Source organism: Pelmatolapia mariae, linkage group LG7 (genome assembly GCF_036321145.2).
Source record: "Pelmatolapia mariae isolate MD_Pm_ZW linkage group LG7, Pm_UMD_F_2, whole genome shotgun sequence".
In the NCBI taxonomy this organism is placed as follows: Eukaryota; Metazoa; Chordata; class Actinopteri; order Cichliformes; family Cichlidae; genus Pelmatolapia; species Pelmatolapia mariae.
In genome coordinates this window covers 63763419-63906351 of record NC_086233.1, presented here as the reverse complement: position 1 = coordinate 63906351, position 142933 = coordinate 63763419, and the positions used below count along the sequence as shown (strand labels likewise).

Sequence of the window (142933 nt, the reverse complement as noted above, 5' to 3'; positions counted from 1 at the left end):
AAGTTTTTAGAGTGACAAAATCTATTGTTCAGGAGAAAACTGCAGCTGTGGAGACGTCACAGTGGGACCCGAATGGCTCCATAGTGCAGTTGTTTACACAGTTTTCTAACAAGTTGTATTTTATTATATAAATACAACCCAGGGGTGTCTTATATGAATACACCCCTTTATACTTCCCATATATATAATTTCATATATATTGGAATTAATGAAATGATGTATTTTTACAGAATATTCTTGTGCTTTTCAAGTTATATTGCATTATGTTTTAGTAGAAGAATGAAGAATATTATTGTGAACTGTGCAGACCTGTAAACTGTTATTGTCTGCTGAATTTCCCGGTTCAGCCGAAAGTGGAAACATTTCTTTGGTTTTGTTTTGAACAAAAAGTAACTGTGTGTGTGTGTGTGTGTGTGTGTGTGTGTGTGTGTGTGTGTGTGTGTGTGTGTGTGTGTGTGTGTGTGTGTGTGTGTGTGTGTGTGTAATCTGCATGCATACATACAATGACATGTCTCCGTCTCTTGTGCCTTCAGTCATGGGGGAGTGTTAAAAAGAAACAGTGGCAGCACTAAAATGCAAACCAAATTGACTTTCTTCCATTTTCTTTTCTTTCTTCGTACTCTCCGCTCTCATTGAGTGCTTCGTTTCTAACAATGCCGTGTTTCCCTCGTTGATCAGCCTCTGCAGGGAACCCACCCCCTTCTTCCTAATTTCCCTCTACCTAAACAGAAAAGAGCCCCGTTAAGGAGCGTCATTAGTGCCAGACCGTTTTTTTTTTTTTTTTTTTTGTTTCCGTACTCTCAGAAGAAAGAGGAAATGTTATCTGTGGCGGGCAAACTTAACCCAATTAAGATCTGGTGGGGCGCAGGGGCTTGGCTTGGGACACGGGTAAGACTGCCAGCTTTCCAAGCAGGCACACAGCCAGCCAGTCAGGCAGGCAAGTAGCCAGCCGCCCACTCAGTAACCCAGCAGCCAGTGAAACAGTCAGCCAGCCAGGAAACCAAGCAGCTGCCTACTCAGTATACCTACTAGCTAAACAGCCAACAAATTGGCCTCCAGTTAGCCAGGCACTCTGTCAGGTAGCCAGACAGAGTCAGCCTCTTTAGGCCAGCCCTGTAAAGCGGGTTTGACTTTTGTGAAATTATTTACTGTCTTCTTTTAGTTATACTTTTAGCTCTACAGCATATACAGTATATTTGCATATGTACAACAGGAAGAAGGGTCATTTCAAGCTGTTTTTGCATATTCCCCCTCTCTCTGAGAAGAACTCATTGAAGATGCTGAGCATGAATGTGAGCTGGAATAAATTGGACTGGTTTGTTACTGTTCAAACAGAGCTGGATTTTCTTCTTCTGTTTTTTTTTTTGTTTGCTTCTTCTGCTAGAGTACAGTACATCGGCACCATGTTGCATCGACACTATGGTCATGGAGAGCCGCGTTTCTGCACACAGGGTTAATGTCTGCCTGAATACAGGCTGAGGCAAAGACAGCCTCGGGTTAGAATAAAGAGAGGTGCTAGTCTGCAGTAGGTCTATGATCCTGCAGGTACCTGATAAAAAGGCGAAGGAAGTCTGGCACCAAAAACGCTGCACACCTGTTTATAGTTTTTCAAGAATGGGTTTTAGGAACATATCAATTATTTTTATACATTAACAGAGATACATTTTAATAAATGTGAACTAGAATCTCTCTGCATTGCAACTTTTGTTGCATTGATAGATTGAGCAACAATGCTCAAAAATGCTTCTAAGACTGCAAAGAAATCCATACTTATCCTTAAGGTGACAACCCCCATCTCAAATATTCGTACTTACTAGGTTATGTTTTTAAAGCCCACCGCATTTATCTTCCGGGACCTTTAGCACCTTAAACGTTGGCACCTTTCTTTAAATCCTGCCCTTGAGGCCAGAGAGGATGACTCAGGTGAGAAAGAGCTGGTAATTTGTTCTAATGTGCTCTTGATGCATGCGCTGCATTGGTGTCATTTCTCAAATAAAGCATTTGCAATTAACCAAACAACAAAAGAGGCCTTGTCATATGCAAATGTGGGCTGAGACGGAGACATCATCACTCCGTACATGGGAGCGGAGACCCCCTCGCACAGACACACACATGCACAGACGCAGCAGCAGCATATTTCAAAATCATCAAACCTTCTTCCCCTGGTGCCACACCTCACACTGGCACACATGCAAACACGCTCACCCCATGATCCATACACAAGTGCCAGATACACACTCCGACAGCCAAACATGTTGATAATTAGAGCCTTGTTATTGGAAGGTGTTATCACAACAATTAACACCCTAATGTGTGTATAAATGTGTGTGTGTGAGTGAGTGAGTGATGACGGTGATAGGAGGGTTTGTGTGTGTGTGTGTGTGTGTGTGTGTGTGTGTGTGTGTGGTGCCGTCATGTGATGATGGGTGGTGAGGTGGTGTGTGTGCATTCCATTAATTCTTTGTCTCTGTCACACACACATACGCGCGCACACGCACAGTAAGGGTCCAATGTAACAATGAAACAGTTTCCCATTTGATGAAGTTCCTGTGAATTCTGACACAAAGGCAGCAGGAAGAGGTGCCGGTGATAGATTCTGATTGATATCCAGTAGGGAGCAGAGAACGTGGATGGGTGGGGAGGGGAAAAGAGGGTGATAAGTGAAAAGGAACGAGGAAAGTTGGGGGGTGGACCGTGCAGACATCAAAGAGGAGGCAGAGGAAGAGAAGAGTGTTTTAATTGTGTGCTTGTTTTCTACTTAAATGACCAGAGCCTGGTGGCAAACACACTGCAAATGATACGACAGATGGCTGGGCGTGAAGGCTGAGGTCACAAATAAGAGGAACGCTGTTAAAGGACAGCGAGGCAGAGGAGACGATCGCAAGGTTTCTGTGTTTTCCCATTTTTATTGTCTTTTACGTATCGATGTCATATTTGATTGGCTGACAGGTCATCTACAGAGGTGGAGCGCATACACAGAGCGCTGTAGCGGCACATCGCTCTTCAGACTACAATATCAGCTAACCATGTCAGCTACTGAATACTAGATACAAAAAGGATGTTGTAAAACCAATAATATTCATAAAAACACCCCCCCCCCCCCCTCCTCCCGACACAACAGTGCGCTCCAATTAGAAACAAACTCCATGTATGCAGGTCTGCTGCAGCTTTTGCATTAATGTGCTGGCCCAGCAAGTTCAGCAGCGACCTCCAGAAACTAGTGACTGAAACTAAAGCCACACTCATTTCATTTTAATTAATCGAGAAAACAATGTAAATGGTAAATCAGATATAAAAAGAAAATCTATGCGTGCAGGAGAAAAACTGCTAATAAAGCTATGAGTGTGAAGCTTTCTGTATTTATGTATAAATGCACTTAAATGCATGGATTTTTAATCATATCCTCACACACCATGTGGCTGTACTTAAAGCAACCAGAGCGATGGCTTGTAGTAACTGAATAGTATTTATTTTGATATTTTAATTGATATTTATTTAGCTGCAGGAAGCCTTCAAAAAGAATTCAATAATGTCCTTTTGACTGTGACGACGCCGCCTCGGGCTCAGTTTCAAACAGCACAAAATACACATCAAACTAAAGAAGTTTAAAGCAGAATTATTTTCTAAATAAAATGACAGCTTATTTAAAATAATGTATTTTTATGGCAGAGATATACTAAGCTCTAATTAAGTATAGGTAGGAAGAGTGACTTTGATATCTGACAGCAAAAGGCTTCAGCACTGTCACGGTCGATAGCAGGGACTCCAGCGCAGAGCAGGTTCCAAACACAGTTTATTTACAACACCAGTGCAGAATATATACAGTGAGGGGAAATCCAGGGTTCCAAAGGTCCAAGGGGAAGCTCTCTCACACTGGTTCTCGTCTTCACGTCCAAACTCACACACGTTCGCACAGCAGGAAGGTCACAGGCCCGGGGAGGAATATCACACAGGAGAGGGAAATTACTCACAAAACACTTGTCACAATCATCCAACGACGAGAAGGTCTTCGTCCCAGCCTCAAATAGCGGACAGGTAATGACAGCTAATCGCGAACAGGTGTGTGGGCCAAGATCGGGAGCCCGCAGTGAGCTCCGCCCAGGCAGAGAGGAGAGAGAGGGAGAAAGAATACAGAACACATGCAGCCTCGGGGCCGGCTGGGCAGACACGGGGACCATGACGAGCACTATTCTTATTTTAAGTAATGATAAGGTTTCTGTCATCTGGCGTCTCATCAATGCTGTAAACCATAAACTGGGATTTAGCACAAATGTTTATCTCAGGAAAGTTAAGCATGTACCCCAAACTGAACTTTTATTAGTGCAACAAATTAGAAAAATGTTCATACAAACGTGTTTGTGAAAATCAGGGACAGTAATTGTTCCCTTCAGAGGTTGACTGCAACTACAGTCACTGCAAACTCTGCTTTATTTTACTGCACTACAATCAAATGATACTGTGAATTATGATGCAAATTAAATAATGAAACTGCACAGTTATTAGAATAAGTCCTTTCCATGAGGTGCTTAATGTATTATTAATACATGATACCCACACAAATGAAAAACGACATCAGTTATGACAGATAATCTGAAGTATCTGTAAGCTGTCAGTTCTCTGGATGCTGCTTTTTAAAAGGAAAACTTAAATCAAACACAGTCTGCTAAATCAAACTCTTTAGAAATGTTCTCCTGCACACATTTCTGCAAAAGCTGGAATAATTCTTCAAAGTAAGACACGAGAAATATGAATTTAAGCTACTTGAACATCAACAGTGCGCTGCCTTCAAACACACACAGTGTCCAATCAGAGTCTGTGTGTAGGCTGGTGTAATGAGGTGAAGACAGTTGTCCATTACTTCCTGAGTTGATGGGCTCCTCACAGCAGCGCAGCCACAGCTGGAGGAGAGGGGGTGGAGGCACCATGAGGAGAGTCACATTCAGCCATATTCCTGCTCTGTGTTTGTGTCACAGCTTATTTGACTCCCACATATAATGTCATCAGTAAAATAATCATAATGCACTTTTTACTTACACAGCAAGTATCTCACAAGTTGTTTTTTTCTTTTCTACTTTTATACAGTAAGAAAAGTGTAACGATTTATTCTCAGGAACAGGAAAGAAACGGGAACGCAGCACTCCATCACATCCACATCCACACTCCAGTTCCGTCCAATTTAAAACCTGATCCTTGTTGTGTAATGAGAGAGATGAGGAGGCAGGAAGATCGTGCCAAGATATAACATCTTCATTCATGCAAAGCTAGGACGATGCAGTAATGCAGATGTCACTTTCTATTTATACATATAATTACTTTGACTCTGGGTAGTATGATGTTGACTGTAAAGCTGCTCAACAACTAACTGCAGTCATGATGCCAACATCACAGTGATGAATGAAAACGCTGGTCACACACTCGGTTTGGCACACAGTCGTGTTGTCAGAGAAAACTTTGTGTTTCAGGAGTGTTTAAATTAGCAAGTTTCATAAGAATAAACAATTTGACAGGACGCAGGTACGAACTTTTGCTGTGACATCAAATAAAAGAACAGGTGTGTGTCGCCATCTAGAGGTGAAAAGGTGCAACGTCATCACAGGATTTCTACAGGTTTACGCTTCATGTCGACTCAAAAAAGCACACTCACACACGATACAATCCACAGCAGCAGCATCGTTTTTCCTTCAAACAGAAAATAGATTTTATTCCAGTTTTATGTTTTGAATTAAAATGTTGGGCTGTAAAATCCAGTTTAACCTGCAGCTTTGGAAACTGATGTTTTTTCTCCTTTCAGAGGACAATATTGCCTCGCAGTGTCACGTGACGGGATTAAGGTAACGTTTGATTATTTTATTTTTTTGACAAAAGAAAAGAAAAACATCCCTCAAATGACTGAAGCTCCATAAATCTCTTGCTATTGATGCATTATGCATGACGTGGTGACGTATGGATGTGTGCATGTATATGTACACATATTTGGTGTATGTGTATTTGTACATGTATGTGTGCATGTACATGTCTATACTTATAGATATATGTTACTTACATAGTAACAGTAGAATAGTTGAAATTTAATACTTGCATATTTCCACAAGCCTCATATGGATAGTAGATGGATAATATATAACATATTCAGAACCTCAGCTACTGTTGCATGTCCTTGTTGTATTGTCTTGTTTATTTTGTATTACTTGACTATATTCTGGTACACTCTTTGTTTTCTTCTGCTATCTGTACCTGAGCTGTGGTAACGCACAGGTTTCCCCGCCGTAGGATCAATAAAGTCTCATCTTATTGCAAAATTGCTTAATGAAACCTCTGAACAGCGTGTGTGAATGCACACACACCAGGCTGCTTGTCCACTTAGTTTGGTTGAACATATAGAGTGTAACATCTGATGCCCCAGTAGCCCCCCAAAAAATTGTGAAATATAATTAAAAAATATACAGCACTGTGCAAAAGTTTTAGGCAGGTGAGGAAAAAATGCTTCAAAAACAAAAGTGTTGTTTATTTTCATCAATCAACAAAATGCAGAGAATGAAAGAAAGAGAAATCTAAATCACATCCATATTTGGTGTGAGCAGCCTTTGCCTTCTTCTAGGTACACTGGCACACAGTTTTTGAAGGAACTCGGCTGGTAAGGACCAAAAAGCTCTTCAGAGTTCATACAGCAGAACGCTGCTGCAGGACATTTACACCAGGAGATGCTGGTCCAGAGCAGCTCACATACTGAAGGATCCGTCCCATCCCGGCAATAAACTGTCCCAACTTCTGCAATCAGGCAGAAGGTTCAACACCATCGGAGCAAGAACAGAGGCTGAAGAGGAGCTGCTCTCCTGTCATTGTCACCACGTTCTCATATCACGGCTGAGCCTTCTGGCTTCACTGCAGCACACTTTAACAACCCACTCACACAATGCACAGTCTCAGATCTTGAACTGTAAATTTCCAGATTGTTTTATGTTATTTATATAGTGTATGTAACTCACTCACTCACTGAATATAATGTTCTCTCTCTTTTTGCACAGTCCAGCAGCGTGTCAGGTCACATTTCACTGCGTGTTGTACTTTTATAACTATGTACGTGACAAATAAAGAATCTTGGTAGGCCGTTCCAAACATCTCGGAGAACCAAGCACAGATCTCCTGTGGATGTCGGCGTCCTCACATCCTTCTGTCTCGTCTCTGATCCCAGACACACTCGATGATGTTGAGATCAGGGCTCTGTGGCGGCCGTACCATCACTTCCAGGACTTCTTGTTCGTCTTTACGCTGAAGATAGCTCTTCATGACTTTGGCTGTGTGTTTGGGGTCGTTGTCCTGCTGCAGAATACATTTGGGGCCAATAAACAATCGTTTATATTTCTGACAGCACCTTTCACCTGCCTAAAACCTTTTGCACAGGACTGTAAATAAATTTAAAAAAAAAAAGAAAAACATATATAATAATCTTGATTATTCACAGTAGAATATATGAACATGTATAAACTGATAAACAAAAAGGCTAGACGAGCAGGTGGCAGTAAAAAGAAACAGCTGGAACAACTGGCAACAGGTCAGCAACATGACTGTGTATAAAAAGAGCAAAGTAGAGACTCTGGTGTTTAAAACTACACTAAAAGATGTCAAAAGAACATTATAGCAAACACGCGACAGAAAATCACCAATACAAATATACACAACTACTTCTGTGCCACTTAATATGCAGTTCGCTACCATGAAGCTGTTTACTGTGTGTTACTGTGCAGCAGCTCAGGCAAGCTTCCAGTATGGAAATAAAAATGAGTCCAGAAATCTCCATCCAGGTGAGAGCTTCAAAAAATCGTCACACAACTTTAAAAACTGATGCAGCGAAACCAAAGCCTGTCCAGGCCTCACCTGCTGCTGCAGCAGCTCGTTGTACAAAATACACAAAGGGTTCACTTTTATGTTTTATTCACTTAAATAGATTGATCAATACGTATATGTTAGGAATTTTAGCACTAACATCTATTCAGACTCAGATTTACAGAAAGATGCATCAGTTTGGTGAACTTGTATCAAGATGTTCATTTTAATTCATAATAAAAGAAAAACGTCTCAAAACATTTATAAATGTTTTCTTTGAAAATATAATCAGGACATCAGCACGTCGCACAGCAAAGGGAAAAGCATACAGTGGTTCAAAAACATGAAGAAAAAGAAACATTTTTACAGTATCTACAAAAGCGAAGTGTTTGTCTTTATGAGGCCTCAGCCTCCAACAGAAAAAGGCTTCTTAACCAGATAAATGCTTTTCAATAATGCTAATAAATATTAGCAACAAAACAACAGTGTGCTAGAAATTCTAGCAATGACAAAAAAAGCCACATATGATAAGTAGTTGTTTGTTCTAGACTCGTGTGCTCTGCCTACATCACATATTTAACAGATATTAAGCTTAAAGGCTGAAACCTACAGTGTGTAACCAAACCTGTGGAGCCTTCTTATTCACATCAGACCTGCCATTTAGAAAATATGTGGTCACTGGATTTATAATGAAGAGAGTCGCATTTCTTTCATTTATGCTGGGAAATAGTTGGAGCTTAGTCTTGTGCTTTGATATAAGGACTCTGTCAGAAGCCTGGGTAACAAAACAAAGCTGATAGTTGCAATTCCAACGTCACAAGGACGATTATTTTACTGAAATGTACTGTACACAACAGCGATTTTACTGTGCACAGTGCAGGAAATGCAATTTAACAAATACGTGTGTTTGTGTTCTGCCATGAAGATACTGCATGCATCATACAGAGTCCTTCAGAGTGACTGTTTTCATGTGTGGCACAAATAAAATTACACATGAATCAAGTTATATTTGAACCAGAAATACAGCTCCGAAGAACAAACCATTATAAAGTGAAAGATCTGTTGTCCAGAGAAACTTTGAGAAATTTAAAGCACCATGTTGAAAAACTGTACAAAGCAGGTAGGCTCCTGGCGTTTATATACAGAAGACGTCCTGTTGCAGCCGTGTGATTGGGTATTTATTACTGCGTGGCTGTATTTCTGTGCAATCAGCTAAACGAACTACCTGATGGACCTGTGCAACACTCACCAACAGTTGCAGACCCTAACATCCAAACTGCTGACGGACAAAACATAAAAAAGGCACTGATGCCTTGGGGTGGGGGGGTCTTAACATTACCACTCAAACCACCCACAGTGAGATGAAGACATAACATCAACTTTCATTTTTATCTTCCAGCTAAATTTAGATAAAAACATAAAAAAAGGATGCTTCTGCTCTAACATGAAGTGATACACTGTTCATAACCTGCAAATCTGTGTGTGTGTGTGTGTGTGTGTGTGTGCGCGTGCCTGTCTCATTTCCTAATGCCGGGGGACACTCTGACGAAGAAGAGGAGCACCTGAGAAAACAAAGAGGCAAAAAACACGACTTTAGGACAAAAGTTTAAGAAAAGAAAAAGAAAAAAAAACCCCAAAAGAAACCAAAGATCAACCTGGAGACGACAGAAGTGGAGGGCGAGCGCTCTTTAGAGTGGGAGGGGCTCCTCTAGTGGGACCTCTGGGGCCTGGGTGGAACACAGGAGGAGGGTGGAGCAGGGGCCCACGAGGCACACCGGGACCGCCGTAAGGGATGTGTGACGACAGGGGACCTCGGACTATTGGGCCCCCTAACGACGGACCAGGAAGACGATGCAAGGAGAGCAGCGGAGGAGGTTTGGTTTTGGGATGAGCGACTAAAAATAAATAAAAAGAAGCAAATCAGCCTCTAGCTGTTCATGATTAGCAATGCCGTGGTAAGTTTTAGCACTCTCACCAAAGTAGGACACCAGGACTTTTCATCCTGCTTCACAGCCCCATAGCACTAAAGGTTTGATAGATTTAATAAGATACAAAGAGGGAAAACCCAAACCTGGTGAAGGCAAGAGGGGTACAGGTGAAGGTGAGGCGTGGTCTCCCATGGGCCCCCCTGTTAAAGATGCAGGCTGAGGCTGTGGTGGCCCAGATGGCGTCGGAAGCAGAGGAGGTGGTTTCCCTAACCCTGGAGGTAACATGATCCCTTTCTCACCCTCACTGTTGGAAGCTAAAGAGATAAAACGCAGGTGAAACAGAGATATACGACCTAAGGACAAAGCAAAGCTGTTACAAGAAGTCAAAGCTGAAACAGCGCTTCTGTAGGAACTGCTGTGTAATCGTTTCACCTTGTACGTGGTCCTGCCGAGAGCGCACGTACTCCGAGATGGTTTCCAACTCCTCGGGGTACAGATGGACACCCTCGGCTAACAGTACGAGGAGCTGACGTGTTTCAGAGGGAACGGTGTGGCGCGCGATCTTTTCTCGCTCAAGAAAGTCATCGAGCAGCTGCGACGCCTCGGCTGCAATGTCTGCAGGGTCCCTCGGGGGTCGCTCTTTAGCCAGTCCACGGTTATACTCTGCTTGAACAAAGTCCATGGCCTGGTCTTTGGGCATGTTTCGATGGACTGAGGAGGGAAAAGGGAACGGTAACGGTGAAGTGTCATGAGGCTGAGGTGGGAGAAAGAGGTGAAAAAAGATTTTCCTTCCAGCTCGCGCTGAGATCGTTTTGATGTCAATGTTGGGATCAGCTGATTAAATTAGTATTTTGGTAAGTAATGCTTCTGGGGGGGAGGGGTTGGATTGCTGGATGTGTGGCACTGAGGGACATGCATTTTGTGCAAATATGTACATTTATCAGTAACTTTAATACAACCTGATTAATAAGTACTGAATTTATCTAAACGTGCATCCACACATTTTATTCTAAATATAATGAATGGTGACGCTTTTTCAGCTTTGTTTCTGAGGACAGACGATTGTTTTTGTTGAATTGATCTAATTTTGGTTGAATTCACCTAACAATGTGTTTAACATTTGTGTTATAAAGATTAGGTCGTGTATGTGTGCTAATAAAGCATAAAATGTCATATTAAGCAGATTTAAAGCAAACTGCACATTATTACAACTTGAGTTTGATTTTATCCAGAGCCTGGGTCATGCCTCTGTAAAACCGGCCGCACGCTTCGTCCAGGAGGATACAAAAGATAAAAAAATCAAATGAAAATCCCCCCAGTTACGAGGTTAGATCATAAAGGTCCATAAAACCATAACTGATTTAAATGTAGCCAGTTTCCTCCTCGTGATCATATTTAGAGCACTCCGAGTCCCGTTCTGATATCTCGCACTTGTGCAGGAACAAGTTCACCACGGACCTGGATCTGCATCAGATCAGATACCAAGTTCAGGTCAGGCTTTGGAGTCGAGGATTACTCTCTGTTAAAAAGTGCTGCTTGTTCAGCTTCGACCTAAAATTTCTCAGTTTGAGAAACCACAGGCATCAGGAACATGGTCACGGTCTCCTTCTGACATTCACAGCAAATCTGCCTCCCAGGTTCAGATGTGAAAATGCAGTTCTACTGTAGGAGTTCTACTGTAGGAGTTCTACTGTAGGAGAAAACTGGGTCAGCTGAACTGTGATACACGCTACTGTGGAACTGTGAAAGGATTTGTATACAATCTTCACACTAGGGCTGCCACGATTAGTCGACTATCAAAATCGTCGACGACAAATTTAATAGTCGACGCGTCGTTTGAAGCTTTGTAAGATCCTGAAAGACGCAGGAATAAGCAGTAGGATTTAAGAGTGTAATAACGGTCTGAAACAGAAGATTGCAGCACTGCATGTACAAGGATGCCAGCTGCCGTTAAACCCCGAAGAAGAAGCAGCAATGTCCGGTATCGTAGCTGTGTCCAAATTCAGGGGCCGCATCCTTCGGAGGCTGCATGTGTAGGCAGATTGCGTTACAGCGACGGGACGAAGACTGTCCAAATTCGAAGACGCCTCCAAATGCGTCCTTCATTTCCCCAGATTTGAAGGATGGGTCGGGTGTATACTTCGTGGCCCGACCTATCCCAGAATTCATAGCGCGGCCCTGCTCAGTTTCCAACAATGGTGGCAGCTAGTTAGTTTTAATATTACTCTTATTATTCTTTCTGGGTCACAAAATAAACTTTTAACATATTTTCAGGCAAGAATGTAGCTGTGTAAACTTCAAATATCTGCTTGGTTTATCAAGACACCACATATTTGCAAAAGCGCTCCAACGTTTTCGGAGACGTCTGTTACCCACCAGCTCGATAGCGAGCCGGTGAGAACACCGGACTCCCGGCACATCGTTTCAAACCCCCGTGGTCTTTGGCTACTCAGGTTAAACATGATATACGAGTCACTTAGATAACTTAAAAATGTTATTGTTTGGCTTTTTTCAGTGTTTTATTTGTTCCTGAATAAATCAGTTTGGCTGAGATTAAAGTTATTAGATTAGATTAGATAAAATAAAACTTTATTAATCCCCCGGGTGGTTTTCACACAGCTGAACAAACGTCAAACTGATTAAACCGAAGTGTGAGATGGTCGAGAATGTACACCAGTGTCCTGTTATATTTTAGAGAGCAAAGCGCAGACGACTGAGTTTATTAAACTCCACTGAGACAATCTGCAAATGTCATTAAAAGTTGAATAAACTATCATCTTGTCTTTATTTTTAGTTAGCACATACCTCAAACACTTAAAGCTGTAAGCTAATGATAGTTATATAAGAGCAGATGCTGCTGGTGCAATAAGCTGTACGTTTTGCGTCCAAAGGATGCATGATCTGATTAGTCGACTAATTACAAAAATAATCGGTGACTAGTCGACTATCAAAATAATCGTTTGTGGCAGCCCTACTTCACACCATCCTGAGAATTTTCTGTCCTCCCTGAAATGAAGTTTCAGCTGAAACGTTGTAGTTTTGCGACACTTGGTGCATCTGGTTCCCACAGGACTGAGGTGACACAGAAATACTTTTATGGTCTGTGTTGCTAAATGTCTCGACTGCACCTCATATGCAGCTGAATCTGACCTCAAACCTGGGTCTTGCCTCGCAAACGTTAAAATGCGCCTGCGAACATGTACGACTTCTTGAGGACGAGCCCATTGGAGAGTACCAACCTGGCACAGATCATGCATACGTCTGATAATAACACAGATTTGGTTTATTTATTTTTGTTAAGAGTAACACTCACGTTATCGCACAAAAATCGAAGATGAAGTGAAGTTGGTGTGTAAGCTAACAAATAGTCTGAATGGTAGCTACAACGTTGCCTTTGTGTCGTCTTCCAAAGAAGTCTGATTGTCTGGTTTGTTATTTGGTTTAAGATACCAGTTAGTGACAGAACTGATGACCCATAAAATGAAACACATGTTGTAATAAATTGACCGTTTTTTTTAGTTTTTGGTTTGGGCTTTTTTGGGATGTGTTGTCATGTATTGTTGTGTGAAGTATATGCACGTGCTAGCCAAAGGATCGTTTGCCAAGATCCAGCTATTAACATGTAGATATGATAGACTCGGCACAGTTTTTAAATGCACGTAATGCATGCATGACTGAAGAACTGTAGCTTTGTGTAACTTTAGATATTGGTCTTTTAAATGGTAGTGTGTCTTTTAATTTATTTGGTTTTACAAGAAATTTGTTTTAGACCTCGTGTTTAAAGATGTGGAATCTACAGACTGTTGAACTGAGCCTAGTAAAAGGGATGGTTTGGTAAGTTTGAAGGAATACGAGGGGTACGAACTTACTTTTGAGGGATTCTGAGAATATGATAACAGTGCAGGAGGACAGAGCTACGTTTGTCTGCTCCACCAGAATACATAAGGGGGAGCCTTCTGCTCGGACATCCTGCAGGGCCCGGGTCAGGCCCGATTCCGCTTGAAGGTAGAGCATTTCCACTGACAGGCCACGCTCCTGCAAGCACTGGCTTAGCGATTTGGGGTAATCCCTTTGAGAGGAAGAGAAACACTTTGTTAACGTGACATTTCTATATTAAGCGACTCACCTCGTATAGGAGATACCCCGAGTTAAATCTGTGACGGAGCAAAGGGTGACTCCTTCATTTAAAATGTGCTTTCCCAACAAAAACAGTGTTTTATGTGAAGCTAACACAGGTTTTCAAATCTCTCATAGGTGTGATTAGTGTTGTATTGTGGGTTTATTCTTAATGAGATGTTTGTACCGTAAATATTATAATTCTAGTATTTCCTAGTGTCTTTGGGATACTGAGAAAGTCAAATAAAGTGCTGCATCAATTTATACTTATCAATAAGCATTTTATAACTGCCAGTCCATCTGTATCGACTGAGTCTCATAGTTAGCTTGAGTTATACTCCTGTGCTGAACCAATTCCAGTGGTTGACACCCTTGTGACTATACTAGTAGGACACTTTATTAAGTACACCCTGCAAGTTCAACAAGGTGCTGGAAACCATTACACATTAAATGTGTCCCCTAAAATCAGCACTCTCTGATTCTGATGCTCAGTTTGAACTTCAGCAAGTCTTCTTGGACACGTCTGTAAACCCAGTATAGGGTGCATGGCCGTGCCATTCAACACAGGAGTATAGACTAAATCAGGCTTAAGCGGCCATATTTGTGATTCAAATTAATCGTTGCTTTTAGTGTAGAAGTGTGTGAAAATTGACTGATGATGTTGCAATCTTGCAGAGCATAAGGAGTGCAAGTTTTAATGTGCTTTGACCGCTACTCTGTTAGACTTTTACCATGTGTAGAATGTCATGGTTGGGGGATGGGGGGGTCCAATTTCACTGCAAACTTGCATGTGACAAATAAAGGTTTGATTGATTGATTGATTACTGGTTTACAACTGTGGCAGTTTTTCAAAAGCATAAAATAAAAAGTATTTTAACAGAAAGTGATCTGAGTGGCACATTTGATATGTGAAAGGTGTATTCAAGAATGTTTAACCTTCGCATGTATGTATCTGTTAATGTACTTCAATGCAAATCAGTGTGTAGTTGAACACTGAATTTTAAAGATGTGCTACGTGACATTTTTTGACTGTGCATAAGTGAATACAATCTTCATTACTGACTGATCAAGAGACCAAAAACAAACAGCTGTTCCAACTTTATGTAAATGTATTTGTGTGAGTGACAAAGTGAGGTGTTTTTTTCCTGGTGTTCACGTTGCTTCGTCTGTGGTTGTCAGTTAACACAACTAATTTAACAGACAATCATTCAACACAACACAGGAAGAAAACTACGTGTGCAAAAATAACCCGTGGGCTTTTACTTTGGTTTTTGTTGTTTTTTTGTTTGTTGCCATGGTGACAAAGCTTCACAGCAGACATCTCCATTGGAAATGTGGTTATATGAATACTTACACACAGGTCTGCGTGTGAAACACTGTTAATACATCAACAAAAAGACTTTCCAAAGGGAACAAGAACCTAAATTTGAGTAGCCAGAACAAATTTGAAGTTACAGCACGTTAAATGTGAACAAAGCCTCGTAGCTGAAACGATCTGCAGCCTGCACAGCACACCAAGAAAGTAAAGAAAGGCAAGCAAAAAACTGACGGTGATAATAAAAGGATAAGATCTGATACAGAGTTATAAGTCCTTCCGCTCCTAACACTTTCATTGCCTCATACTTACTGACACATTAAAACAGCTTTCATCCAATAAGTCTCATCCTGCAGTGAACCAAAACTCCACAGTCATGGTCTGCAGCTGCTGCTGGAAGCACTCATTTGTTCTGCGGTCTCTCTGAGCTTAGCACAGCAGCACAAGAACCAGTCCTCCATCTGCTGCAGGCTCTGATTAAAGTGACCCTAAAGCTCACAGCAGAGCTCCAAAGCAGGAGGACGACTACTGTGGCCAGCTGCAGTCCAAGACGGTGCAGTCGATGCATCTGACGAAGCAGCTCAATGACACTGAGAAACACTACAACAGTAATCTGGCCGGTAGGGAAAACACCAGCCGGGGAAAGGTTGTTAGCATCAACTAAGATTTTAATATAAGGCTGAGGAAGACATAAATGGATAGAAAAACAAAAAACAAAAGATAATATGAGTCGGCACTTATACTTGGGCCTGCGTGTGGGGAAACACTGAATGATATCAGTCTCCTCTCGCTGATAGTTGAGGATAAACCAGCAAATTCTGTTGGCAATGAATAAATACTCACAGGCACTGTTTGGTAACAGAGAGAACCACGCAGTCGGCTGGCTTCCTCTCCTCCTGCACCTGTCTGTAGAACTTCTGATACAGCGTTTTACGTCTGTCTGCTGGAGTGCCACCCTCTGGTTTGGCTGGAAGTTTGAGAACGGTGACGTTGAAAGAGACTCAAAAAGTGGCAAAAATATTACTGCACTCTTTTCTTTTCTTCTTTGGATAAGTGTGTAATTAAGATTTTGGAGTATTTAAAAACATGTCTTGTGTAAAGAGTATCCATTTTGCTCATACGGATGAAACAAAGAAACAAATCTCACCATTTGGCTGATGCTTGTAGCCCTCATACTTCACACTTCCACTGTAGTTTTGGATTTGCTCTAGCTCTTCATAACTGAAAAAAAAAGCAGTGAAAAGTGTCATAACAGTTTAATATGGGAGGTATTTCTATGCCTCCTCTCCGCTAGGCCATTCTACGACACCTTAATATGACGATCATATAAATGTCTAAAAATAGATTTTCTGAAAGTGAGACTCAGAGAGCAAGTGCATGAAGGAGCCTGTGCGTCCGACATTCAGTGCATCAAAGTTTTAAGTTTCACTCAAACGGCTTTTTTCCCCCCACAACACGGAAACAATAGTAGACTGTTGCAAACACTGTATTCCTGATATCTTACTAAAACATTACGTCAGCATATTCTGACAGTCACACTTTCAAAGGATTCACAGCTAAAGTGTTGAAATACTTGATTTGTCATAGTTGACAGTAAAATTACATCCGTCTTCTGTCCCAAAGTACAGAATAGAGACTAAAGTATGGGATCACGCACACGTTAGACCCACGGGAGCTGCTCAGCTGCCGGAACCCAAACCCTGAAACTCCAGTTGCATGTCAGCACAGATGTTCATTGAGAAGTTTGGAAATCTGGAGTTGGTGAGTCAGCAGAGTGCAGTCGGTGACCCCACTCTCTAACTTTACGTTCGTGACCGAGTGGCTAGTTCCTAAACTTTACAAAAACACATCTTACAGTTGACTGTGGAATATGTAGGAGAGAAGAAACTGTTGCAGTGACGGTATCCTATTATAGTACGACGCTCAAATTCAGCGTACTCCTTTGAATGACCCGTCACAAACATTTGGAACGCCACAGCGCACTGCCAGGTGCACAAACCTGTGACACCTCACTTAAAGATAAAAGGTGGGCCCCAGTTCTTCCATCCATATAGCACATGTAGGGCTGCCACGATTAGTCGACTATCAAAATCGTCGACGACTGATTTAATAGTCGACGCGTCGTTTGAAGCTTTGTAAGACCACAAAAGACGCAGGAATAAGTAGTAGGATTTAAGAGTGTAATAACGGACTGAAACAGAAGATGGCAGCACTGCATGTACAAGGATGCCAGCTGCCGTTAAACCCCGAAGAAGAAGAAGTAGCTCTGTCCCAGAATTCATAGCGCAGCCCAGCTCAGTTTCCAACAATGGCGGCAGCTAGTTAGTTAGTTAATATTACTCTTATTATTCTTTCTGGGTCACGAAATAAACGTTTAATATATTTTCAGGCGAGAATGTAGCTGTGGAAACTTCAAATATCTGCTCAGTTTATCAAGACACCACATATTTTCAAAAGCGCTCCGACGTTTTCGGACACGTCTGTTACCCACTAGCTCGATAGCTAGCCGGGGGCAAGGCTCACTAGAGCCCGTGAGAACACCGGACTCCCGGCAAATCGTTTTCAAACCCACCGCCGTCTTTCGCTACTCAGGTTAAACATACATAAGTCACTTAGATAACTTAAAAATATTATTGTTTGGCTTTTTTTAGTATTTTATTTGTTCCTGAGTAAATCGGTTTGCCTGAGATTAAAGTTACAGTTTTTACACAGCTGAATAAACGTCAAGCAGACAGCTGATTATCAGAAGTGTGAGATGCTCGAGAATATACTCCGGTGTCCTGTTATATTTTAGATAGCAAGGAGTTTATTAAACTTCACCGAAACAATCTGCAAATTTCATTAAAATTTAATAAACTATCATCTTGTCTTTATTTTTAGTTAGCACATACCTTAAACACTTAAAGCTGTAAGCTAATGATAGTTATATAAGAGCAGATGCTGCTGGTGCAATAAGCTGTACGTTTTACGTCCAATGGATGCATGACCTGATTAGTCGACTAATCGCAAAAATAATCGGTGACTAGTCGACTATCAAAATAATCGTTTGTGGCAGCCCTAAGCACATGCTCTACAGTGAACAGTGTGCAATATTTTTCTCATTAGGAAGCAGCAGTAACACGTTACTTCTATACTAGTCTGGTGATATGGCCGCAATAAAGTCAATGCAGTTTGCACAGAGCTCAGAACAGCTGCTTTTAGCTTATATACTCTCACTAAGCACTAACTGTTTTACAACACACACTAAAAACGAATGTTCAGGTAACTTTAGTTCATTTTACATCTCTGATTCCAAACTACCAAGCTTCTATCAGTACCTGCTTTGCCTGTTGCACATGCAATTATGAACTTGCCCAAATAAAAGTGATTTCTGTGTTAAAGACGAGTCTACAACCTCGCTAGGCAGCTGAAACTGTAAGTGTACTGAGACTGAAGAGCTGCATTCAAAGTTTGGTCTAACCAGTTAAACCTGTAAACAAGATCCTAGAATTACTTGTTTCATGATTTACTTTCAGGGAGGAAAGAAAAGTCGGGCTGGGAAGGAAGTAAGATGTTCCCCAGTGCTGACATAAAGAGTGTAGGGCAGCTATAAGGAACTATTAAATATGACTTGTGGCAACTTGGAGGCTTTAAATGCAGTTTTTATTCACTAAGACGGTGCATTTTCTTTCGTCTAAAACAAAACCATGAATGACGTGTAGCACTACACACAGAAGTGAAGGTGCACAGTAAATCACTCATAATAAAGCTTTGGTCACTTTAAACCATTGCCGACAACAAAAAGGCTGCCCGAGGCTGGTACCTGTCCAGGGCATCCTTGAGCTCTTCGGTCCTCTCCTCTCTGGTTGGGTATGGAGCTGCCCTCCGAAACACACGCGGCTGTGGAGCACTGCACAGCACAGGTGGCGGTTTTTAGGGCCGCTAATTGACAGCGTTTCACGTTTATATATTATTGTGAGCTAGCAGCTAATGCTAACCTCGCTAGCCTGGAAACTCACCTTCCGTTCGGGTTACCGGATGGCCGCCGACCACCCGCAGGTGATTTCACCCAAGACGACATTTTGCCTGCCTTTAAACTTCACCTCAGCAAAAGGCAGCTTTAAAAACACGCAGAAAAAGACGCTCTCCTGGTGTTATTCCGCCAATGTTACCAGATACCAGCCTGTGGTGATGAACGGGGAGGAGGGGAAGAGCTCTTCTTCTGGCTTTACTGCTCTCACAGTGTGTAGGTGCACCATCGCCCCCTGCTGGACGACCCTCTAATACCATTAATGGTTGCGCCTTTGAAACTCCTAGCAGCTTCTAGCTCTTTGTTTACAAATTAAAAGTGATTTGTAAACAAACTGGTAGAAACGAAACTACAAATTAACTAAATGTAGGTGTTAAATTAAAAACTTGACAAATAATTAATAACTAAGGATGTAAAAAATGAAATACATAGTGATAATGTCTTGATGCATTCTCAATCATCCAGGAAAGTAATTCTCCAAAAACTGGCATCGGGGAAACCAAACAACCTCTGGCTAAGAGGATGGCACAACACAGAAGAGCTACCTCGTCAGGCCAGGGGCCCGTTCTTCGTACCTCGCTAAGTAAGTTAGCCGGATTTGAATGTTGACGATTTCGCGTGATCTTGGATCGTTCGGTTCTCCGAAGCTCATCTGGGACTTGCTGTCATAGCAACAGATCCGTAAGCGTAAACCTGCTCGGGAGCAGGTTTACTTTATGTAAACAGGATTAGATCGCGGCCACTCAGGTATGTCCGCTGCAGTTATATGAAAGCAACAGCGATATTTCGCCACTGTTTTACCATAAATAAATATTATCAATGTAACTAAATATAATGCAGCATTTGATGCTTTTATTGATTTCATACAGATACATACAGGTCATTTCCGAAAAAAAGGGAAATGTACTCTTAACCATTCTATGTCATGTAGTAGATCATGTCAGATGTAATTCATATTTTAGGGTAGTATAAGTAAATTACTACGTGCAATCAAGATGAGAGACCACGGCTATAAAAGCGAAGGTGGATTTGGGAAGTCTGTCGCAGCCATGTCCTGTCCGTTTATACGCGAGCAACCCATTGCGGAAGGTGCGAGAGTGATAAGGAGAGTTTTCAGAATACAGCGGACATTGCGGGATAGACAGGATCCCTTAGCTCAGCGCGACAGTGTGCTCATAGAGAGGTATCGCTTTTCCCGTGAGGGTATTATTTACTTAACCACCTTGTTGGATCCCTATGTTAAGAGTTCCACTCGCCGTAGTCGGGCGTTAACAACTGCACAAACTGTGTGCATTGCCTTGCGTTTCTTTGCGAGTGGCACGTTACGCTGTTGGAGACGCAGAGAACATTGGCAAAAGTGCTGTCTGCCGTGCCATTCGCAAAGTATACCTGGCACTCAAGCAATTCCTGGGTGTGTTTGTGGTTTTCCCAAGCCACGTGAGACCACAGGTTGTCAAACAGGGCTTTTTCGCCATTGCAGGTACATGAAAATCGATAATGAATGTGATGCAATCATGACCTATGTCTGTAACTGTAGCGTGATTGTCCGCAGGCTTCCCCAATGTGATTGGTACCATAGACTGCACACACATTGCAATCAAGGCCCCCCCAGGCCCCAATGAAGGGGATTTTGTCAACTGAAAGGGGGTCCACAGTATAAATGTGCAGGTGAGTAATACTAATATTCCAGACGGTAATATGTAATGGAATGGAGTGTGTTCACATATACTGACATCCCTTAGATGGTGTGTGACTCCATGTGCCACATCACCAGTGTGGAAGCTAAATGGCCAGGATCAGTGCATGACTCAAGAATCTTCAGAGAGTCAGGGTTATGCACATTATTTGAGCGTGGTAAGTAAAAGAGACGTATTTCGATATGTCATACTTATCTTGGGCCTAACATAACAGCATTTCTCCATTACACAGGGGCCTACGATGGGATTCTTCTTGGGGACAGGGGTTATGCATGCAGGCAGTACTTCCTGACACCGTTCCCTGACCCCAACCCTGGGCCACAGACCTGCTACAATGCAGCTTTAGCCAGGACAAGGGCACGCATTGAAATGACCTTTGGGCAATTAAAGGAGAGATTTCAGTGTCTGAAAGGTCTGAGGGTTGCACCTGACAGGGCATGTGACATTATTGTTGCATGTGCTGTACTGCACAACATTGCCACCATTAGAAAGGAGAGGACCCCTGTGGTGGAGGTGCAGCCTGTTGATGACCTCCAGCCAGTGCACCTGGACCAACCCAGTGGCAGAGCTGCACGGGACAGAATTGTGCAACACAATTTCGCATATTAAACACTTGACCAAACATATTATCCTGTGATATTTATTTGGGCATTTCCGTGCCGTCTCGTCCACCAGAAGGCAGCCATCATTTGCCTGGAAAAGAAAATAACATATACTGTGCCACGCAAGGTTACCAATAGTGCTCTGTATGAAAGTGTATTGTTACTAACTCTGTAGTTCCTTCTGTAGCAACTCGATTTCCAGTTGTACTTTTTGCCTCATTAGGGCTTGGAGTTCGATGTCACCGAGAAGCTTCTGTTTCTTCAGCTCAGTGTACTCTATCTTCTGCTGGAGACTTCTCTTATAGAGCACACGGATGTCACCCTGTTCCAATTGTAGGGACAACATTTGACGGTCAATACATGTCATGTAGGAGGTAGAATTAATTCCAAGACTGCCCACCCACCTCTGTATCAGGCCCCTCTGCCGGCCTCTTGGCCTGCAAACCATACTGCAGTCAGAAACACATGGCAGTACACAAGTAGGTACACATTCAGGCCAAATTATGCATGCACTTACAGGGGCTTCCTCCAAACCACAGTCATCTGACAGGGTTGCTTCACTGTCCTGTGCATTGGGAACAACATGGTGTTACAAAGGGATGTGGTACAGCCTATTGGTCTACATCATTACACAACAGATTGTGTGTGTGTGTGTGTGTGTGTGTGTGTGTGTGTATATGTATGTATCTCCCAACTTACTGTGCATGCTTCAGTCACCCCTTGCATGGGAACAGGTAAAAGTGACGGAGTGTCATGTACGACTGCACACACAAACACCCACAGTGTACAACCAGCATTGTGATTACGGCAACGACCACATATTTGGCATTTTACAAATGGAATTATGAGCTCATTTACCAGTTATGTAGGTGCTGCTACTACTGCACCCCGGCTGCTGGTCTAAGGAGGAGCTGTCCCCGGGGATGCCCTCAACAATGGGTCTGGTGGCATTCAACCCTAGGGCCAGCTCCTCTGCCGGGGTGTGACGAGGGGGTGCAGGACCACCACCTGTCTGTTGTTGCTCTGCCCTTTTCTTGGTTGCTGTTATGACCAAACAAACAGGTTATTTCAGGGTCTCTTTTCAAGAGACTGAATGCAATATGAGTGATAGATATTACCATTCTGTAGGATGTTCTTGTATTTAACTTTTACTTGTTCCCATGTTCTGGTGGGTCCTGTTGTGGCTCTAATGTGAAAGAGGATATGATGTCATATAATATAATGTGGTATTGTATGATATCACATGATATGATGTAATATCATGGATCACTCACGTGTTTAATTTGTCAGCAACTTTCTGCCAGCCCTCTCTCCTTGCTTTTGCAGTCTTTGCAGTGTTCCCCTGCGTTTTAATTAGACTCTGGAACTCCTGATATCCCTCAATCAAGAGTTCTTGCTCTGCTGCTGTGAAATACTGAGCGCGCTCCTTCGCCATCTTCGCCGACCAATCACAGGGTTGCCGATCAATGTTTCTACTATCGATGCGTAGCCCCTTTTAAGCCACCCAGTGATCTCAGATTACTTCATCCAGCTGTACTAATCGTCAACAACAGGTGTGTTCGGAGAACCGGATTAGCGAGCTCAAGGTTAGCGCGATGATTTGATCTTGGATGTGTCATTTGATCTTGGATGTAGTAAGCGAGGTACGAAGAACGGGCCCCAGGACTCTGCAGTCTATTTACACCTACAGGCCAGTGGACACTCTTTCAATGATGAGGATGTACACATCCTGGACAGGGAGGAACGCTGGTTTGAGGGCGGAGTCAAGGAGGCCATTTACGTGAAAAGGGAAAGACCATCTCTGAATCGAGGAGGGGGCCTAAGGGTTCATCTGTCACCATCTTACAATGCTGTGACTGCAGCCATTCCCCAGCTCTCTGTGAATGGGACTCATGGCCATTGATCAGTGTTCTTTGATCAGTGGGTTTTGGTCAGTGGTTGTTGATCAATGGTCATGAGAATTTGCATAATTAAGATTAAGGAACTGACCTCCCAGCCCATTGTTCCTTCAGTGGGCTGGTTTAAGTCATTATGCAAATATACTGTTTATAAGGTTGGAAACCTGCAGTCAGCTGAGACTGAAGACACTTGGATGAGTGACGAAATGTTTCTCCCACTGGAAACGTCCAGATGAACAGAATCAACTTTTGGAGACATAGTGATAATAATCGTGAAACACATATATTAGTAAATAAATATGTGACATAAAACTCCATTAATTAGTTTAATTAAAAATACAGATTTCAGTACAGCATTTACATTTGTACACTGCTATTTATTGTCATATCAGATTGTTTTTCTTCCTTCTTCTGCTCCTTCAGATTAATAATCTCCCTCCATCTCACTAGCATGCATCTCTGTCACACCAACTCACAGCAAGTCCTCCTTTCTTTGTGGTCTTCCTCCTTTCTTGCTGCCTGTCAGCTCCGTATTCGGCATCCTTTGTAAAATACATGCACTGTCCTCCCACTGCACATGTCCAAACATACTCGAGTCCAAATAACTCAGTTTGAGTATTTTCTCTTATATACTCCTTTATAATCCTGTCCATTCAGGTCACTCACATCTTCAACTCTACCACCTTCAGCTCCACTTCCTGTCTTTTTGTCAGTGCCGCCATCTCCAGACATTCCCTGTTGCTGCTATCCTTCCATCACAAATCCCCCGGCACTCATTTGCCTCCTCTCCCACCTGCACTCTCAGTTGCTTTGGATGGTTGACCCCTGGTTATAAAGGTTAGAACCCCCTTCATTACCTGCTTAGTTTTTCTTTCACTGACATTTTTTAGCAGTGCTCCTTTTCAAAATTATCCATGTAAAAAACAGTGACCACAAACAAACTCTGACCTTGCATGTCAGGTTCACTCAAGTGACAGCAGTAAAGTAAAAACTGAGAATCACAAAAAAACCCCAAAAAACAAACAATACCTGGGTTGCTTTAATTAAGAGGGAAGCTGGAAGCATCTGTGAGGATACCACTTTAGGATTTTTAACTTTAATCAACACTCAGCAATCCAGGTGAATGATCTGCCTGTGGCTTTACAGGTAATAGCCTGTCTGATCTTCAGTGAATCATAAGCACACCTGCATGTTCTTTTTATCTTTTAGAGAAAGCTTTGATTGCTTAGAAACAAATACGTTAATGGGGTTGGTTATGCTTCTAAAGATGTGACGACCATACTGTGTACAGTCCACCAACCAATACTGGGTTGGAGGAGGGGGCCATGCCATCTGTGATTACAGATAAGGAAGACAACCGAAGATAAAGAGAGAGCAGATTTCTCCTGTATTGGCTTCCCTTCATTGGCTTCCTGTTAAATCCAGAATTCAAAATCCTGCTCCTCACATACAAGGTCTTAAATAATCAGGCCCCATCTTATCTTAATGACCTTGTAGTACCATATCACCCTATTAGAGCACTTGGCTCTCACACTGCAGGCTTACTTGTTGTTCCTAGAGTATTTAAAAGTAGAATGGGAGGCAGAGCCTTCAGTTTTCAGGCCCCTCTTCTGTGGAACCAGCTTCCAGTTTGGATTCAGGAGACAGACACTATCTCTACTTTTAAGATTAGGCTTCAAACTTTCCTTTTTGCTAAAGCATATAGTTAGGGCTGGACCAGGTGACCCTGAATCCTCCCTTAGTTATGCTGCAATAGGTGTAGGTGTAGGTGTCCCAGGAGACTCCGAGTCAGCTGCACAACTCAGTGCAGCTGACTTGGGTGTGTATAGTCCCACGTTGCCTGTTTCTGGAAAGGTTAATATAGGTTACGACTGACAATGCAGCCCTCAAGATAACATGAGACAGCTGCACACGTCAGTACAATGATCACATTATATTCCGTTCATCTCCAAATCTCGATTTGAGGACATATCATCAGTAAGTGATGGTTCAGTGAGGTTCAACATTTTAAAAATTACCCTTGGCAATCGTATCAAAGTCCATCAGTCCTTGGCACGTGTCTCTTGGCCAATTTTGTTTTCAGATTTGCTGTTATTCAGCACGGGGAAAGTCTATCTATGACCTTTTCTAATAACATACATAATGTCAGGTCCATAAATATTGGGACATCGACACAATTCTAACATTTTTGGCTCCATACACCACCACAATGGATTCCAAATGAAACGAACAAGACATGCTTTAACTGCAGAGTGTCAGCTTTTATTTGAGGGTATTTACATCCAAATCAGGTGAACGGTGTAGGAATTACAACAGTTTGCAAATGTGCCTCCCACTTCTTGAGGGACCAAAAGTAATGGGACAGAATAAGAACCATAAATCAAACATTCATTTTTTAATACTTGGTTGCAAATCCTTTACAGTCAATCACAGCCTGAAGTCTGGAACACATAGACATCACCAGACGCCGGGTTTCATCCCTGGTGATGCTCTGCCAGGCCTCTACTGCAGCAGTCTTCAGTTCCTGCTTGTTCTTGGGGCATTTTCCCTTCAGTTTTGTCTTCAGCAAGTGAAATACATGCTCAATCGGATTCAGGTCAGGTGATTGACTTGGCCATTGCAAAACAGTCCACTTCTTTCCCTTCAAAAACTCTTTGGTTGCTTTTGCAGTATGCTTTGGGTTGTTGTCCACCTGCACTGTGAAGCACCGTCCAATGAGTTTTGAAGCATTTGTCTGAATATGAGCAGATAATATTGCACGAAACACTTCAGAATTCATTGTGCTGCTTTTGTCAGCAGTCACATCATCAATAAATACAAGAGAACCAGTTCCACTGGCAGCCATACATGCCCACACCATGACACTTCCACCACAATGCTTCACTGATGAGGTGGTATGCTTAGGATCATGAGCAGTTCCTTTCCTTCTCCATACTCTTCTCTTCCCATCACTCTGGTACAAGTTGATGTTGGTCTCATCTGTCCATAGGATGTTGTTCCAGAACTGCGACGGCTTTTTCAGATGTCGTTTGGCAAACTCTAATCTGGCCTGCCTGTTTTTGGGGCTCACCAAAGGATTACATCTTGTGGTGAACCCTCTGTATTCACACTGGTGGAGTCTTCTCTTGATTGTTGAGTCTGACGCACATACACCTGCCTCCTAGAGAGTGTTCTTGATCTGGCCAACTGTTGTGAAGGGTGTTTTCTTCACCAGGGAAAGGATTCTTTGGTCATCCACCACAGTTGTGTTCCATGGTCTTCCTAGTCTTTTGGTGTTGCTGAGCTCACCAGTGCGTTCCTTCTTTTTGGGAATGTTCTAAACAGTTGTTTTGGCCACGCCTGATGTGTTTGCAATCTCTCTGATGGGTTTGTTTTGTTTTTTTCAGCCTAATGATGGCTTGCTTCACTGGTAGTGACAGCTCTTTGGATCTCATCCTGGCAGTTGACAGCAACAGGTTCAAAAAGCAAACAGCACACTTGAAATGAACTCTGGACCTTTTATTTGTTCATTGTAATTGGGGTAATGAGGGAGTAACACACACCTGGCCATGGAACAGCTGAGAAGCCAATTGTCCCATTACTTTTGGTCCCTTAAGAAGTGGGAGGCACATATACAAACTGTCATAATTCCTATACCGTTCACCTGATTTGGATGTAAATACCCTCAAATAAAAGCTGACACTCTGCAGTTAAAGCATGTCTTGTTCGTTTCATTTGGAATCCATTGTGGTGTATAGAGCCAAAAATGTTAGAATTGTGTCGATGTCCCAATATTTATGGACCTGACTGTACATATGTTTTAGTTACCTTAATGAAGATATGTCTTCATGATGGCATGAGAATCAACTATTATTTTAAGTGTGCTATCGTGACTTGACTCAGAGTTCACCCGTCTTGTTTTTCTTTTCCTGGCACTCCTCCTGTTGTTTAAACAGTTTGTCACAGAGCAGAGCCTTCTTAATTTCCACTGCATCTCCAGTTTGAAGCTTTTGTCCTTATTGCCCCCTCTTTTTCAACCATTTTCTTTTTCAGAAGGGCTTCCAGGGTTACCACATGAGCTTTAGTCTGAAGCCCTATATTTACTGATGACTTATTAGAAGCTTGTGTTTTTCTTCAAGCTTTTTCCCCCCCTACTTCCTTCCTGTGTTGATCTTAAAACTGCTCATTAAGGGATTTATTGTCCTCCTTTATCTCCTAGAAAGAAAGCATCTCTGAGTCCCTGAGCAAGTGTGTTTCAAAACATGAATTCAAATTCATTGTGTTCAACAAAATGTGAAACTCTAGACAAAAAAACAAGGACTCAATAAAAAAAAGATGTCGAATACTTGGCAGTCGACCGACGTGAATCTTGGTTTTGATGAAGGAAACAATACCAGTCAGTCAAGATGGGCACACACAAACATGTTTCTGGACAACTAGGAATACAGCTAACATGTTGTATTATGTCAAGGCTCGGTAAGATTTCACCTTAAGAATGCCAAGCTATGAATAAAAACACATTTTATCTTGTTTAATATTTTCAATATAATTCTATTTATGTTATTGGATAGTTAGATAACTAACGCTATCCAAACTTTGAGGATTGAGTCAAGGATTTTTATTGTTATTCCAACACCTGTACTGATCAACAACAATGTGAACACAAGAGGAATATATGCAGAACCAAGGAACTGAACATATTTACAACATGTGCAGCAAATAGCACAAAGACAGGCGATTGCTCATATCTGTTACTTTTGGCTGGGAGTAGCAGATGATAGAAAGCACCACCAAAGTTCAGCCGTGTTACAGTCTCGTAGTCTGGGAACTCTACTCTTGATGCTCCTGCCTGAGGGGAGGGGGACAATAATAGTGTGTGTCCTTTGTGACTAGGCTCTTTCAAGATACAGCAGGTCCTTTTCCTGCTGATGTAGATGTCTGTGGTGGTGGTGAAGCTGCTGGCAACAATCCTCTGTGCAGCTTTTATCACCCTCAGTAGAGTCTTCTTCCCTGTCACAGAGCAGCCACCACGCCACACGGTGATGCACGAACCACACATCTACAGAAGGAAGGAAGGAAGTGTTTTGGCTCCAGGTAAAATCCTTGCTGGAGACCATTTTCACACCTGCTTCCCCACTTTCTGTGCCTCCTGAAATCTATATCTCATTTATTTTCTTGACATTGACACTGACACCAAACTGCCTTTCTGCCTGCTTGTAGTCAGACCAACCTTGTAGGTATCTGGCCAACCCTGCAGGCTATAGGTGGGATCTTTTTATGTTTAGCCGTACCATCCTTTTTTATTTACAGCCTAATGAAACCCAAATTGTCTGCCATGTCCCTGAATTTGCAACCCCAGTGACATAATTTTCATCATTACAAAAGAAACAGAAAGCACAGGCTGCAGAGCACCAGCCTGCTCACCTTCACGTGTGAAATTTGTGCAAGGTCCCTCTAAAATGTATTCCTTCCTAGTTTAGGGGGAAAAAATCTGTACAGCAAACCTATTTATTTAGATATGTTTTTTAATATCGCCAGTTTCATTGTTTGTCTTATATAATTTCTTCGCTTTTATCGTTTTAAATGAATAAAATACTGACTGAATATGTGGCGGTTTCAGGTGTGTGCCGGCGGGCACCCGGTGTGTGTCGCGCGAATAAGTTCACGCACTCGTCTCTCTCGAACCGTGAGCGCGCCGCGGCGGTGACAGTCGCCATTTTATTTTGAAAATCAAACTGAATTGAAGGCACGGCAACCCTTCCATTTCGTCAAGTTTGTTCCGAGAAACAAAAAGAGATGAGGATCTGAATTACTTTATTGAGAGCACGGTGAGGCTTGTGATGTATTTAACAAATGATCGTGGATTGGTTTAGGTTGAGAAATTGGGACAAAAGCAGCGATATTGATACGGAGAATAGCCGTTAGCTCCCGGAGCGGGGGAGGTCTACTTGCTGAGAAACAGCTGTCATATTGGTGAACACAAAAAAGTAAAAATTCCATAATTTAGCAAAGTTTTTCGTGTAGCGAAGGTACCGCTGTATACGTGTATTTGTTCAGGTAACACGTGAGATTTACGTTATGTCCGAAGATAGCAGTTTTAAGTAAAGTGTTAGCGATTCCATAAACTAGTCGGAGCCCGAAGAGAGAGCGAGGCTAACGTTAAAAAGGTTGGTGCTAACGTTAGCTGACATGATCGCGCAAAACCAGTCCGAGTATTGCGCTCGCGGCCTTCAGGCTTCCGGCCAAATGTGGCGTTTCAAACCTTAGTAGTTGCTTACATAAACAACTTGTATCTGAATGTGTAAAAGGAATGCAATTTTATTCGATTCTGCTGTATAACAATAACCAACGTGAAACGGGACTCACGTTGCTGTTAGCTTCACATTGCTAATTAGATAGCATTAGCCTGTACTCTCGCACCCGGGTAATGGGTTAAAGTTGGTGTTTAACCAGCGACGAATGGTATCGATCCGATTTAAATTCCCGTTTAGACTTGGCTGAGTAAACAATAATACATCTTATGTTTTATGTTAATACTAAGCTAATATTCGGTAAACATAAGGGCTAACTGCTCCATAGCAAGTGTTTATCAGCGTCATGGTGATAGTTAGCTAGAGTATTTGGCATGTTTCACTACTTGCTACATGAACCGAGTCCCTGAATCTTGACTTTTTTTTAAACGTTGTCTTTATTCGCATATTAAGACGTTTGGGTAAATTATGAATCTGTTAGCGCTCATAAAAATGTCTCATGCTTGCGTATAGGTACTCTCCAAGATTTGGTAAGTTACGTTAGCCTGCTCTTTGTTTCAGTGTGTGATTTCCACACTTGTCCTTTTCTCATTGTAAACTCAGGGTTGGTTGCTCTTAACGCCACGTACTTTTTGGGGGGGCATTTCATTAAGTGACCAAACCGCAGTGACTCTGTTCCAAACATTACGGTGCTTTTAAGGCCTAGTGTAGTTTATGTAACCCTATACAATCTTAGTGCATATGCTGTACCAAACTGTGGCAGTAACTTCTTTCACTGTTGTTTCTGAATTTATTAGCAGATAAGTAGCCATGCAGCTATTCACTGCATTGTTGGGTCTGTCATTCAAGTAGGCCTCATAGGCTGCCATAGTTTGTGTTGATAGTGGACATTAGTGGCCCCTAAGCTGCACATAAAGTTTAGTGCAGCTCAAAAGTAAGTTTCTCTCTTATATTTCAAAGTGATTTTTGTGTTTGTTTTTCTTATTTCAGATGCTGAACTTGATTTTAAACTGAAAGACTCTACCTACTTAGCACCGGGAGCCACCCATCCACCATTACCTTGGAAGTCAACATTATTCACACCTTTTGGGGGGGGGAGCAGAAGTAACTTATCACTGAAGTGACTAAAGGGGAATAATGGTGATTTTGCGCCGTGCTCGGCCGCCTGCTTCCGCCCCAACCAGCAATGAATCTTGACTCGCTCTCGCTGGCTTTGTCTCAAATCAGCTATCTGGTGGACAATTTAACAAAGAAAAACTACCGAGCCAGCCAGCAGGAAATACAGCATGTGAGTGGTAGCGAAAAGTCTTTACCGTTATTTATTTAATTTTAAATTTGCGAACAGATATCTTGGAATACTTAAACATCACAAGATATTCTATTCACTTAAAGTTGTAGATGTTTAAAACCTTAATTAAACCAAAAATTGCATTTTTCTTCTGTTTTAGAGAGCTTTTTTTTGTGTGTGTGTGTGTGTGTGTGTGTGTGTGTGTGTGTGTGTTTGTAAATTTTATAATGCTAATACGCTAAGCCTGCCCAATGTTGATCAGGGTCTGCGTATCACAGAAGTTTAAGTTGGCTCACTTTCAAGATACTATTGGATCAGCTGGGCAGTGCTCTTTTTCCCTCGGTGAAAGGAGGAGCAAAGAGGACACGATCTTGCTGTTTTAATGTTTTGACGTTTCACTTGTGGCCACATTGTTATGAAAACTTGAACTTTATATGGCCTAGTGTGTCTGTGTGACATGTTCTGACGTTTTGGTGTGTTTCATGTGCTCTCCCAGATTGTAAATCGTCACGGTCCTGAGGCAGACAGGCATCTACTACGCTGTCTCTTCTCCCATGTGGATTTCAGTGGCGATGGTAAAAGCAGTGGCAAGGACTTTCACCAGGTAACTTTAAATTTGAGACGTTTGAATTCTGGATTTTTCACATGTGCTGTTGTCATATAAGGCTGCAGCTAAATATTGCCAGGGGAGCAAAACAAAAGTCTTGAGTGGGATTTGACAGGTTTTCCTCTTACTAGAAGGGATGTGCGCAGAGCCATTAGGTGGAAAACACACTTAGCTTTAACACGGTGGCCCAGTGTGCGTGTTTGTTCTTCAGTTTGCTCAACCATTGCTTATCCCAACTTCTTCGTACTTGGAAAAAGATTTTGATGGGGGATCTAAGGAGGTGCGGTGTGGCATTTTAATTAAATGTTTTTAAGTTTGTTTGTTGTTACCCTTTGATATGTTTTCACTGACATCATCCAAGGTGGCTGTTTGTTCACAGCATACACACACTTTGTTTAGGAAGAATACCTCAGTTTCTTTAAGGTGTTTTTTTAAGGCCTGATCCTGACAAATTGTTGGATCCATAAAGACTGGAGAGTGCCATGCCCTCAATCTACATCGAGCATGTAGATAAGAAATTGGCTGCCAAATGGCAGCATGGTGTTTTTAAAATTTAAATGTTTACACAGGATATGTTCATTGCTTTCTTTGAATTTGGCATTTTTCTGCTAGAATGACAGAAACGAGGACCAATAACAAAGTAACAGCGCCTCTTTTCTTTCAAATTTCAGTGGGGATGTTGTTTCCAAGCAAAATGTCCCATTCCTTTTATAGTATTTTGAGCATGACTCACTCAAGCACTACAGAAAAGCCATAACCACCCTGAACTCACACATGCACTGACAACACCCTTCACCCTCCAATCCAACGACTTTAAACAGACTACCATCACTACTGTGCGTTACTTTATTTACAGCGTGGCTTATTGCATGTAAATTTAGAACACTATTTATTTTATTGCAGATTTGTATTTTTTTTTTTTACTTTTTATATTTTTTTCTGACTACTGTTCATGTGTATATAGTGCTGCAGAGCTGTGCACCTCACCCCCTTTCTTTTCCCACATGTTTGCATTGGGTAGGAGATGCTCTGTATCTCATTGTACATGAGAATCGTGACAGTAAAAGGCATTCTATTCTATACAGCTGTGAACACATGTGGCATCAGTGAACTCTGTGAGAGTTGAGAGATTAGACCTTAGGGATGGAGATGGGCCTGATACTAATTGTCCGTGCTTGCTCCTTAGACTGCCTTTGCAACATTTGGGGTTTTTGTTTTTGCTGTAGTGATAATAACTGTAAATATACAACCGCTGGCTGCAATTTCTCCATTTTGAACACCAGTTCATGTAATGTATAAGGATATAGGCGTTTGACGTGTCAGAAATACAGTAGTTACAGACTCTGACCCTGGCACTGCCATCATCTTACTTGATGACTAACATCAAACAGACACGTAAGCTTTTAGCAGTGGATGACCAGAAACTCTGATTATTTTCTGAAGTTGTTTGGAGTGACAACAGTCTTTTAAAGTTGCCTGAAACTTTCCTTTAACTTATTATTGGTTGTGTTTACAACAGTAATTTGTAATTTGGCAGAAATATAGAAAAAAAAAAAAGTCAAATTTATCTTGCTCAAATTTCAACTAGACTCTATTTGGAAAGAATAAAAATGGTGTAAACAAAACATTAGGGTTAGGGGGTTGCAATATGGAAACTAAAATGTAAAATGGTTTCACTTGGTAAGAACCGTTTTAACCTCTGGTTTAGTTTCACATCTCTTTTTGAGAGTCGGACTGCTGTTGCTTCTTGGAGCCCCAGTAATACGTAAAAGGCTGATGTAATCAATTCCTGTTTAGTATCATATTTATTTTTCTTCTTCATTTGTGAATTTATCGTTTGTTATTAAATCTGTCATTTTCTGAAAGCTCTTGGCCATGAAAACATGAAAATACATCTTCCCTTGAAATTACCTTTAAACTGTTGGAGCAACTATTGTAATAAAATCACCTTCCAGCAGCAAAGTAAGAGTCCACTGTGGGTGGCTGTCCAAGAGTACGAGTACCTTCTTTTCACTTTGACAGTAACTTATTAACTGAGCTCTGATGTTGTAAGCTGTAAGACCCAAGCATCTGTTATCAACTCCTTCACACTTTATGGTTAATGACAATCTTATACATTTCATATTTGGTAATGGTGGAGTTGGGCAAACAAAACTTGCAGAAGAAAGATGAATCCTTGCTTAGGACACTGCTATTATAATCAGAAAATTAGCTTAAACCCCCGAAATGCACGTTCTTCATGTCTTTGACATTGTTAAAAAACAGAATACACTTTCTCCAAGATGCAGTTTGGTGTGTTGACAGCTCACCGCGGTCTCTGTGCCCCTGTAAGTGGGGAAACGTATACTTCATAAGTCACTGGTAACTCTGTTAGGAAAGTTACATTAATTAAAATGGCTTAATCTGGTTATTGTTTTTATGAATTCTCTGATTTTGTTCTTCACCCTATACTTTTTTTTTTTTTATCTCCAACCTGTCAAAGACACAGTTTCTGATCCAGGAGTGTGTGTCGCTGATATCAAAACCAAATTTTATCTCTACTCTGTGCTACGCCATCGACAATCCCCTGCACTACCAGAAGGTAAGGAAAGATGCTGAAATGTCAGCGTATCAGTAAGATGAGCTCTTGATCTATTAAACCACTTTTTTACATGTTGGGCTTTAACCCTTTAAAACCGGTCGGAGCGGGCACGCTCTGTTTTGCGTAACTATTTTTAAATCCCTGTAAAACTGCAACAACGTAAGCTAGCGCAATAATTTTTTTTGCATATCATACCGGAGGAGTTGTACTTACATCTTTTGCCATCGGTTTGTCCTAAGTCACAGTTTCCTTCCACATATAGCTTTGCAAAAATTGCGTAAAAAGCACTTGCAGCAACAAAACCATAATATTCCAGAAACACGCTTTGCCGATCCGATCAACTGTTCATAACACTTCCTACATTGGAATAGACGTCAGCGCGAACTATCACATATCCGCCATTACCTGCCCAAAACTGGAAGTGACATCATTTTCGTGGAAAACAGTTTCTGTTTTTTGTTTTTTACCTTCAGGGCCTTATAAGCCTATACTGGTGTTTTTTAAATGTCCTGTTTGACTTTATGCTTTTCTGTATTGTTTCTGGGATGCTTGGAACTCAATTTGCACTGCTGGAAATAGTTTTTGATGCACATGCTGTTTGTTTTTGTTTGTTTGTTTGTTTGTTTTTTGCAAATTTGCATTACAATATTTATTTTTGTTTTTCCTGCAGTCCATAAAAATGATGCATCTCAAAAATAAAACTATGAAGACACTCAAAATAAATTTCCTGTGGTTGGAAACTATTTTGTGCAACTTTTTTGTATTTACAGTTTTGAGGGATAAACCTGAAATTTCTCTAACTAGAAATGTTAAAAAAAAAAAAAACAACCCCCAAATGATTTTTTTTTTTTTTTTTTTTTTTGGTAGTTTATTGCACTTTTTGCAGTTTATGTAGTTCCTATGGATTTAATGCATACATATTATTAAAATTTGGGCTATAATGGTTGTATTGATGCATAGCAACTTGAAATGCTCCCAAAATTGGCAGTACAGCATAAAAAATATAAAGATAAGCTCTGGCGGACTTGGTTCTATGGTCTTAAAGGGTTAAGTAGCTCAGAGACAAACTCAGACACCCACGTTTGTACCGACATGTTAAAGGTGTTTACGAATAATAACAATAAATTGTATTTCAACCTTCAGGTGAAACACGAGATAACAAGCGGTTTTTCATTGTTGATTTAAATTGTCTTTCAGAGTTTGAAGCCATCTGCTCACTTATTCACTCAACTGAGCAAAGTTCTTAAGCTCAGCAAAGTCCAAGAGGTAAGCCTGCTCTATTAACTTTATTTTAAACCATTGGCCCATCAGCGAGCCCATTTTACAAGCACTCTTTAAATGACTGTAACTCCGTGATAGTTTTTCCCTTAAACAAAATTCAAACTGTTTTGGAAAGAAGAGAAGACGAGCTTCAAAGCTTTCACATATGCTGTTGTCTGAACAGACAGAAGTCAGCTTTGCATTGATTTACTTTACTGTAGCTCCCACCATTCTGGGCTAAACAGAAAATTCAAATAGTTCCTGAAAGATGAGAATTTATTTTGTAACTTTTCAGTGAAAAATGACAAATTAAGGTCAAGTGGCCTGTATGACACTAGGTGGTAAGGATCAAGTGGAAACAATGTAAATGCAGTATAGTAGCTTTGGCACTTGTATGAATATAAAGTTAACTTTTGATCTAAAGATTCTCGGTATGAAATCAAGGAAACATTAGGCTCTCCTTTTAAGTGTTTTGTTTTTTTTACCCCTCAGGTTATATTTGGCCTTGCTCTGCTCAACTCCAGCAACACAGACCTTCGTGGCTTTGGTAAGTTTTCAGCACACCTTCATTGTTTATTCACTGGGTTTAAATAAATGTTTTTCTAGCGGTATTTGTCAGTAAAGTGAACAAACTGTTATTTCCAACAAATCTTGTATTTCTAAAGATGAACTAATACATTTCATGCTTGTTCTTCCTGAATTGTCTTGAAATCTTGGCTGAAATGAGCCTGGTAGTCTGCTGCTGGTATGCAGTTTGCATTCTTTATGCCCGCGACCGATACCGGTCCGTTAGTCGTTTGGTATCGGGCCGCGAGAGTTGAGCCTCAGGTGTGAAATACACGGTTTTCAGGGTTTTTATCATTAACTCAGTTTCCCTGGGTCATGGATATAACCTCGGCAGCAGGAATTGTCAGACTTGAGAAAACACTGATGTCACAATGTGTCAGAAGTAGTTTGACTTTACAGTGCTGCACTCTGTATTTGAAACAAACTACAAACAAAGCTTGACTTTAAAATTCTGAAAAGTTAAACTTAATGAAGTCTGTATTTAGTGATGATTTTTCTTGTGCTTAGTACAAGAAACATTTCTTGTGTAGTTTCAGCTGTAAGCTAAGGCACTGTCCAGCGCACAGATGACAGTGCATTGCATTTCACTTGAAACTAAAGTAATTCTTGTCTTTAAAACTTTTGATACAGGTGATTTGTGCTCCCACTAGTCACAGTTGTTCTGTATTACATCCAAGTGCAGTGCTGTTTCTCCCCACTCCACTGCTGGCCTGTCACACACACGCTTAGCAATGCAGAGAAATCCTGAAATGAATGCTTGAGTTTGTTTCAAGATTTCAGTTCATCTCTTTTGCACACAAACACGCTTCTTGCGGAGATGTGTTAAGGAGCATTGTGTGCTTTGATTGTAATCATTTCTGGAAGGCATGGCGTACTGTCCCCATCATTCTTCAGAACATTTAATCACTTAAATGTTTCACATTAGCTGCACCTAATGGTTTTTTTTTTAACATAGTACACAGGAAAGCACATGATAACAAACTGTTTTTGTCTCTCAGCTGCTCAGTTCATCAAGCAGAAACTTCCAGACCTCCTGCGGTCATACGTTGACGCAGATCTTGGAGGAAACCAAGAAGGTGGCTTCCAAGACATTGCCATAGAGGTGCTGCACCTACTGCTCTCCCATCTACTGTTTGGACAGAAGGGAGCCAGTGGGGTAGGGCAAGAGCAGATTGACGCCTTCCTCAAAACACTTTGCCGAGGTATGGAGGATCAGTTGGGGGGCTGATTGTAAATCTTAAATATGCACGCAGACTGACTCGATATGGTGACACGTCCAGTTTTGTTTTCCCAATCTGACTCTGCCACGCTTTCTGTGTGTTGTTGTCAGATTTCCCCCAGGAGCGCTGTCCTGTGGTGCTCGCACCACTGCTGTACCCTGAAAAACGGGACATTCTCATGGACAGGATCCTACCTGACTCGGGGGAGTTAGCTAAGACCAGGATGGAGAGTTCTCTTGCAGAATTCATTCAAGAAGTTGGCTATGGTTTCTGTGCTAGGTGAGTGTGGCTTGTTCGAAACTGTGTGAACAAAGCGATTTAAAAAGAAACCTGTGACTACAATTATTTGTCTTGTCACCAAGTTCTTAGTAATCATTTGAACGACCGTGTGTTGGCACCAAGAAGCTCTTGCGTGTTTGGTAAATTGTGTTAAATAAATATGAAAGAAAACTGGCAGTCTTTTTATTGTTTGAACACGCTTTATCACAAACCTCAAAGTGAGTTATTACTTAATCCTGTCCTAATATAAGTTCTGGTCTGAAATTACATGCGAGTGCTCAGTAATGACGGATTGTAGGCAACATTGACCTTTTCTTTCCTCTCTTCAGTCTGGACGAGTGCAGAAACATAATCGTCCAATATGGGGTGAGAGAGGTGACGGCCAGCCAGGTAGCCAGAGTCCTGGGCATGATGGCTCGTACCCACTCTGGTCTAACTGACGGCATCCCACTACAGGTGAGACACTTTATTTGACGGAAGGGCCAGGAGGGGACAGGAAACTGTAAGAACGCTGTTTGGTTTGCTTCATAGTTAGTTTCTCTTCACACAGACTTGCCATGAACTACTGTAAGTGCAAACATGAAGATTCAAACTGCTGTTGTTTTTGCTGAGTGCAGGAGACAGTCTAGCAGTTCACACTGTTTTATTATCAACCAGTTAAAGATTTGGCTAGCACAGCTGTGGACTTCTCAGTGTCAGGCAGCTTCTCCGTGTGCACATGTTTTATTTTCATGCTGTAGTCGGCCTTAACTGACAGAATGAAGTCGAATAGAGTACCCTGTTATCATACAAGGCCGAGCTGCCCCTCTGTCTGATGCTGTGTTCTGTAAGCATGTAGCAGTTTACCTTCAACACTCGACTCTTTCTGTCCCTCTTAGTTAAGCCTTCACACCGTGGGTTAATGTTAAATGTTAAAAAGAAACATTATCAAAACCCAGGCGTACCTGCTTTGCTCTTAATTCTCTTGTTTTTAAATGTGAGTGCACTCTGTCCCATGGTACTGGACAAAGGTGGAGACGGTGGCTCAAACACAGATTTTGATGGCTTTCCTCTTTCTGCAGTCTATCTCTGCTCCAGGAAGCGGTATCTGGAGCGATGGGAAAGATAAGAACGATGGTTCGCAGACACATACGTGGAACGTTGAAGTCCTCATCGACATTGTCAAAGAAGTGGTAAGTGAACTGTCAGTCCATCTGAAAACCAGAAACTTTCCAGGAAACACTGAAATGGAAAACTTAACAAAAATAAAAGAAATCCTTTTTAATGACTGAATTTTCACTGCTTATTTTTTTTTTAACCTATACCCTAGAATCCCAATCTCAACTTCAAAGAGGTGACATATGAACTGGACCACCCGGGCTTTATAATCCGAGACAGCAAAGGCCTGCAGGTAGTGGTGTATGGGATCCAGAGAGGGCTGGGCATTGAAAGTTTCCCTGTGGATCTCATCTATCGGCCTTGGAAACATGCTGAGGGACAGGTAACTTATGTGCATCAAGAGAGTAAAAATTCAGGTGTTTGGGGAAAATTATGAGAGGAATCTTTGTCAAGTTGGAATAGATTTGTGTAGTTTAATGCATCTTTTCTGTATTTTTCCAGTTGTCATTCATTCAACACTCCCTGATGAACCCAGAAGTGTTTTGCTTTGCCGACTACCCTTGTCACACTGTGGCCATTGACATCCTCAAGGCCCCACCAGAGGATGACAATAGAGAGATTGCCACATGGTATGGAAATTGAATATCACCTTGCCTCTGCAGAACGGTGTGCCAGTTGCGGATTTTTCTTACTGTGGCTTCAGATTTTGCTTTAAAGCAGTAAAAATGTAATTGAGGTGTCCTTGATGGTCTCTTAAACTGGAGGCAAAGTTAGACCTCTGCGTGTACTGAAGTGTTCACGTTAAAAATAAATAAATAAAAAATCCATCACTTCAAATCAAGTTTACCATGACACTTTAAATCTCTGACAAAGCGCTCATCTTTTTGTAATTCTTCACAGGAAAAGTCTGGATCTGGTGGAGAGTCTGCTTCGACTGTCTGAGGTGGGCCAGTATGAGCAGGTGAAGCAGCTGTTCAGCTTCCCGATCAAACACTGCCCCGACATGTTGGTGCTGGCGTTACTGCAGATTACCACCTCGTGGCACACACTGCGCCACGAGCTCATCTCCACCCTGATGCCCATCTTTTTGGGAAATCACCCCAACTCCGCCATTATCCTGCACTATGCCTGGCATGGACAGGTTGGTGTTTGTTATTAGATCTCAGTGTTGCTGGGTAACATGTTGTTTGGCAAGTCATGTCTTCAGTTAAGTGTTTCTCCTGTTTTCTACTAGTTTGGTGCGTCGTTCAAAAAAATAAAAAAAATCCTGCTTGCATACAAAACTGTTTGTGTGTCTGTCTGTCTTGCAGGGACAGTCTCCTTCCATACGTCAGCTAATTATGCATTCGATGGCTGAATGGTACATGAGAGGGGAGCAGTATGACCAAGCAAAGTTATCTCGCATCCTGGATGTGGCCCAGGACTTAAAGGTTGGTTAGAATACTGTGTTCTCCTTGACCATTAAAGTTTTTGTACTCTTGTAACGTTTTATCTGAATTTAAGGTAGAGGCTAAAGGTACACGCTGTATAGCATGTCAGTTCTCTCCTTGGAAACTTTTTTTGATTTAATATTTAAAAACATTGTATTTGCTGCAATAACAGACCTCTGTATATAATCTGATTATTGGATTTAAAGAGTCCGTGTCTATAGTTGTAAAGGTGGATTATTAAATGTTTCATGTAATAAATGGAGACAAATTATTAAATGAACCCAATGTGAACATGAATGTGTTTTTCCTCTCTACAGTCTCTATCAATGCTGCTGAATGGTACTCCGTTTGCCTTTGTTATTGATCTCGCTGCACTTGCCTCGCGTCGTGAATACCTCAAACTCGATAAATGGCTTACTGACAAAATTAGAGAGCACGGGGTAGGTCTTTAAACTAATGATTGCTAATCGATATGTCTTTTTAGATGGGTTTCCTGTTTATGCTAGTGTAACATTAAACATATTTCATGAAAAGTCTGGTTTTGTATTAATTATATTTCTTGTTCTTGTGACAGGAACCTTTCATCCAAGCTTGTGTGACGTTCTTGAAGAGGCGCTGTCCATCCATTATGGGGGGTTTGGCTCCTGACAAGGACCAGCCCAAAAGTGCCCAGTTGCCTCCAGAGACTCTAGCCACCATGCTAGCCTGCTTGCAGTCATGTGCTGGGTGAGGAACTTTAAAGCCTGGTGTTTAGCCCCTATTCGGATCGACTGGTTTTTCCATTGCAATTGAGCGCCACCTTTTGTGCGTGGTCATCGTCATAGCAACACAAGCGAGCGTCCTGTGACGTAATTGGTACCCGACACACACACTACAACAAAGGTACAAGCAGAGGTGATCGTACTCGGGCCGCGGCTTTTTCTTCTTAATTGTAGCCAGGTTATGAAAATGGCGGTTGTGATTTTCGTGAACACTCTGCTTTCACGACTCATCTCTCAATCAGTAGCATGCACTCTGATGACATCACATTTCAGTACCTGCTCGGATCACTTGAACCTCGGCCGTGCGGGTACTATTTTATTACCAGAGACTGTGACTTAATGGAAAACCGTGGCGAGTTGATCCGAGTAGGTGCTAAAGGAAAAGGGGCTTTTGTATGATGGCTCTTGGACTTTTGGAGCTTCGAGTGGAGCCCAACGTTGGTTCGATGCAGTGTAACATCTGTCTTACGTGTATGTTGTTTTTGTTTTAAATCCTTAGCAGTGTATCCCAGGAGTTGTCGGAGACTATCCTGACGATGGTGGCTAATTGCAGCAATGTAATGAATAAAGCCCGACAGCCACCACCAGGTGTAATGCCAAAGGGACGTGCCCCGAGCACCAGCACCCTAGATGCCATCTCACCTGTACAGGTATCTTGCATATCATGTCTTTTGAAATACATTTTCATGATTGGTTTTGTGGATGCTAATTTTGATATTAACACTTTTATAAAGTGTACAATAAATGTTTTGGGTTTCTGTAACAGTTCTGTCATGTTTGATTTTCTTTTACTGTAAAAAGCTGACGTTAGTAGCTCTGTTCCATTCCTGCCTGCTTAACTTTCTTATGTCCCTTTGTTTAGATGGACCCTCTGAGTGGCATTGGCGGTTTGAGTTTGGTGCCCACAGCTACTTCCCACAATCCAAGCATAAGTTTCCCAACCCCAGTGAATACACCTTTCAATAATCCCCAGTCTCCAGCAAAAGCCTTTCCACCACTTCCAAATCCTAATCCCAGCACACCTTTTGGGAGCATTTCCGGCCTCCCCTCACAACTCCCTGGTATGACCTCAGGTTTTTGTATTTCAATCCAAACACGCTAACAAGTGCGAAGCAGAGTAGTTCAAAAAGTAAAGTGACATTATTGTTACTTCCAGGTCCACTGGGCACGGGCATCGGTCCTGGTCTAGGGATGCCGGCAGGGAGCACTGATCCTTTTGGTCCCAGGAAGATGAGCACACCGGGCCTGAACCCACCAACCTTTCAGCAGAGTAAGATGAAGGCCTGTAAGTGGTGGTGGTAGTGGTGTGACTGAGAGCCCCGCCCTGCGCTGCTCAGCACTGTATTTCCTCTGCTTTTGACAATAATCACTTACTAAAGAAATTGGCTTTCAGGGCACTTTGTCTGCCGCACCAAAACAGTTTCCTTAACATGAGATTTTATTCCTGAAACAAGTTAATTGGTGATTTGTTTTACATAAAATGATTGTAGACTTCAGTGTGAGAGGAAATGCAGATCAGTCTTCCATTCCTTGTCTGCTTTTGCTGACAGCCCCACTTTAATATTTTTCAGCTTCTTCAACATGACATAATTGTCTACAGTACTGAATTGTTAGAGGCCTCTAAGACGAGGAGACAATTGTTTTCTTTCACCCAGTCTATAAAGATGAACATGATTGATGTTGGTAGGGCTGTTCGATATAACGATATATATCAGATGACGATATAAAAACGTCTATCGTTTCATTTTACGCTATCGTTTGTTTCGTGGTGTCGTTAAAAAAAAACTGTTTACGGCAATATTTTTTCATCGTTTTGATGGTCACTGTAGCGGCTATATTCATTTCTTAAAGTTCTCTCTTTCTCTTATATTTAATATAACCACACTACGGACGGACAAGCGCCTGTTTTTATGCGTTGTCGTTAGCAACAACAACAGTAAAACCATCGCGTGTCCGCTTGTTTATTTTCCACAAACCTTTCACAATAAAGCTCAAGATCCTGTTGAGACTCTTCAAAATAAACTGAATCACGTGAAAGAGGATGCAGAGTGTTTACGGATGAGAAGCAAAAAAGAGCCGTCAGGTGCTAAAAAATAAACCTTAGACTCAAACGTTAGAACAGGCTTTTCCCCGCAGCACGCTCTGTAATAAATACTCACAAAGAAAACGGCGGCCGTTACAACTTATGTCTAAAAATGTGTCGTTTCATGCATCAGTTAAAACACTCGACTCCAGGTACACGACGCCCAGCTGGAAACACTTCACGCAAGTCGAGCTGCCCGAGATTCACAGAATTTACAGAAAATGTTAAATTTTTGTGATTTATATCGTTATCGGGACGACAGATGTCTTATATCGGGATATGAGATTTTGGTCTTATCGCACAGCCCTAGATGTTGGTGTTTTAAGGTGAACAGTGAAAGAAGTTGTCTCAGCTGTTATTGACCTCCAGCTCTCGCCTGTACTTTGGGCTGAATCAGGTCATTCAGTTTCAGCTGTTGTTGTTGTGTTTGCTCGCCTCTGTAACACTTCCAAAAGGGCCCCTATGGGAATTTTTATTTTATTTTTCTTGTGTGTGAAGAAATTTTAAACAACACAAACAATGTCACTTCCGTGTTGTAGATAAACCAAGACACTTTTGTGTTTATTATAGTGAAAATGAGTGCATTCTTATTCATTATTGGACTTAAAATCATCACTTATGGTTTTCTGTTCCCAGCCGACCTTTCTCAGGTGTGGCCCGAAGCAAACCAGCACTTTAGTAAGGAAATAGATGACGAAGCAAACAGTTACTTCCAGCGCATTTACAACCACCCACCTCACCCAACCATGTCTGTGGATGAAGTGAGTAGTTACATGACATTTTTCTGCGACTATCATTTCTCTTCAAATAGAATCCTTTCCACACTTATCAAACAATTCTTATGTGATGTCATTGCACTCATGCAGGTCTTGGAAATGCTGCAAAGGTTTAAGGATTCTACCATCAAGCGGGAGCGAGAGGTGTTCAACTGCATGCTTCGAAACCTGTTTGAGGAATACAGATTCTTCCCCCAGTACCCGGACAAGGAGCTGCATATCACTGCCTGTCTTTTTGGTGGAATAATCGAGAAAGGTCTCGTCACTTACATGGCCCTGGGTTTGGCCCTCCGATATGTTCTTGAAGCCTTACGAAAACCGTACGGATCCAAAATGTATTACTTTGGAATTGCTGCCCTAGATCGGTTCAAAAACAGGTGCTAGCTTTTTCTTTTGCAAAACAAGTCTAAGTATAAGGCGTTATGTTACGGCTGACATCTTTTCTTTTTTCTAGACTAAAGGACTACCCTCAGTACTGTCAGCACCTGGCTTCAATTGGTCACTTCTTGCAATTCCCCCACCATTTACAAGAGGTAATCAGGTTTCCTTAATTTATTTGTGGTCATCCTTTTTCTGTTATCAGCATTCATTAAGTTTTACTTAGTCCTCTCTCTGGCTGGAGAGAGAAGCGCGCCTTTGATTCAGCTAAATTAAATCTGTCGCTCTGCATCTTCAAATATCCTGTGTGTGCAGTATATTGAGTATGGACAACAGTCACGGGACCCTCCAGTGAAGATGCAGGGGTCCATCACCACACCTGGGAGCCTGGCTCTAGTACAAGCCCAGGCACAGTCGCAGCAACCTGCCGGCCTTAAAGCCCCACAGCCAGGCCAGCCCAGCACCCTCGTCACAACCACCACGACTACAACCACAGCCTCCAAGACGTCCACGATCGCAAGGCCGACACCCAGTAACTTCAAGAAGGATGTGCCTGTGAGTTCAGTTTTGACCGGACACCATGTGGCAGCCTTGTAATGCTGAACAAAATTGTTTGTTTACATATGGACAAATTATACATATAATTGTCTCCGTTCCTACCTACAGCCCTCCATAAACACTACCAACATTGACACCCTGCTGGTGGCTACTGACCAAACGGAAAGGATCGTAGAACCTCCGGAGAATGTCCAGGAGAAGATTGCTTTTATTTTCAACAACCTTTCTCAGTCCAACATGACTCAGAAGGTAAAGACAAAGAAACGAAATATCACTGCATTAGAACAACCTTAATAATCAAAGATGCTGTTTTTTAAAAGCAGAACGTTTCTTTTGTCAGGTCGAAGAGTTGAAAGAGACGGTGAAAGAGGAGTTTATGCCCTGGGTGTCTCAGTACCTGGTGATGAAGCGAGTCAGCATCGAGCCCAACTTTCACAGCCTCTACTCGAACTTTTTGGACACACTCAAAAACCCCGAGTTTGTGAAGATGGTTCTTAATGAAACCTACAGGAACATCAAGGTAGACTTAAAGACTGAATATTTAGTTCAGTGCAATGTTTGACACCTGCCAAAAGTTGGATGAGCTCTGGTGTCTTATTGCCAAAAACTTGCCCAGTGTGAAGCGCTTGTAGTTACTTTCATACGTTTCTCACACGCCACATTATTATGTTGGGTAAACTGGTTTTGCTCTGGCTAAACTGTCGTCCTTTGTAAAATACTATCTTTTTTTTTTTTTTTCCCCCTGCGTCTTTCAGGTGCTTCTGACCTCAGACAAGGCAGCTGCCAACTTCTCTGATCGCTCCCTGCTGAAGAACCTTGGCCACTGGTTAGGCATGATTACACTGGCCAAAAACAAGCCTATCCTTTATACAGTAAGAGCATTTTATTACTTGCTCCGTAAAATTATCTGCTGGTTTTTGTGCTTCAGAGTGGCCTAATTTTTATTTTTCCCTTCTAGGATCTAGAAGTAAAGTCTTTGCTACTGGAAGCTTATGTGAAAGGCCAGCAGGAGCTGCTCTATGTGGTTCCCTTTGTGGCCAAAGTTTTGGAATCCAGCGTGCGAAGCATGGTGAGAAATATAGGTGTACTTCTCAGTAGACACTAAGCAGTATGACCCATATACCAACTTTTCTATATATACAGTGGGGGGAAAATGTCCAAACCACTCAGTGTGATTATATTTTTGATTCCACAGGTTTTCAGACCCCAGAATCCTTGGACTATGGCCATCATGAATGTTCTCGCTGAGCTGCATCAGGAACATGACCTCAAGGTAATAAGTTGGCCTTGTGTGTTGCTATTTAGAAAACACATCTGGATTTGTACTGTAGTGTTAAACTCCGGTCAGGTTGTGTTACATTTACAGTAACAACAGTGGAGCTGCCTCCCATAATTCCTGTTTTTGATTGGATGCACTGAGCTGAGTGATATTTAACAATTAAGATTAAATGCACAATGATGCATAGCAGGATGTCTTATCACTGAAAACTGCACTTGTCTAAACCGTCATTATCACTTAACGTCATGAATAAAATTACAGTTGAATGACGCTTCCTTAGGTAAATAAAAAGGTATCAGACGTTCATTGCTTCCATGCTTTTGTTTACTACAGTTGAATTTGAAGTTTGAGATTGAAGTTCTGTGTAAGAACTTATCTTTGGACATCAACGAGCTGAAGCCAGGAAACCTGCTGAAGGACAAGGAGAAGCTAAAGAACCTCGAGGAGCAGCTATCGGCACCAAAGAAGGAGGCAAAACCTCCAGAGGAGATGCTGCCAGTCTCTACTGCAGGTGATCATGTTATTCCTCTGTTTTTAAATTGTCTTTGTAGTTTAAACATCTCAAATGTTTGTTTTTGTCATGTAGAAACAAAATGCATTACTTCTGTTACGTCTAAAACTTGAATAGTCTTGTTTTTTGTTTTTTTTTTTGTTTTCTTTAAATAATTGAACATATCAGAATCTTATTATTACTTATACTCTTGTCATGTTGGGGCCATCAGTTTTCCTTTGAGAACACTTTAAGAAGCTCGTTGGTTTTTGTGTGCTTGCTGTTTGTTTTGCCTTTTCTTGTGATTTATTTAATCAAATTAGCATTTTGTGACCAACAGGAGACTTTGTTCCATTTGCAGCTCCTCCCTCCACCCCAGCTGCAACCACCACCACTTGTACAACGACCGGGCCCCCCACCCCGCAGTTCAGTTACCATGACATCAATGTGTATGCGTTGGCAGGCCTGGCTCCCCACATCAATATAAATGTCAACGTAAGTAGAAAGACTGCGCATTGATTTTCGCGTCTGAGCAGAGTTGTAGACTCTCATGATTCTATGCACACATGAAGCTACGCACACTAGATGCCCTCAGGGACCTGATGACACCGAGAGTAACTAATTAATATGAGTAATCATTTCATGTATTTGGATCTCTTCTTAGTCGTTTCTCTCATTCTTGGGCCGCTCTTTTGTTTTCTTAGATCCCTCTGCTGCAGGCTCATCCTCAGCTAAAGCAATGTGTGCGTCAGTCAGTGGAGCGTGCCGTCCAGGAGCTGGTGCACCCTGTGGTCGATCGCTCTATCAAAATTGCAATGACGACCTGTGAGCAGATCATCAGGAAGGACTTTGCTCTGGATTCTGAAGAGTCCCGCATGCGCGTGGCTGCGCACCATATGATGAGAAACCTGACTGCTGGCATGGCCATGATCACCTGCCGTGAGCCTCTGCTCATGAGCATTGCCACCAACCTTAAGAATAGCTTTGCTGCAGCTCTGAGGGTAAGGCCTCCACGAGGGTGTGTATTTAAATTGCTAGTTTACAGAAGAAAGAGGAAAAGCATGCATCAAATAACAAACTTGTTTTCCTTTTAGGCACCAACACCCCAACAGAGGGACATGATGGAAGAGGCTGCAGCCAGAATTGCTCAAGACAACTGTGAACTTGCTTGCTGTTTCATTCAGAAAACAGCAGTGGAGAAGGCCGGCCCTGAAATGGACAAGAGACTAGCCACGGTAAGACTTTAAAGGGGACTAACTCAAAAGGCACAAATACAAATCTACTTGGATTTTCATGGAACTGATCATTGGCCTATGGCCCAAGTTGGAGTGGTGAATACTTGTAGCTTTGTAACTGTGTAGAAATGTTTAAGTCAAATTTCTTGACATTGTTTCCTTTTTACTCTTCCAGGAGTTTGAGCTGAGGAAGCATGCACGCCAAGAGGGACGTCGCTATTGTGATCCCGTTGTTCTGACTTACCAGGCTGAACGTATGCCAGAGCAGATCAGGCTAAAGGTGAGGTCACTGTAACATGCTAGTTTTATCTTAAAAGGCACGATCAACAATGGAAACCTGCCCTGAATTTGTATTAATTTGAAGAGATGCAACAAGAAGAACTCATAATCTGTGGATACAGTCTCTGAGTAACGGTGTGCCTGTGCTGCAGGTGGGAGGAGTGGACCCTAAGCAGCTGGCTGTGTATGAGGAGTTTGCTAGAAACGTTCCAGGTTTCTTGCCAAGTAATGACCTTTCCCAACCGACTGGCTTCTTGGCTCAGCCCATGAAGGTACGTTTATTTTCAGGGACCCACGCACTCATCCCAAACACAAGAGCTGAACGCTGAAAAGTACCACAGTGTTACAGAACTGATAACATGTTTAGAAGTTTGTCCTGCAGGTTACAGTAGCATGGAGAGAGTATCATTTATTATTCTGTCATCATTTATGAATATTCAGTGCATGAGTCTCTCAGAAAGCAACATTTAAATAAATACTTCTTGTGTTGCCATATTTAACTCAAACTTTTTTTCTTTTTTTTCCATGTCGATATCTCAGCAACAGGCATGGGCGACGGATGATGTTGCTCAGATCTATGATAAGTGCATAGCAGACCTGGAGCAGCATCTTCATGCCATCCCTCCAGCGCTTGCCATGAACCCTCTTACCCAGGCTCTGCGGAGCTTACTGGAAGCTGTGGCTCTGGCTAGAAACTCCAGGGATGGCATTGCAGCGCTTGGGTTGCTGCAGAAGGTAGGATAACTAAATGTTGCTGGTTTAGTTTTGGCTCTTAGACGTCTTCCACACAGTAGCTGTCTGCTCCTTTTGTGCATACTTAGAACCAGTTTATAGAACTGATGTCGTTTTGTCTTCAACAATCGCTGTTAGACAGGTCAGGTCTTAATGCTCATTCCATCCTCCAGGCTGTTGAAGGTCTTCTGGATGCTACGAGTGGCGCCGATGCCGACTTGCTGCTTCGCTACAGGGAGTGCCACCTGTTGGTGCTTAAAGCCCTGCAGGATGGACGTGCCTATGGCCCACAGTGGTGCAATAAGCAGATCACCAGGTGCGTCTATGTTGGAACAGTTTTTGTACAGAATGGGATATCCTGCACCATCCTAAAAGTTATTGTAACATTTTCCATGAATCTGTTAAATTTAGTGTCTCTGACTTGCTTCATGTTCGCAGGTGTCTGATTGAATGCCGTGACGAATACAAGTACAACGTCGAGGCGGTGGAGCTTTTGATCAGGAACCATCTTGTAAATATGCAGCAGTATGACCTGCACCTAGCACAGGTACACACACATTTCTACTTCTGTGGGTAGCCGTCTTTGTCTGTTCACTGCCATTAACTGGTCATCACATCTGTTTTGTAAGTTGGTGAAATAAAAATTCTGGAGGCATAAAGATGCTTTTTCTGATTGAATCAGTTTCCTTTGCCGTTGGTTGCTCTGTTAATGTGTTTTTAAATTAAAAAAGTGTTTTCCCCACCCCTCCTCCCTCCAGTCAATGGAAAATGGACTGCACTACATGGCGGTTGCATTTGCCATGCAGTTGGTGAAGCTGCTGCTGGTGGATGAACGCAGTGTGAGCCACGTCACAGAAGCTGACCTCTTCCACACAATTGAGACTTTGATGAGGACCTGTGCACACTCCAGAGCTAATGCACCTGAGGGGTAATGAACCACAGCAGTTTTAATTCATTGGAAGTGGAATGATTATAGCTACAATCTGAGGCTGCAGATTAACCTTCAGGGCTGCTTTACAGCTCCATTGGCCAGTTTTATGATGCTAGTGCAAAATCTTGGTAGACGGTAATGTTTCCCTCTGCTCTGTGATGGCATTTGCTCACTGCGCTTACATGTGTTTGATGTTCAGTGATCTGAACATGTGTTTGTGGTCTGCTCGTCTGAGGTGGCAGACCCTAGCTTGACCTTTGCTGTGATGGCATGAATAGTTCTGGAGGTGTAGTGTGCTGAGACCTGATTCCTACACCCTCTACCACCTCGTTTCTAGGCTTCCCCAGTTGATGGATGTGGTTCGCTCCAACTATGAAGCCATGATTGACCGGGCCCATGGTGGACCTAACTTCATGATGCACTCTGGGATTTCACAGGCGTCAGAATATGATGATCCTCCAGGCTTGAGGGAGAAGGCGGAGTACCTCCTGAGGGAATGGGTCAACCTGTATCACTCAGCTGCTGCTGGCAGGGATAGCACCAAAGCTTTCTCTGCCTTTGTTGGCCAGGTTTTTATCAGCATTTATTAGTTAATGGGAATGATTAAAAAGTAGTCCTGTTACTCATGTTTGCATCCCCGTTTTCTTTTTCCTAGATGCACCAGCAGGGAATTCTGAAGACGGATGACCTGATCACTCGCTTCTTCCGGCTGTGCACAGAAATGTGTGTGGAGATTAGCTATCGGGCACAAGCTGAACAACAGCACAACCCAGCAGCCAGTGCAGCCATCATCAGAGCCAAATGTTACCACAACCTGGATGCCTTTGTGAGGCTCATAGCCCTACTGGTGAAACACTCTGGAGAGGCCACCAACACAGTGACAAAAATCAACCTCCTCAACAAGGTGCACCCACGTAACACTGAATATTGTTCTGATATATCATTTATAGCCCAGATTCACTCATTTTCATTATGGTATAACCTTAATATCTCCACAGGTGCTCGGTATTGTAGTTGGCGTGTTGATCCAGGACCACGATGTTCGTCAGACTGAATTCCAGCAGCTGCCGTATCACCGCATTTTCATCATGCTGCTGCTGGAGCTCAACGCCCCTGAACATGTCCTGGAAACCATCAACTTCCAGACACTCACTGCCTTCTGGTAAGTAGTCGCTTTTTCTGAAGGGTCTCGTCCTGCCGAGAAACTGTAGTTTGGCGAGTTCTTGTGATGTTTTCTTCGGTCCATGTGGTCGTCCAACGTTTGCCTTTATCTGCAGCAATACCTTCCACATCCTGAGACCCACCAAAGCACCTGGTTTTGTGTACGCCTGGCTGGAACTGATTTCTCATCGCATCTTCATTGCCAGGATGCTTGCACACACCCCACAGCAGAAGGTCTTTAAGGAGAAATCTTACATAAATAACATCACATGGCTGTTTTTGTTTGAATGGTTTTTGAATATTTGTTCTAAACCGATGCTGTCCTCTAGGGTTGGCCCATGTACGCACAACTGTTGATTGATCTTTTCAAGTACCTGGCCCCTTTCCTGAGGAACGTAGAGCTCAACAAACCTATGCAAATCCTCTACAAGGTGATCTTTCAGTGTCATTTTAATCAATATCCTGGCTGTTAAGTTTTAATGTTGCTCTTGAAGCACGGAGTATTTTGAGTGATGTGTAGAAAACGTCTGCTGTTCTGATGATCCATTCAGGGCACGCTGCGAGTGCTCCTGGTTCTGCTTCACGACTTCCCAGAGTTTCTGTGCGATTACCATTATGGCTTCTGTGACGTCATCCCACCCAACTGCATCCAGCTCCGCAACCTCATCCTCAGTGCCTTTCCACGCAATATGAGGCTTCCTGACCCTTTCACACCCAACCTGAAGGTTCGATTAGCGCTTTGGTGTGAATCGTGGATATGAGCCAAGTTGGTTTCGAGACTGAAAGATGTAATAGGCCTGTCCTTTATCGATTCCTGCCGCAGGTGGACATGCTGAGCGAGATCAACATCGCTCCACGGATTCTCACAAACTTCACAGGCGTGATGCCTTCACAGTTCAAAAAGGATCTGGACTCGTATCTGAAGACGCGCTCACCCGTGACGTTCCTGTCTGAGCTCCGTAGTAACCTGCAGGTAGGCTTGGTGTCCGTTTACTTTAAATCAGGAGTAAGAGAAGCACAAAGGTGTGACGAGATTGTGGCGATCTTTTGTCTCCCAGGTGTCTAATGAACCAGGAAACCGCTACAACATCCAGCTGATCAATGCTCTAGTGTTGTATGTGGGGACACAGGCAATCGCTCACATCCACAATAAGGGCAGCACCCCCTCCATGAGCACCATCACCCACTCTGCTCACATGGACATCTTCCAGAATCTGGCTGTGGACCTGGACACTGAGGGTAGGCTAGCAGCATTAAAATAAGGTCTTTTCATAGATATTTAGACACTACTCCTTAGAAACCAACTGTGTTTAAAGCTCTTTTCACCCAAATAACGAATGTCTTTGTTGGATCTTGGTAGTACAGACGGAGCTGGAGTTTTAGGTGTTGAGCATCTGACGTTAAGCAAATGAAAGCTCTCATCAGGCTTCTGATTTTGTCTTTTTCCAGGGCGTTACCTGTTCTTGAATGCGATCGCCAATCAGCTGCGTTACCCCAACAGTCACACTCACTACTTCAGCTGCACGATGCTCTATCTGTTTGCCGAGGCCAACACTGAGGCCATCCAGGAGCAGATCACCAGGTGAGACCGATCCGATGTCCAGACGATGTCGTTGAGCGTCGTCTACGAATACCTGGTTAACGTTTCCTCCTTGTTCTTTAGGGTTCTGTTGGAGAGGCTGATAGTGAACAGGCCTCACCCGTGGGGTCTCCTCATCACCTTCATCGAGCTGATCAAGAATCCTGCCTTCAAGTTCTGGAGCCACGACTTTGTGCACTGTGCCCCCGAGATTGAAAAGTATGTTGCCTGTTTGATATGCGATGTCTGGGTGCAGCTGTAGTTGTGGCGCCTTAAACCGACGCTGATGTCTTTTCCTCCCGTCTCTCCTCAGGCTGTTTCAGTCTGTCGCCCAGTGCTGCATGGGACAGAAGCAGGCCCAGCAGGTGATGGAGGGCACCGGTGCCAGCTAGCCTGTGTACCAGCCAGCTCGTAGCCCTCCGGAGAGATGCTGTGGCCTTGATCCACCCCCCTCACCACCCCACACATACACACCTCCCTCTTTACTGTTGGCACTGGATAAACTGGCAACCACAGTCATTTGGAATGTGGATGAAAGGACTACTGCTCATGGATCTAGTTAGGTTTTTTTTTCCCTCCCCCTTTTTTTGTCATATCCCTTTGGAGTTGAGATGAGATGGATCGGGACATGCTGTTTAATATACTTTTTTTGACGCTTTGATGTAAATATTGGAAAAAAAAAAAAGGGAGAATAGGAGAGTAGACAAGTGGAAAGCAATGCACATGTCAAATAAAATGTATCTTGACATGTAAAGACATGTAAACATATTTTCACTCACTACCAAAGTCCTCGGTTTGCTTCCCTCCCACACATCCTTTTTTTCCTGGCTTTTTTGTTGTTTTTCTTCAGCGGCTGAACGGTAGAGTGACGAGAAAAGCTGCCTACTTTCATTTGATTCCTTTTATCTCCAAGTGGGACAGAAAGATGTAGTTCTCCCAGGTGGGGTGGGGGTCTACTGGTGTGTTGGTGGAGAACGTTTGCTGATGGTTTGTCCATTCGAAACTGGCTCTGGAAGTCTCTCCCTGGCACGTGTAAAATTATGCAGTGATGGAAACCTTGTATCTTGACAAATTTGTATAAAGATCCAAATTGAAGAACAACAATAGGAGGACCAATACAGCCCATTTTGTAACATTTTGAATGTTTTGTAAATGTATTGGTCCATGTGTTGTATTTTGTAGTCCTTTCTAGTTTGCCTTTAGTTCTTGCTACTTAACTGCAGTATGCATACATACAGTAAATAAAGCATTCAAACTGCTATTTCATCTGTCTTCTTTCAGGACTGCATGACTAAGATTAACAAAGTGGGACTAACTGTATTAGCAGTAATAAGTGTTCAAGCATGTTAGTTTTTAAATATTAGGAAGCCAGCTTTTAATACCACAGTGAAGTACTCAACAGTTGTAGTCGGATGTTTGCGTCCGGTCGTGGGCGCGATTGTCGTTTTCTGTCACCTACAGAGTGAAAATTGGACTCTGAGCCAAATGCTTTTTGTAGTCAGCGAGTTTCTGGCCGTCTGTTTGCTAAAGAGTGACCAGAGTTCATTTAAATTTGAACTGTTCTCCAGAAGACATTTGGCTTATCCATATGGGCAGTTAGTAATTTCAGTTAAGCATAAAGGTCTTTGCTTTGTAGCCGGGCTTCTTGGTTGGCGCACTCTCAGTCCAAATACTTCACTGTAGACGGTGATGCTGGTGCGGCAGCAGTTTATAGTTGAGTCTTTGGAATTGTTTCTAAACATCATAACCGGTTTCCTCACATCTGAGGCTGACCATTTGGGTTGGGTTTGAACTCATCATCTAGGGATCTGCAGATGTTTAGGTGATGGTTTAAAGAGAACTTCTCAGTTGGAGAAGGTCCTTGGACTTGGTATTGGTCAATCTGATGTCAAATCCTGTATATGCTGCCAAAGAGAAACTACCAGTTGTAGACGATCCTGATTGTTAATGAGGCTTGGCTGTGTCACGTTAAGACAGCACCACTTGAACAGATTTAAGTACATGAACACTGCTCAAAAGATCAAACGCTTCTTAAGCATCAAGTCAAAACTTATGGGAAGTTTAAGTTATCAAACGGGGTTGAAAATCAGTTTCAGCTGCTTTAGTCTTAAAGTTAACAACTGGTCCAGATAGGGCTGTGCGATATGACCAAAATCTCATATCCTGATATAAGACATGTATCGTCCTGACAACGATATAAATCACAAAAATTTAACATTTTATGTAAATTCTGTGAGTCTCGGGCAGCTCGACTTGTGTGAAGTGTTTCCAGGTGGGCGTCCTTTACCTGGAGTCGAGTGTTTTAACCGATGCATGAAACTATACATTTTTAGACATGAGTTGTAACGGCCGACATTTTCTTTCAAAGTTTGAGTCTAAGGTTTATTTTTTTAGCACCTGACGGCTCTTTTTTGCTTCTCATCCATAAACTTTCTGCATACTCTTTCACGTGATTCAGTTTATTTTGAAAAGTCTCAACAGGATCTTGAGCTTTATTGTGAAAGGTTTGTCCAAAAACAAACGAGCGGACAGCGGAGCCACGCGATGGTTTTACCGTCGTTGTTGCTAACGACAACACGTAAAAACAGGCGCTTGTCCGTCCGTAGTGTGGTTATATTAAATATAAGAGAAAGAGAGAACTTTAAGAAATTAATATAGACACTACAGCAGGGGCGGGCAACTCCAGGCCTCGAGGGCCGGTGTCCCTGCAGGTTTTAGATGTGTCCTTAATCCAACACAGCTGATTAAACGGCTAAATTAGCTCCTCAACATGTCCTGAAGTTCTCCAGAGGCCTGGTAACGAAGTAATCGTGATTCAGGTGTGTTGACCCAGGGTAAGATCTAAAACCTGCAGGACACCGGTCCTCGAGGCCTGGAATTGCCCACCCCTGCACTACAGTGACCATCAAAACGATGAAAAAATATTGCCGTAAACAGTTTATTTTACGACACCACGAAACAAACGATAGCGTAAAATGAAACGATAGATGTTTTTATATTGTCATCCAATATATATCGTTATATCGAACAGCCCTAAGTCCAGAGGTAACAATGAGCCAACGCCCAAAACAGGAATGATTTTACACAATGGTGGGGAACTCCAGGCCTCGGGGCCGGTGTCCTGCAGGTTTTAGATCTCAGCCTGGGTCAACACACCTGAAACAAATGAGTTCATTCCCAGGCTTCTGGAGAACGTCATGTTGAGGAGGTCATTTAGCCATTTAAATCAGCTGTGTTGGATCAAGGACACTGGCCCTCGATGCCTGGAGTTCGCCACCACTGATTTTACAGGTCGAGGCCACTGACATTTATTTTTTGACTAGTTCAACATTTGGCTCAGATCAGTATGACTAACAGCAGGAGACATCTGGACCCAAGATGGCACATCAATACATGCTTTTGCCACAAGGTTTGCTGTGTCTCCCAGCACCATCTGAAGAGACTGGGAGGATAAATGACCTCCACCAGAATGTTCCTGACCAAACGATCAGAAACAGACCTGGGGGTGGCTGGAGGGTATACCAGAACTGGTTGTGTTTCTTTGATTTTTCTGATAAGGATAAGACATATTTGAGCCTCTGTGTGGTTTGGAGAAAATCCAAAATAACTTTTTAAAACTAATTCCAGATGTATGCTGTACCGTGACACGACATTCACGGTTAGAGCCTGGTCAGTTCTCAGTGTAATAGTTTTACTACATTTGCCTTCACTGGACAGTAAAGTCAGGGTTGGTGGGAGCGAGTCGGAGTTAAAGCGGCTCATGTTCTGTATATTAATACTTGATTTTGTTTTTGCAAGATGTTCTGATGAAATGTGAAATTTCAATATTAATAGTGAAGAAAACAGTCCAAAAAACCCCCAAACCATCTTGTAAGACATTTGTTTTATTAACCGTGTCATCTAAAAACGATGGCGCACACATACGATTAAAAACCTCGGCTGCGGTTCCCGTCAGAGCCGAACTCATGACTTGGTTAGCTCCATGAGTCCATGCAGGATGCTCTTCTGGCCATAGCGTACTTGCAGCGCCTTCCACTGCCTGCAGCTCAGTCCCGCGAGTGCCGCCTTATCCTCCATTAACGCCCGGTCGACATCCATGACTTTTTCCTCATCCTCTCCGTCTCCGTAGGACCTCAATGTCAGACGGGCCGCCTCATAAATCAGCCGTTTCCATGAAGCCTTTAACTCGGAAAGACCCTCGTTGGAAAGCGCCAGGGATATCTTCTCATCATCCTCGTCATCTTCTTCCCATCCTTCGTTGTCTTTAAACTCTGAAAGCTCTTCCTTTGACATGCACAGCACCTGAAAACACAGTCAATCAGCAAACACTCGTATCTCAAACAGGGCGCTGCTTCAAGTGTTTGTCCCGACTGTTGTCATAAGTAAAAACAGACGATAACTAGCGCTGTTTTTACGTGCTCCCTCACCTTGAGCGCCGTATGGAGCTCTGTGTCTGTAAGGCAGCCTTGTTTACCAAAGACGAAGGCTGCTTTCTCTTCCATTATCTGACACAACACCTCGCACTGCTCCTCAACCAGCTGCCGGTCCAGATCAGACTGAGCACCTGGGAGGAAAAATGAGGGATGTCGTTCACACCGTCACGTCACAACGCTTTGAAACAAACGCGGCGGTTATCGTTCACCTCGTGCGGCAGCTTCGTAGAGTTTAGCGGCGGGGATGTCGGCAGTGTCGTTGCTGTTGCTGGAACACGGCTCGGTGAAGCCGTACATGTGAAGCAGCTGCCAGTTGGCCATCTGCCCGTACGTGTTAAACACCTCCTGGCCTTCATGAATAGGGCGCACGCAGACCATCTTCAAGCTATCCTGAAAAAATGTTGCGCAAATTCATTGTTCAAAACTAAAATGTGGAAACACAGCGACTCTATTCTACACTTTCCTGATGAGTTCATGACCACAATCCCTCATTTCAAGCTAATTTTATACATCATGGCCACGATTACTGTCCAAGCATACACAGACAGGTGCTGTACGAGTGTTTCGCCACCTCTTGCTTGTCTTGGACATCAAAAACTAATGGGGGGCATCACGCTGGCTTCTCCCATCTTTTATCTACAGTATATGATTTTCAAAGGTGAAAAGCTGCCACAACAGATGTGTCTCCTCACTTGTGTGAACTCCAGATTAGCATTGTGATTGGACACATGGTTAAGCATGTCAGCCATGGGAACCATCATTGGTGGGTTGGGAGGCTTCTCCTCCTCCTCATCCTCATCGTCATCCTCCTCATCTTGTGGCTCTTGGAAACTGCAGACGAATGGAGAGACGGGATGGGAAAGAAGAAACAAACACACATGCTTGTGCACTGCTGTACCTGTCTTATGTATTTATGCATGCTAACCTGTAGGCCATGACAAAGGCCACAAGCTGTGTGTACAAGTCCAGTGTGTGTGTGCCAGGGTTCCAGAGGTCAGGATGTCTGGTCATGAATGGCAGGACCACATCTGTGTACTCCCGCTGGATGTTAGCCAGGTCCCTGTCCACTGCCTCCGGCACACCTGTTCCCTTCAAGAGGCTGCCTCTCTCCTCTTTAGACCTGAAAGGATGGACAGCTCAAATGTTTTCCTCCTCTTTCCCGTAAGAGAGGAAATAAAATATTCATTAATTTAAGACTGTTTCATGTAGTATAATTTATAAAGACTAAACAAAGATACAGTCACTTTCTTTCAATAATTACCTGCAGGCTAATTATTGAAATAAGAGCAGGCCAATTAAACAGGCAAATTAGCGGCTCAAAAATTGGCACATGCAGTTAGGAAGGACAGACATTTGGACCTGGTGTGTGTGGCTCAGATAGAGAAAATCTTTACCAAAAAAAGAAACTACATGGACATTGCTCTGTGTGCTCACTGCTGAGAAGAGACGTTTTAATTACACCGATCTCTGTGCAGAACTGTGACTAAGCTCAGTTCTGCTCAGTTTCAATAAAATATTAGAAGAACAGAAAGGAAAGCGATTCTGCTCTTTCATTAAGTGAGCTATTTAAACAGGCTTGGAAACAAATAACACAACTCCAGCGTGCACGCCGATGTACGGGCCATCGTACCAGGGAAGTAACACCACACCTCTGGATGGGATGGGATGGGATGGGAGCCGAAGCGTGTTCCTCACCAGAACATGGGATGATCCAGTGTTTTGAAGTCTGTCCACAAAGAGAGGTAGGCTTTCCAGTGGGACTGTGAGGATGTGTATTCATACAGCAGAGCCAGCAGCAGGGGAACCCAACCCGACGAGCTCTGCAGAGACGACTGCTCTGTGAAGGAAAAGGGAAAAAGTTACAAACTGAGGGATGCAGGCAGGCAGCATCTTTGCAGCGTTACACGTCACCTTTTTCCAGCAAGGTAGAAACTTTGGTTGTTCCCTGATGGAGGAGAGCTGATCTGGGGATGGTGAACAAAACCTCCCCCTCCTCTATGTCATCCTTGGCCAGCATCCCGTACTCGGCCACGGTCCCCTCTTTACTCACGCACACCTACAGATACAAACGTCAGTCCTAAACCAGATCTTAGTGCTGACTAAGCTGTAAATACAGTCGCACGACGCCGTAACAAACCTTACTGCTGAGCTCCAGGCCGACTCCGTCACACCACTGTAAAAAGCTCTGCAGAGGGCTCAGCCCTGAGCCATCCTCCACCTGTCAGCGCAGAAACATCAGCAATACGAACAGGCACGTGTTATCTAATGCTATCGTGCACGTGGTTTCACGCGCTTCTAAAACGAAGCCACGTGATTACAGTTAGAAGAAGGTGTTCCTTGCATCAATGCTAAGTGATAAAGCGAGCTGAATGGCGGCACGTTTTAAGTAGCAGATCACAGAGTTCATGATCGACAGCGTAAACCCCGCGTGTACACCACAGCATGTTACACGTACACAGAAACACGCAGCGTCGTGTTTGCTGCTTAAAAACAAACCGGATCAAACTGTTACCTTGGCTCGTTTCGCTCTTGCTGCCATCCCGCAGAAGTACACTCGAAGCTAACTCGAGCATGCGCACTGTGAAACATGTGCAGGTTAAGTTTGGCCCACGCGGTGACTCGTAGAAAGCGGATAGACCCTGTGCACGAGAAAATGCTAACTTCCTGTTTTAAGAACGGCTGTAGGGTTGTACATTTCCGGTAGCTTTGTTTTGCAGTAAATTACTACTGCCAAGGTGGACTCCAAAATCATGTCCAAAATACGAAAACGGAAAGATTACGTTAAGTTACAAAGAGCAGAGGTGGGAACACTCACCACTGCTGTGTCATAAAAAAATCAAATGATCAATTTTGATGTTTAAAGAGCGTAGATCGATTGTTTGTTTACATCACTCAACCAGAGGTGGGTCGAGTATCCAAAAATTGTACTCAAGTAAGAGTAGCATTACTTTAAAATATTATTACTCAAGTAAAAGTGAAAAGTAGTCTTCAAAAAAGTTACTCAAGTAAGAGTAAAAAAGTACTTGGCGAAAAGACTACTCATGGTGAGTAACTGTTTGAAATGTCTGATTTATTTTTTAAATAAATGCTATCAGACAAACATAAATAAATAAATATACAAATTTTAGTATTTGCAAAAGGAATATATGTAAAAACATCAACAAAATAAGGCACAACAATTCTAATTTCCAGATTTCAGTTTTTCACAACATAAAGCTTTTTTCACCAATACCTACAGTAAATAATATAAATATATAAACAGTGCAAACAATTTCCAGTGACAAGATATGCTGTAAACTTTAAATTCATTTTTGCTCCAAATGACACAGCAGCCTCAGAGAAAACATTAGAACGAGGCATCTTCAACATATGTATATACAAGGCAGCTCAGTTTACCATAAATTGTATGGGCGTGCATTTATTTCTGCATGTTTAGCAAAAATGTGCCATTGTGATGGTTAAGCTTCAGCAGCAGTTTGCTCTCAAGGTTCTTTCTGTGAAGCTGTAACTGTTCAGCAGTGAACAGGAGTCCTGCATGACTGAGAAGTCCTTCACAAGCTCCAGATGCAGGAAGAGCTGTATTGGTTTTGATCGACAGCTTCTTGATGTGAGGAAAGCCATGCAACAGATCCACACCTCCAGTGAACGGACATGAAAGGTACCTCTCCAGCTCCCCTGCTTCTGGCTTTCCTGACCCCATGGATCCATCATCTTCGTCGGTTAGGCTGCTGTTTGTGCTGGCCTCATCCAGCTCTGTGTCTAGGTGATGTCTGATGAAGTTGAGACCTGTGGAAAGACGTATGGTTTTCAAAAGAATTAGGTCTGGTCATTATGGGGCGATCGTGGCTCAAGAGTTAAGAGTTTTGAGTATGAGTACGAGCATTTTTTTTTTTTTTTGGCCGATGGCCGTGGTGCCGCCCCCCACCACGATGCCGCCCCGGGCAACCGCCCGTGTCGCCCGTATCTAAAACCGCTACTGTCCCTTTCACCTTTTGCAGCTTCGCTGTTTCGCGGATCCGTTTAGTGCAATTTTGCATGCTTTTTTTTTTTTTAGCGCATTGTTATGACCACATTTTGAGCCCATACATTGTGTTCTGCGTCCCGATCGGCTGTAGATCATTGTCGGTCTCCTCCGGCACGGCAGAATCGCTACATCGATCACTAGCAGTGTGACTCTGAAGTGCTGTACTGTATGTTTTTAAGTTTTCTCCCCAACAAACACAACAATGTCGACGAAACATTTTGCACCGCCAGAGGCTCCTGCGGTAGCACCCAAAAGGCAGAGGAAGATGCTAACCATCGCACAAAAAGTGGGACTTCTGGACATGCTAAAGGAAGGTAGAAGTAACCGTATTTTTTATTTTTTATTTTTATTTTTTTGCCATACCGCGCACCGGATTATAAGGTGCATTAAGCTTAAATTAAGCAATTAAGATTAAAGTTAAATTCATTAGTTCTAAAATCTGTCATTATTATTTATAGGAAAACAAATATACTGTATGTTTATTTCTCAAATAAATGTTTGGGACTGAAAACAGGGTTTGATCTTTGGTTTCATTCTATAATGGACTTTTTTTTTTTTTTTTTTTACAAAGGTTTGAACTTTGAGAGTTTAAACAAGAGAGAAAAGTGTGAAACTGTTCATGCCTGTCTGAGAAAAGTGTATAAAGTGTGTAGTGAGGGGTTTTACAGCCTTAAAACATCTAAAATAATTGTAAAAAATAAAGCTGGCTATTTTTAGAACATAACACCCGCGATAAACGAGGGAACTCTATAGAGATTGAAAATGTGACGTCATTGAGGGGTAAAACCGCAAAGCATTGTGGGTATCCGTGGCAAGAGGTACTAGCGCAAGCAGGCTTTCAATTGAAATCAGTTACACAGCGATAAAAAGAAACAAAAAATGGCAAGAAGCTGTTGTATTATTAACTGCACAAGCCGGGCGAACGACAGCCGCGTGAAGCCGACGGGTAAAGCGATTGGTTTTTATCAGATTCCGGCGTGGAAGAGAAATTGTCCAAGCCATGTCTCCGAAGTCACGAAGAGGCGACGGATGGCCTGGACAGTAAATATTCAGCTTTGAATAAATAGTGAATTGTCCTGACAGAATATTGCGTTTCGCTTCTGTTATTACCACGGTACATTGACAAAAACATATACTTTTATTCACAGGATAAAACAGTTTTTTTGTATCACTAATTGCCCAGTACGATTACAGCATACAATATTATTGTCACTGCTACATTTCTGTAATGCCTACCAGAAATTATTTCCACTACTAATTAATTACCGTTGAGCTCAAAGGTCCTATTAATAAACGGTTAACGAATGTGTATTTATGAAGACGATTTGTGAGACTGGTAAACTTACCTTTGTTCGTACGATGGTCTTTCGTTCTACACGGTGCATTTCAAGGTCCTGTACCCATCTGTCGGTAAACTGTACCTGGGCTTGTTGCAGCGACCTGAAGTTACTAAAAACTTCATGAGTGTATGCACTCACTCCAAGAACCGTATAATTATAAATCTGACCGTGGTGAAAGTTGAGCAGCACGCTGACGTCTTTTGATCACTCTGTGTGCTCGTAAGGGTCTGACCCTTTCACTCCTTTGATTTTTTCCTCGTATCTTTTCTTTGCCTTTTCGTGGAGTCTGTCTTTGTACGGACCGGCATTGTTCTCCTTAGTTTTGTACAATCCTTTTTTGGGGGCAAAGAAAAACCAAGAAGGTATTGGAACCGGAGAATGAACGTTTTGCGGTGCTGCAAATGCATGCATTTGATGCGGTACTTGGATTGTTTTGCCACCAGTTCCCTGCATGCAATGCGCGAAAGTCACGTGGTCTGTCAATCTCTATATACAAATACTGAGAAATTTCAACCCTTTCTCTCTTTTGCTCTGAGGTGCGAGGGAAAAATATCGATAAGTCGATGAACATCATCTACGGACATATTCGGTAAATGCCCAAGACATCTTGAGAAATGTAAATCGCCGATTGATTCGTCCATTTGGTTGACTTTTTTTTTTGTTTTGGAAAACCCGACCGTAAACAAGACGCGAATATCACACCGGAAACGAAGCGCCCTACAGGAGTTTCCCCACCGGAAGTAGCATATGCTAAGGTGCACATAGTCTACAAAATGGGAAATCCGCTCAGCGACTTATTGAATCGTTCAACCATTTCAGTGCTTTATGTAGGTCTCCAATGTCTTAAGAAAATACAAAACAATAAAGCAAAACTTTACAAAGAATTAAAAGTTAACTAACACCAGTTATTAAGTGTAATAGCTGCGAAACTGAAGCTCAGTGACTTCAGTGTTAGGCTAATAGCATGCTTTTACTGCATTGCCGCTGTGTTTGGGACGATTTTAATACTGGAAAATGAAACTGAATGGTTTCCAGATGTTCTTTCATGGTGGATCAAAGTCTGATGGTACTTTTGTGCATTCATATTTCTGTTGGTTTTTTCTCCAACACCACTCACTGAAATGTCCCTCCAAATCATGACAGGATGGCTGTTGACCATGAATGCTGACCCCTTAATGCTTTTTAATACATCCATTTTCAGATTATTTCATGTGTACATAGAAAATCTTTACCAGCAGAAGATTCTGTTGGAATAGATTCTCATGTCACAGCACCATAAAGATTTCATTTTGCTTGTTGGACTAGGGCAGCAATTCTCAAAGTGTGTGGCGTGCCCCACTGGTGGGGCGCAAATTACCGGAAAAGTCATGTGGAACAAATGTTTATTTCCTAAAAGGCCGAGAACATGACATCACCTCTTCACTCTTCTCTCTCTCACACACACAAACCTTCATACACCAAGTGACTTTTTGCACAATACGCAGTCTTTTGCAAATTTCTATTGTACTGTTGTGCCTGCACTGTCTTGTGTCTGTATCGTTCTATTCTGTCCGGTGCTGCACCGTTTTTGTTTTTGCAATTTTTGCATTTTTTGCACATTGCACATGTGGTCCTGTTTTGATTGTCTGCTATATGTAATATGTAGCACCATGGTCTTGCAGGAACATTGACCACTTCCTGTTTATTCTTTCTACCTTTTGTTAACATCATAGTCAGTTTTACTAATACTGCCACGTGTACTATTGTAAAAAACAAACACTACAGGATATATAATATATGATCTGCAATAATGGATACCATGCACATCAACATTTTAACATAGAAAGAGGTAGATATGACATGATAAGACTGGGGGGGGCAGGGATGTCTTCTGCCGAGATAAAGTCTTTGACTTCTTTTGTTAAGAACGTTTAAAAGTTCAAGTTGAAGATATCACATTTTTCACCACCAGAGGGTGGTGCTGCACTGGATGAAGCAGTGAGAACAAAATGCCACAACTTTGCACACAAGTATATGTCAAAAGTCCAGATGTGAGCAGCTGTTTGCTGTGGCTCGTTGGTCTAGGGGTATGATTCTCGCTTAGGGTGCGAGAGGTCCCGGGTTCAAATCCCGGACGAGCCCTCAGTTTTAATCAATTCAGTTAAGATGGATTATTTGAGATTAGAAACATGACTTTTTTGCAACTTTTCAAATGGCAAAAGACACAAAAGAGTCTGCTGCCTGTCAACTGAACTCCTGTAAAAAGCTGTACTCAAAATGAGATGTTTGAAGACAAAGTCAAAGGAGCTTGCAAAGAAAAGCGTCTGGACTTCTTTAAGTTGCTTGAAGACGTTTCACTTCTCATCCGAGAAGCTTCTTCAGTTCATGAACTGTGTTCATGAACTGAACTGAAGTTGCTTGAAACGTCTTAAAGAAGTCCAGACACTTTTCTTTGCAAGCTCCTTTGACTACGATGACCTGGATGACTGAGAACCTTCACAGACATGTTTGAAGACAAACGCTATCAAAGCAAGTATAGTAAGTGACTTTTGCACATGAACTGTCAAGTCAAGAATTACTATCAAACTGACAGCTTGTCTTGTGACAGTGCATTAATCAGCATCTTTTCATTTAGTTAGACAAGCAGGAACCTTAGCGACTGCATGTGCAGTCTGCACATTTGTTTAACACAAGAATATTTGAATGTTTGCACAAACACAAAGAATAATTTGTGCTTTCTGTGACTGCTGTAGTGAGATCATAATGATATAACACCCAAATCAGCAGGAAGATAGAATTCTTTTACGTTTTTCTTTTTCTTCTTCATATTATTACTAAGAATACAACATAGACGATACGAAATCTTAGAGACAGCACAGAGTAATGGAGGACCGAATTATGGTCTCACTTCTACATCCACCCTTAAGACCCGCCCACAATTAGCTTTAACTTACCATTGTCTCTTTATGCTTTCTATATGCTGCTAAGCAAAGACTGAAATTATGTTTGCAACATTATTTTTTGGAGAAAATGATTTTATTTGTAATTACATTCCAAATGACAAGTTCCCTTTGCTGTATTCTGATTTTTCAAATGCACTTTTTCATTTTTCATCATTTTCATTTCTAAATTTCTCTTTCTCCAAAAGTTGATTCTGTTCATCTGGACGTAGCGTTTTTCAGTGGGAGAAACGTTTCGTCACTCATCCAGGTGACTTCTTCAGTCTCAGCTGAGACTGTTCTTTCCCTTTTCATGTACTGACCTCCCAGCCCTTTGTTCCTTCAGTGGGCTGGTTTAAGTCATTATGCAAATGTACTTGTTACGTCCCCCCGAAGGGGTCTAGGCATGCGAGTGAGGGGACCAGTAACAAATGAGTCCAGAACAGAATGAAAGGAGAACAGACAGGTGCTTTTAGTAAATAAAATAGTCTTTATTGTAAATAATCTTAACATAAAGAGCCGGCAACGCCGTTTTACCAATGACACTTGGAAAAAGGAAAAAAGGTTACAACAACAAAGAACACAACAACCAAACAAACTCCACACCACGAGGAGGCACTTCCAGGGGCCCACAAGCTCAGCCTGTCACTAGCAGCAGCTAGCTTTACTGCTGCCGAGGCCCACAAGCCCACACTACTCACGTGAAGCAGCTACACTGCACACTGCTTCCACTAGTGATGGGACGTTCTGTATCGAGGCTTCGAAGCTTGTGTCGAGTAATTGAGGGGGCGTTTCCGCGATGCGCGTATCGAGGCTTGCTTCATTTATGGCAGGAGCTGAAAATGATGACGTCCGAAGCCTCGCTGCCCGGCTGTACCACGTGACTGGTTCAGGAAGTGGTTCGAACTTTGCCGCGAGCTTGACAGCGATATAAACCCCTCAGACTTCATTCAAAATGTGGGTGTTTGATGGAGAGTTGCGGTTAATGAGAGTTTGGAGGTTTAGGAGAGTGAGGAGAAAAAGTCAGGAGAGAATGGAGCCAGCTAAGAAGAGGAGGATGTCCTCCCTGTGTGGGAACATTTTGATCTTATTCCTCCCAACAAGGTATGTACATTTCTACAGAAGATGTATTTTCATAATACTGATGGTGCAATACAATTTATGTTAAGCTGTCTTTACTTTTCTAAAAGGTGAAGTGTTTGCTTTGTGCCAGGGAGCTGGGATCTTATAACAACACCTCATCCATGCATGCTTAGGCACTACAGAGCTTTGCATGAGAATAAGCGGAACACCGATTGTGGAGCAAGACCAGGTGAGCCATCAAATGCCATGATAATATAGCATGCAGTAATGTTACTAAAGGATATAACAATATTATACAACTGTAATAAATTACATGTGTGATATTTATATTTGTGCTTTGTTTTTATTTTCTTTCCTCAGGAGAACCATCTCAAATAGATGAAGACCTGGTTAGCATGATGATTGAGGACTCCCAGCCATTTAGCATTGTGGAGGACAAAGGATTTAAAAGATTTGTTAAATCATTAAATCCTAGCTATGTTCGCCCCACTAAAAAGATCATAAAAGCAGTGAAACTTTAGTTTTTACAGAATAAAATGTGAACAGGCAGTGTGTAGCTGTCCATACCTCAACGTTACAAAAGCACAACCACTGTCCATACCCCAACCACTCCTCACCTCACAGTAAATGATCATTTCCATTTTAAGCATTTCCAAATAATCATTTTCCATACTGCCGGTATAAATATACACAGTATACTGCCATAACTACAATATACATGTTTTACACACTCCTTTTGTTGTTGACATTTACAGGCTGTGTGCAAAATGGCACACTCTTCAAATTCATGCCAACTAATATTTTTACGTCCAGTAGATATCCTACTAGAGCAAATTAAGCTTCAAGAAGCTTTGCGCTGGGGTGAACCAATTGGATGAAAAGCTTCAGTGCTTCATGAAGCTTCATCTGCCCATCACTAGCTTCCACACTATAGGCAGAACATTCACACACCTAGCACTCAAAGCCGAGACACCAGAAAAAACCCCCCTGCTCACAGCTCATCCCCAGTTTAAATAGCCTCAGAGGTGATTGCTGACTGGATTCAGGTGGCAAACGAGGCTAACCAAGAGCAGCTGTGTCCTGGGGAGAGAGGAGAGAGAGAAACAGAGGGGGTAGGAGTGGCAAGAGAGGAGGAGGCGGAGAAAAACCCCACGCCCACACAAGGGCAGTTTCAGGAGGCCCAGCTAGGGCCGTAACAGTACTGTTTATAAGATTGGGGAAACCTGCAGTCAGCTGAGACTGAAGAAGTCACTTGGATGAGTGACGAAACGTTTCTCCCACAAAACGCTACGTCCAGATGAACACAATCAACTTTTGGAGATTTGCTTACCTGGATGATTGAGAATGCATCAAGAAATTTCTCTTTACTCGGTAAATAAGTGTTTTTGTTTAAATAAATGTTTTTACACATCTCCAGTGAAAAAGGTACATAGGGACTAGTAAAGCGCTATACAAATACAGGCCATTTACCATAGATACCATAAAAATGCTATAGCATATAGTGGGGGCGTCTGTTAACGAGATGAAGACTTATAACGTTTTCCACCAGCAGAGGGTGGTGTTGTACTGGATGAAGCAGTGAGGACCAAATGCCACATCACAACTTTGCAGGATTCACACACAAGTATATGTCAGAAGTCCAGATGTGAGCAGCTGTTTGCTGTGGCTCGTTGGTCTAGGGGTATGATTCTCGCTTAGGGTGCGAGAGGTCCCGGGTTCAAATCCCGGACGAGCCCTTGCTTTTACTCAATTCATTTAGAATGGGATATGGTAGATTGGAAATGTGACTTTCTGACATTTTTCATGTGGCAAAAGCCATAAAGGAGGCTGCTGCCCATGAACTGAACTCTTGTAAAAATCTTCCACTCATGTTTCTTTTTTTTCATTTTTCATTTATCACATTTATTTCTTGTAAAATGAGATAACATTTTTCAACACAAGCAGGATCTCAAAGCAGGAGGCAGAGATGGATTTGAAGTTACGCTGATGATGCTTACATTCATTGACTGAATCCCACCTTCACGCAGTTTACTATAAAAACAGCACAAAGAGCGTACTGTCTGTGTAGAGGATTTAACAGAACAACTCAACTCGTGAAACATCTGCTGACATCTTGTTGAATCATTGTGTAACTTCACCAAGATAAGTAAACCTCAGAACAGCAGTAGCCATCAGCTGATCACAGCCTATACACAAAGAAAATCTCGTGGAGCCCACGATATAAATAGTGATTCTTTCACCACGCTGAGCCACTGCAACCCGTTTTTATCTTTCCACCAGTGGGTGAATCCCACTCTAACTCCTGACTCTACTCATCTACTTCTGTTTAAAGGCAAAATCACCCTCTACAATGTAGGCAACAGAAAATCAAGTTATTTGTTTTTTATTTTCCTTCTTTTTCTCTGCTCGTCTTCAGCTAAAGTTGTGTATATTTATTAGGATTCAAATTTAAACTAAAGTTTGTATTCTCATTTATTAGTAATAGTATAGCACAAAGGTCAGTTAACTTTGCACAAAAGTAGCTGGCAGAAACTTAGGCACATTTTTACTATTACGTGAGTAAAGAAGTTAAATCGGTACTTCAACCTTTACTAGTGTATTTTCCAACACTAATATCTGTACTTCTACTATAGAGTGTCTGTACTTTTGCTACCTTTGGTTACAGTTTATTAACGCGACAATTTAAATGATCTTTCTTGGCTGTAGACAGCAAGCATGTCCCACTGTTACAACTGCAGGAATATTTTTCTGTCATTTAACCTCTAATGGTAAATCCAAAATGAATTTCTTTACATGTGTGACAAGTATTACCCAGATTTTCACTGCTCCTCGATCTCAGATGGAATCAAATGTGAAGAGCTTGTAAACAAACAAACAAAAAAGAAGTGGAAATAAAGAGAAAAGCTTCCTCTTGAAATCTTCGTCCATCTGAACACGAAAACAAGCTAATGCAAAAGCACACCCTACAGAACAGAGGCTAGGTCATTAAAAGTCTGTTAAATGTGTTTACATACATGTCGTCTGTGTTCTTGTGACAGACAATGGGGAAAAAATGTTACCATGAAATAGTTACATTAAGACAATGAACACAATATTATAAAATATGTATAATAAATTTATTTCTGGGTTTGAAAAAATGTATTCTTCACTGTTCAGATTTCCAGATTCCAGATTGAGTCATAAATACCAAAGGAGAAGTATAATATACTGGATTATATTCCCTCACTTCTGCATTTGACACTGATGAATATGAAATTCTCGTTAATATTGTCTGTGGTAGGAACTGTGACAGCTGCTGATGCTAAGCCAAGAATCTTTGTATTTGTTTGTCCAGAATAAAATGAAGTGGAAATATAAGATTTGTATCCAAAAAGTATTAAATATTAATTGTAAAAACAAAAATGTTTAAAACCAATAAAGCATTATAAAAATAACTTAAGGTATCATGAATAAAAAAACATTATACATGCTATTCTATTCCTTAATAGTATCATATATACTCTATACTTTCTGTATTGTGTTGGAGGAAGAATTAACCCATTACTTTAGTGCTTGAAATATGTTTTTCATATTCAAAAATACATTTTACTGTAATCAGACTGTTCAAATGTTTTGATGACAGTAAAGAAAGCATGTGAGGACAGCAGGACGTAGATGGTGCACATGGGAACTGTTTTAAGGTTTCACTTGAGCTCTTTCACTGTATAATGTCCAAGATGGCGACATTATACTACCAAGATGGCGCTGCGGCTGGCAGCCTCAGTACTGCGCTCTCTCGCACTTTCCTTGTTTTTGTTTATTTTCTGCGCTTTTGGTCACTCAGACCACATCATTTCTCCAGAGATCAACTGCTAAACATCAGGCAGTCGTCTCAAAGTAGTTCTTATCCTTTTTTCATAAACCAAGAAAGTTTTTCTGATATTTTAGTCGAGGCGCAGCAGCTCTCTGTGGCTCTCGGAGGAGACGCAGACGGGGGACTGCTTTTACACCGGACTAACAAGGACTTTGCACGCTCTGCTGCCCTCTGCTTCACTGAAACCTGGCTCAGTGAGCGAGTCCCAAATGCTGTCTTAAATCTGCTGGGCTTCCAACTTCACCGGGCAGACCGTGAAACGGAGCTGTCAGGGAAAACAAAGGGTGGCGGAGTCTGCTTCTGCATTAACGAAGGTTGGTGTACTGATGTCACAGTGTTACAGAAATACTGCAGCCCAAACCTGGAAACTTTTTTTATCAACTGCAAACCGTTTTATTCACCGCGGGAGTTTTATTCCTTCATGCTGGTTGGAGTTTACATCCCTCCTCAGGCCAACGCGAACAACGCACTGTGCGAGCTGGCTGACCAGATCACCACCCTGGAACGAAAATTCCCAGATTCCTTTACAGTTGTACTTGGGGATTTTAACAGAGCAAAGCTAAACCACAAACTTCCTCTGTGCCCCGGGCAGCTTTGGGACATTCTGATCCCTGCCTGGTCCATCTTATTCCAGTTTATAGACAACAACTCAAACGTGCCAAGCCTGTAGTCAAAACTGTGAAGAAGTGGACTAACGCCTGTCGCCTTGATGTCTGTGGTCATGAAATCCTTTGAGCGCCTGGAGGATTGGCCTGTAATGTCTGCAGGCCACCAGTTGGACCACCAGTTGGACCCCCTGCAGTTTGCCTACCGGGCAAACAGGTCGGTGGATGATGCAGTGAACATGGGACTGCATTACATCCTCATCACAGACCCCCTCACACCCTGGACACAGACTTTTTGACCTGCTGCCCTCTGGCAGATGGTATAGAAACCTGCAGACTGGGACCACCCGACACAGGAAAAATTTCTTTCCCCTCGCCATCTATTCAATTCAATTCAATTTTATTTATACAGCGCCAAATCACAACAACAGTCGCCTCAAGGTGCTTTATATTGTAAGGTAGACCCTACAGTAATAGATACAGAGAAAAACCCAACAGTCATATGACCCCCTATGAGCAAGCACTTTGGCGACAGTGGGAAGGAAAAACTCCCTTTTAACAGGAAGAAACCTCCAGCAGAACCAGGCTCAGGGAGGGGCGGGGCCATCTGCTGCGACCGGTTGGGGTGAGAGAAGGAAGACAGGATAAAGACATGCTCCCTCCTAAACAGTTGAACTGTCACACTGCTAGACTGCAACTGCACCTTATGTTCATTCTGTGGTATTCGTTTCATTTCTGTCATCCTGTATTTTATATATATAAGATTTAGATTGGTTATTTATGTTTGGTTTGTACACCTTTGTGAATGTGTGTGTGCATATGTGTGTAACCCGTTCAAGTGTTACGCCTGTTGTTGTTGCGTTGTGTTCTGGCGTGAAAGTAAGAGGCAGGAGACCGTACTGGGTCTTTGGCTCTTTACTGTACATCTGCAACACAGAAATAAGGGTCTGATCTGTGTGTCATGCGCCTGCCAGTACACCTCTCCTCCGGCCATGCTGAAAGGAGCTGTGCCTGCAACTTCATTAACACTACAATAATATAATAAATCAAATACAACAAATTGTTTTAAAACCTTAACGTAAGCTCTCAAAAACAAAAAGCACAAAATAAATAATATGTCACTGAAAAATCATCAAAAACAACTTATAAGAACAATAAACAAAATAATTCAAAAACAAATAAACAGTCAGATAAATACAATTCAATAACCAGGACCCAATATTCTAATGCTTGTAATTCAAACACTGCACTTCAGTACAATCATATTAATAACCGCCATCCAACAGGCAACACTGTACCATAAAAACAATGAATGAAAGACTGCATCTCTAAAACATAAGAACATCTCCATACCTGCAACACAGAAATAAGGGTCTGATCTGTGTGTCACGCGCCTGCCAGTACACCTCTCCTGACGAAGGAAAAAAAAGAGTGCACGCTGTTAAAAAAACACTGCAGCGAATACGCTCACAAGCCGCTAGCGATCAGGCTAACTTAGCATGCTAGCATTTCAGCTGCGTTCTAGACTAAAACTCATTAAAAAAGTATATTAGCAAACTCCGCCCTCCACAAAACTTATCCCGAACGAGTCTCGTAACGACAAACAAAAACGCGGCGGTTCGGTTGTATTCATATTGCAGCTTGGGGTCTGAACAAACTTTAATTCACAGAGAGCAACGTGGCAGTGTCTTACCTCCGGCCATGCTGAAAGGAGCTGTGACCAGGGCACCCATGCACGCGCCTATGTCACCACGCAGCGCACACACACACGAACGCACACAGGCTCAGATCACACAGGTAGGAAAGTCAGATGCAAAACGAAATATTTAATTAAATAAAGGGTGTTTTGGGTGAAATTCACAAGTATTTAACACATATGTTACATTCACCCCCCCTGAATTTCACCAAAATCACTACACATCTGAATGGTACTGCAATACCAAGAGGCACAGCGATGCTGAACTACCATCACCTCCGGACCAGGCAACCCAAGGATCTTATCCCATAGTTCAGTTAAAAAACTATCCGTAAATGGATTAAAAGAAGTTGCATAGGTTGATCAGGCCTCCAACCCTTTCAGAACACAAAGGTGCAGCCTACACCTCATCAAACGTGGTCCCATTAAACACGCACAGTGAGTGCGTCATGATGCCTCAAGGAAATACACATACATAATACGCAATGGGATGACCAAAAAAACAGTCTATGTCAGAGGCCGAGCCTCCCGTGGCGGTAACAGGCCCCATGTAATAGGCTTCTGGACCATGTTTTCTATCAGCCTGTTGACTGACTTTACCACCCGACCTGCTCTGGTAACCACTCTGCCTCGAACATTGGCACGGCCAGGGTCATGTCTTGGCAAGTTGGATGGCTGCCCAGGATACGGCCGACCAGAGGTCTGATTCATGTCTGAGCCAGAAACAGGAACAGTCTGCGGATCAGCAGCGTCCCCGTGACAGGCACCTGGAGCAGAAACTGTGCCAGACTGTGTCACATCAGAGGTAGCGGAACAGTCAACCGGAGTAGGAAGAGCAAAGTGCTGGGCCCGACCAGAAGGGCTTGCTGAAGTGTGAGTCGTGCAAGTCTGAGAGTCAGGTAAGGCATTGTCCACGTCCGCACCATCACATGAACCATGCTGACGATCCGTGGACTGTGAGGCCTGCTCTCCTGCCACAGAATCCACATCCATCCCATGGCTCAAATCCGAAAGGACCCACAAGGAAGTCCTTGCTGCGGTAGACTCTGTCTCTAGACTGCCAGGGTCCTCCAGATCCCCACAAGCACTGAGATCCCCCTCACTGGAGAAAACGTCCAGGAACTGACTCCCCAGTGCATCCTGAACAGGAAGGAAACTCACGTCCAACAGAAGGTTTCTGTGTACAACCTTACTCTGGCCTGAAGAGTCACTGATCCTGTAAATGTGGGTCCTGGGATGCCTCTCCACAACAGTATAAACCTGAGGCTCCCACTTGTCTGCAAGTTTCTTCTTGCCCCGCTCGCCTTTATTGGCAAGCAGGATGCGATCCCCAACATTCAGAGACACACCTTTGATTTTCTTATTGTACTGACGAGCCTGATGCTCCTGCTCATTGCTGGTGTGCTCCTGGGCGACTCTGGCAGCCTCAGACAAGTATGACAGAAGAAGCTTGGAGTAGCTGTTAAAGTCCACCACAATGGGATCATGCAAAACAGACTTGAACATAACGTCGACCGGTAGTCGTGGGACACGGCCGAACATCAAGTAGAATGGGGCATATCCAGTAGTCTCGTGAACAGTTGCATTATAAGCAAAGGTCAATGTCTGAATCTGTTGTGGCCATTCCTGTTTGGCTCTGAGAGGGAGAGCTCGCAGCATATTGCCAAGTGTGCGGTTGAACCGCTCCGTGCCACCATTGCCCATAGGGTGATAAGCAGTAGTGTGAGACTTGGCAACACCCGAAATCTGCAGAAGCTCAGAAAACAATTCACTCTCAAAGCTGGGACCTTGGTCTGAGTGAATACACTCAGGGAAACCATATACACAAAAAACAAAGTCCCACAACTTTCTGGCAACCTGCTTGGCAGTTTGATTCTTGCACGGGAAAGCAAAGGCCATTTTCGTGAAGTGGTCAGTCGCCACAAGCACATCAACAGAGCGCTTCTTTTTGTCCTCTGCTGACCAAAAGTCAATGCAGATGAGCTCCATGGGAGCAGAGGTCTTAATGCTCTCTAATGGGGCTCGTGCTGCAGGCTCTGGAGTCTTGGCGAGTATGCACCTTCCACAGCACCGAACATGCTCCTTTACATCCCTCTCCATATTGGGCCAGAAAAAACGTTGCCTTGCTAGGTGGAGGGTCCAAACTTGACCCTGGTGCCCTGCCAAATTGTGGACACCTTTCAAGGCCTGCGCCCGTAAATTCGCTGGCAACACCAACTGGAGTCTCTTTGTTTTGCTCACAGGGTCTCTCGTCTCCCTGTAGAGAATGCCATCCCGAACCTTGAACCTCTCCCAGTGCTTCAATAAGGCCAGTGCCTTGGAATCCATATCATGTCTCTCACGCCTGGAAGGGTGCCTCCTGCGGGCTATGAGTGGCAGGACAGCGGAGATGACAGGGTCTTGAAGTTGGTGGTCCTCCAGCTCATGCAAGGTAAGTGATGGCAGTACATCATTGCCAACTGGTTGCAACTGCTGAACAAGGTGGAGAAGGGAGGCAGCTCTATTCTCCGCAGCGGTTTCCCAGTAATCATGGTGAACCAAGGTAGCCTTGACTTCCGACGAACTGTAGGAATCTTCTGAGGTCTGAACTGGAGCAGGTTGTTGGGCAACCTGAAGATTTTGGACACCAAACCTGAAAGCGTCCTGCACTTCATGAGCCGCCGCACCTTCTGCATTCCGCACCAACTGCTCGTAGGGCTCCTGAAGTAAGCGCCCACCAATAGAATAGGTGAAGGGGTCACGACTGAGTGCATCTGCTACAACATTCTTTCGACCTGGGATGTACCTCAAATCAAAGTTGTAGGATGACAGCTTGGCCACCCACCTTTGTTCATAAGCGTCCAGCTTGGGCTTGGTCAATATATGAACGAGCGGGTTGTTGTCAGTCCACACTGTGAACTCGTGCCCCTTCAACCAGTGGCTGAACTTTTCAGAGATGCTCCACTTCAGGGCCATGAACTCTAGGCGATGGGCTGGGTATCTCTGCTGTGACCCGCTTAGCGCTTTGCTCGCGAAAGCAATAGGGCGTGCCTTATCCCCGTCGATAGGCAATTGTGATAAAACCGCTCCCAGTCCATCCAGAGAAGCATCCACAGACAAAATGAACGGTCGTGAAAAGTCTGGATGAGCCAACACGGCACAGTTAAGGAGGTCGTCCTTCAGTTTATGAAAGGCCTTGTCACACGCAGGGCTCCAATCTGCAGCAGTCAACTTCCTGAACATGCCAGCACCCCTCCCAGCCTGACTAGTCCGTCCCTTCCTCTTCTGGCCAGCCGTCAGAGCAAACAGAGGCTTGGCAATGGCTGAGCAACCAGGAATGAAGCACTGATAGAAAAAGACCATTCCTAAAAAGGACTTAATCCTTTTCACAGAAGGAGTGCAACCATCCTTCTCCATCAGAGCTTCCTTTGGCATCTTGGAAATCACTTCCACCTTAGCTGGGTCCACCGCGACTCCGGTCTGGTCGATGACATGACCAAGAAACTTGACTGACTTCCGCAGCAGATGACACTTCTTTGGACTCAGTTTGAGATTGTTGACTCTCAACCTTTGAAAAACAGCTCGGAGCCGGCACAGGGCTTCCTCTTCAATGGGAGCAAAGGCCAGGAGGTCATCTAAGTAGCAGAGCAGACTGGTGAAGTTGAGGTCACCAAAGATGTTCAGCATCATGCGCATAAATGAAGCTGGGCTATTGCAGAGCCCTTGTGGCATCCGGTTGTATTCGTACAGGCCAACAGGCGTTGTGAAAGCAGTGTACTTCTTATCCTCCTCACACATTGGAATGTTGTAAAACCCGGAAGTTAAATCCATCGTGCTGAAGAAGGCATTGCCCCCAAGCGCGGCAAGGCAATCCGCTTGGTGAGGGAGTGGGTGCGCATCCTTAAGAGTTCACGCATTCAACCACCTGAAGTCCGTACAAATCCGCAATCCACCGTCCTTCTTCCAGACCATGACGAGGGGGGATGCATACTCACTGATGGATTTGCGAATAATCCCTTTCTCCTCCATGTCAGTGAGTACCTGCCTTAGTTGTTGGTAATGAGCAGGAGGCACTCTTCTGTAAGGCATGCGGAATGGGCGTTCATCAGTCAGGTGGATCCGATGTACAAAGCGTTTAGCTTCGCCACAGTCAAGCGGGTGTCTAGAGAAGATGTCCTCATACTGCTCAACTAGCTCAACAAGCTCTCTCTTTGAATGTAAGCTGGCATGGCATGAGTCAATGTCAAGATCACCCAAACCGAGGGAACACAACCTGTCATTCAAGTCAGCCTCAGTAGCGGCTGGCCCACTGACTGGTATCTGGGCCATACTCGCCATCTCGCAGGAGTCCTGCGGGAAATCAAGGTCCTCCACCGCAAGGCAAGATGAAACAACAGCAACCCTCGAGTTGCGTTTCAAGGTTACTGGTTTTGCGGAGAGATTGGTCATCTTCAATGGCACCCACCGATCACCCCACATGGATGTGATCACCCGGCCAACAAGAATGTCTCTCGGCCCAGACCCAGAGGTGCAAGGTTCCACGATGATCGTGCTGCCTGGAGAGACTGGCACATTGCTGGGCAGCCTGCCCCATACGAGATGCTCACACTGTGGGAGTAGTGTCACAGCACGAGGCAGTTTCACGGTGCCAATTTTGTCAGGAACCTCCTCACCCCTCCATCTGGTGGAGCACGACATCATGTCCAAGAAGTGCTCATAGTCAAGGAGCGAGTGCTTGCTCCCTACAGACACAAGCTTCCAATAGTCATCAGAATGTTTCATAACTCGCATCAGGTACTTGAGGACATTGGAGCCAATGATGAGCTCATCACGCTGGCCCGACACCACCAAGACTGGCACCATGCACTTCACACCGTGGACAGTAAGTGCCAAGTCATAAACACATTTTGGGTGGGTCTGCTTCCCACCACAGCCAACCAGCACAATACGTTCTGCTGACTGCGGTTCACTCACAAGAGCTCCAGCTTCTCTAAGCGACTTCTCGGCCTCCTCACTCATAGTGCAAGCCATGGACCCGGAATCCATCATGCCCCTCAAGTTAACCTTGTCATTCACTGCAACTTGGGTGTAGAACAATTCACTGAATGTAGGCACTACTGCTGGTCCCTGAACCATGACACGGTATCCATCTGGCATTGTTGAACAGGTGTTGACATAAAGAAGTTCAAGATCCAATTCATCAGGATTGAGGGTATTAGGTTCATCCCCCACACTGCCCCTCTCCAAGTGTGGGTGATTCAGTTTTCCGAAGGCCAACTCTGCCTCGCGACAGCTCCGGCCTCCCGTCCCTCACGACGACCGTGACAGTCCTTTCTCCAATGACCAGGAGCAAAGCATGCAAGACAGAGATTCTCTCTCCTGCAGTGCATGTGAGTGGAATGACCAGTGTTGCCACAGACCTGACAACTCTTCTTAAGGACGGGCCCGCGGTTAAAACGCTGCGAAGGTGCAGATGCCAGGGCTGCAGACTGCACATTCTGACATGCCATCACGCGATCCAAGAGGCTGATCAGAGCGCGCATGCCAGTCACATCAAAAGCTTGGGTGGTAGTCGAACCAAGCTCGCAACCAACTGACTGCCGATTAGACTGAGTGGTCACAGGACATGTTGGAGACTGCTGAAACTGAGGAGTAGGCGTAGGCACTGGGCAAGAAGACACTGATGTCCCAGAGAGACAGGCTGTCAAAACATCAGTTAGAACAGGAGTGAAGCAAGCTGCTGTGGGCGAAAGCTGACAAGCAAGGTTTGAGGCTGGTGCTGTAGGCTGAGACTGCAAGGCGACACTGGCCTGCACAGGCTGTGATGCCATCACTTCTTGAGGCACAATAGAGCAGTTGTGGCTAACCTCTTGCCTCTGTGAGGTGTGGAAACTGCCTTGAATGCGTGCCCTGAGTTCACGCTGGAAGCTATCAATGCATTCTTGAACCTCAGTGGTTGTCCACTCCTCAGCTGCTTTGATGCTGAGCCTGTTCAAGAGGATGGGGTCAGGGCAATACTTGATGAACATCATCGAGACCTCACGTCCCGGATCCTCAACATTACGCCCCTGCCTACGCAAGCACTCGTCAGCAACGTCAATAGCATTGTTTAGCCTTATCCAATATTCCATCACTCCCTCATGTTGTAATGGTTTGGTGTTATAGAAGTCAGCCATAGGCATAGAAGAGTAAGTCAATACACTAAAGTGCTGTTTCAGAATGTCAAAGATCAATTCAGGAACCTGGACATGGTCAAGTGAGGGGTTGTGACGTAGGGTGACCTTCACTACATCCTTAGCCTTCCCCATCAACCTAGCCAATATGTCACGTGATCGCTGATCTGTTGGTGTGTTGCGTTTTACAAAGTACATTTCCATCATTTCCACCCATTCATGAATGGAGAATTTATCACTGCCGTCACCCCTGAAAACTGGCGGCTCCTTGACGTCTGATTGCAAGACAAGTTTCACCCCAGACAAATTTAGCTCAGGAGGTCCCTGCTCAGCCTTAGAGGCTTCAGTAGGCATACTGGTCCCCTTATCACCTTGCAGCTGGGCTACAATGGACTGACCAATCTGATTGGCCAAATCTGAGATGAGTGTACTCAACTCAGCATTGGCAGCTGTCTGCGGGGTCTGAATGTCACAGGGAGGAACCTGGAGACGAGTGGAACAAAACTTGGGAGCAAATGACACACCAACTTTAGGTGTCTGAAACCCATCCCCAAGAAACCACCCTCGCCCCAAACCAACATTAGAGGAAACCTCCCCATCAGGAACACCAGTTGCCTCTGAACCAGATGCTGACTCCATAATGACGAATAAAGCACAATCACAAATAACACAAGATTCAAAATAGTGTAACTGTACAAAAGCAAAAACTTAATGTTAATCAGGATCAGAACTGAGCAGATTAAATGTCCAAGCTCATTCAAAAAGTCCCACACAAGTTAGGAAAAGCAACCAACTTGGAACAAGGGCAATTACGAAGAGCTCCCCACGGTGATCGAGATGACGTCGATGCTTGATGAATCCAAAGGGTCACGGCACCAATGTAACCCGTTCAAGTGTTACGCCTGTTGTTGTTGCGTTGTGTTCTGGCGTGAAAGTAAGAGGCAGGAGACAGTACTGGGTCTTTGGCTCTTTACTGTACATCTGCAACACAGAAATAAGGGTCTGATCTGTGTGTCATGCGCCTGCCAGTACACCTCTCCTCCGGCCATGCTGAAAGGAGCTGTGCCTGCAACTTCATTAACACTACAATAATATAATAAATCAAATACAACAAATTGTTTTAAAACCTTAACGTAAGCTCTCAAAAACAAAAAGCACAAAATAAATAATATGTCACTGAAAAATCATCAAAAACAACTTATAAGAACAATAAACAAAATAATTCAAAAACAAATAAACAGTCAGATAAATACAATTCAATAACCAGGACCCAATATTCTAATGCTTGTAATTCAAACACTACACTTCAGTACAATCATATTAATAACCGCCATCCAACAGGCAATACAACACTGTACCATAAAAACAATGAATGAAAGACTGCATCTCTAAAACATAAGAACATCTCCATACCTGCAACACAGAAATAAGGGTCTGATCTGTGTGTCACGCGCCTGCCAGTACACCTCTCCTGACGAAGGAAAAAAAAGAGTGCACGCTGTTAAAAAAACACTGCAGCGAATACGCTCACAAGCCGCTAGCGATCAGGCTAACTTAGCATGCTAGCATTTCAGCTGCGTTCTAGGCTAAAACTCATTAAAAAAGTATATTAGCAAACTCCGCCCTCCACAAAACTTATCCCGAACGAGTCTCGTAACGACAAACAAAAACGCGGCGGTTCGGCTGTATTCACATTGCAGCTTGGGGTCTGAACAAACTTTAATTCACAGAGAGCAACGTGGCAGTGTCTTACCTCCGGCCATGCTGAAAGGAGCTGTGACCAGGGCACACATGCACGCGCCTACGTCACCACGCAGCGCACACACACACGAACGCACACAGGCTCAGATCACACAGGTAGGAAAGTCAGATGCAAAACGAAATATTTAATTAAATAAAGGGTGTTTTGGGTGAAATTCACAAGTATTTAACACATATGTTACATGTGCATGTGTACGTGTATGTATGTGTGTGTATATATATATATATATATATGAAATAAAAAATATTCCCCGCTCGCCCCTGCAGGCGGTCAATCCTTCAAGCTCGGGTCCTCTACCAGAGGCCTGGGAGCTTGAGGGTCCTGCAGTATCTTAGCTGTTCCTAGGACTGCGCTCTTCTGGACAGAGATCTCCGATGTTGTTCCCGGGATCTGCTGGAGCCACTCGCCTAGTTTGGGAGTCACTGCACCTAGTGCTCCGATTACCACGGGGACCACCGTCACCTTCACCCTCCACATCCTCTCGAGCTCTTCTCTGAGCCCTTGGTATTTCTCCAGCTTCTCGTGTTCCTTCTTCCTGATGTTGCTGTCATTCGGAACCGCTACATCGATCACTACGGCCGTCTTCTTCTGTTTGTCTACCACCACTATGTCCGGTTGGTTAGCCACCACCATTTTGTCCGTCTGTATCTGGAAGTCCCACAGGATCTTAGCTCGGTCATTCTCCATCACCCTTGGGGGCATCTCCCATTTTGACCTCGGGACTTCCAGGCCATACTCGGCACAGATGTTTCTGTACACTATGCCGGCCACTTGGTTATGGCGTTCCATGTATGCCTTGCCTGCTAGCATCTTGCACCCTGCTGTTATGTGCTGGATTGTCTCAGGGGCATCTTTACACAGCCTGCACCTGGGGTCTTGCCTGGTGTGATAGACCCCAGCCTCTATGGATCATGTGCTCAGAGCTTGTTCCTGTCCTGCCATGATTAGTACCTCTGTGCTGTCTTTCAGTCCGGCTTTGTCCAGCCACTGGTAGGATTTCTGGATATGGTGGTACATACCGTGCAGGGGCCTGTCCTTCCATGATGGTTCCTCCTCATTCTTGGGTTTCTTCTGCCTGAGGTATTCACTGAGCACGTGGTCGTTTGGGGCCATCTTACCGATGTATTCGTGGATGTTTGTTGTCTCATCCTGGACTGTGGTGCTGACACTCACCAGTCCCCGGCCTCCTTCCTTCTGCTTAGCGTACAGCCTCAGGGTGCTGGACTTGGGGTGAAACCCTCCATGCATGGTCAGGAGCTTCCTGGTCTTGATGTCAGTGGCTTCTATCTCCTCCTTTGGCCAGCTTATTATCCCAGCTGGGTACCTGATCACGGGCAGGGCGTAGGTGTTGATAGCCTGGATCTTGTACTTCCCATTCAGCTGACTCCTCAGGACTTGCTTGACCCTCTGCAGGTACTTGGTGGTTGCAGCTTTTCTAGCGGCCTCTTCGTGGTTCCCATTTTCCTGTGGGATCCCCAGGTACTTCTAGCTGTCCTCTATGTCTGCAGTGTTGCCTTCTGGTAGTCCGATCCCCTCAGTTCTGACTACCTTCCCTCTCTTTGTCATCATTCGACTACATTTCTCCAGTCCGAATGACATTCCAATATCATTGCTGTATATCCTGGTGGTGTGAATCAGTGAATCGATGTCTCGTTCACTCTTGGCATACAGCTTGATGTCATCCATGTACAGGAGGTGGCCGACAACTGCTCCATTCTGTCGTCAGTATCTGGAGCCAGTCTTGTCAATGATCTCACTGAGGGGGTTCAGGCCTATGCAGAACAGCAGTGGGGACAGAGCATCTCCTTGGTAGATCTCGCACTTGATGGCGACTTGTGCTATGGGGTTGAAGTTGGCCTCTGATGTTGTCTGCCACATCCCCATTGAGTTCCTGATGAAGGCTCTTAGGGTCCTGTTGATCTTGTATAGTTCTAGGCATTCCAGGATCCAGGTGTGGGGCATTGAGTCATAGGCCTTCTTGTATTCAATTCAATTCAATTCAATTCAATTCAATTTTATTTATCACAACAACAGTCGCCTCAAGGTGCTTTATATTGTACAGTAGATCGTACAATAATAGATACAGAGAAACCCAACAATCATATGACCCTCTATGAGCAAGCACTTTGGCGACAGTGGGAAGGAAAAACTCCCTTTTAACAGGAAGAAACCTCCGGCAGAACCAGGCTCAGGGAGGGGCGGGGCCATCTGCTGTGATTGGTTGGGGTGAGAGAAGGAAGACAGGATAAAGACATGCTGTGGAAGAGAGACAGATTAATAACAAGCATGATTCAATGCAGAGAGGTCTGTTAACACATAGTGAGTGAGAAAGGTGACTGGAAAGCAAAAACTCAATGCATCATGGGAATCCCCCAGCAGCCTACGTCTATTGCAGCATAACTAAGGGAGGATTCAGGGTCACCTGGTCCAGCCCTAACTATATGCTTTAGCAAAAAGGAAAGTTTGAAGCCTAATCTTAAAAGTAGAGATAGTGTCTGTCTCCTGAATCCAAACTGGAAGCTGGTTCCACAGAAGAGGGGCCTGAAAACTGAAGGCTCTGCCTCCCATTCTACTTTTAAATACTCTAGGAACAACAAGTAAGCCTGCAGTGTGAGAGCGAAGTGCTCTAATAGGGTGATATGGTACTACAAGGTCATTAAGATAAGATGGGGCCTGAATTTTTAAGACCTTGTATGTGAGGAGCAGGATTTTGAATTCTGGATTTAACAGGGAGCCAATGAAGGGAAGCCAATACAGGAGAAATCTGCTCTCTCTTTCTAGTCCCTGTCAGGACTCTTGCTGCAGCATTTTGGATTAACTGAAGGCTTTTCAGGGAGTTTTTAGGACTTCCTGATAATAGTGAATTACAGTAGTCCAGCCTGGAAGTAATAAATGCATGAACTAGTTTTTCAGCATCACTCTGAGACAGGATATTTCTAATTTTAGAGATGTTGCACAAATGGAAGAAAGCAGTCGTACATATTTGTTTAATATGTGCATTGAAGGACATGTCCTGGTCAAAAATGACTCCAAGGTTCCTCACAGCATTACTGGAGGCCAAGGTAATGCCATCCAGAGTAAGAATCTGGTTAGATTCCATATTTCTAAGATTTTCAGGGCCGAGTACAATAACCTCAGTTTGATCTGAATTAAGAAGCAGAAAGTTAGCGGCCATCCAGGTCTTTATGTCTTTAAGACATTCCTGCAGTTTAACTAATTGGTGTGTGTTATCTGGCTTCATGGACAGATAGAGCTGGGTGTCATCTGCATAGCAGTGTAAATGTATGCTATGTCTTCTAATGATACTGCCTAAGGGAAGCATGTATAATGTAAACAGAATTGGTCCTAGCACTGAACCCTGTGGATCTCCATAATTGACCTTAGTGTGTGAAAAGGACTCTCCATTTACATGCACAAATTGGAGTTTAATCCGGGCAGTGCACAGGTTGGTCAGCCTAGTCTTGCAGTCTCGCCTGACTGCTTGATCTACCAGTAGCTGGTGTTTTGCGCCCCTGGTATTCTTGGCCATCCCTTTCTTTGCCCCGCTCATGTATTGAGCCACGTTCATCTTAGCCGCTATGATGCCTGACAGGAGCTTCCACGTGGTGCTGAGGCAGGTTATTGGTCGGTGTTTGGAGGGGACCGGTCCCTTCTTGGGGTCCTTGGGGATCAGGACCGTCCGACCTTCGGTTAGCCATTCCGGGTGTCTCTCGTTAACTAGCAGCTGGTTCATTTGTGCTGCCAGACGCTCGTGGAGTGCAGTCAGCTTCTTCAGCCAGTAGGCGTGAACCATGTCGGGGCCTGGTGCTGTCCAACTCTTCATACTGGAGACCCTTCCTTGGATAACTGCCACTGTGATGGTTACTGGACCCTCTTCAGGGAGGTTGCTGTGGTCTGCCCTCAGATCCACTAGCCACTGAGCATTGCTGTTATGGGTTGCGTCCTTCCGGCGCTACTTCCGGCGCCCCCCGTGTGCGGCAGCCTGTTACAGCAGCTCTGCTCATTCTGAGTTTATTTCTTTCTTATCTTTTCTCTCGTAATTTTTTATAACTAACGTATTAGTAATTAGACTCTGCAACCATGTTCTACCGTTTTGTGCTAGTTCTGGTCGTTTTTCTTAGTTTTTTTCTACTTTTTTCACCCGCGTGTGGGGACCCAGAGCAGGGATCCTTTGTTTACAGTAAGGATCAGCTGTCCCGCAGCGGTACTGCCGGCGGACAGACCTGACATTCCCAGCGAGCTGAGGAGGAAAAGACGGGGGTGTCGTGCTGGGAAGGAGCGCCGTCGGCCGAGAAGGAGACGTTATCGACCATCTCTTCCTTCTGTAATTATTGGAAATGTACGTTCTTTGCACAATAAATTGGATGAGCTCACGTCGCTAACCTGGTCACAGAGGGAGTACCGGCAATGTAGCATCATGATGCTAACGGAGTCGTGGCTAACACCGCTAACTCCGGACACGAGCGTGACACTACCGGGATTCCAGCTGCTGCGAGCGGACAGGACGAGAGACAGCGGTAAGAGGAAAGGAGGGGGACTGGCAGTGTTTGTGAATGACAGATGGTGTAACCCTGGGCACATCACTGTGAAAGAACAACTCTGCAGCAGAGACATTGAGCTGTTAGCCATTAGCATGCGTCCGTACTACCTGCCCCGGGAATTCTCGCATGTTATCGCGATAACAGCGTATGTCCCCCCCTCGGCCAACGCGGATGCAGCCTGTGACTCTCTCCACTCTGTGGTCAGCAGACTGCAAACACAATCTCCGAGAGCCCTCCTCATAATATCAGGGGACTTTAATCATGCCTCACTGGACTCCACACTGCCCACCTTCACCCAGTATGTGACCTGCCCAACCAGAGACAATAAAACACTGGACTTACTGTATGCCAATGCAGAAGAGGCATACAGTTCATCACCTCTCCCTCCCCTGGGCAGATCTGATCACAACCTGGTGCACCTTGTCCCTGTGTATGAGCCCTTAGTACGCAGGGAGCCACCAGCCACCCGCACAGTGCAGAGATGGTCGCAGGAGAGCGAGGAGGCTCTTAAGGATTGTTTTGAGTCGACTGTGTGGGAGGTGATCTGTGACGACCACGGAGAGGACATCGACAGCCTTACTACATGCATTACGGACTATATTAATTTCTGTGTGGATAACACCGTACCTACCAGGACTGTACGGTGTTTCTCCAACAACAAACCTTGGATTACCCCAGAAATTAAAGCCGTCCTCAAGCAGAAGAGGAGGGCCTTCAAATCCAAAGACAAAGAGGAGTTGAAAAGGGTGCAGAGAGAGCTGAGGGGACTGATAAGGAATGGGAAGGACAGCTACAGGCAGAAGATGGAGAACCAGCTTCAGCAAAATAACGTTGGTGAAGTCTGGAGAGGCCTCAGAACCATCTCGGGCCACAAACATCAGAACTCTCTGCCTGGGAGGGATGTGAGGTGGGCAAATGAACTGAATCATTTCTTCAACAGATTTGATTCAGCCATGAGGCAGTCTCCAACATCGGCTGCAGACTCAACCACCCCCACTGCTGCTGTTCCACCTCTGACACCTCAGACACTTCACACCTCCTCTATTCACCCTGCTCACTCCTCCCCACCCCCAACAACAGCATCCAATACACACTCAACACAAGGCTCCAGACTGTCTCTCTCAACCACCCAGGTTAGGAGGGAACTGAGGAGGATTAAAGCCAAGAAGGCAGCGGGTCCAGATGGCATCAGCTCGAGGGTCGTCAGGTCCTGCGCGGACCAACTGTGTGGTGTGATGGAGCACCTCTTCAACCTGAGCCTGAGGCTGGGAAGAGTCCCACAGCTCTGGAAAACCTCCTGTGTTGTACCAGTGCCAAAGACTTCACGCCCCAAGGACCTCAACAGCTACAGGCCGGTGGCTCTGACATCCCACCTGATGAAGACCCTGGAGCGGCTGGTCCTGGCTCAGCTTCGGCGCCTTGTGAGCTCATCACTGGACCCACTTCAGTTTGCCTACCAGCCTGGCATTGGAGCGGATGATGCCGTCATTCACCTCCTACATCGCTCCCTCGCTCACCTGGAGACCGCTGGGAGCACTGTGAAAATCATGTTCTTTGATTTCTCCAGTGCCTTCAACACTATTCTTCCCTCGGTTCTGAAGGACAAGCTGGAGAACTCTGGAGTGGACCATCACCTCACTACCTGGATTTTGGACTACCTCACCGACCGACCACAGTATGTGAGGACTCAGGGCTGTGTGTCGGACAGGGTTGTCTGCAGTACGGGGGCCCCACAGGGAACCGGTTCTGGCTCCGTTCCTCTTCACCATCTACACTGCAGACTTCTCCCACAACTCCACCCAGTGCTTCCTGCAGAAGTTCTCTGATGACTCTGCTATAGTCGGCCTCATCACTGATGGGGACGACAAGGAGTACAGAGGACTGACTCAGGACTTTGTGGACTGGTGCCAGCTGAACTACCTCCAGATCAATGCCAGTAAAACAAAGGAGCTGGTGGTAGACTTCCGCAGGCACAAACATCCTCCACTGCAACCACTGAACATCCAAGGTATGGACATTGAGGCTGTGGACAGCTACAGGTACCTTGGTGTTCATCTGAACAGCAAACTGGACTGGTCTCATAACTCAGACGCCCTCTACAGGAAAGGGCAGAGCAGACTGTACCTGCTGCGGAGACTCAGGTCGTTTGGAGTGGAGGGCCCACTCCTGAAGACCTTCTATGACTCTGTGGTGGCCTCAGCCATCTTTTATGGTGTGGTCTGCTGGGGCGGCAGCATCTCTGCTGGGGACAGGAAGAGACTGAACAGGCTGATCCGCAGGGCCAGCTCTGTTCTAGGATGCCCTCTGGACCCAGTGGAGGTGGTGAGTGACAGGAGAATGGTGGCTAAGCTGTCATCCCTGCTGGACAACATCTCCCACCCCATGCATGAGACTGTGACAGCACTGAGCAGCTCCTTCAGTGGGAGACTGCGGCACCCACGGTGTGGGACGGAGAGATTTCGCAGGTCTTTCCTCCCCACTGCTGTCAGACTCCACAACAAAGACTCCAACTGATCAACACACACATCCACACATGTGCAATAACACTAATGTGCAATAATCTTTTCTGACATCGTTGTATTTTTACTGAGTTGTATATAGCACTTCTATTCTATTTTTATCTTATTGCATATTTTATTCTATTTTATTCTACTGTATATAGTATTTTATTTTATTCTATTCTGTACAGTTGTATACTGTATTTATTCTTATTTTATTTTATTCTAATTTTTGCTTCATAACTTTTGCACTGTCCACTTCCTGCTGTGACAAAACAAATTTCCCACGTGTGGGACTAATAAAGGTTATCTTATCTTATCTTATCTTATCTTCTCCCATATGCTCTTCCAGTATTGCTCCGTCTCCAGCCTTGGTGGTGCTGTTCTCATATTGTTCCCCTGCCACTGAGAGTACACCTTGGCTGGTTCTGTGGAGAACAGCTGGTTTATTCTCCTGCCTTCGATCTCTCTGGTGTACCTCTTCTAGCGGCTGGCCAAGGCTGTGAGTTGTTGCCTGGCAGTTTCCAAGGCTTCAGGTATGGACAGCTTGCAGCTCTGATAGTTGGCTAACCTCCCTCCGTGCTTCTTTGATCTTAGCCTCTAGTCTCCTTCTCCATGGAGGGTACTGCTCCTTATGGCTTTTCAACTTATAGCCAAGCATCTCACGGATCACTGCTGCCGCGGTGTAGATCAGCTTGTTAAGCTCGGTAACGGTGGCTGTAGGTATCGTTGTGTTCAGAATTTTTGAAAGGAATCTCAGGAGAAAGGTCTGTCTTTTAAAAAGGATTTTTTTTGCTTTTGGCAGTTGAAATTACAAGTTTACACAGCACTGCGGACCTCTGTGTGAACCAACAGCATGTTTCACAAAAAGGATGACCCTCAAGTGGGCTGTACAACATTATATAGTGAGACAAAAACATAGATTATAGCAGCTATCTTCCTCCCGCACCGACGTGGCAGTCTTGGTGTCTGCTCCGAAGCATCCTCGTATCTCCGTGACCTCGTCTGGTATCCGCTCCCTCCTCTGTAAGAGACAGAAAAGCGAAACACCTCTCTGCATAGCCTTGATAATCTAATGTTATTATTCATTGTTCTTCTAGTGATTCAAAGTTGGTTTAGAATATCATGTTTGGAACTGCCTGACCCAGAGACTTATTCTAAACATAATCTATGTGTGTAAGCGTGTTTGCAATTACCCCTCTGCACTCTAAGTTATTCCCACAATATAGCAGTCCAGACAGTCACGCTGAATGAAGCTTCTGACCTTCAGAAGACTGAGTGCCAACTCATTATGAGCACATTTGCAGTAAATGTATGAAAATGATTATAACCACTTATTTTATTAAAAGAAATCAAACATTTTCAATCCCAACATTCCCTCCTTTCACACGTTTTAACGTGTGAACAAAAAACATATTTCATTCAGCCTGCTGTCCCACAGGTGCCCCTCAGCCTCTCAGCTTTTCCCTCTTAACTGGGGTGGGGTCCTGTGGTCGAGTCAGTGCTAAATCAGCTGTCGTCCCCATTCAGTCGGTCAGATACTGGGTCTTCAGGACCGTCAGCTTGCCTCCTGATGGGAACGCACTAAACGAACACAGGTATTTTATCTCCTAAACACGATTCAGTTTCTTTTGATCACTAAAGCTTAAACACAAAATTGCAATATACATTTTGCCTTTCCTACCGCTAAACACCTGGGGGCAATTTATGTCTTGGTTCAGCCATGAATCCAGCTCACCTGATTCATTACTGACCCCAACCGTCACTGGCATCTGATAGTGTAGCACTGCATGTTTTTCCCCTTAGTGTCGCTGTTTTCAATCTGTTAATTAGAGTCCTCAAACATGGGATAGACAACATCCACAACGAGTCAATACAGCTGTGAATGTGGCCAATTATCAATCAGTTACCAATCAATGATAAAATAATAGCTTTTATTTTCTAAATGTTTCAGTCAACCACTCACCCAGAGGATCTTCAATCCCAGAAAATTCCTTCTCCTTATTTGATAATGTCTATTGTCTTTCCATGCCCTGGTAACTGGCCCATCCGAAGATATATCATTTTGAAATATACGTACAACAGCCAAACCACACTGTGATCACACCAATCCTTTTCCCACCAGAGCATGTCCAACGCCATCCTAGTCTGGACTGTCAAAAGTGACTTCAACGCCGACTGTTCTGACAGTCCTGTTTATTGCATTCCCTGGTCAGGTTAGCCAATCTCTGCACATTTTAATGAATATAATCAACCTGGTCAACATTTTGTTGGGTGTTATTTCAAAATATTATGGATTCGAACCCCAACACCTATGGGGTTTGCTATTTCAACTTTCTGGACTGCTGTATTTTACCTCTGACCTATATCTGTTACTGGCAGTCCCAAGTGGACAGCTGTGCAAATACCTGACCAGGTACTTGGCCAGGAAATTTAACAGTTCCTAGGAACTCTGCCCTTGGTGTCAAAATTTTAGGAATTTGACCACAAGTGACATTTATGTTGTTGTAAGTAAGTAAGTAAGTAAAATTTTATTTATATAGCACATTTCTAGATAAAAGATCACAAAGTGCTTCACAAGGTATAAAACAGAAGCAGTCCAAAAGTTAACAAAATGCAATTCTAAAAAGATGTGTTTTTAGCTGTTTTTTAAAAGTAATCAATGAGTCTGAAGATCTTAAGTTCTGAGGAAGACAGTTCCACAGTCTGGCGGCCACAGTGGCAAAAGCTCTGTCTCCCTTGGTTTTCAGCCTAGTATGCTGAATAACAAGTAGGCCCTGATCACAAGACCTCAGGGACCTACTAGGGACATAAGGCTGTAACAGTTCAATGATATAGGCTGGTGCTTGTCCTTGAAGAGCTTTAAATGTCAGAACCAGTATCTTAAAATGGACTCTGAATTCGACGGGGAGCCAGTGCAGCTGTATAAGCAACGGTGTCACATGAGAGTACTTAGATGTTCTTGTCAGAAGCCTTGCTGCAGCATTTTGGACAATCTGCAGACGCTCCAGGGAGTTTTTGTTTAGACATGTAAACAGTGAATTACAATAGTCCAATCGTGATGAAATGAATGCATGAATAACAATCTCCAGTTCAGTGTGAGATACTATGGGGCTCAGTTTAGAAATGTTTCTTAAATGATAGAAGCAGGACCGAACCAGAGATTTAACGTGAACGTCCAGGGTAAGAGCAGAATCAAAGGTTACTCCTAGGTTCCTGATAGACGATTTCACAAATGTTGAAAGAGGACCAAGAGCATTCATTATGTTAGGTACATGTCTGTCTGGAGCACATACAAGGACTTCAGTCTTTTCTTCATTGTCACCCCCATCGGGGCTTACCTTTCCCACTTTTGGTGAGATTCCTCCGTCGGACATGTGCAATCACCCTCCTTCGGCGTGAAAACTGGTGGTGTGGTCAAGTGGGTGCTATAAAAAACAAAAGCTCAGAACAGAACAGTTATCAGTCATGTGCTTCATGCAAAATTTACATATATTTTAATTCATATTGATCCTCTGAGTGCAATGGCACATTTTAATTTGAATTTATCAAACTTAAACACAATGGGCTTTTTCCTTTCTTTTGCTTTTGTTCTTTTTGCAGTACCACATCCTAGCACATGCCCCTGCTGGTTGTATTCTACTTTTTAATGATTGACTACTTTAAGGGAAGAAAACTCAGTCACGTGGACCAGTGTTTATTATTGCACAACTCTATCTTGGACATTACAAATCATACCATATCCTTTGCTATTCATAAATATTGTTTTGGTTTCAGCTATTTTCCTCTATAAAATTTAATTGGCTTTTTACAATGGCCTGTGATGCTGAATGGTAAGATGTTCCAGTGATGAGTGATGTCAGAAGTTTTTCTCCACTTCTGTCAGATGTTCGTTGTTACAGTGGAATCTGTTGTCTGATTTGATGGTTCTTGGTACTTCATGTCTTGGTATCAGTTCATTTCACAGCCATTTTATGACTGGGTTTGTGTGTTTTCTCTGCAGGGTGTTGCTTCTTCCTATTTGGTGAATCTGTCCACCAACACAAGATTTCCATGTTCTTTGTTGTGTTTTTGTCAGCTCCTCATGCCCGTAGAATCCATTTTGATGTCCTCAAACGGAGCCTTTAGTGTTGGAAACTTCCCTTTTTGAACACTGGTACAGCTGCTTTGGGTTGTATTCATTACAGGTGTTGCGTTCCCTCACACAGTTTTCCACCATCTCTTCCATGTGTGGGTGTCACTTACAGGCCTTCCATGTTCTTCTGAGTCTGTTCTCCACTCTCATGTGAAGGACCATGTAGTTGTCTTAACAATAGTTGACAAAATCTTGTTGGGGCAACTTGACCTCCCATCATGTACTTTCCAACGTCCACTGTTCTGTGTTGTTTGTTTCTCCATCCACTCACTGATCTTGTAGGCACCTGCCTCTTTTTGCAATGTTTTAATGTCATCTTCTGTCAAATGATGGTAGTGACTCCTCTGTTAGAGCATTCATTTGTCTTTGATGCCCTCCTTTCCTCTCTTGTTGCCAGGTCTGCTACTTTTGCCAACCATGTTTGGTTCCTTTGATGTCCTTGTATTTCATCTCTGCCACTTCCCTGGGCAGCTTGTATCAGTTCTTCCAATTGTTCTTTGTTTACTGGCGTATTGGTTGTAGAACACTCCATTTCCATTGTGATCCACATGACATGAATTGCTGAGTCTGTATAGATGTTTTACTCCTTCTTCCTCCTGAAAGTTGTATTGCTTTTGGTGAGAGCCAAAATTTCTGCCACCTGAGCTAAGGCAGACTGTGTGATGTCTCCTTGTACCGATGTTTTTATGCGTCTTTCCATCATGGCTCTGACTCACCATAGCAAGTTTTCTCAAGATCTGGATGCACCAGTGGTTCAGTTTGTAGATCTGATGTCAATCTGATGTCCGGACTGATGTCCTTTGCAGTCATGTTGTTGATGTTTCCTTGATGTCATTTCTTCAGCCATGTTGATTACTTGAGTGCCATAGGTGATATGCAGCTGTATAAGCATGCTGTAGATCTGAGCTCAAAAGTTGCCTCGACTCGATGGTTTATGTTGACTTTTAATGATCTTTGATGGCCTTTGCTGGGATTTCTCCTGATTTTTGATTTTCTGCTGATTTCTCTTGTCCATTTTCCATGTTGTTCAATCTTCTTCTTTCTCCCTCCTTTTTCTGAAAAAGTACGGCATTTACACTTCCATCTTTTCAGAAACCTCCACACTGAGAGCCGCAGTCTCCTCCTCATGATCGTTGTCAGTGTTTTCTTTTTGATTCTCAGGATCTGAGTCACTCATCTTCTCCTTTCTTCCAGTTTGCTGTTCTCCTCCTTGAATCTCCTGAGTTGTTGTTGGAGGAATCAGTGTGGAATCTCTTTGTAGCTTGTCTGTTGGACGGACGGGTTTTTGCAGGGGATTATAGCAAGAACGTTGGGAATCTCCTTCAGAGTAGGGCCCCAGCCTCCATGTGCTTTCGTTGCCTGACATCTGTGCAGTTTGAGTTTGCTTGGCCGGACCCTCTCTGGTAGTCATGTCCGACCAATCTCTAGATAGCTTCTCCTTTGCACTCTGTTCACCAGCATCCTGTTGTCTTTCTCTCTCTGCATCAGGTCGTCGTTTAGGTGTGATGTCCATTATCACTGAGTTCAAGTTCACTGGATGACCGATGTCCCCAGGTGTGCTGTCAGATACAGGCGAACTCAAACAGTCCGGTAGTTCAGGGTAGAGTTTAAACACAGTAGAAGCTCCAGGTGTGGTAGTTGGCAGCCCAGTTCTCAGTGATGATGTTAGTAATTTTTGGTCTTCACCTTGTAACTTGTAGTCTGGATTTTGGACTCATCTTCCTTTTCCTCTTATCATCCAGTAGCACATATTTATGGTTGTCATCGTGTGCTCTCGCCTTTTGTCCGTCTCCTTCCTTTTTCCACTGATTCCATCTCTTGTTCAATTTCTTCTCCATTTTAGATCTTGCTTTCTAACCTTCTATACCATCCAGCATCCGGTCGTTAACATATTTTCTAATTGACCCAAACTCTCTACTCCCAGTGAAATTACAGTGTCCGCCATTACGCTTTTTTTTTAGATTCTCTTTGTTATCGTTTAATTTATATCAAGATTTCTATCCCTTTTCATTTTTAATGCTTTAAGATTGTTTGCCTCCTTTTGTTTTCTTCTAGGAATAAGGACTCTCTTATTCAAGGTCTTAAATATTATTATGGTTTTCTTTTTATTCTTGGGACTGCAAATAAAATTCAACTCTACTAATTACTAAGGTTTGGACAAGCAACCTCTATTTTGAAATGCAGACAGCGCAATGCTTTTTCTTTTCCCAAAAGCGCAGACTTCAATTTTAACACAGATAATTCTGAAATAAAACTGCAAACTTAATTGATTCTAATTTAATCTAACTGATCAAACACACACACACACACACACACACACACACACACACACACACGTCCAATAACACTAAGTGCAATACTCTTTTTCTGACAGTTGTATTTTTACTCAGTTGTATAAAGCATCTGTATTCTATTTTTATCCTATTGTATATTTTATTCTATTTATTCTACTGTATATAGTATTTTATTTTATTCTATTCTGTACAGTTGTGTACAGTATTTTATTCTTATTGTATTCTAACTTTTGCTATATAACTTTTGCACTGTCCACTTCCTGCTGTGACAAAACAAATTTCCCATGTGTGGGACTAGTAAAGGTTATCTTATCTTATCTTATCTTTAAAGCAAGCGAAATCATGGCTGCTCAACCCAACTGGTAAGTGATTCAAAAACACACACACTGTACTAAATTAATAAAGATGAGATTGACCAGTCAAAATACACTTCAGGGATCAACCCAGAAAGAATCTGGATCAATACTTGATTAGAAATTAATCAAACAAAATAAGACTCAATTTAACAATCAGCTCAACAGTAATTGTCTCCAAGTCAAAACAAAAACAAAACAACACTAGAATGAATTTAGGAATTACTTACATAGAACAGATAAGAGTCAATGAAAGAAAATTATACGACATAAACAGGATAGCAGTTAATTTAAGAATGCTTACGGTCATCAGTCTGTCCAAAAATCCATTTTAAGATCAAATCCTACAATCTAATGCAAAGCAAAACAACTAAACCCCAAGATCATTAACTGCCCATCTACTGATGACAGAAATTAACCTCAAGATCAACTGCAAAGACAAGAAACGAATAACAGATCCCTCAAAAATATTCACTGATTTTAGAGATCAGCATACAAAAACAGATGTAAAGTAAATGGCAGTGAAGCCTAAGAGTGTTTAACCATCATCAACCGACAACAGAAACCAATCTTAAGAACAACTGGAAAGATCATAAACAAATATAATTGATTCTACAGCTGTCAGTTAATTACTGACTGATTGACAAAATTAATTAAATCGATCAAAATCCTTAACACAGACACAAAAACAAACCGGTTACCCTTGTAGCTGTTTCCTGATATCAGAGATCAATTTAGCAGGGGTTAGGATACAAAACCAGTTAGCAGTCAACTCTATAGCTTTTCAGTTGATCACAACTAATGGCAAGATTGGTTTATAATGATCAACGTGTAGTGACAAATATATGCAAATACCGCTAAAAGAAATCAGCTCTAAGGGAACTTAAAAACAAAAATAATTGGCAGTTAACTCCATAGCTGTTAACTGATCACAACTGATATCAAAATCAATAGGAGAATCTGAATGCAAAAAACGAACACAAAGCAAATACCAGTTAGACCTGATTACTATAAACTGATAACAGAGAACGACTTAAAGAAAATTCAGAATACTAGGCCAATTTAGGAGGTATCTTTATAGGTATTAACTGATAATGAGTGATGACAACTTCAAAAGAAAGGCCAAAAAACAATTACCATTGTACAATTACCAGCTTACTTCTATAGCTACCAGCTGATAACAACAATAAATTACATTTATCTTCAGAAACACCAGCTCGTTTGGCAAAGAAAGTCAAGTGCATCTAGCATTTAACTTTTGGAAAACATCAAATTGTCTGTTGGGCAGAAACAAGGTTCAATTCAGCATCCACCTTCCAGAAACATTTAACCCTATCTGATAAAAACTAAAGTCAATGGTGTTTACTGTTTCATAAATATTAAATTGTTTATCAAAACGAAACAAAGTTCGACTGGAATTAACTTCGAAATCATTTACATTTATTAACCAAAAACAAAGTTCAATTTAAACTATAACTTCAGAACGATCTATTCTTTCATCAGGAAAGACAAAGTTTAATTAAATAATTTAAAATCATTAAAAATAAAAAACAAAGTCTAATATAAATTAGAACTTCAAGAACATTTAATGATTAAAATAAAAAAAACAAGGTCTAATTTTAGAAAACAACTGGAAAACAAAACAAAGTCTGACTCAGAAAATAACTTTCAGAACATATGATCATTGAAAAATAAAACAAAGTCTAATTTAAAAATGATTTGAATGTGAATGTGATCATTTCTTACTTTGAAGTTGTGTACTCAAAAGAAGGCTCTGATGCGCTTACTTTAACCTTTGCATAGCATTTTCACAAAAAACCCAAACAGAAATTAACTTTTTATTCAGAGAGTGTTATGTAATGTATTTAAAACTCAATAATAATTTTCCAGTATGAAATGGTCTGCATTTGTATAGCGCTTTACACTACTCACCCATTCACACACTGGTGATGGCAGCTACATTGTAGCCACAGCTGCCCTGGGGCGCACTGACAGAGGCGAGGCTGCCGGACACCGGCGCCACCGGGCCCTCTGACCACCACCAAACATGGGGTTAGTATCTTGCCCAAGAATATTTGGCATGCAGCCAGGAGGCAGCCTGGGATTGAACCACCGATCTTCTGATTAGTGGCTGACCTGCTCTGCCACCTGAGCTACAGCCACCAGTCAAATGAGCAACTATTTCGCATGAGATATCCCACTCACACTGAATCAAAATAGATCCTATTCACGTCCGGGCAAATGCCACACTGCATAGGTCATTTATTCTGAAACCCACTCAGGCACTCTTACACTTCCTGTCTTAGCTCAGTCACACTTCCGCTCTAGTGAGCGCACATTCGCTCTACTTCTCCGTTGTTTGTATAAGTGACAAAATCTTTCAGCGGCTCGGCGAATAGAACCCAGACACGACTTTTCTCACCGTTTCTGGCTCCCCCAGAGCCAACAACCCAGCAAAAGACAGACAACAGCTGCTCACGCTAGCTCAGCTCACACATATACACACGTACTTCCTTTGGGAGGAGAGGAGAAACACTACAGCGAGCTCTCTCACTCCCACACACACACCTCTCACTCCTTACACCACAGAGACTTTTAACCAATTAAGCCTGTCTATCTCCATGTGGCTCCAAATTACCCTCTTTTCTCTTTTTAAAACACACTCGCCAGGGGACAGGCACACAACCAATTTCTACCACTGAAGCGAGTGATTTAACCTTTTTTTTTCTATTGTAGAATTCAACCTGTAGATCTTAACAAAATTCTACACCAGAATAAACATCAACCCGTGATTACACAGCAGTCTCTTTGTTTATACTGGGGCTAATGCGAGAGTGCTCAGTTCTCAAGTCACCACCTCGGACCACCAGACACCGCTGGGCCTGCCTCTGCGTCCAAAGACAGGAGGGTTGCCAAACATGAACAAAGCTTTTTAGGGGTCCTACTCCCAAGGTTGCTACCCCAGTTACCTCCGGGCCGCGTCCGAACTACCCACTCCCAGAACAAAATCCACAAAGCCCACTAGGCGTCAACCTGTTTATCTTAGCAAAAGTCTCTTCAATCTAATGGCCTCTAATTCACACATTAACCGTCACTGTGACCGTGTTTATATTTCACCCACTGAAACACAGACTTTATTTCACGTGCCGAAACACATACAGAAACGTCCGGGCTCAACTGAGAATAATTTAAAGTGTTTCTGCGCCAAAAGACAGTATTCTGAAACTTCCAGCCGTAGTGCTGCATTAACATCATCTAGCAGACCTACTGAGGGTACTTCATGTAGTCTTAGTAACCGGCTACGGGGGGTCCAGGTTTCAAGCTTGGCCATGATCCTATCTTTCAGGTAAGTTCCTCTCGCACTCAATGATCCTTCTCCTATCCCACTTGGGGCTTGGTACCCAAATTCTAAACCACCAAAAATCATTTGGATTTTTATTGTTTCCTTCGTCTTTGATTTTGGGAGGATTGGGGATGGTGAATAGCTACATGACACTTTGTCCCACTTTTAAGAAAAAAAATCAATGTTGAGAAATTGTAAATTGTATAATCTTTGAATTTCAAACATTTGAAATTGGTGTCCACAGCATAACAGTTCATAGTTCAAAGGATCAGGGGGAGACAGAGCAGATCAGAGAGCCGGCAACATGGAAAATGGCAGCGGCACAGTTCAGGAGGCTGGCCGGGGGTACAACGGTGGGGACGGTTTGGTGTGTTTCCGTGGATGGGCTGTCTTGGCAGGCGCCGGACGCAGCCGTGCTGGACGCGGCCGTGCAGGATGTGCCGGCCGAGCTGGCTTTGCTGGACGTGGGCATGATTTGGCAGACGCAGGGCATGCTGGACGTGGAGGTGGCTTGGCAGGCGAGATGAGACCCAGCGTGGCGACGACCTGTGGCTGGGTCAAGACGAGACCCGGTGGCAGCATGGCGGCTGCAGGCGATAAGCAGGTGGTGGCACTGCAGATGACGGCATGGAAGTTGCAAGTGATGGAGCAGGTGGTGGCTGAACGGACTCACCAGAGCCGTCAGCAGACGCAGCAGGTGGTGAAGCTGCAGCAGATGTGGGAGGATGCTGGACGGGCTCGGCTTGATCTAGGCGTATGATTCTTGCTTAGGGTGTGAGAAGCCCTGGGTTCAAATCCCGGACGAGCCCCCTTCGCAGCACAAGCTCTTATCTTCATGGAAACCTGTGGCAAGTTTAATTCCTTCTGGGTCATTGTACATGTGTTGTTTGCCAAACCCTTCAATGTGATCTGTGACACCAATTTGTCTTTCGAAAATGGTGGTTTTGATTTTGTGAAGGAGTCACTCTCATGACTCATTGAGTGACGCCATTGACTGCACACTCCCTGGCATGCAATCTGTATATGTCACATTTTGAGATTGACTTGGAAACCTTACTGAGCAGGTACTAAAAAATACCTGTTACCAGGTACTACCAGCTAATGGAAAACCCTAAAGACCGAGCTGAGTCAAGTTAAGCCAAGCCAGGTAGGTGCTGGTGCAAAAGGGCTATTACAGCTCACAAGGTCTGATTGAAATTGAGGTCATTCAATTTCAGTGTAAAGAAGTTAAACTACATATGTCAAGGTCTCATAATAGTTTCACCCGAAACCTCTGCTGATAATTACCCACACCTTTTTTCATACCTTGGCTCATGTGATATGTTTCATAGTTGGTCAACGACCCTGGTAAAGACAACCCTCTCTGGGGTTTAAATACCTGGGACTCTCCAACATTTCGTTTTAGAACTAATGAAGGTTCTCAGATGAGATAACCTTCAAGAAACTTAGAGAATTCCAGCTGCTTTCTTTCAAAGCTCATCAGACTACCATGACCTGGAGAACCCTTTTTTTTCTCATTCATTGTGTGCAGTCCCTCTGGAGTCATCCCTGTTGGAGCTTGTCAGTAGCAAAGGCCTGAAAGTACAAAAATGGATACTGAAGAGGGCTCAAAAACATTCCTGCTTGAATTTGAAGGCCGATTTAAGTCTATTTTTGCCAAACCTTTCAATGTGATCTGTGACACCAGCTTGTGTACTATCTATGGCTGTGTCCAAATTCAGGGGAAGGATCCTGCCTACCTGTGTCACGTAGGTAGGATCCTTCGACGGCCAGGTAGGAACTTAGTGAGGGGCTGTAAAATTGGACAGCCTTCTGAAGATATCACATTTTTCACCACCAGAGGGTGGTGCTGCACTGGATGAAGCAGTGAGGACAAAATGCCACAACTGTGCACAGGAGTATATGTCAGAAATCCAGATGTCAACAGCTGCTTTCTGTGGCTCGTTGGTCTAGGGGTATGATTCTCGCTTAGGGTGCGAGAGGTCCCGGGTTCAAATCCCGGACGAGCCCTCAGTTTTAATCAATTCAGTTAAGATGGATTATTTGAGATTAGAAACATGACTTTCTTGCAACTTTTCAAATGGCAAAAGACACAAAAGAGTCTGCTGCCTGTCAACTGAACTCCTGTAAAAAGCTGTACTCAAAATGAGATGGTTGAAGACAAACGCTATCAAAGCAAGTATAGTAAGTGACTTTTGCACATGAACTGTCAAGTCAAGAATATTAGTTGTATAACTTCTAAATTACTATCAAACTGACAGCTTGTCTTGTGACAGTGCATTAATCAGAATACATCAAGAAATTTCTCTTTACTCGGTAAATAAGTGTTTTGTTTAAATAGCAAGCAAGCAATTTATTTATATAGCACTTTCAGATCAGCCCCAAGCTGAACACAAAGTGCTGTACACTTGACATGCCAAACATGATACATTAAACAAGTTAAAAAAAGAAATAATATAAAATAGAGGAGAAATATTTAAAAAAAAATAAGATGACAATTAAAATAACATTTAAAGTAATAAAATTGGCACAAATAGCAAAAACAATAATAAAATAGAATAAAATGATAATTAGAATTACATTTAAAACAATAAAAATCATGACATTAGATTAAAACAATAAAATCAGGGTCTGACTGTGTCATAAGCCAAGGAGTAAAAATGGGTTTTAAGACGTGTTTTGAAAGTGGACAGTGAGCACAACCTCGCACACTCTCCTTGGCTCGTCAGCGTTTCTTCTGGTATGATATGGAGAAGGATGTGCACAATCATGTGAGAAATTGCCGCAGGTGTGTTCTCAGTAAGACCCCAGAGCCAGCAGCTAGGGCCCCGTTGGAAAGCATTAAGACCTGTGCTCCACTGGAACTTGTGTGCATTGACTTCTGGTCAGCTGAGGACAGCAACAACAAGTCTGTGGATGTTCTTGTGATTACTGACCACTTCACAAAATTAGCACATGCATTCCAATGCCGGGATCAGACAGCTAAGAGAGTTGCTAAAAAGCTCTGGTGTTACGACCCGGCTCGTAATGACCGTAACCAGCGCAGGACGTCCCGCGACTTCCCACGCCCAAACAGACACAGCCACAGCGTTAGATTCTTAACAATAATTTATTTACAATAATGGCACAATGGGGGAGTATATACTTCGGGGTGAGCCAAGGCCAAAACAATAAACAAAACTCAACCTATGCTTCGGTTCCCCTCTAACCTATCCACGGAAAAGAAAACAAAGGAATAACACAGACTGACCTCCCTGGTCTAAAAACACAGGAGAAAAGAAGGCATCTCAAAATAATCGGCAGCTCACCCCTACTTACTCCGCACCTCACACACATGCCCGACTTTATACTAAAAGACTGTAGCTGCGGCCGCGCCGTCAGGGCCAGAGGCAGGTGCATGGGAAGTCTGCCACACATCCCAACCAGTGCAGCTCTTCAGTCGCCCTTTTGTAGCTCACGGCCACCGCAGGAACCAGTCACATCAGGCCGGTCATCAGGTCCACCAATCACAGCCGAGTCCCTGCACAGGTGAATTTACATACACACGTCACACAACAGAGAAACCAACAGCACACGTAACACCCCCCACCATAAGAATTAAATAATCCCCTGCTTATTTAATTCACATCTGGTTATACTGCTCTAGATAAGGCATCAGCGAAGACATTATCAAGGCCCTTTTTATGACTGATCTGAAGGTTGAAGTCTTGTAACAGAAGGGACCAGCGCATGAGTCGCTAATTGGAATTTTGCATCCGCGAAAGAAACACAAGTGGGTTGTGATCTGTGAAAACCTGAACGGGCACGGAGCTAGACCCCAGGTAGACCTCGAAGTGTTGCAGGGCTAGCAACAATGCAAGCGCTTCCTTCTCGATGGTGCTGTAGTTTTTTTGGTGCTGATTGAATTTCCTCGAAAAATAGCAGATCGGACGGTCCACTCCGTGTTGATCTGCCTGCAGCAGAACCGCACCCGCTGCGGTTGCGCTGGCATCCACCTCCAACTTAAACGAAGAGTCAAAGTTAGGGGCTGCTAAAACTGGAGCACTGCACAGTAAAGCTTTCACAGACTCAAAAGCAGTTTGGCATGCCGCAGTCCAAGTGAAGGATTTGGTTGGGCTGACTAGGTCAGTCAGGGGGGCGACCACGGAGGCAAAGTTTTTACAGAATCCGCGGTAGTAACCACACATCCCCAGGAAGCGGCGTAACGCCCTCCTTGTTTGTGGGACCGGGTACTCGATAATAGCCTCCACCTTTGCGGTTACGGGGCATACTTTCCCGTGACCCACCTGCTTTCCGAGGTAGGTGATGGTGGCTTTCCCAAACTCACATTTAGTCAGGTTTACAGTGAGCGATGCTTCCTCGAAACGCCTGAAAACAGTGGAGAGAGTTTGGAGATGACTGCTCCAGGAAGCAGAATAAATGACCACATCATCTAAGTAGGCATCACAGTTTGGGACCCCGGCCAGAACCTTGGCCATCAGGCGCTGAAAGGTCGCCGGCGCATTACGCAAGCCAAAAGGCATCACGGTATACTGAAGGAAGTGATCGGGGGTAACGAATGCAGAGATCTCAGACGCTCTTGCCGATAAAGGGACCTGCCAATATCCCTTCAATAAATCCAATTTGGTCACATAAGTAGCGGACCCCACCCGATCAACACAATCATCCATCCTAGGTAACGGGAAAGAGTCGGCTTTAGTGGCTGCATTCACCTTTCGATAATCTGTGCAGAATCGAGGAGTGTTGTCTGATTTGGGCACTAACACGCATGGTGAGCTCCACGCGCTAGCACTAGGAACGGCCAAGCCATGCTCTAGGAGATAATTAACTTCTCTCTGCATTATCTCCCTTTTCAGTGGGTTCACCCGGTACGCATGTTGTTTAATTGGTTTATGCCCCTCCACATCAATGTCATGACATAACACAGTCGTTTGGCGCGGGTGATCAGAGAAAAGCGACAAGTTGTTCCTTATCAGAGTTATGATGTCAGTCTGAGCAGCTTCAGGTAATTCGGCAACAAATGATTCAAGATCATTTAAAACCACTGAGTTCTTCAGCCCACTACCTAAGACATCTTCCTTCCCAGATAACCCATCATCCGATGGTTTGTAAGCGGAGAGGGTGGCAACAGCGCACACCGAGTGCGCTGTTGTATTCTGCTTGCGAGGATGGAACAGTTTCAAGGTGTTCACATGGCAAACCCTGGTTTTTCGCCGCCGATTCGGAGTGCGTATCACATAATGGCTGTTGTCGAGTTTACGTTCAACACTGTAAGGACCAGTGAACTGCGTAGATAAACTGGACCCCACTACAGGCAATAACAACAGCACCTTCTCCCCTGGTTGAAAACTTCTGTTTACAGCTTTCTTGTCGAAACGAGTTTTCATTTTGGTTTGCACTTGCTTTAGGTTTTCCCCGGCTAATTTCCATGCCAGGCGAAGCCTGTCTCGAAGCTGGCTTACGTAGTCATGTACACTACAGGGCTCCTCCGGAGCCTCCGACAACCATTTTTCCCTCAAAAGTCGGAGAGGGCCTCGGACCACATGTCCGAAAACCAACTCCGCGGGGCTAAAACCCAGCGACTCCTGTCTAGCCTCCCTAATGGCAAATAACAGTAAGGGCAACCCCTCATCCCATTCTTTACCAGACTCCAAACAAAACTTATGTAGCATAACTTTAAGGGTTTGATGGAACCTTTCCAAAGCCCCTTGACTTTCGGGGTGGTATGGACTGGATGTAACATGCTTAGCATGTAGTACATCAACAACCTGCGCAAAAACTCTGGACATGAAGTTGGTGCCTTGGTCCGTTTGAATAATTTTCGGCAACCCAAACACAGAAAAGAATCTGATCATAGCTTTAATGACCGCTTTGGCTTTCACAGTACGCAGCGGAATGGCTTCCGGAAATCTCGTTGCTGAGCACATTATAGTAAGAATGTACTGATTACCGGCTTTTGTTCTCGGCAACGGTCCCACACAATCCAGTATTACCTTCTCAAAAGGTTCACTCATCACTGGGATAGGTGATAACGGCGCAGGTGGAATGGGTTTGTTAGGTTTGCCCACCAACTGGCAGGTGGCACAAGACCGACAGTAAGCAGCCACATGTTTCTTTAAGCCAGGCCAAAAGAAATTACGCAGCACTCGGTAATAAGTTTTATTTACTCCGAGATGCCCAGCCATGCCGGCATCATGTGCTAAACTTAGCACCTGATCACAATGTTGAGATGGTACCACCACCTGTGTAACACTTGATGTGCCACTCTGATCAGAGGACCACCGCCTCATTAACACGCCATCCTGCAGAAAAAAACGGGGAAGGCTGCTTTCCTCAGCCGTGGCAACGGCTGCAAAACAGGGATTCAAAGACCTGTCATTTTCCTGAGCACTTATCAATGCTTCTTTATTCATATCTCCGCTCAACACCGGTGTTAAATTTAGCACACTACATTTATCCCTCACACTGTCTTTCACCCCAACACAAGGTTTTTGCTCCCCAGCCACAAACGTATCTGCGATATTAATGACATCCGCAAACTTGCGCGCTTGCGCCCGTGTAACAGCGCAAACGGGAAAAACTGTCGCTTTTGGCTCGGTAACATCTGAGGCAGCCACAGGGGTATCCGTCACCTCAGGCGGTGGAAACACTTTTCCCCCAGCCAGATCGTTGCCCAAAATAAATGACACACCTTTAAACGGTAACTGTCGTCTTATGGCAACCTTCACAGGCCCAGTTGTGATAGGTGAGTGTAAATATACTCGGTGGAGGGGCGCCCGAAGAACATTCATCTCAATCCCCCACACTAACACATCCGTGTGGCAGGCAGTTTTATCCGACAGTGGTAACACATCGTCTAACATAAAAGATTGATGCGCCCCGGTGTCTCGGAGAATAGTAATGGGAACCCTGTCCTCTTTCCCTGCCACCGAAACGAAGCCGTGGGAAAGGAAAGGTTTAAAACGTGAATCTTCCTCCATTTCTGGGTCACACCGCTGCACCTGTTCAGGACAGGTAGGTGGGGAGACTACTTTAATGAACCCCACGGGTCCCTTAGACCCCCTGCGCTGCTCTTTCCTCCGCAGCGCAGGACAACTGGCGATCAGGTGACCAGACTCACGGCAATAAAAACATTCCCGCCTGTCAGTTTCCTCCTGCCTCGCCCTTTGGGTCTGTTTAGGGAATTTCTGTCTCTTTTCCTGTACCCCTCCCACTTCTCGTGCCGTCCCGGGTGAAAAAACAACTTTATGTGTGAGGATGAACTCATCCACTAAAACCGCTGCTTTTGCTAGGGACGTCACCTTCTGCTCATTTAAATACACTACCAGCTGACCCGGGAGACACTTTTTAAATTCTTCTAAAAGAACCAACTCCTTCAATCCCTCAACATCCTTCACACTGCTGGCTTGCATCCAGCGTTCAAACAAGCGCTGTTTCTCTCGGGCAAACTCCACAAAGGTTTGTTCGGCGGTCTTTTCACTCTCACGAAATTTCTGTCGATAAGCCTCAGGAACTAATTCATACGCGTGCAAAATTGATTTCTTCACAATATCATATTGGAGGCTGTCGTTAACGGAAAGGCTAGTACATACTTCCTGAGCCATGCCGATTAACTTACACTGAAGTAGCAGCGCCCAAAACTCCTTAGGCCAACTCAAAGCAGCTGCTATACGCTCAAAAGCGCTAAAATAGGACTCAACCTCAGCCTCCCAAAACGGAGGCACTAGTCTAACGTGTTTGGTGATGTCAAAACCTGGTGGAGAAACTGTGGATGCGTCAGGGTGACCTGAGACAGGCGTGGAGGCAGCGGCCACAGGTGTTAAGACAACGGCGGGCTTGCGTTCCAGCTCCAGAGCTCTAACACGGACGTGCATAGCCTGCACTTCAAGCTCCTTAGCACGCACCTCCGCCTCCCTAATACGGAGGGTCAAACGGAGGTCCGCCGCAGCAGACCCCACTGCCTAAGGCTCCACCTCAGCTACATCAGACTCCACCTCAGCCGCGTCCGACTCCACCTCAGCCGCGTCCGACTCCACCTCAGCCGGGGGCACATTAGCAGGCCGTTTGGCATCCGGCTCCGGTCCAGGCACCGGAGCCACCTCCACGCCGCCCCCGCCAGGCTGCTTTACAGCTGCCTTCAGGGGAGGGAGAATGCCCCGCTCCACCAAACCTGCACACAAGGCAGCCCTCACCTCTGCTTTACGGGCATTGTAAGATACTTTAATATCAAAAAAACTCGCCACAATAAGCAAATCCGCCTTTCGACACACCTCTATCTTATCCCAGGAAGGGGAGGTGACAAAATCATCTAACGAGAACTCCATCCTCCCATACACACACACACACACACACACACACCCACACACAAAAGAAAAGCCGACCGAACAAACCACAGACCACAAAACGGGACAAAGGGACGAGCCCCCAAAATTGTTACGACCCGGCTCGTAATGACCGTAACCAGCGCAGGACGTCCCGCGACTTCCCACGCCCAAACAGACACAGCCACAGCGTTAGATTCTTAACAATAATTTATTTACAATAATGGCACAATGGGGGAGTATATACTTCGGGGTGAGCCAAGGCCAAAACAATAAACAAAACTCAACCTATGCTTCGGTTCCCCTCTAACCTATCCACGGAAAAGAAAACAAAGGAATAACACAGACTGACCTCCCTGGTCTAAAAACACAGGAGAAAAGAAGGCATCTCAAAATAATCGGCAGCTCACCCCTACTTACTCCGCACCTCACACACATGCCCGACTTTATACTAAAAGACTGTAGCTGCGGCCGCGCCGTCAGGGCCAGAGGCAGGTGCATGGGAAGTCTGCCACACATCCCAACCAGTGCAGCTCTTCAGTCGCCCTTTTGTAGCTCACGGCCACCGCAGGAACCAGTCACATCAGGCCGGTCATCAGGTCCACCAATCACAGCCGAGTCCCTGCACAGGTGAATTTACATACACACGTCACACAACAGAGAAACCAACAGCACACGTAACATCTGGGATGGATTCTTCTGTGTGTATGGCTTCCCTCAGCGCATTCACTCTGACCAGGGAGCTAGTTTTGAGAGCGAGCTGCTTGCAGAGCTTCTGGTTTTGGGTGGCGTTGCCAAACCTCACACGTCACCACACCACCCCATGGGTAATGGTACCACAGAGAGATTTAATCGCACCCTTGGAAACATGGACGCACGGATAAGATCTTGGAGAAGCTTACGGCTGCCGTGAATACTCAGAATAAGACCTCTGAGCGCAAACTGGATTACATCTTGGAGAAACTCACTGCGGTCGTGAGTTCTCAGAATCGGCTCTTTGAGCACAAGAATGACAACATCACGGAGCGTAAGTTTGATAAGATCATGGAGAAGCTCACGGCTCTCCAACGGGAGATTGAGAGACCAGTGTTGGACTGTTAGAACAGCTTTGAAATTCATATGAGTTGTTCGCACTAAAGTAAAAACCACCATCACTTCATGCGGATACCCCTTCGGCGCCAGCTGCGGTCTCAAGGCTGGAGCTGAACAACAACACCCTGATAACGACTGTGTTTAGACTGTTCTTCCCATTCTATGCAAGGCCAGCTGGGTTGGCTGGAAGACTGTTTACTTAGCCTGGCAGGGCGAAGGACACTGTCTCAGCTGAACTCTGGACATATACACACACACGCACACAGACATATATACACATGCAGATATACACTCATCCCTCCTCCCTTTCCAAACGCCTTCGACGCTTATTCCCCTCCGATGCAGATGGTGGATCAAGGAGACCAGCGCTTATGCTGCACTGTCTACACTGGCTGTCTCTCACCCTTTACCCATCCCTGTTGCTTGTCATGTGTTTCTTTGGTGTATTAAGAGTTTTTTCATGTGCTATGTGCAGAGGTGTTTTTTTTCTGTTCTCAAACTGATCTCCCTGTTGGAGCTCAGTCTGGGGGGAGTTATTTTTTTTTCTCCTTATCTTTCCTCATGTTGTGCTTTTTCCACGTTATACCTCTCTGACCTGTCTTCAACATGTGATGTTTGTGTAATGTATGTATGGTCAGAAGGGTAAGATGGCGCTGGCAAAGGTCGGCAGCCTTAACCCAATTTCCTTCGGGGTCAACCTTCAGGATCAATAAAGTTTTATTGAATTGAATTGAATTGAAAGTTACGGTCCCTCCCCCCCAGATCTAAGCAGAAATGGCCGCAGATGATACAGTCCATGACGTTTGTGTATAACTGTACGGCACACAAAACCACCGGCTTTGCGCCATTCTACCTGATGTTTGGGGGGGTCCCAAGGTTGCCAGTTGACCTCATGTTTCGGGATGTCCTTCATGATGGCACCATTTGTGACTATGGATACCTATGTCAAGTCACTGATGGATGACCTGCGCTCTGCCATGCTCCAAGCCCAGGAACACAGCACAATGGAGCAGAGACACCAGTCTGACCAGTACAACAGAAAAGTGAAGGGTCTGCCTCTTTCACTGGGAGACCAGGTGTTGTTGGCAAACAAGGGAGTCAGAGGGAAAAGGAAGCTCTCTGACAAATGGGAACCTGTTGTGTACACGGTAGTCGACTTGGATCCTGCTCTTCACATCTGTCGTATCAGAGACAAAGAAGGACACGAGTGCGTGGTGCATCGCAACCTGCTCCTTCAAGTTAACTTTTTGCCCTTGGACACAACATTGAATGACGATGCTGCACATCCTGCTGTGAGCGTTGTCAGTGGCCCCACCTGAGTCTGACCTGGATGGGTCTGTGACATCTTTTGGGGACACAGGAGCTGTACCTCCTGCCACCCGTACTGTGGATTCCGTCTCCAGCATTGGCGAGTGTGATGACCGCACACTATCATGGATCCATCAGCAATCCGCCGCTGACCCAGTCGAAGATGGCATTCATGAGACCCCTCCTATGATGGGTGCTCCTGATCTTGGTGGGCTGGCTGGTGATGGAGCCTACCCAGACTCCCCTGCTGACTCCCATAGTTTTCATTCCCTTGAACCCGAAGATGTGGACGTGGATCAGGGACTTACCACACGTTTTGGTAGAATCATTAAACCAGTTCGTCGCTTGATTGAATCAATGGCTCAACTCGAAACACTCCTTGGTGTTGAACCTGTTCAAGCAGCGGTTATCGATGTGTGAATTTGTTTATTGCTGTATGTTGTCCATTGCTATTGTTTTCGGAAAAGAATAATAGAGGCACAGAGTTGATTGTATTTTGTCAGTCTGTGCAGTCTGATGGTGACGCCCATAGATATTATGGCCTGTTTTGTGTGGTGTAAATGGCACCTCATTTTGTCTGTAGTGTGTCCTGGGATCTTGCTAGGCGCCGAGTGGGTCTCAGGTCTCTTATCCTCCTTGGAGGAAGCTATGTTGCTGATCTAATTCATTGTATATGTGATGTGAATTTGTTTGAGGCCACTGTATCTGTTATTGTGGGTGTATTTATACATTTTATTATTTTTTTGGTGTACTCTTTAGGATTTTGTGTAATTCTTGGGGGGTGAATGTAACAGGGTCATAAATCACATCTTGTTATAATTACACAAAATGTGTTCTAAACCCCCAAACCGTTCCTTTTATACCTGACGTTTAGGACCTCCAAGCCTGTAGTTATGTTCATTATCAGTTAGAGCCCCTCCTCATTGTTCTTCTTCTTTGGTGCAACCCTATAAATACAGTGTACCCCTTTTGCCTCTCCCCTTTTCTACAATTCCCCTGTGGAAGAGGAGCTGGAGTGGGCAAGCTGTTTATTTGGAGGTCTTTCTTTCTTTTACCTTTTATCGTCAGGATCAGACACAACGCAGAACCACACCGGTTACACCAGCAGTCCTTCAGAATTTGAAGAGACACCTGCAGTTTGTCCCTCTTCCATCTGCGTTCAGCTCTAGGACACTCCCTCCTCACAGCCCGAGTGGTGTCGTTAAACCAAGGATCAGTTTTAGCCTTGGGCTTCCTGGTTATTAATGGTGCCACAGAGTCCAGAATAGTTAGGCAAGAATATTGAAACCAGGAGCTGAGGTCCTCTGTGTCCAAGGGAGTACGATCGGCGGGGATAGACAGCTGGTTAAAAGCAGAGGAGAACTGGGCAGCAGTGGAAGGGTTAATAATCCGACAGCGGCGAACAGGAGCGCTGGTTTCAACTGTAGTGCGTGAAAACACATCATCAAATAATACAGCCATATGGTCAGAGAAAGCAGTGTCAGTCACTTCCACGTTAGACACAGGTAGACTGTGTGACAAGACCAGGTCTAGTGTGTGTCCGTGTTCGTGGACCAGATTAAAAGAGTCAATAAGACTTAAAAACTCCTTCACCGGAGGTTTATCAGGGCAACAGACATGGATATTAAAATCTCCCACAATAAGAACATGATCGTAGTTGGGCATAATCCCAGCTAGAAATTCTGAAAAGTCATTTATGAAATTCTTATTGTATTTAGGGGGACGATAAATAACAGCAAAGAGCACAGAGTTAGAGCGATTGACTTCAAAACATGTGAGCTCAAAGCTGGAAAACGAGGGCTGTAAAAAACACTGTTTACATTTAAAATCCTTTTTAAAAACAACCGCCGTAACTCCTCTCCCTGATGTCCTTGGTGTGTTAAAATAGGAACAACCCGCTGGTAAAAGTTCGGATAAAATACTGGACTCACCAGTGTTAAGCCAAGTCTCCGTGACACACATGAAGTCCAGTTTCCAGGAGATGAATAATGCCGGGCTCACACTGTGCGATTTTTGGCCCATTTTGAGCCGATTTTTGAGTCGTGCGACCGTTTTGGTGATCGGCCCGAGTTTGTCCTTCATCGTGCGTCGTGCATCGTGTAGTGTACGTGAGGTAACGAGAAACGATTAACACCTCACGACCAGCTCCCGATCATGAATCGCTTGGTCGGGAGGGTGTCACTGCAGCTTCTCACACTGCGCACGCGCAAACACAAATGTCAGCGAAAAAGACGGCGCAGCACGGCTGTGCAGCGTGTGATCTGGACACAAGCGATGGAGGCACAACTTGTAGAACTTTGGAAAGCTCACCCGAGCCTTTTCGATGTGGCCTCACAAAATTATCACGACCACAACAACCGTGAAAATAGTTGGATTTACATTGCTGCTCAATCACAGCTGCCTGATCAATGTTTTTCATAAAGTTGATGGTGGTGGTGTGCGTGTCTGTGTGAGTGAAAGACAGAGAGGGAGAGGGAGCGACAGATTTTCTGTTATAACCTTCATTTTATGGACGCACAGTGTGAGCACTCAGGTCGCATCAGAGCATCGGGCCGTATAGTGTGAGACCCTGCATCGTGACCTATGAACTTCTAACCCCTGCGAGTCAATCGTACAGTTTGAGCAGGAGCTGAATCGCGCGACTGAAAAAATCGCACAGTGTGAGCCCGGCATAAGTCATTCAGAATAAAAGATTTGTTCACCAGCGATCTAGCGTTTACCAGCCCAATCCTGACAGGAGCCGGGGGTGAGGTATAAGCCCCAGCGGCACAGGGAGTCCGACACAGCGGCCTCAGATTGCGGAGGTTCGCCCGGCGCACGTTGAGCCGAGGAGGACAGGGGTCACGGAGGAGCGGCGCGTCATCCTGGCAGACCACGGGGATGAGGCAGGAATCCACGGGGTGGATTCCTGTCCCTCAAAAACTTTTTAATGTTTTTTGTATAATTATGTGTGTGCAATTGAAGAAATAAATGTTGTTTTTACACATCTCCAGTGAAAAAGGTACATAGATACCATAAAAAAGCTATAGCATATAGTGGGGGCGTCTGTTAACGAGATGAATACTTATAACGTTTTCCACCAGCAGAGGGTGATGTTGTACTGGATGAAGCAGTGAGGACCAAATGCCACATCACAACTTTGCAGGATTCACACACAAGTATATGTCAGAAGTCCAGATGTGAGCAGCTGTTTGCTGTGGCTCGTTGGTCTAGGGGTATGATTCTCGCTTAGGGTGCGAGAGGTCCCGGGTTCAAATCCCGGACGAGCCCTCGCTTCTTTTTTTTTTATCCCCTTGTGTCAAAGCTAATTTTGTGATAATTGAAAAATGTATTTCTTGTAACTTTTCATGCGGCACACACGGAGACACACAAAAGGCTGCTGCCTGTGAACTTTGCAGCCGTAAAAAACTTGCAGTCTTATTTTTATTCATTTTTATTTATCACATTTTCATTATCATATTTGTTCCTTAGCATAGCATAGCATCTTTATTTATAACGCACTTTACATCCAACAATGTTGGCCAACGTACTACAAATATAAAACAAAGAGAAAGCAGTTTAAATTACATATAGAATATCTTAAAATTGAAAAATAATATAATTAATAAGAAACATATTAAGAGACATCAACAAGTCCTGCTGTGCTGAAAGCCAAGGTAAATAAATATGTTTTAAGACGTGATTTAAAAACAGATAAGGAAGGTGCCTGTCTAACATGTAAAGGCAACTCATTCCACAATTTTGGTGCTGCCACAACAAACGCCGATCCCCTCTGAGCTTACGATTAGTCCTGGGCACGCTCAGGAGGAGCTGGTCTGCCGACCTGAGGGACCGGGAAGGTATGTATGGATGAAGAAGCTCAGAGAGGTACAGAGGGGCAGCATTGGACAAACATTTAAAAACAAATAAAAGCAGCTTAAAATGATCCTAAAATGCACGGGCAGCCAATGAAGTGAATATAAAACTGGGGTGATATGCTCGCATCTACGAGTGCCAGTTAAAAGACGTGCAGCAGCATTCTGAACTAGCTGCAGTCGAAAAGCAGGAGATTGACTCACCCCAAAATAAAGAGAATTACAGTAATCCAGCCGAACGGTTACAAAGGCATGGATTACTGTTTCAAATTGCTGTCGTGCAAGAAAGTGCTTAATTTTGGTCAGCTGCCTCAGATGAAAGAAACTAGACCTTACCCAATGTTCCCTCTAAGCTGCGCGCGTGCGCAATTGCGCACTGCTGGCACGGTCTCTGGCACAGAAAAAAAAAATCTAACCTGAATTGAAATTAAAATTAAAACTTTAACAATTCTGTTTTGCAGTGTTAGTCAGTAAGTGACTGGCTGCTCCTGTATGGGATTAGAATTATGCCACCTTATCCCAGAGTCCAGCCAATGATGCGATTCACATTCGTATATACGCAGCTAATCAACGTGGTTGACAGGCTATGACAGCGTCCTTATGTGCCGGCACCGGTGTTTTAGCTGGCAAAGCGGCGTGGCTGATGTGGAGTGAAGCCACGTTAATGACAACGTGTACAACCATTGGAGATGTGAGCAGGACAGACGGAACAATTGACGGAAAAAGTGTGGACTTTATACCAGTTTTTAAATTGTGTTGATAGACCACGTAAAACCAGAGTTATGATAAAAATATCTGCAATGTTTGGTTTTCTTCCTGAATACTATCGTTGTTTATATTTACTGCGGGAAGAAACGGTAAAAACTGCGTTTTATAAGGAAAACCTCGAAAGCCTGTGAGCAAAAACAGCCCCCCTCCACCCTTTCCTATTGGTGGAAAAATGTACCATGTGGACCAATCAAAAAATGATATGGCAACATGGCATTTAGTTGTTTAGGGAGGGGGGAGTTTTAGGAGTGACAGCGGTGTTTTGAGATGTGAGAGATTTGCAACGTTTAGTGTGTTTGGAGTCAGTCAGTGTGTTGTCTTGTGTAGTTAGTGTGTAGTGTAGTCAATAGTTTTGCTGTGTGTGTCAGAACAATGAGGCGACTGCTGAATGTTACAGGTGTTACAGGAGTGATACATCTCCTGTTGTCAGGCCTGCAGGTATCAGGCTGTTGTTCTCCTTTATCTCATAGTGGACAGAAATTATTTTTGGAGTGGCACAAATAATTTGTGTGGCATCAGATTTGATGCAGAACAGCTGATTGTTCTGTAAATAGTTTGAAATGTTTATTTAAAAAAACGCCTTGGCTGCATTTTTAGGTAAACAGCTGCAAAAAACTTTGTTGTTTGCATAACAACAAAGTTACTTTGTATAGTTACTTTTTTGAAGAAGTAACTATATAATTAATTGCCCAACATTGGTCATTATTTACTGTATTTTGCAGACAGAGAGTTACAGGACTCTCTCCCAGACCACAGACTCACACTCATAATACAAGTCAGAGCTTTATAGAAAAAAAAAGAAAGTTTTGTTTTCAAAATTGGAGTTCAAGTTATTTTTACTTCCAATAGTGTTAACATACTACACAGGTCATGAACAAGATTTTATTTTTAATTTTCACTGTAAGTGGGCTAAAGCAGTTAATTAAAAGTAGTCTAACATAAATGTAAATGCTGTAATCTGATTATTTTAATAAACCATGTAACTTGGATGGATTGGATGCTGGCGTGACCACAGTGCACACGTCTGCTGTTGCTCACAGTGGTCCAAGGGACCGCTCAGGGAGTTTGTGTGTTCGCTCAGACACATGAAAAATTAGAGGGAACATTGCTTACAACCGACCCGATCTGGCTTTCAAGCTTAAGGTCAGGATCCATTTTTAAACCCAGATTTACAATCTCTGGTTTACAAAATTTTCGGGGTTTGCAAATGAACACACACAACACCAGCGGAGGCAGGTCTAAACACCATTACTTCACTTTTAGAATCATTAAAACAAAGAAAGTTTAGCGCCAACCACGACTTGATGTCCTCCAGACATGCTTGGAAGCGATTTACAGACGACCCATCTTTCTTTTTAAGAGGAACATAAATCTGGCAGTCATCTGCATACCAGTGAAAAGAGAGTCCATGTCTCCTAAAAATTGAGCCCAAGGGAAGTAAATAAAGCGAAAACAGGATAGGGCCCAGAATGGAACCCTGTGGTACTCCATGAGACAACGGAGCAAGGGAGGACTCACACTTTCCTGGGCGAACTGAAAAGGTTCAGTCTGTTAAGTAAGACCTGAACCATTTCAGAGCCACACCTGTTATACCGACACACTGCTCCAAACGCGAGATTAAAATTTCATGGTCTACAGTGTCAAATGCAGAAGTTAAATCGAGTAAGATAAGAATGACACTTTCACCAGAATCACATGATAAAAATATATCATTAAAAATTCTTAAAAGTGACGATTCAGTGCTATGCATTGCTTTAAAACCAGATTGGAAAATCTCATGAACATTTTGTGCATTCAAGTACGGGATCAATTGGTTATATACTACTTTTTCCAAGACTTTAGATAAAAAGGGCAGCTTAGATGGTCTAAAGTTTTCAAAACCGGATTTGTATCTAGCCCAGGTTTCTTAAGAAGTGGTTGCACAATTGCATCTTTGAAATTCTTTGGAACCACACCTGAGGTAAGGCTGCTATTCAAAATGGTTAAAACAGTTGAACCTATGGTAGAAAACAACTTCTTTCAGAAAACGGGGAGGGATAGCATCGTAGGGTGAGCCTACAGGCTTTAGATGATCCACCGCCTCCTGTAGGTGAGCAAGAGTAACCGACTCAAACTGTTTAAAGACAGCCGAGCAAATTGGAGGATCAGAGGCGTCAGATGTGGGCAAAATAATCTGCGCCCTAGCCGAGGCTACCTTGTTTATAAAGAAGTGCAGAAACTTTTCACACATTTCATGTGAAAGCTCAAAACTGAGAGCAGAAAGAGGGCTTAAAATGGTCTCAACTGACTTAAACAATATATGTGATTTCCGATAATTTATCAAAATAATGTTAGCAAAGTATTTCCGCTTTGCTTCTTTTACTGTAAACTGATATAAGGACCAGTGCGCTCTTAAATTTTGCAAAGAGACCTGTAAGTTATCTTTTTTCCATCTCCGCTCAGCCCTACGACATTCACGCCTCGCAGCACGGGTTTCATCGTTCAACCAAGGTTCAAACTTCGTCTTAACATGCCTGATTTTTAGAAGGGCAACAATATCCAAGGCAGTCTGACAAGTGGTATGAAACCTAGAACTGAGTTCCTCTACGTTTTGGAGTGTCTCAGGAATGGAGAATTGATTATAGTAGGTGGAGAACCGTGGTGCTGTGAAAGAATTTAACAACAGGGACAGAAAACAGGGTCAGAGACTTTCAGCTTAAAAACAGGCAACGTGTGTGCTAAAACCAGATCGAGAGTGTGGCCACACCTTTGTGTGGGTGCAGACACACATCAAACTAAATTAAAAGAATCAGTAAGATTGAAAAAGTCTTTAACCATGGGCCTTTCTGGACAGCACACATGAATATTAAAATCCCTGACAATAAGAAAGGAGTCACATTTTATCGTGACTTCAGTCAGAAATGCAGCAAATTCCTTTATAAAGTCCGCACTGTATTTTGGGGCCCTGTATAGTATTGTGCACAGTACAGGGGGAGAACAGGCTGTTTCAAATAGCAACTGTTCAAAACTGGAAAAATAAAATTCCAATGAAACCTGTTTAGACCTGTAGCGATTTCTGAAGATGGTAGCAACTCCTCCGCCTCGACCAGATGTGGGTGGGACATTAAAATGGAGCTCTTTATATGTTGTTATGTGACCTCCTGGATGGGTCAAAAGCACCCTTAAAGTGATTTTGTTAGAGAAGGTTCATGGCTCTTCAAAGGTTTTTGCATTTGTTACCAGTGGAGTCTTTGAAATTGTTTCTTACGGTCCGTTCACACCGAACGCGATAGACGCGACCAAAACGCGCCAGACGCCCCTAGCTGGTCGCGTGCACATTCGCACCTCGACGCGCGTCCAATGCGAATTGATCGCGCGTGAAGCGGAAATGTGGGAGGAAGTAGTGCCAGACGGTATGTTTGCAAGATGGCAGCTGTCGAGCTAGCGCTTGAAGAGAGAGTCTCCCTTCTCTATTTACTGTGGAGAGCAGAGCAGCGGCGCAAAGGACGTCCTCGCCGTACCTGGGTCCATCAGGTCCTCCAGAAGCATGAGCAGTTTGGTGAGGCCGATGACGGCCGATTTCAGCGAAATCACCGTCTTTCCCTCGCCCAGTTTGAGGAGCTGCTGTCCCGCGTCGGTCCAAGCATCACCCGCCTAGACACCAACTACAGGCGCTCAATCCCACCTGCAGAGCGCCTGTCCGTCTGCCTGAGGTTAGTAAAAGTGTTTAATACGGTAGTCCTTTATTGATACCTGTGCTAATATATGCTAAACCATCCGTTTATACACTGATAACATGGATGTGGTATGCTATCAGTGAATGCCGTCGGTGTTTACTGATAGCAAACTGTGGTATGGAGACGACTGTTTATAATATTTCTAGTGATACTCAAAAGGTCTATCTTATAAAGTCCTTTTTTTTATTTAGACCTGGTTTAATTCTGGTATAGTTGAATATTTGTATATAATCACTGCAGCTGTCAGACTCTATAACAGGGGTCACCAGCCTTTCTTAAAACTGAGAGCTAGATAAAATTGTGAACAGTTTGGTTCATCTTTAGTTATATGATAATAACAATTCTATCTTGATATGCTGTCTTATCACAGGTTAATTTTTCCTGGGTCGTGTAGCAGCCAACAACTCCTCCAGAGAGGCTGTCCTGGTGAGGGAGAAGTTCATGGCCCACTTCTCGATGGAGGGAGCAGCGTCTTGACAGCCAAAAGAAAAGCCCATTTGAAGTCCCAGTGACTTCCCCACAACGGCTCTGAGCCACCCACAAACCTCTAAAGAGCGTTCCTGCCTTTTTAAAATTTTCTTAATAAATGGAGCTCTACTCCAAAATAAACTAACCTCTCTTTATGCTCTTAAATAATTGGTCTTCACTATGTTCCTATATAGTAGTATATTTTTTCATTAGTATAATATAAAATTAATTCTACATGTGTCAAGTCGTGTGCCAATATTTGCTGTGTAGTAGAACTGAGACATTAGTCATTACAAAAGTTTATTTCAAATAATATTAAAATTCTCAAACAGAAAAACATTAAACATAAATATATAAAATATAACTGTTTACAGAGAGACAGGAATAAAAAGGACCCAGCTTAAAGTGGAAGAGCCTCAGGGAGAAGGAGGAGAAAACTAAGAACATTGTTTCTGCCCTGGAGAGCTGCTGCCTCATCAGAAAACTACTGATTGCTCGGGTCCAATGTTTCCAAATTTAACACAGCTGTGCTGTTTTCAAAAACTTTATTTATTTATTTATAAATTTGAAATTTCACTAATACTCTCGTCTGAGGCGGCATGCTCTCCAGTGCAGGAACAAGGCTGAGGAGGAAATGCTCCGTTGGAGACTGGCGTGGCCTCTTCAGGGACTCCAGGATGGCCAGCTCCACCGCCGATGGACCGTCCTGGGACCCGTCCCTCGTCCGCCTCGGAGCTGTCCTCTTCTGTGGGCCTGTAAAACACACACAAAACAACACAAAGAAATGAGAAGGCTGCTACTAGATTTTCATTTTCAACATTGAAAAAACAGGATACAATCAGATTGGTTGTAGATATTTAGTAAAGGTGATCACAAGGGAATTCAAGCGAGTAAAAAGCTATCAGTGCTTGCTTTACATCTGTTGCTACAATTACATACCTGTGGGTGCAGCAGCAGGAGCGGAGGGACCAGGGACTGGGGAGCCAGGAGAAGCAACAGGGGATGCTCTGCTGCAGAATCAGTTGACTCTGTCAAGACAATACTAAATGTTAACAGGTTGAAAACAGTAGTCATAGAGAAAGTATTTACAGTGGTCCCTCATTTATAGAGATTGACAGACCACGTGACTTTCGCGCATTGCATGCCGGGAGGTGGTGGCAAGACATTCAAATTACCGCATTAAATGCAGGCATTTGCAGCACCGCAAAACGTTTATTCTCACGTTCCAGTACCGTCTTGCTTTTTCTTTCCTCACCAAAAAAGGAATGTACAAAACGAAGGAGAACAATGCCGGTCCGTACAAAGACAGACTCGATGAAAAGGCAAAGAAAAGGACTTTCTTGTGATTTCATGTTTAGTGTCACATTACGGTGGACCCATCTTCCTGTACTCTGCACTTTATGGTTTGTGTTACCTGTTGTTCTGTTATGCACAGTGAATTATTAGAACGTGTTTAAATTGCTATAAATGTCTGTCACACCACTGCACTTTACAGCTGTGCTGTAAATTATCTCTTTATGTCCAGAATGGGCCGACGCAATCTTTCTTTTCAGTCTGTACTAATATACAGTGTCAGAACCAATACAAATAAAGTAAGTGTTGCACAAGTCTTTCATCAGGACTGTCTTTATTTATAACTGACAACAGTGTTACATGTTACTATTGAAGCTTACAGGACAAAGGCAAAATAGTATACCGTTGTGCATTAATAGTTGATTTGTTTAAAAACACAGCTGCACAACAAAACAAGAGCAAATTGGAAAACAGTTATTCATCACTTGCTTGCTTCACAACAACACTTGGGCACATATTTGTGAGCGCACATGATACAGCGACTATCTTATCCAGCAAAGTCATGTTCTCACCTTCGCATGGCACCACAAAACCTAAACGGATGGTGTCGTTTAGGATAGTGTACTTGGACCGTAGACAGCCTATAACGCGTTCAACATGGATCCCGACATGTGCCATTTTTCGTGTGTCCTCCACATCTTTTGCTTGTAGCTGACTGCGACCCCGTGTAAATGCTGGAATTTTTAAAGTGGCACCCATTAAGGCAACACTTTCCCTGATATCAAAACCCCGGTCTGCGAGCACTATGTCCCCAGGTGAAAGTTTCTGTAGAAAGCCAGATGTTTCAGCTTTTCATTTATCGCTGGTACGCCCTCCCCATCCTTTAGAAATGAAAGAGATGGTCCCCTGTGGTGTGATGCCAATGAGATATTTCATTGTGTGTCTACTTTTGTATGTAGAATATGTCTCCGCCATGGCGCGTAAATTTTGTGCCCTCTCTATGAACAGTTCAAAACAGTCAATAATAACTGTCACCCGGTCACCAAACATCTCTACATACTGGTGTGGCATACTGGCCTGTAAGCAATGTCTTCCAGGCCAGTGCACCAATGGACTGAGGTGAGCGTATAACACATTTACAGTAATGTTAAACACAGTGGAAGTGGTTGTCCGGCTAATATCAAAGAGGTGTGCAATATGTGCAATTGGAAGGTTGAGTCTTAAACGCATGAGAGTCAACAAGAGCATCTGAAACTGGGAAACTTTCCTGTCAGTGTCTGGCAAGCTCGGGCTGATTTGTTGTAGCACCCCCATTAGTAAAGCAAAAGAAGGCAGCCCTGTGTAGAATTTAACTTTAGAGTTCTCGTCTTTCAAGAATTCCTTGTCTAATTTCTTTTTGGACAGTTCTTTTTTTAATATTAGGTTTTCTTCCTGCAGGTGTGCTATTTCTTGTAACCTTAGAGAACACATTTTACACTCCTGCAGATCTTCATCCTCGTGCTGTGGAGTTAGCTGCTGTGGTTCGATCTCAGCTGTAGTTTCCGTAGTGACTGGTGCTGAAAGACACACATGCACACAGACAAAGACAAGATCACTTTATGTGCAAAAACAAGACAGTGCTTAATGTGGAAAAAGTGGAATTTATTTATGTACATTGACAATTTTACCTGCATGGATTTCGCCTGGATGAGCTGTCTCTGCCCCAGAGGAACGCGGGCCTTTTCGTGGCTGTTTTGATTTCGATCTCTGTTTTAACCGATCAAATCTCGCTGTGGTAGAAGCTTTAAAGTCTGTGTGGCCCAGTTTGAGAGAGGGTGCCCAGTCTGGATCGCATTCCAGCATTTCGTAGGCTGGTTTGCCTACAAAATACAGCCAACATTACACACAGCCACAATAAACAAAGGAGCATAGCGCGATGATTTCTGTTCAGCGCCATATAAGACATATTAACTACCACAAAACACTTACCTTTGTGGAAATGCTTGGAGCAGACTAACATGTGCGGTGGAGTGTTTTCGAACGTTATATTAGGTCTTCTGATAGCGGCAATCCAGGCCATCCGTCGCCTCTTCGTGACTTCGGAGACATGGCTTGGACAATTTCTCTTCCACGCCGGAATCCGATGAAAACCAATCGCATTTCCCGTCGACTTCACGCGGCTGCCGTTCGCCCGGCTTGTGCAGTTAATAATACAACAGCTTCTTGCCATTTTATGTTTCTTTTTATCGCTGTGTAACTGATTTCTATTGAAAGCCTGTGCCCGCTATTACCTCTTGCCACTACTTCCCAGTATCCTTTGCGGTTTTACCCCTGAATGACGTCACATTTTCAATCTCTATTGCAGCAGGGGTTCTCAGAATAACTAGCCCCTCGCCACGCACTTTATACACTTTTTTCACACACACATGAACATTACTTACAGTTCTCACAAGTTGATTCTCTTTTCACTTTACATTATCTTGTTAGCGGAAAGGTATTTGTACATCAGTGGGAAAATAGCGGGGCAGTACGCGGGCTTGCTAGCTTTTTGCGCGGCTTCCCCGGGTCAGTCAAAATTTTAAAAAGAGAAATGAATGAACTTGCCAGGTTGCCCGATCGCTTCACATTTCTTCCTCCAAGCTCGGTCCTTTTTATTCCTGTCTCGGTACAGAAAGCAGCTGGTGTCGTACAGCTCCGGGTGGTTTGCTACAGCATTGATTAGCCTTTCCTCCATATTGAATGAAGAATGAAGGGCTTTGGCTGGACCTGCCCCTTTGACCTAGGTCAGAGCCACGTCACCAGGCTCCTGATTGGTTGTCGCGGCGCGACTTGAGGCTGGAGTTCAGCGAGTTCTACTCGAGCGGTAGACGCAATATGCGCGAATGCACAAAATGCACCACACAAACTGACGCGCGTATTTTTATTCGCGCGACTGACGCGTTTTCGCGGGACCCCCAGTCGCGCTTCATTGCGCTTCTCCATTGACTTTACATGTAAACCTGACGCTCTGGTCGCGTCTACCGTGTTCGGTGTGAACGCACCGTTAGCTCTTTGGAGACTGACAGTCACTGACCTTGTTTCTTTGCTGTTTCACTCAAATCATATTTTTTTAAAAGCATTTTGTAGTTCATTCGGTTTTCTTTGGCTATTATTAAAATTTTATTGACATTTAACTGTGACAAATCTACAAAAACCTAAGTTTTGTTTCCATTTATTTATTGATTGATTTATTAAGAATGTTTATAATTCTGTGGTATAGAAACATTGGAGAAGTTGAAGCTATAATGTTGTCCACCAACAGAGGGTGGTAGGGGACTGGATGAAGTGCTGAGGCCAGAGTACCATATATCACAAATTTAGAAGTCCAACAGTGGGTCTCTATGAAGCCAAAGTTCAGAGGTCAAAGCTTTTCTGTTGTGATTCATTGGACTATTGATATGATTACTGATATAGTAGACCATTTGTGTCGGTGCAACAGTTTAACTAGAATACATTTGCAGTGAGCAACTGTTGTGACAGTGATGTACACTGTCTTGTTGGTATATGTATGATTTCTATACATTGTATGTCAGATAAAAACTTTGGATGCAAGATTCAGATAATTATTTAATAAAAGCGAAACATTTTAAATGAGAATAAGAAAGAAAAGTATTTCTTTGTGCCCCCCTCTCCCTGTTAATGCCCTACCTAGTAGTGATGTGTTGGTCGCGAACGAAATGGCTCTTAGAGCCGGATCTTTGACGTGAACGACGCGAGCCGGCTCCTTATTGCGAACCGTGGTTTTTTTTTCCTTTCTCTCACCCTCTCTCTCGCTTTTTTTTTCCGCTTCACTCTGCACGCGAGCCTTGTGCTTTGCGCTGGGCAGAGGGGGGAGGGGCGGTAGTTACACTCTCAGTAGCACAGGAACAGAGCGGGAGGGAGAGAGAGAGAAAGAGAGCCAGGGACAACAACGTCACATTAGAAAGGTATAGTAATCATCCACAACTATTTTCAGTTGCAGATGATAAAGGATTCAGAAAGTTTATTCATGCAGGCCCATATGACAGAGAATGTGCATCTTCTTTTTCATATTTTAATTTATATTTAATTGTGCTGTGGTTTGCAGTGTTTTGTGTTGTTTCATTTTAAATTTGTTTAAAAGGAAAAAGCTGAAAATTTAAATAGTTAAAAGTTGAACTGTGACTAGTTGTGTTGAGTGAATAAATAAAAGTATATTTACGGTGGCCCCTAGAGACAAAGCACGTATAAACTTCAAAACACGTACAAACCCTGAAGCACGTACAAACTCCAAACCACATAAAAACTCCAAAACACAACAGAAGTGCTCCAGGATGCTAGGCGCAGTGTTGAGCTTTTGTTACCTAGAGGCTACACAAGCCAGCAATTACCAACGACCGGATTTGGTGTGTGGTAGTAACAGGTAAATGAACTTTTTTTTTTTTATTATTTGAATATATATGAGTGCTTGTGTATAAATACACAAACAATACACATATGCTTTCAATTTAATCAATCAATTTAAGTGATCTAGGTAGCTCTGTTTTGGAAGTTCAGTTAACGCTAGAAATGTGTTTTGGAGTTTGTACGTGCTTTGTCTCTAGGGGCCACCGTATATATTTATATATAAACATATATAAATAAAACCACTTTTTTTTTTTACATTACTAATTCCTTTTGTGCATAATTTAATATTATTGTTAATAATAAATTAATTAAAGCAACAAAACAACCTGAAGTGCCGGTTCGGAGCCGAAAGAGCCGGCTCTTTTTAGTGAGCCAAGCTGAAAGAGCCGGTTCTCTAAAAAGAGCCGGAAATCCCATCACTACTACCTGGCCCCCTGGCAAAACTTTGCTAGACCCGCCCCTGCACAGTTACCAGCTGTCAGCTACATAGAAAAGGATCCTGGTGTTATTTGTCTCTCAGAAACAGTTCATAACTTCCCTTCAACTCCTTCATGTCACCTAAAAGGTAAACCTGTTTCTCCATCACCTGTTCAGCTCTGATGATTCAGTAAAGACATCTCCTGGTTTCATCTTCATGTTTCCCTCTCACCACATATCCAAACGATATCATGACCAGCAGCTTTACAGCTGTGGCTCCAGCAAACATCAGCTGATACTAGAAATTAATATTAAATAAATTCTAACAACAGCTGATCAAGCTTAAACGTGCTGCTGTTGTTTAGCGCGACATCCGCTGGTTTCCTCTTTCTGGCGCAAAGTGAGCGATAAACAAACAAGAGAGAAAAGCCGATCAGCTGATCACTGATCAGTTTCATGATTGAATGAGAGAAGAAGAGGCAGCTGTGCAGCGTAAAGACAGAATAAATCCAGCTTTGTGTCTTTTTCCATTGTAGCTGAAGTTCGGGACAAACTGTGTTCCTTTTCACCTCAATACGAAACGCGTAATATTTTCTCTGAATACGAGACGATTCCGTTTATTACGGGACGGTTGGCAACTCTACTAACTAACCTTATGAATAAAATAAAGTTCACTATCAGTAACATCACAGCACCCACCCAGCTGTATAGAAACTCCGTCATGCTAGCTAGCACGCAGTACGAGTTATTGTAACTGACTGTAAAAAGTCAGCACAACGACAATAAACTCCACCTAAACTTGGTTTATATCTGACCCAGATAGACTGCAGGTCATAACTTCTTACCTGAAGTTCAGTTCACCTGACGCTCGGACCGGCGGCCGCCTCGGGTCTCTCCTCCTCCTGCCTCCCCTTTCCCTCATCCACCTGCTGGCCTCTGTGGAAGCTCCACCACCGCCACCACCAAACAACTGAGTTATTTTTACACATCGGCCAGCATCTGGCCAATCCACCACCTTTCATTGTTTATGCCGTTACAAAAAAAAAACAAAAAACAAAAAAACCCATCGGCCGATAAAAACGAAAAATCACCATCGTGCGCCGATGGCCAGTCCAGCTATGACTCTGACACTGTTTCACGTGCCCCCCGCCCCCCCCCCCCGAACTGGATGGTTGGACGGGATTTGAACAAGTTGAAGCTATACTGTTGTCCACCACCAGAGGGTGATGTTTGGCCGGATTAAAATGACAAGGCCAAAGTGCCACATCACAAGTTTTGAAGAGTTCAACAGCACGTCTTTATAGTTAACAATTCCAGATGCAGGTGTGGTTCTCAACTGGCTCGTTGGTCTAGGGGTATGATTCTCGCTTTGGGTGCGAGAGGTCCCGGGTTCAAATCCCGGACGAGCCCTTGCTTTGTTTTCTTTCTTTTTCTTTTTTACAAAGATAGACTGTTGACAATCACTTTATGAAAACACACAACAACAGAAATCATTACTTTTCTCATGCAGTTGGACTTGACCTTTGTGACTGTGAAGAGAGTTATTTAACATATTTAATTACTCTCTAACCACACAGAACTTATCAGTACTTCTAAATTAGAAATTTAGAAAATAGAAATTTAGAAGTAAGTGGTTAAAAAATATGTATATTGCTTACAAATTGTGGAAGTGGAAAATTTGATGAGGAGTTAAGTTATTAAGTTTTTCTTCAATTTTTAAAGTTCAAAAACCAAGTGGCAAAGTTATTATTGACGTTTTTTATGGTTGTGTTTTGTTTTACGCGTGTTAGTGTAATTCATTTATGATATCATGCAAGTAAAAAGTGCAGATGTAACAAGCTTAAGTTTCCGCCTACACCTTTTCAATGAAAAATCTGAGATTGTCCCACTGAATTGAATCCTTAGTTGTCAGGATTTATTTATTTATTTACTAAAACTCCTGTTGTTGTTGGTGGTGGTGGTGTTTTTTTTGTTTGTTTGTTTTGAAAACTACTAATAAAATAAACGTAGAGACACCGTAGGCCGATCATGTGGTAGTCCTTAGGAGCACAGAATTCTGATCTGATCCCCATTTGGACAGGTGATGAGATAGTGGTGACTGACAGGCTGGTAGAAGAGGTTAGGCAGAAGTCTCTGTGGACCATGATGTTCACAGACAACATTGTTATCTGTAGTGAGAGCCTGGAGGGGTAGAGGTGTGCCGTGGAATCAAAGTCAGTAGAAACGAAACAGAACACACACGTGTGTGAGGCAGGTAGCGTGTGTTAAGATGAGCGCCAGGGGTGATTGGTAACAGTAGTGAAATAGAGGGTTTGCAAGATGGCAGTGAGACTTGTGATATGTGGCAGTAGAAATATGAAAAAAGACAGGCGGATGAGTTGGAGGTGGCAGAATTGAGATAGTAAGATTTTGAGTGGGAGTGACAAGACAAGATTAAAAATGAGTATATTAGAGGTCCAATACATCCACAGTCCCGCCTCTGCACAAGGATATTGAAGATGGAGCTCCCAAGCTGAAGGAATAGAGGACGATAGCAAAGCAGGTTCGTGGATATATTGAAGAAGGACATGCAGTGGGTTGGGGTGACACAATATTAGGAATAGGTTAAGATGAAGGAAGGTGATCTGTTGAAAGAAGAAGAAGAAATGCATTTTTCTTCGATGTATAGCAACATTAGCCCACTGCCTCTCTGAGTTGTGTAATTTATTTTGAAAACAGCAGACCGGATGTTGGCAGCTAATCGACTTCCTGTGGCCGTGTTATCATTTTATCCAGGTAGCTCATTAGCGACTGGATTCTTTGGAACAAAAATCGAAGTTTTGCTGCTAACGTGTGGGCCTGGTACGTTTGTCACAAATTAGTGATGTCTTTTGTTGTTGGGCCGACAGTAGTTTGGACTTGTTTCCTGCGAGTTCCAAGACATCGACGTTAATGTCAGCTAGTTGTGCTAGCTTTCCATGCATTTAAGTCCAATATTTCTTTCAGCAGAAAGCACCATGCCGTACTTGGTGTTTATGCAGGGCTTACGATGTGTGAAGGTGTCGGGTGTGGTGTCTTGTGGTTGTTTAAATGCCATTCTTCTGGAGCAAACGACGGAGAGATTAGCCAGATGAAAAGCTTTAGCTTGCGACTCCTTGTTGCTAGGCAACGGAAGTCGCCTGTGGCTGGCTGAGCTAAAGCCTGTAATTACATTAGTGTGGCAAAGTTACTCATCACCTTTTGCTTATTTTTAGGCAACCTTCTCGTCTTGTGTGTGAGATATTTGATTCAAAGTAAATTCTCATCTCTATATTAAGACCAGAGTAAGCATCATGCTGGTCCCCATATTCACTCTGAAGCTGAACCACAAGATTAACCCTCGCATGGTGACTATTGGACAGTTTGATGGGGTTCATCCATGCCTTACTGCCGCCACGCAGGCTGGAAAGGTGAGGGAAATAAATGTTTGCAAAATCCTCACAGTTATGTGATAAATATCATCCATGCTGTAGGAAAATTACTATCATGTTTTTGTGACACGATGAGAGTGAAAACAACCAAGTATTTGCTCTCTTCCTGATTTCTTTTTTGATCGTACTTGTCACAGTTACCTGTTTCACATTAATAGCTAATTTTAATGTTAGACAATTAGAACCTCAGTAAATATAGAACGCAGTTTTCAAATGATGATTTCGTTTACCCAAACTTATCTGGCTCTGTGTGGAAAAGAACTGCTGACTCTCTGGAGCATTTGGCAGTTCCCAACTCTCTTGTTGTCTTTCTCATTAAAAGGTTTTCATTCACAACCCCCACACCCGTGGCCAGAGACCTGTGGCTCACCGACTGAGCCAGAGTGCCCAAGACTCTGACATTTCTCTGCTCAACATCAATCAGGCAGTCACCTGTTTGACTGCAGGAAGACTGGGACCAAATACTACTGGGGACACACTGTTGGTGGGATCCCAGACAAACCTGTTGGCTTATGATGTCCATGACAATGCTGACACATTTTACAGAGAGGTGAGTAAAGTCAGGAAAAATATTGGAACTGGGTGTTGTGACTTGTGTTATTCTATATTTAAATCAGGATTCAAACAATTCTTAATTAGTTCTGTTGATTTGAGATTTTTTATATGTAGTTTGGTTTAAAAAGTGACAGAATTACTGATTAATCCAGCTGATGCCACAACCTGACTGACTCAGCTAATTATGCAGTTGAGACAAGTAAAAATCTCTGCTTCATAGTTCAAATCACAAAATGAAAAGTGGCTCAATTATAAATGCTTTGCCCAAAACGATGAGAAGCTGGCTTGTATTTAAACGTGTTTCTTCTCTGTGTGCAGGTGACAGATGGAGCTAATGCCATTGTGTTGGGGAAACTTGGGGACATCCCCTCTCCTCTTGCTATCATTGGAGGGAACTGTGCCTTGCAAGGCTTTGACTATCAGGGCAATGACCACTTTTGGACGGTAAGAAAAAACCAAGATTTTTTTCCCCCCAGTATCTAGTGTTTTTAGTTTTTATGTGTTAACTAGTAACAGATCTCATCAAACTGGTTTTCTTGGTCTAAAATCATGAATGTTTACATATTTTTCACATATTTATAAAAAATTGTGCTCCACTTGATCTTAAACTACATTTTCTTAGGTCACTGGAGATAATGTCAGGTCTCTGGTGCTCTGTGACTTCACTGGAGATGGAAAAAACGAGGTAAGTCTTGACTGCCCAGTAGTCGGGGAGCCTTCCACTTAACACACTACAATTTCAGTAACAGTATTTCTGTAACAGAGCATCTTACAGTTCTGTTATAAATATAGGTATGAAATTAATTCATGCAAATATGACTGGAGGGTCTTTAACTTACAATACAAACTGCCTTGAGGTGACTGTTGTTGTCATTTGGTGCCATATAAATAAAGCTGGCTGTTGTTGCTGTTGTACTCACAGCTCCTGGTGGGGTCTGAGGATTTTGACATCAGAGTGTTCAAAGAGGATGAACTTGTGTCAGAGATGACTGAGAATGAGGTAAAATGAGGATGCAATATGTAGCTTGGTAACTGCTAGCTTGATCATGTTGTGTTACATGTTTTTAATGTGCTTTGTGCACAAGAAGCAATAATAAAACACTTGTAGCACTAATGTGTTGTACAATTTCTTATCTGTGTGTCTTCCTCCAACAGACAGTAACATCTTTGTGCCATATGCACGGCAGCAGGTTTGGTTATGCTCTGGCTAATGGCACTGTCGGTGTGTATGACCGCGCTGCCCGCTACTGGAGAATCAAGGTACCGTAATCATCTGCATACGTTCTTCATTTCTTTGGTGTCTCTCCTTCTTTTCATTTTGTTTTTGTACTTTTTATGTTTCCTAAAAGTTCAAAACTTTAAGATTATTCTGCAATAAACATTTAATTAATCCAAATGTATTTTTTTTTTCAATTCATTTATAACCAGATAATGTCAAACTGTATCTGTTCTGTGAATGTGGTTTAGATGAGATAGATCTTTATTGTCACTGTTACAAGAACAATGAACGGCGGTTTGGCATCTCTCCATTAGCAATATGTAGATTTTTTACATTAAAGTAACTTTAGAATAAAAGATACACAGATATATACAGTTGTATCCAAGTTATATATGCTGTAAGGTGGAATCAGTGGTAGTGCACATTGAGTAAGAGGTAGGAATGTTGGTTGCATTATACTATAATAAGTCTGCTTTATAAATACAGGTAGGAATGTTATTTATAACTACAGTGAAAATGTAAATAAATGTTAGCAGCACAGTTAACCTTCAGTCAGGGTGGAGGTGGGGCATGTTTGACAGCCTGCGGGTAAAAACTTTTATTGAGTCTGTTTGTCTTTGACCTGATCTACCTGTAGCGTTTACTGGGGGGGGGGTCCAGGGTGATGATACTGACTCTCCGCTCAAGTCTGCCAGTATAAATGTCTCTGACGGGGATTAGTGTAGTGCCAATTAGTAACAAATACTACTTGTAACTAATAGTCATTTGTAGGACGTTCATGAACGATGGAACCCACACAGTGTTACCTTTCACAGCATGAAGATTTAGGGACAGTAGTGCGTTGCTCACCTGCAGTTTGAACCTGATGAGTAAAGACAGTTTTTCTGCCTCTTCTTTGGCTGGGGTTAAATGTAAATAATTCCGTTTTCTACTGTGTAATGGGCTCTTTTCTCCTCACTTAGTCCAAGAATCATGCAATGAGCATCTTTGCATTTGACTTGAATGCCGATGGGGTTGTGGAGCTCATCACTGGTTGGTCCAATGGAAAGGTGAGTACACAACTGTTATCCACAAACTACTTCTTACTGTTTTAACATGGGATTTTTTCAAAATGATTTTGTGGGACAACAACTGGCAAGGATTCTGTGTGCTTTTTATGTCAGATTGACGCTCGCAGCGACCGCACCGGTGAGGTCATTTTCAAAGACAACTTCTCTTCTTCTGTGGCTGGAGTAGTGGAGGGAGACTACAGGCTGGATGGACAGAAACAACTCATCTGCACCTCTACAGAAGGAGAAGGTAAGTCTGTGTGTGTGAGAACTGGTTGAAAATGGACATTTGTACATTTCCTTGTGTGTTTTCTGTGAACACGGACAAGCCAGATATAATTTCCAAGACTGACATTGTGAGCTCATAAGAGGATGTTGCTATACTTGTCAATGTATTTGTAGTTCGTGGTTATCTGCCAGCCAGTAAAGACCTAAAAGGGAATCTCATGGACACGAGTGCCGAGCAGGACCTTGTTCGAGAGCTCAGCCAGCGCAGACAGAATCTGCTGCTTGAGCTTCGCAACTACGAGGAGAATGCCAAGGTGATTTATTCAGTCACAATAAACTGATGGGGATTTAAGAGGCACGCATCTGGTGATGTTTGTGGGTTCTGCATTTCACACAGTGGCTTTATATTTATGGTACTTTATCCCAATAATTTAAAAAGCTCTTCTTAAACGTTAACGAAAGATCTTTATAAAACCCCTAGAACTGGAGCACACTGCTTTACAGACAGGCGCCATTACAGTTTAACATGCACCTTTGAGGCAGCTGTTTGTAATTGTGTTAAAGAGTTTTTGTTATTGATTTATCCATGTTAATAAAAAGTCTGATCTTTGGAAGCAACGTTTCCGATCGAATGTAGTCACAACTGTGTGTTCATAAAGAATTTCTGGGTCATAAACTCTGGTCTTATTTCAGGGTGTGTCAGAGACACACAGTGGGATGGGAGTCATACCAGCCAACACTCAGCTCCAGACAGCACTGTCAGTGAAAGCTGCTACAGAGACCCAGAAGGCTCATGTGGAGCTCAGCATTTCAACACCAAATGGTAGAATTGGTTAGCGCAGCGGTCCCCAACCTTTTTTGCGCCACGGACCGGTTTATGCCCGACAATATTTTCACGGACCGGCCTTTAAGGTGTTGCGGATAAATACAACAAAATAAAACTAGTACCGGTACCGAAAAAAAGAAGATTTATTCATAACACACGTGAAAAGACCCAGGAAAACCGAGTTAACGATAAAAACGATAACAAAATAACGCTGAAAACCGATAAAAACCCTGAAAACCATACATTTCACACCCGAGCCTCAACTCTCGCGGCCCGGTACCAAACGACTCACGGACCGGTACCGGTCCGAGGCCCGGGGGTTGGGGACCGCTGGGTTAGCGCATCTCACCGTTTATTGAGTGTTTGCGTATAAGTCGCTGAGTCTCTCCTTGATCTTTTACAGAGACTGTTATCCGTGCAGTGCTCATCTTTGCAGAAGGCATATTTGAGGGTGAGAGTCACGTTGTCCACCCCAGTGCTCAAAACCTGTCTGGTTGTGTCAGAGTCCCCATTGTGCCCCCAAAGGATATACCAGTGGATCTGCACATCAAAGCCTTTGTTGGAGGGAGAACTAGGTAAGATCTGCGAGTAATGAGTCTTTTTCTAATGCAGTTAACAACGCCGCTCTCATTCTCTCGTCATCCTGTTCTTTTCGTCCTCGTTAGCACTCAATTCCATGTGTTTGAAATCACTCGTCAGCTGCCTCGTTTCTCCATGTACGACCTCGCTGTTGACTCGTCGGCTGCACAGCCCACAGGGAGGGTCGCCTTCAGCATCAACGATCGACCGCAGAGGGTAGGCTGTCACACGATCATCTGCATTTATAAAATCAAATTCTGCTTGGTATGTTAATACATGTTTAATGTTGCACTTTTTTTTATCCTGTTTTGAGCCAGCTGCAGTGAAATGTCATTCCTTGTACACTTGCTGTATATTGAATGATAATAAATGTGTCTCCTGTTTAATCTTATCCTCGGCTCTGTGTCATTGTGTTCTTGTGTAGGTGGTGATGTGGCTGAATCAGAATTTCCTGCTTCCAGAGGGAGTGGAGAGTCCCGATGTTACCTTTAGTTCACTAAGAGGTGGGGGGCTGTTGTCCTTCAGCATGGCCAGCAATGGACAGGTACACATCAACGCTGCTGTGTGAAAAATATACAATACAATAATATATCCACAGCACTCATTTGTTTCTTATATGAACTTAGAGACTTGCTCTGTGATTAGTTTATACGTATTTTAATAATAATAATAATAATTTGTAATGTGTCCAATCAGATCACCATAAGAACTGACGATATTGACCTAGCAGGAGATCTGATCCAATCATTAGCCTCCTTCCTGGCAATTGAGGACCTGTCAGCAGAAGCGGACTTCCCCACATATTTTGAGGAGCTACGCACTACGCTCACTGAGGTTTGGCTCAGGTTTCATCTGCTCTCAGTGTCAAACGTTCAGGACAGCCTGGGTCAGTAGCAATAAAAGTCCAAATTCCTGAGATTAGAAGGTGTGGACCAAAACTTTAGTCCCTATAGTCTATCTCCTAAACTGGGCAAGTCATACACTACAGGCCAAAAATAGGTCAGCTGAATTTAAGGTGACCTGTACGTTTAAATGTGTTTTCTAGGTGGACGAGTTCCATTCTGTCCACCAGAAACTAACTGCAGCTATGGCTGACCACTCCAACTACATTAGAAACATGCTGGTGCAAGCAGAGGACGCGCGCCTAATGGGTGACATGTGAGTTATCTCAGTATTTTACTTCATAATACTTGCAGCCATATTGCTACATTATTGTTGAATTATCTGGACTTGTATATGCAGCACGGTGGCGCGGTGGCTAGCACTGTTGCTGCACAGCAAGAAGGTCCTGAGTTCAATTCCACCATCAGGCCTGTGTGGAGTTTGCATGTTCTCCCCGTGTTTGCGCGGGTTCTCTCCGGGTACTCCGGCTTACTTGATTGAATGTGAGTGTGAATGGTTGTCTGCCTCTGTATGTTAACCTGATGACAGACTGGCGACCTGTCCAGGGTGTACCCCGCCTCTCTCCCTATGACAGCTGGGATAGGCTCCAGCGACCTTGAAAAGGATAAGCAGAAGCAAATGGATGTATGTGCCCTGAAAGGCGTGTGTTTTATTCACTGCCAGCCATGGTAGAAATAAAATCCTGGGTTCTTTCTCTTTGTTGTGAACAGTTTGATTTATTTATTCATGTTTTTATTCCCCTACAGGTAAACATATCTAATAGTTTTGGTGATCTAGCTTCAGGAATTTACTAATGATACGAGTCCTTTATTAAGGTGATAGTTATTATTCTCTCACTGATGTGTTCAAAAAGTGCGGCAAACAGAAATCCATAAATGGATCAGAGGTCTGACGGCACTGACAGAGACGATGGCGGTAGTCAAGCGCTGCACTGAGGCAGCGTTACATTTCCAGGGACGTGCATGTCAGATAACGGCATAGGCTATGGCGTAGGGTTGCAGAGGGGTTTGCAGTCTTGACATACCTACAGCATAGATTTAACGCAGAAGAATAAATCCTCTGTTACAGTATCATTTCATTCATGTCAGTTCTTCTATCATGAAACTGTAAAAACTGTTGACTTCCTAATCGAGTGTTTTCTTTTCCTCACATCTTTGTTCGTTTCCACCGTAGGACAACTATGAAGAAGCGCTACAGAGAGCTGTATGATCTAAACCGGGATCTAATCAATGAGTACAAGATCCGCTCAAACAACCACAATGCTCTTCTGGCTTGTCTCAAGTCTGTCAACCAAGCCATACAGCGAGCCGGCAGGCTTCGAGGTAAGTCTGACAAGCACTACTTCTTAACATAGCAGCACTGTTTGTTAACTACCTCCAATTGAACCAGGGGAGAAGATGATATATTAAGCGTGTCTGCCTCTATGTATGCTTCTCTGCAGTGGGTAAGCCCAAGAACCAAGTGATCTCTGCCTGTCGAGACGCCATCAAAAGCAATAACGTCAACGCGCTTTTCAGGATCATGAGGGCTGGCACCGCATCCTCCTGAGAGTGGAAGGATGAGGGACGCGGGAGCGGACTAGAGAAGTTTACAGTCAGCACGTGTAATAACTGTAATGAGACCAGCGAGTACGTTTGGAGCAAGAACAACAGGAGATAGTCAGAGACACTGAAGCAGCCTTAATCCACGACTCAGTTTTAAGCAACATTTGGCACCAGCTTCTTGAAATTGGAATTCAGCCAACACAAATATAATGGTGACCTCAGACTTTGTGCAAAATTGTCATCCATGTTAGTCGGGCTGATTGGAAGGGCTTCAGCTAGTGCACTGAGTTTACCTAAATCACTAACGTGCGTGAGCAGCCATTTACTCACTTTAGTCAGAAGTTAAGACAAACAGAAGGACTCAAGTATGACGCCAATTTCATGCATTTGTGGCGACCTGTCCCAGAAATTCTGAGAAAACGAGCGTGCCGGTTTCATTCAGCTGACTGTAAAGTCACCGGTGGCGTGGACGTTCACGCTCGGCCTCTGCTCTCAGCTTCTGCGTGTTCGTGTTGCATTTGTAGCCAAAGAAAACTGTCTAACTTGTTTACTTTTTGTAGACTGTATTCAGAAAGTGCACATGTAACTTTGTGTTTGTGGAAAAATTGTTATTAAATTACATTTTAAACATTTATAACTTTTGGCTGATTTTTGTCACAATACCAATAAAGGGAGGGTTTATTTCTAGATGGATTTGAGACGTTTGTATCAAATCAAAAAAGAGCAGGTAAACGTTTTAGATACTCCATGTGTTTAGACAAATGCTCCAACATTATTTAGTCTGCTTTACAGGCAAGTTTCCAAAAACATGAATAAAACATAAAGTGATGGGGATCATCAGAGTGAACTTAAATATGTGTGCCTTACAGTTTTATGATGCTTCTCCCATACAGACTTTTTTAAGTTTTAAAAGCTTCTCTACTGATGGTAGTCTAAAGAGCTCGGAAAGAAAACGTCTGGACTTGTTTAAGTTTCCTTGAAGACGTTTCATCCTAGAAGCTTCTTTAGTTCTAAGAGACAAGAGGGTCATGGACCCCTGTTGACCCCTGTCTACCTAATAACACGAGCCAAGGTGTGAAAATGGGTGTAGGTCACAATCAGCGAAGGTTTTGGGTGAGCTCACTGTGAAACCTAGCCCCACCCTATCATGTGATTTCCTGAGGTCAAATGGCCCAGGACGTGAGTGGGCGTTAAGGCGTCTGGGAAGGATCTCAAAACTGGATGGCAGACAGTTGGTGTCGTAAGCCCCGCCCTCTGTTCAAAGATGGTCGCTCACAGTGGATATAGGCTGTGTCCCAATTAAGAGACCGCACGCTTGAAGTACGCGCAGTACGCGTACTACGTACGGTGCGTACTATAAGTACGAGAAGTGCGGAAGTGAGAGGCTTGTGTCTGTGAAGGTTCTCAGTCATCCAGGTCATCGTAGTCAAAGGAGTTTGCAAAGAAAAGCGTCTGGACTTCTTTAAGTTGCTTGAAGACTCACTCGACCATTTGACCTTAGAACTGAAGAAGCTTCTCGGATGAGAGGTGAAACGTCTTCAAGCAACTTAAAGAAGTCCAGACGCTTTTCTTTGCAAACTCCTTTGACAAGTGAGAGGCTTGTGAAATGGGACGGTCTAGCCTTCGTCGCGCTGCTCAGGTTGCCTAGCAACCATGATACTAACCGCGAGAAACGTTTCATACTAGTGATGGGATTTCCGGCTCTTTTTAGAGAACCGGCTCTTTCGGCTTTGCTCACTAAAAAGAGCCGACTCTTTCGGCTCCGAACCGGCTCTTCAGGTTGTTTTGTTGCTTTAATTAATTTATTATTAACAATAATATAAAATTATGCACAAAAGGAATTAGTAATGTAAAAAAAAAAGTGGTTTTATTTATATATGTTTATATATAAATATATACGGTGGCCCCTAGAGACAAAGCACGTACAAACTCCAAAACACATTTCTAGCGTTAACTGAACTTCCAAAACAGAGCTACCTAGATCACTTAAATTGATTGATTAAATTGAAAGCATGTGTGTATTGTTTGTGTATTTATACACAAGCACTCATATATATTCAAATAATAAAAAAGAAAAAGTTCATTTACCTGTTACTACCACACACCAAATCCGGTCGTTGGTAATTGCTGGCTTGTGTAGCCTCTAGGTGACAAAAGCTCAACACTGCGCCTAGCATCCTGGAGCACTTCTGTTGTGTTTTGGAGTTTTTATGTGGTTTGGAGTTTGTACGTGCTTCAGGGTTTGTACGTGTTTTGAAGTTTATACGTGCTTTGTCTCTAGGGGCCACCGTAAATATACTTTTATTTATTCACTCAACACAACTAGTCACAGTTCAACTTTTAACTATTTAAATTTTCAGCTTTTTCCTTTTAAACAAATTTAAAATGAAACAACACAAAACACTGCAAACCACAGCACAATTAAATATAAATTAAAATATGAAAAAGAAGATGCACATTCTCTGTCATATGGGCCTGCATGAATAAACTTTCTGAATCCTTTATCATCTGCAACTGAAAATAGTTGTGGATGATTACTATACCTTTCTAATGTGACGTTGTTGTCCCTGGCTCTCTTTCTCTCTCTCTCCCTCCCGCTCTGTTCCTGTGCTACTGAGAGTGTAACTACCGCCCCTCCCCCCTCTGCCCAGCGCAAAGCACAAGGCTCGCGTGCGGAGTGAAGCGGAAAAAAAGAGAGAGAGAGAGGGTGAGAGAAAGGAAAAAAAACCCACGGCTTGCAATAAGGAGCCGGCTCGTGTCGTTCACGTCAAAGATCCGGCTCTAAGAGCCATTTCGTTCACGACCGACACATCACTATTTCATACAGCTTTGTGTGACAGAAATGAAGGAGAAATGTTTTTTGGTCAATCATTTTTGTCATGACATCACTTTGATTAGTTGAGTATCTGAGGCTGAGACCACGGGACTGTAAAACATGATTGTTGAGCTTCACTTCTGTACTGAACATTCATTTCAAGATTAGCTAGTAAATAACAATTAGCTGATGTTGTTCATGAGACTAAAGTCATCTCACTTTGGTAATGTAAATATAATATGGCCAATATTATATTTATTGTCAGATTATTATGATAAAACACCCATCTCGCCCCTGCGGGCGGTCAATCCTTCAAGCTCGGGTCCTCTACCAGAGGCCTGGGAGCTTGAGGGTCCTGCGCAGTATCTTAGCTGTTCCCAGGACTGCGCTCTTCTGGACAGAGATCTCCGATGTTGTTCCCGGGATCTGCTGGAGCCACTCGCCTAGCTTGGGAGTCACCGCACCTAGTGCTCCGATTACCACGGGGACCACCGTTACCTTCACCCTCCACATCCTCTCGAGCTCTTCTCTGAGCCCTTGGTATTTCTCCAGCTTCTCGTGTTCCTTCTTCCTGATATTGCTGTCATTCGGAACCGCTACATCGATCACTACGGCCGTCTTCTCCTGTTTGTCTACCACCACTATGTCCGGTTGGTTAGCCACCACCATTTTGTCCGTCTGTATCTGGAAGTCCCACAGGATCTTAGCTCGGTCATTCTCCATCACCCTTGGGGGCATCTCCCATTTTGACCTCGGGACTTCCAGGTTATACTCGGCACAGATGTTCCTATACACTATGCCGGCCACTTGGTTATGGCGTTCCATGTGTGCCTTGCCTGCTAGCATCTTGCACCCTGCTGTTATGTGCTGGATTGTCTCTGGGGCATCTTTACACAGCCTGCACCTGGGGTCTTGCCTGGTGTGATAGACCCCAGCCTCTATGGATCTTGTACTCAGAGCTTGTTCTTGTGCTGCCATGATTAGTGCCTCTGTGCTGTCTTTCAGTCCAGCTTTGTCCAGCTACGGTAGGATTTCTGGATATCAGCCACCTTCTCTATCTGCCGGTGGTACATACCGTGCAGGGGCCTGTCCTTCCATGAGGGTTCCTCGCCTTCCTCCTCTTTCTTGGGTTTCTGCTGCCTGAGGTGTTCACTGAGCACTCGGTCAGTTGGGGCCATCTTCCCAATGTATTCTTGGATGTTCGTTGTCTCATCCTGGACTGTGGTGCTGACACTCACCAGTCCTCGGCCCCCTTCCTTCCGCTTAGCGTACAGCCTCAGGGTGCTGGACTTGGGGTGAAACCCTCCATGCATGGTAAGGAGCTTTCTTGTCTTTATGTCAGTGGCTTCTATCTCCTCCTTTGGCCAGCCTATTACCCCAGCTGGGTACCTGATCACGGGCAGGGCGTAGGTGTTGATAGCCCAGATCTTGTTCTTACCGTTCAGCTGACTCCTCAGGACTTGCCTGACCCTCTGCAGGTACTTGGTGGTTGCAGCTTTTCTAGCGGCCTCTTCATGGTTCCCATTCGCCTGTGGGATCCCCAGGTACTTGTAACTGTCCTCTATGTCTGCAATGTTGCCTTCTGGTAGTTCGATCCCCTCAGTTCTGACTACCTTCCCTCTCTTTGTTACCATCCAACTACACTTCTCCAGCCCGAATGACATCCTGATGTCATTGCTGTATAGCCTGGTGGTGTGGATCAGTGAATCGATGTCTCGTTCACTCTTGGCATACAGCTTGATGTCATCCATGTACAGGAGGTGGCTGACAACCGCTCCGTTCCGTAGTTGGTATCCGTAGCCAGTCTTGTTAATGATCTCACTGAGGGGGTTCAGGCCTATGCAGAACAGCAGTGGGGACAGAGCATCTCCTTGGTAGATCCCGCACTTGATGGTGACTTGTGCTATGGGCTTGGAGTTGGCATCTAGTGTTGTACGCCACATCCCCATTGAGTTCCTGATGAAGGCTCTTAGGGTCCTGTTGATCTTGTACAATTCTAGGCATTCCAGTATCCAGCTGTGGGGCATTGAGTCATAGGCCTTCTTGTAATCAATCCAGGCTGTGCACAGGTTGGTCAGTCTGGTCTTGCAGTCTCGGCTGACTGTTCTGTCTACCAGTAGCTGGTGTTTTGCGCCTCTGGTATTCTTGCCAATCCCTTTCTGTGCCCCGCTCATGTATTGACCCATGTGCCTGTTCATCTTAGCCGATATGATGCCTGACAGGAGCTTCCATGTAGTACTGAGGCAGGTTATTGGTCGGTAGTTGGATGGGACCGGTCCCTTCTTGGGGTCCTTGGGGATCAGGACCGTCCGACCTTCGGTTAGCCATTCCGGGTGTCTCTCGTCAACTAGCAGCTGGTTCATTTGTGCTGCCAGACGCTCGTGGAGTGCAGTCAGCTTCTTCAGCCAGTAGGCGTGAACCATGTTGGGCCCTGGTGCTGTCCAACTCTTCATACTGGAGATCCTGTCTTGGATATCTGCCACTGTGATGGTTACTGGATATATATATATATATATATATATATATATATATATTACAGCAGTAAGTTTGAACTCTGTGTCAAAGATTTAAGTTGCAGTTATTTATATTTCCTATCACCTTGAATCTTTACTCAAAGACAAGTATCTTTGACAGTATATATATAGATGTATCATATATAAGAGACAAATATTGTTCGTTTAATATGTTGGCATTACATTACATTTGGCTTAATGCTTACATATGTGTGTAAAAAGAAAATGTACGAGCTGTGAAAACTGTTTCTGATAAAATGAAGAGTAGACTGATATATTAAATATTCCTTTATTGGGTGAGAAAATCAGACCATGTCATAACTGCTTTAAGTCATACAGAATAGATATCAGAGCCTTAAACAGGCTGACTTCTGCTAAATGGGTCAAACTGGGCAGAAAGTATACAAACACATAACATCCTTATAGAATATGATGTAACACTATAGATCAACTTACCTCAGAATATATAAAGCATATAAACAGTTACAGCATTATGATGCAACAAACACAGCAGTGCTACTAATCCAAAATACTCAAAGCTTCATAGAACTGAAACAAACATTTATTTTTAGCTCCATTCTGCTGCTGATACATACTTTAGGTTTCTGAATATTAAACTTGTTGCTGCCTTTCATAGTGTGTAACTTGAAGGCCCTGAGTACTTTCTCCCACACTGAAAACACTGGAATGATAACATTATTTGAACATTACCTAATAAGACTGATTCAGGACAGATAATTAGTTATGTTAAATTTTCCTAGCAGTCCTTCACAAACAGGGAACAGTCTGTCTATTCTCTCCATCTGTCAGCTGCTGCTGGCTCTTCCTCCTCCTCTTCCTCACACACTGCTGAGTTTGTCCTGGTGGATCATCAGGGGTGCAAAGCCTCACAGATGATGTGCAGCAGTGGGTCCTTCAGTCTGTCCTCACTCTGGACACTTGCAGTTGTCACACATGGAAATCAAATGTGTGATAAGCTGCAGGATTCAAACACAAGTGTAACTTATAAATACATGTTCATACTTTTATTCCACAATCAGAGAGAAAGAAACAGAGAGAGAGTGCAGGACAGACAGACAGGTGACAGTCTCAGGTGTATACACTGCTACAAAACAGCACAAGAGAAGGAGGATTTAGTGTTTGTGTTATTACGAGTGCTAAACAAGAAGAGTTCCCAGATGGTACAGTGGACACATGTGTGACTCCTGTGATTAAAGCATCTTTCTTTCAGCTTAACGAGTGAACCGTCAGCTCGTTCAAACACACGTTAAAGTCCGTTTGGCTCGACACCACCGAACAGAGGCAGCAATATAACATAGCTAACATTAACAGTGCAGTGAATCCTGCTTGTGCCGTGATATTCAGGACTGCAAACCGAGCAGCATCACTGACTTTCAGCTTGTTGTGTTTGTGGATATATGACTGACTTTAATTATCCATAAAATCATCACATTCTCTGTAAGATTAAGGTCAACTATCGAACGGCGTATAAAGTAAAGGCTTTAAAACAAAGTAAACGCTGAAAGTGCAAACATCACTAATGTCACATAACTTTGCCGACATGTGGCCAACAGTAATGTTTTAATGTTCTTCATTATTGCTGTGTTTGTTGCATCATATTGCTGTAATTGTTTATATTATATAGGGGCGATCGTGGCTCAAGAGTTGGCAGTTCGTCTTGTAATTGGAAGGTTGCCGGTTCGAGCCCTGATTTGGACAGTCTCAGTCGTTGTGTCCTTGGGCAAGACACTTCACTCGTTGCCTACTGGTGGTGGTCAGAGGGCCCGGTGGCGCCAGTGTCCGGCAGCCTCGCCTCTGTCAGTGCGCCCCAGGGTGGCTGTGGCTACAATGTAGCTGCCATCACCAGTGTGTGAATGGGTGGATGACTGGATGTGTAAAGCGCTTTGGGGTCCTTAGGGACTAGTAAAGCGCTATACAAATACAGGCCATTTACCATATATGCTTTATATATTCTGAGATAAGTTGATCTATAGTGTTACATCATATTCTATAAGGATGTTATGTGTTTGTATACTTTCTGCCCAGTTTGGCCCATTTAGCAGAAGTCAGCCTGTTTAAGGCTCTGATATCTATTCTGTATGACTTAAAGCAGTTATGACATGGTCTGATTTTCTCACCCAATAAAGGAATATTTAATATATCAGTCTACTCTTTGTTTGATCAGAAACAGTTTTCACAGCTCGTACATTTTCTTTTTACACATATATGTAAACATTAAGCCAAATGTAATAATGCCAACATATTAAACGAACAATATTTGTCTCTTATATATGATACATCTATATATACACTGTCAAAGATACTTGTCTTTGAGTGAAGATTTAAGGTGATAGGAAATATAAATAACTGCAACTTGAATCTTTGACACAGAGTTCAAACTCACTGCTGTAATACATACATATATATATATATATATATATATATATATATATATATATACATATACATATATATATATATATACATATACATATATATATATATATATACATATATATATATATATACATATACATATATATATATATATATACATATACATATATATATACACATATACATATATATATACATATACATATATATATACATATATATATATATATATATATATATATATATATATATATATATATATATATATATATATATATATATCATAATAATCTGACAATAAATATAACATTGGCCATATTATATTTACATTACCAAAGTGAGATGACTTTAGTCTCATGAACAACATTAGCTAATTGTTATTTACTAGCTAATCTTAAAATGACTGTTCAGTACAGAAGTGAAGCCCAACAATCATGTTTTTACAGTCCCGTGGTCTCAGCCTCAGATACTCAACTAATCAACGTGATGTCATAAAACATGAATGAACAAAAAAAAATTTTCTCCTTCATTTCTGTCACACAAAGCTGTATGAAACGTTTCTCGTGGTTAGTATCATGGTTGCTAGGCAACCTGAGCAGCGCGACGAAGGCCAGACCGTCCCATTTCACGAGCCTCTCACTTCCGCACTTCTCGTACTACGCACCGTACGTAGTACGCGTACTGCGCGTAGTCCGAAGCGTGCGGTCGCTGGATTGGGACACAGCCATAGTTACCCCACGCCCATCCTGGGCCAACAAAGCCACGGACTGTGTACAGAAAACATCATCACGATTCTGCCAACAGTGGGTCACGTAGTTTTAAATGCAGTTGGGAGTCTGAATGCTGTACACGCACTGCAGGATGACTTTTACATTTCATTCTTTACCTTTTCATATCATCACCTTCTCTTGTATTTCCTCTGCTTCACGGTGTGGTGGCAAACCTACATCAAAAGCTGGACACCATCAAACTTGATGCCACTGAACATCTCCTTGAGTCTGCTCTGTAGTTGGACCTCATCTCTAAAATCCCTGGTAGAAACAAACAAGACCAAAAGCATGAACAACACTCCAAGTTTTACTGCATTTTAAAAAATTTTATGCAGTCCCTGGTTTGAATCAGTGGTTAACTCCTCCCTACTACCGACCAGAGCCCTATGACACTGCTACTGACCCACACTGTCCTGTATTATATCGACATTTTTACAGAGTTTATTAGGCAAAAAAAAAAAAAACTTGCATCACTAGCCTGATGTCTTTGCATATGCCCTTTGCTTTTGCCCGGTTTATTGACATATTTATATACATCTTCTCCCAAAGGCTGTTCGCGTTGATCGTCTACTTTAACTGCGTTTGAAAAGCATCTGTAGAGCGATGCTCTACTTTTGAGCTCGTTCAGCCACGCCCACAACGAGTCAGTAACTCACACTTTAACCATTAGCACTCCAAAAGTAAGACAGGCTAGCTTTTGCCACGGTACACAATGAACACGTGTTATTTCCTACAGCACCTTAACGCAGCATGAGAAGAGCCGTCCTGCGCCAGGTCAGAGAAACACCTTCAGGGTTTTCATCTCGTCTTTGAGCATCTTTCGTACCCATGAAAACAGCACACGGACAGATGTGCGCTACTTTACTTCCCCTCGCGGTTTTCTACAAACTCTGGAAGTCGGTTTACTTTGTTAGAGCAGAAGGAGCCCACGCTGGAGCCCAGATGTTTTTAGTTTGACCCTCTGTCTGCCTCCTCGGGTAAGTCTGAATGACTTGCTTTAACAAGAAAACACTCGATATATTTAAATATGAAAGACACAAGCAGATGCGTGTTTCTATATTTGTAATATAGCTGATTACCTTCTGTGTTCTTGTTCTAATTTATGCCGTTATGTCTGCTTCAGGGACACAGCGTTCTTAGAAAATAGTTCTCGGTACCTTCGTGTTCCCTTACATAAGACTCAGACACTCCCACTCCTGAACCCAGTGAAGAATTTGGTGTGAGAGGGAAAAACAGTCGCATCAG

General features: G+C 43.4%; 5 protein-coding genes, 1 long non-coding RNA gene, 5 other non-coding genes and 1 pseudogene across 17 annotated transcripts in view; 9 read left to right on the top strand and 3 right to left on the bottom strand.

The window, feature by feature from the left end:
- Positions 1-6484: 6484 nt before the first annotated feature.
- si:ch211-216l23.2 (uncharacterized protein LOC565061 homolog) lies at positions 6485-19388 on the bottom strand. 2 transcript variants are annotated; one of them, XM_063480215.1, is made up of 10 exons: positions 19182-19388; positions 18986-19072; positions 16331-16404; positions 16027-16150; positions 13622-13821; positions 10185-10463; positions 9896-10066; positions 9480-9719; positions 9337-9386; positions 6485-7320 (listed from the first exon to the last, which is right to left on the bottom strand). In XM_063480215.1, the coding sequence occupies exons 1-9, from the start codon at positions 19241-19243 to the stop codon at positions 9349-9351; spliced, it is 1275 nt and encodes a 424-aa protein (XP_063336285.1). In that variant the 5' UTR covers positions 19244-19388; the 3' UTR covers positions 6485-7320; positions 9337-9348. The 2 variants fall into 2 exon arrangements, with proteins under 2 accessions (XP_063336285.1, XP_063336286.1); XM_063480216.1 differs by lacking the exon at positions 9480-9719.
- An 853-nt stretch (positions 19389-20241) lies between these two features.
- Positions 20242-21498, top strand: LOC134631868 (putative nuclease HARBI1; annotated as a pseudogene).
- A 7585-nt stretch (positions 21499-29083) lies between these two features.
- On the top strand, positions 29084-53444 carry cnot1 (CCR4-NOT transcription complex, subunit 1). Of its 5 annotated transcripts, none has more exons than XM_063480211.1 (49): positions 29084-29196; positions 30610-30907; positions 31404-31511; positions 33997-34095; positions 35293-35361; positions 35848-35902; positions 36921-37124; positions 37253-37421; positions 37751-37877; positions 38483-38593; positions 38731-38901; positions 39021-39148; positions 39420-39660; positions 39830-39949; positions 40267-40389; positions 40524-40675; positions 41213-41360; positions 41573-41771; positions 41867-41980; positions 43430-43554; positions 43660-43946; positions 44024-44102; positions 44254-44502; positions 44614-44754; positions 44846-45025; positions 45261-45377; positions 45464-45574; positions 45701-45778; positions 46118-46295; positions 46615-46769; positions 46979-47275; positions 47369-47509; positions 47685-47789; positions 47941-48060; positions 48329-48523; positions 48694-48836; positions 48959-49067; positions 49279-49448; positions 49789-50020; positions 50107-50355; positions 50450-50613; positions 50729-50846; positions 50942-51043; positions 51164-51337; positions 51436-51585; positions 51671-51851; positions 52062-52194; positions 52276-52410; positions 52505-53444. In XM_063480211.1, the coding sequence occupies exons 2-49, from the start codon at positions 30806-30808 to the stop codon at positions 52581-52583; spliced, it is 7137 nt and encodes a 2378-aa protein (XP_063336281.1). In that variant the 5' UTR covers positions 29084-29196; positions 30610-30805; the 3' UTR covers positions 52584-53444. The 5 variants fall into 5 exon arrangements, with proteins under 5 accessions (XP_063336281.1, XP_063336284.1, XP_063336282.1 ...); XM_063480214.1 differs by having other exon boundaries at positions 41210-41360; positions 44263-44502; positions 46636-46769; XM_063480212.1 differs by having other exon boundaries at positions 41210-41360; positions 44263-44502.
- Positions 53445-56059: 2615 nt separating this feature from the next.
- setd6 (SET domain containing 6, protein lysine methyltransferase) lies at positions 56060-59241 on the bottom strand. Its single transcript, XM_063477409.1, has 9 exons — positions 59137-59241; positions 58762-58842; positions 58536-58680; positions 58320-58461; positions 57550-57744; positions 57317-57455; positions 56834-57014; positions 56619-56755; positions 56060-56493 (listed from the first exon to the last, which is right to left on the bottom strand). The coding sequence occupies exons 1-9, from the start codon at positions 59161-59163 to the stop codon at positions 56155-56157; spliced, it is 1386 nt and encodes a 461-aa protein (XP_063333479.1). The 5' UTR covers positions 59164-59241; the 3' UTR covers positions 56060-56154.
- Positions 59242-64037: 4796 nt separating this feature from the next.
- Positions 64038-64109, top strand: trnap-agg (transfer RNA proline (anticodon AGG)). Its single transcript has one exon. It is a non-coding gene; the product is annotated as a tRNA-Pro (tRNA).
- Positions 64110-67653: 3544 nt separating this feature from the next.
- trnap-agg (transfer RNA proline (anticodon AGG)) lies at positions 67654-67725 on the top strand. Its single transcript has one exon. It is a non-coding gene; the product is annotated as a tRNA-Pro (tRNA).
- Positions 67726-99159: 31434 nt separating this feature from the next.
- trnap-agg (transfer RNA proline (anticodon AGG)) lies at positions 99160-99231 on the top strand. The gene has a single exon. It is a non-coding gene; the product is annotated as a tRNA-Pro (tRNA).
- Positions 99232-111140: 11909 nt separating this feature from the next.
- Positions 111141-111212, top strand: trnap-agg (transfer RNA proline (anticodon AGG)). The gene has a single exon. It is a non-coding gene; the product is annotated as a tRNA-Pro (tRNA).
- Positions 111213-117031: 5819 nt separating this feature from the next.
- On the bottom strand, positions 117032-123951 carry LOC134630239 (uncharacterized). Its single transcript, XR_010094260.1, has 3 exons — positions 123687-123951; positions 117688-117776; positions 117032-117501 (listed from the first exon to the last, which is right to left on the bottom strand). It is a non-coding gene; the product is annotated as an uncharacterized LOC134630239 (long non-coding RNA).
- A 228-nt stretch (positions 123952-124179) lies between these two features.
- Positions 124180-124251, top strand: trnap-ugg (transfer RNA proline (anticodon UGG)). The gene has a single exon. It is a non-coding gene; the product is annotated as a tRNA-Pro (tRNA).
- A 1321-nt stretch (positions 124252-125572) lies between these two features.
- On the top strand, positions 125573-133823 carry bbs2 (Bardet-Biedl syndrome 2). Its single transcript, XM_063480208.1, has 18 exons — positions 125573-125682; positions 126138-126269; positions 126613-126840; positions 127164-127289; positions 127468-127530; positions 127768-127845; positions 128001-128105; positions 129027-129113; positions 129228-129363; positions 129516-129655; positions 130035-130164; positions 130571-130742; positions 130833-130962; positions 131171-131290; positions 131443-131580; positions 131792-131904; positions 132823-132971; positions 133091-133823. The coding sequence occupies exons 2-18, from the start codon at positions 126153-126155 to the stop codon at positions 133195-133197; spliced, it is 2139 nt and encodes a 712-aa protein (XP_063336278.1). The 5' UTR covers positions 125573-125682; positions 126138-126152; the 3' UTR covers positions 133198-133823.
- An 8574-nt stretch (positions 133824-142397) lies between these two features.
- Positions 142398-142933, top strand: part of b3gnt9 (UDP-GlcNAc:betaGal beta-1,3-N-acetylglucosaminyltransferase 9) — a 5811-nt gene continuing 5275 nt past the window's right edge. For both annotated transcript variants that reach the window (XM_063480204.1, XM_063480203.1), the window contains exon 1: positions 142398-142665. The gene's annotated coding sequence lies outside the window, so the exon portion shown is untranslated. The remainder of the gene's footprint in view (positions 142666-142933) is intronic.

What these genes read in the sequence shown, in the direction of transcription:
- bbs2 (XM_063480208.1), top strand. Translation starts at nt 126,153, where the DNA reads ATGCTGGTCCCCATATTCACTCTGAAGCTGAACCACAAGATTAACCCT. An exon ending in CCCGCTACTGGAGAATCAAG is followed by an intron (nt 128,106 to 129,026) that starts GTACCGTAATCA and finishes CTCCTCACTTAG; the next exon opens with TCCAAGAATCATGCAATGAG. An exon ending in CTGGTTGGTCCAATGGAAAG is followed by an intron (nt 129,114 to 129,227) that starts GTGAGTACACAA and finishes TTTTTATGTCAG; the next exon opens with ATTGACGCTCGCAGCGACCG.
- setd6 (XM_063477409.1), bottom strand. Translation starts at nt 59,163, where the DNA reads ATGGCAGCAAGAGCGAAACGAGCCAAG. An exon ending in GCCTGGAGCTCAGCAGTAAG is followed by an intron (nt 58,681 to 58,761) that starts GTTTGTTACGGC and finishes TTGTATCTGTAG; the next exon opens with GTGTGCGTGAGTAAAGAGGG. An exon ending in GCCTTTGTCATGGCCTACAG is followed by an intron (nt 57,456 to 57,549) that starts GTTAGCATGCAT and finishes ATTCGTCTGCAG; the next exon opens with TTTCCAAGAGCCACAAGATG.
- cnot1 (XM_063480209.1), top strand. Translation starts at nt 30,806, where the DNA reads ATGAATCTTGACTCGCTCTCGCTGGCTTTGTCTCAAATCAGCTATCTG. An exon ending in ACAAAATTAGAGAGCACGGG is followed by an intron (nt 40,390 to 40,523) that starts GTAGGTCTTTAA and finishes TTCTTGTGACAG; the next exon opens with GAACCTTTCATCCAAGCTTG. An exon ending in CTTTCACACCCAACCTGAAG is followed by an intron (nt 51,338 to 51,435) that starts GTTCGATTAGCG and finishes TTCCTGCCGCAG; the next exon opens with GTGGACATGCTGAGCGAGAT.
- si:ch211-216l23.2 (XM_063480215.1), bottom strand. Translation starts at nt 19,243, where the DNA reads ATGTCGTCTTGGGTGAAATCACCTGCGGGTGGTCGGCGGCCATCCGGT. An exon ending in CTACAAGCATCAGCCAAATG is followed by an intron (nt 16,151 to 16,330) that starts GTGAGATTTGTT and finishes TCAAACTTCCAG; the next exon opens with CCAAACCAGAGGGTGGCACT. An exon ending in ATTCTCAGAATCCCTCAAAA is followed by an intron (nt 10,464 to 13,621) that starts GTAAGTTCGTAC and finishes TTCCCTCCTCAG; the next exon opens with TCCATCGAAACATGCCCAAA.